The sequence below is a fragment of the Drosophila tropicalis genome, unplaced genomic scaffold, assembly GCF_018151085.1.
Source record: "Drosophila tropicalis isolate 14030-0801.00 unplaced genomic scaffold, ASM1815108v1 contig_878, whole genome shotgun sequence".
Classification (NCBI taxonomy): Eukaryota; Metazoa; Arthropoda; class Insecta; order Diptera; family Drosophilidae; genus Drosophila; species Drosophila tropicalis.
In genome coordinates this window covers 3,884,878-3,998,657 of record NW_027173374.1, presented here as the reverse complement: position 1 = coordinate 3,998,657, position 113,780 = coordinate 3,884,878, and the positions used below count along the sequence as shown (strand labels likewise).

General features: G+C 38.7%; 13 protein-coding genes across 26 annotated transcripts; 8 read left to right on the top strand and 5 right to left on the bottom strand.

The window, feature by feature from the left end:
* Positions 1 to 15,164: 15,164 nt before the first annotated feature.
* Positions 15,165 to 22,362, top strand: GATAe (endoderm-specific GATA factor). 2 transcript variants are annotated; one of them, XM_068299781.1, is made up of 6 exons: positions 15,165 to 15,612; positions 19,451 to 19,779; positions 19,843 to 20,728; positions 20,812 to 21,301; positions 21,373 to 21,766; positions 21,824 to 22,362. In XM_068299781.1, exons 1-6 carry the CDS (start codon positions 15,568 to 15,570, stop codon positions 21,918 to 21,920), a joined length of 2,241 nt encoding a protein of 746 aa, XP_068155882.1. In that variant the 5' UTR covers positions 15,165 to 15,567; the 3' UTR covers positions 21,921 to 22,362. The 2 variants fall into 2 exon arrangements, with proteins under 2 accessions (XP_068155882.1, XP_068155881.1); XM_068299780.1 differs by having other exon boundaries at positions 20,794 to 21,301.
* A 15,580-nt stretch (positions 22,363 to 37,942) lies between these two features.
* On the top strand, positions 37,943 to 42,982 carry pnr (pannier). The gene is made up of 4 exons (XM_068300187.1): positions 37,943 to 38,006; positions 41,082 to 41,690; positions 41,762 to 42,056; positions 42,129 to 42,982. Exons 1-4 carry the CDS (start codon positions 37,980 to 37,982, stop codon positions 42,860 to 42,862), a joined length of 1,665 nt encoding a protein of 554 aa, XP_068156288.1. The 5' UTR covers positions 37,943 to 37,979; the 3' UTR covers positions 42,863 to 42,982.
* A 3,091-nt stretch (positions 42,983 to 46,073) lies between these two features.
* Jhbp4 (Juvenile hormone binding protein 4) lies at positions 46,074 to 47,104 on the top strand. Its single transcript, XM_068301979.1, has 3 exons — positions 46,074 to 46,209; positions 46,350 to 46,590; positions 46,666 to 47,104. The coding sequence occupies exons 1-3, from the start codon at positions 46,074 to 46,076 to the stop codon at positions 47,102 to 47,104; spliced, it is 816 nt and encodes a 271-aa protein (XP_068158080.1).
* Positions 47,105 to 47,126: 22 nt separating this feature from the next.
* Jhbp5 (Juvenile hormone binding protein 5) lies at positions 47,127 to 48,262 on the bottom strand. Its single transcript, XM_068300034.1, has 4 exons — positions 48,111 to 48,262; positions 47,710 to 48,029; positions 47,601 to 47,655; positions 47,127 to 47,536 (listed from the first exon to the last, which is right to left on the bottom strand). The coding sequence occupies exons 1-4, from the start codon at positions 48,199 to 48,201 to the stop codon at positions 47,226 to 47,228; spliced, it is 777 nt and encodes a 258-aa protein (XP_068156135.1). The 5' UTR covers positions 48,202 to 48,262; the 3' UTR covers positions 47,127 to 47,225.
* A 314-nt stretch (positions 48,263 to 48,576) lies between these two features.
* On the bottom strand, positions 48,577 to 51,462 carry IKKbeta (I-kappaB kinase beta). The gene is made up of 5 exons (XM_068300033.1): positions 51,244 to 51,462; positions 49,619 to 51,045; positions 49,395 to 49,561; positions 48,939 to 49,316; positions 48,577 to 48,880 (listed from the first exon to the last, which is right to left on the bottom strand). The coding sequence occupies exons 1-5, from the start codon at positions 51,356 to 51,358 to the stop codon at positions 48,847 to 48,849; spliced, it is 2,121 nt and encodes a 706-aa protein (XP_068156134.1). The 5' UTR covers positions 51,359 to 51,462; the 3' UTR covers positions 48,577 to 48,846.
* Positions 51,463 to 51,690: 228 nt separating this feature from the next.
* LOC137584575 (histone-arginine methyltransferase METTL23) lies at positions 51,691 to 52,644 on the top strand. The gene is made up of 2 exons (XM_068300032.1): positions 51,691 to 51,936; positions 52,016 to 52,644. Exons 1-2 carry the CDS (start codon positions 51,817 to 51,819, stop codon positions 52,637 to 52,639), a joined length of 744 nt encoding a protein of 247 aa, XP_068156133.1. The 5' UTR covers positions 51,691 to 51,816; the 3' UTR covers positions 52,640 to 52,644.
* Positions 52,645 to 52,958: 314 nt separating this feature from the next.
* msps (msps cytoskeleton-associated protein 5) lies at positions 52,959 to 63,449 on the top strand. 6 transcript variants are annotated; one of them, XM_068301512.1, is made up of 15 exons: positions 52,960 to 53,242; positions 54,151 to 54,906; positions 54,967 to 55,037; positions 55,646 to 55,965; positions 56,029 to 58,571; positions 58,641 to 59,417; positions 59,925 to 60,020; positions 60,238 to 60,648; positions 60,714 to 60,903; positions 60,966 to 61,219; positions 61,278 to 61,608; positions 61,678 to 61,863; positions 61,947 to 62,085; positions 62,153 to 62,355; positions 62,447 to 63,449. In XM_068301512.1, the coding sequence occupies exons 2-15, from the start codon at positions 54,218 to 54,220 to the stop codon at positions 62,525 to 62,527; spliced, it is 6,291 nt and encodes a 2,096-aa protein (XP_068157613.1). In that variant the 5' UTR covers positions 52,960 to 53,242; positions 54,151 to 54,217; the 3' UTR covers positions 62,528 to 63,449. The 6 variants fall into 6 exon arrangements, with proteins under 6 accessions (XP_068157618.1, XP_068157613.1, XP_068157615.1 ...); XM_068301513.1 differs by having other exon boundaries at positions 52,961 to 53,242; positions 62,177 to 62,355; XM_068301514.1 differs by lacking the exon at positions 59,925 to 60,020.
* Positions 63,100 to 70,943, bottom strand: LOC137585663 (NACHT and WD repeat domain-containing protein 2). Its single transcript, XM_068301518.1, is given in 14 exon segments — positions 63,100 to 64,326; positions 64,412 to 65,524; positions 65,583 to 65,686; positions 65,740 to 66,053; positions 66,116 to 66,275; positions 66,348 to 66,580; positions 66,639 to 67,487; positions 68,947 to 69,147; positions 69,240 to 69,431; positions 69,433 to 69,682; positions 69,739 to 69,964; positions 70,048 to 70,192; positions 70,256 to 70,665; positions 70,767 to 70,943. Coding segments are annotated over 14 exon segments (5,181 nt in total). The 5' UTR covers positions 70,870 to 70,943; the 3' UTR covers positions 63,100 to 63,445.
* Positions 70,944 to 72,610: 1,667 nt separating this feature from the next.
* Positions 72,611 to 100,879, bottom strand: Mhcl (Myosin heavy chain-like). Of its 6 annotated transcripts, XM_068301990.1 has the most exons (17): positions 100,728 to 100,879; positions 100,146 to 100,636; positions 99,251 to 100,084; positions 99,046 to 99,189; positions 93,972 to 94,406; positions 93,719 to 93,905; positions 93,125 to 93,291; positions 91,529 to 93,046; positions 91,270 to 91,464; positions 80,650 to 80,784; positions 80,359 to 80,586; positions 76,476 to 76,841; positions 76,105 to 76,383; positions 74,083 to 75,041; positions 73,645 to 74,028; positions 73,429 to 73,584; positions 72,611 to 72,970 (listed from the first exon to the last, which is right to left on the bottom strand). In XM_068301990.1, the coding sequence occupies exons 2-17, from the start codon at positions 100,608 to 100,610 to the stop codon at positions 72,778 to 72,780; spliced, it is 6,645 nt and encodes a 2,214-aa protein (XP_068158091.1). In that variant the 5' UTR covers positions 100,611 to 100,636; positions 100,728 to 100,879; the 3' UTR covers positions 72,611 to 72,777. The 6 variants fall into 6 exon arrangements, with proteins under 6 accessions (XP_068158091.1, XP_068158092.1, XP_068158095.1 ...); XM_068301991.1 differs by lacking the exons at positions 99,046 to 99,189; positions 99,251 to 100,084; positions 100,146 to 100,636; positions 100,728 to 100,879 and adding an exon at positions 96,595 to 97,272; XM_068301992.1 differs by lacking the exons at positions 99,046 to 99,189; positions 99,251 to 100,084; positions 100,146 to 100,636; positions 100,728 to 100,879 and adding an exon at positions 96,595 to 97,272 and having other exon boundaries at positions 72,835 to 73,584.
* On the bottom strand, positions 81,949 to 83,846 carry LOC137585294 (uncharacterized). The gene is given in 2 exon segments (XM_068301011.1): positions 81,949 to 82,468; positions 82,471 to 83,846. Coding segments are annotated over 2 exon segments (1,740 nt in total). The 5' UTR covers positions 83,702 to 83,846; the 3' UTR covers positions 81,949 to 81,959.
* Positions 89,369 to 90,655, top strand: sxe2 (sex-specific enzyme 2). The gene is made up of 3 exons (XM_068301798.1): positions 89,369 to 89,435; positions 89,510 to 89,756; positions 89,833 to 90,655. Exons 1-3 carry the CDS (start codon positions 89,369 to 89,371, stop codon positions 90,653 to 90,655), a joined length of 1,137 nt encoding a protein of 378 aa, XP_068157899.1.
* A 2,881-nt stretch (positions 100,880 to 103,760) lies between the features above and the next one.
* LOC137584157 (RAC serine/threonine-protein kinase-like) lies at positions 103,761 to 106,865 on the top strand. The gene is made up of 6 exons (XM_068299407.1): positions 103,761 to 104,528; positions 104,595 to 104,792; positions 104,881 to 105,270; positions 105,333 to 105,566; positions 105,651 to 105,797; positions 105,863 to 106,865. Exons 1-6 carry the CDS (start codon positions 103,914 to 103,916, stop codon positions 105,944 to 105,946), a joined length of 1,668 nt encoding a protein of 555 aa, XP_068155508.1. The 5' UTR covers positions 103,761 to 103,913; the 3' UTR covers positions 105,947 to 106,865.
* Positions 106,866 to 109,008: 2,143 nt separating this feature from the next.
* Positions 109,009 to 112,365, top strand: LOC137584971 (RAC serine/threonine-protein kinase-like). 3 transcript variants are annotated; one of them, XM_068300585.1, is made up of 7 exons: positions 109,009 to 109,143; positions 109,837 to 110,497; positions 110,554 to 110,751; positions 110,840 to 111,229; positions 111,292 to 111,525; positions 111,614 to 111,760; positions 111,830 to 112,365. In XM_068300585.1, the coding sequence occupies exons 2-7, from the start codon at positions 109,955 to 109,957 to the stop codon at positions 111,911 to 111,913; spliced, it is 1,596 nt and encodes a 531-aa protein (XP_068156686.1). In that variant the 5' UTR covers positions 109,009 to 109,143; positions 109,837 to 109,954; the 3' UTR covers positions 111,914 to 112,365. The 3 variants fall into 3 exon arrangements, with proteins under 3 accessions (XP_068156686.1, XP_068156688.1, XP_068156687.1); XM_068300587.1 differs by having other exon boundaries at positions 109,026 to 109,041; XM_068300586.1 differs by lacking the exon at positions 109,009 to 109,143 and adding an exon at positions 109,230 to 109,730.
* Positions 112,366 to 113,780: the final 1,415 nt, after the last annotated feature.

Below are 113,780 nucleotides of genomic sequence, written 5' to 3'. Positions count from 1 at the left end.
TTCTTTATAAATACTAAACTTGCATTTATGTACAAGTTTTATTTAATTACTTGTATTTTATACATTATCTTTCATAGGAAAACCAATTAATGCGGAATAATGCAGTTCATTTTATATATAACATTATATTAAATATTTCTTTGTTGTTGAAATTTGATTTGTTTTCATTAATTGAACCACTGTGCTCCAGGCTAGTCGCGCTACTGTATCTGTGTGTGTGTGTTTATGTTAGTGTCAGTGTGGTGAATTCTCAACAAGTGTTTTTCCGTTTTTAGGGCGCTAAATTCAACTCGATTCGGGAGCTCTCTCAATCTGTAACATTGCCCTCTTTCTTCTGCTGGAGCATGCGGAATAGCAGACAAAACGCATTGCAATATTTAAATATTTGTGTGACCATCTAAGTGTAATAAAATTCCTTTTGTTTTGGTCACACTTTCGAAAAGGATTCAAGTCGCAGTAAAATAGTCAAATTGCTAAGTAAATTTTAAAAAAGAATTCTTTAACCTTTTCACCTTTAAATAGATTTGCAAATAAGTATCTTTTATTGTTGTAGATTATTAAGTTGCATAATTTAAGATGCTAAACAATTAATAAAATGTTTTCTAATTTTCTTTTTTTAGAAAATTTAAAGAATTATATAAAGGCTCTCTTTTCCGTGTAAGGTCTTGTCGTTTGTTCACTTAATCATGATAACAATATTTTGGTTTAACAATATTTTTGCAATAGCCTGTTATTAAGTTGTTTTATTTTGTTTGCTTAATTCGTAACATTCTTTCACTCTTTCCTCCGTTCTCTCTCTCTCTGTCTCACAATTATATTCACACACTTAGACACAAGATTTTAACTACTATCAAGCAAAGAGCCAAGAGAAAATGAAACCCCCCAAATCGAATTAAATTCGGATTTATCTGGTTTGATTGGCTGTGGCAAAACAAAAGTCGCTTCGTCCGTAACCAGCGTAATAAAAACAAAACAAAACGAAGGAAATAAATGCCAGTTGTTAAACCATACAAAAGTGGACAGGCTTTCGAGTCGTCGTCGTCGTCGTCAACGTCGTCGTCGTCGTCTTCGTCTAACTTGTTACGACGTTAATTTAAGAATGAAAGACGATTGACTTAACAATATTGTTCTTATGATACTCTGCTGCTGGAATTCTACTCTCTTTTCTCCCACAGTAGACATCATCTGAATCAGGTACTCTTTGAGTTTTCTAGATTAACCAACTGCTGCGGCTCTTGTCGGTTAAGAGAAAAAGTTTAATCTTTACCACGTTAGCCATTAATGGATTATCTAAACTAGTTAAGTCCCAAACATAGTCATGTAAACTACTTGTGGATAATGCAATGATGTTTCAGCTTCTATACAATATAACATTAGCATTGGTGCACCTTCTATTCAGTTCATGAAATTAAGCATACGCAATGTGGTCCATAGAAATTTTCCAAATCGTTAGCAGTACAAAGAAAACCAAATTGGATGATAGTTGTTTACTAAACTTGTACATCAGAGGCACTAGATATATATTCAGATTGTTCTAAATAAAAAGCAAACCTAATTAATTTAAAATGCCCTATTTGATAGGGAAATTTATTCCCCACTCATTTCTATTTCATATATTTTCAAATCACAAAAATTCACCACAAAATGCTTCTATAACTATGTGTAAATATATAATTAGGTATGTGTGTTTAATATACACACTTAACTCTAATGAAAAATTGCAAATGTATTGTTTAAAAAATTTTGTGTATATTTGTTAATTATCTACTATTGTATCAATTTGTGTTTCCCGAGTCACGTCGATGTCATATTTTCGTTACGTTGTTTTTTTAATGGTTATTATTTAGATTGCGGTGTATTAAGTACGATTAACAAGTACACTTTATTTAGCATATGTATTTGTTAGCACTTCAATCCAATTTATAATCATAAATGTGTTTTATTATTTTATAAGCTTGTTAAATATTGGAATTGATTTCGTTTTCTGTGTGTTTGGTAGTACGTTGTGTTTTATCCCACACGTTTTTTATTTGATTCTCTTTTGCTTTTCGATTAAGTGATTTTGTTTATAATTTTTCAAATGTGGAATTTGGTTTTCGTTTTATGCAGTTGATGAAGTGAGTACTCGGTAAAGCAAGCCATTAAAAATTTGTTGTTCTTATTCCCGAATGAAAGATATATGCAGTGCACAAGGCATTCGACTGGATCATGGTTTATTTTTATAGTAATTATTTCTATTATTTGTCCATCTCTCTCTCTCTCTCTCCCTCTATATTTCTCTCTCTCTCTATTTTAGCGGTTTCTATGAGAAAATGAGAGTCTATAGCAAATCTAAATATAGTTTTGTGGCTTATTAGGTTGATGGATGTAAACTTAATTTGTTTATGAGAAATGCTCATAAAGCTTCAATTGTCTAGTAATTAGATTACGAGTTTTATCTTAACATTCATTCTTATATACCTGGGCTTTTTAGGATATAAATAGGTATTATCCAACTGTTATATGAATTTTAACATCGAGTTTCCTTAAGATAACCTTACACAAGCATTTCCTAATCATTTTAAGAAAACAATCAATTTTCAATGAAAATAAATTCACAGCAAGTTGAAATATTGTCACATATTTAACCAATCTCAACCTGTTTTAAGCGGTTTCAATTTAATCTTGATATATATATCAACCTGAACCGATTAACACCTTCCTTTGGGGGCCATAGGCGTAAAAATTTATCTAATTGATAAAATCAACTGACGCTTGTCGCACATCATACTCGCCATATAGACAAATTGATTGTTTTACAACTGAAAATTATATATTTGAGGGTTGAATAATGGTCGATTGGCTAATTAACAAAATCGTAAGCACCCATTAAGACTGACTGACTAGCTATATACGTACACACGTATGTACATACATATATCTATGATGATATTGTATGGTTTTTATAGAATAACAGAAATGAAACAAGTTTAATCAGCGGCCCCGACAAAAACAACGATGAGACGATCTCAAGCATGTGGAGGACAAGTGAAATTATTTGACACTTGATTATTAATTAAATTAACTGCTTTATACCACTTTAAAAAGGTTTTCAATTTGGTCATCTGTCTGTCGTGCGGCATTTCCGCAGAATTCGACATGTATCTAGATACAATCGCTTCTATTTGGGTGACATCGACTTGGTGGCAAAATTCAATTCATTTTACCTTTTAACTACTTCTATCTGGCTATGGGTGTTAAGTGTTTGGACAAAGATCAGACAATGTTATTTAACACTTTTCATCACAAAGAAATGTGTGACCTGTCAAGGCCAAATCCCATGACATGCAATTCTCTTTAATTTGGATATAACATCTTATTCACTTAAAATTTTGTTTGAGAGAGTTAAAAAGTTATTTTTTTTTAAAAATCAGTTAAGTCCCTATGATATTGTATGTGTTCCTTACTGGCCAAACTGATGTAGATAATCTGTTTGAATCAATAATTTATTTGAATACAACTTTCAATCTGAATCTGGCAAACAGATTGGACAATTTCCATTTTTTTCTGGTTAAACTTTGTGCTGCTGTCGTGCTTTGAGGGGGAATCACGAGTTGTTTGTACAACTTGTTTGTGGCCCCTTGCCAAGCTGTCTAACCGGCAAGTATGACAAAAAATGCAAAATGATCTAAACAAATATAAAATTTAGAATCAAATGTTTAATTGCCATAATTGTTTTAATTTATTTCGTATGTAGACATTTATTTTTATTCCCAAGTTTCATTCACCTGTTTGTTTGTGAGCCAACAAGAGCTCTAGCACGAGCTTCAAGTGATAAATGGCAAGTCATTTAAATCCTTTTTTTCGCATATTGTACATTTATGTATATATGTTTTATTCACTAAGCATTATCCGCTTGAAATACGAAGAAAGCTGCAGATTTGTAACCTTTACAGGTCCGAATTAAGAAAATTAAAAGATCGAGATTTTAATGCAGTTTAGCTTTGGACCCCTCAAGGCGCAGGACCGGATATGGGTAATCCAGCACTGGCAGTATATTCTTTATTGAACTCAACGTATTTCAGTTAATGAGTGAAAGTCAAGCCAACCCAAAAAAAGACAATATGGTGGGGGAATCAGGTTAAATGGCTGTATTTTTTGTTTTGTTCTGATCTTCAAGTTGTAAATGTTGTACATTTCACCAAACAAACATATTAAGACTTACTTGCATTCATTTAAAACCTTGTTAAGTTGTCAGAGCACTTGGAAAATAATTTGCGATGTTTTCCTACCTTCAATTGAAGAAAATCAATCGTTGAAATCAATTTAATCAAGACATCAATCATCAATTATGGCAAAAATTCATTTCGCATGTCAATCACTTAGATTGTGAAGAAATCTTATGGCTATAAATAGAAAATATAACAAACGAAATTTTGCATTAATATAGGAATAAATATTTATTATTTAAGGTGTTATGATGGAAATCAGTTGGCCCCAAAGGTGTGAGTTATGGTTTAAATGAATGAATTCAAAGCGAAGTAATTCTCTTAAGCTCTTTATTTATGTGTATTTCGTTGAAGATCATTTTGTTTACTTATTTTATACGAATTATAAATAAAGCTGCCTAAATGAAAAGGTGTTTCTCTTCTTGCCCCCAAAACAACAGCTGTTGTAACAACTGGAGTATAATATAATATCGTATACTATTTTTTATATTCTTCGCTTATTAACATTTTAAGTTTTATATTACATTATTCTTATTTTATTTTATTTCTTTTGGGTATAGCATTATCTTTGTGTGTATTTATTTTAGTGAAAGTCGAAATACATTTGAAACGATAAGAACCGTTTATATCTAATAGCCCACGACAACAGATGGCGCTAGTAAGAGGGCGCCAGAGTGCGCTTTGTTTGATTCTCCCAGAGTGCGCTGTCGTCCACGAACTACGTAATGATTAAAAAAAAAAAAAACAATAACGTAATCGAGCGTGGTAAATTGGCGGTACGGTAATCAGGACAAGTTTTTAAAAGGTTATTGATTATTAAATCCCTTTGTTTGATTTAAATAAATATTTGAGTTTAATTAATTGGACATCTATTTGTTTCTGTATTTCGTCAATTATCTATATAATAGGAATTTGTTGTTAAAGCCAGTAAGAAACCCTCTGAGTGGCTGCTATGCATTTAGATGATTACAATCAAAAGCAAGTTGCGTCCCCGAAGATCCTTAGCAGCTGCATTCTTCCAACCCTTTCGTGATCGTGCTTACAACATTTTACAATTAAACACACTTTTGTCTTAAATATACAAATATTTTTATTAATTTATAGTCAGCCCAAATGTATACTCTTGATTTTATATTCAAGAAAGTAAATAGACTGTTAATTCAATACAATAGGGGTTGGGCTCCCTTTAGTAATTATTTCTATTAAATAAATATTTGAGTAAAAGGTATAATCTTTTTTTTTCAGTTGTCGTGTCATCAGATTTCATTTAAATAGCCCTCCAAACTATAAGTAAGCTGGCTAACTATTACCTTTAAATTAGTCTCTTATATTATGCCTGGAAATTTCATATTTTACTTTACCTATAAAATATATTGTGCTTTGATCCATGACTTTAAAGCCCAGTTATATTCCATCAATTATCCTAAAATGCGATCCTTTGCTATCGTCAAAATACATATCACCACAACTGTATTACATATTTATATATTTTTGGGTGGCTCGTAGCAAACCCAAACAGAGTAGTTGGGGTTACCTTCATTCTTGAGTTGGGTATCAAATATTTTGTGTTATTCTAGATATTAATAAAGCACACACACATGCCAACAATGACATACACATACATACATACGTAGAGAGACAAACAAGTATGCACATATAAGTACAAACATATGTATGTATATCAAAGAATGTGTATGAGTATTATATTTTTTATACGCCGCCATTTACGAAAGCGACATTTTCAGGCCATGATAAGATAAAGTCGAATGGCAGAGTCCGCATTTCGCTCTCTCACTCTCTGTCTCTCTCTCTCTCCTCCTGTCACCCCTAAGTCTATCTCACCCTTCTCTATTTATATTCTTTTTTTTGCTCTATTTTTTAATAAAGTTTTAGTTGTTTTTCTATTTTTTTTTATTATTGTCACGCGTTACAACAACATTGAAAGAAATAACAAAAATCGAAAAGTCATTTTATGTGGCAAAAAGCGTTTTTGTTTATTACTTGGCCTGAGTATTCTTTAGAGCAGAGCCCCACGAGAGGTGGAGCTAGTGAGAGGGAGAGAGAGAAAAAGAAGTACCTACAGGCTTGTTGGCTACGTGACTGTACAAAGTGTCGCATGAAAATGTCGCTGCCGCCGCCTCGTGCAACGTTCAAGTGGGGAGTGTGAGTTCTCTATAGAAATATACATATATACGAAGATGGGTACCTAGGCGGGCCTTATAGGTTTGTGATTCTGATTGATATCTGTTGGGTTGGTTCGAAAGGTGGTGGGAACGTCACGCGATGTCACCTGGCCAAGTCGACAAAGCCAAATACAATTCATCATAACCCATTTTCCATTGGAGTCAACAACGAAATGCCAGCTTTGATAAATGCTGCTAGACATAGTCCTATGCTAGATGAGGGGCCAATATAGTTAACATCTAATCAATTAGATATAATTGATATATGTATACGCACTGTATCTATATCTGACTGTGGGGCGCCTAATCGGTCATTTGCAGATTTCTGCTAGTCAAAACTTTCACTGAAATTAAACGATTGAAAACAATTTCGAGATTGTAAGTTTTTAGGGACTGGGTCATGGTTTTCACTATCAATGCTGCGTTTTTTGTTTTCCTTTTTGGTCAGATAATGGGATGATAATGCTATAGCTCCCACCGCAATGCCTTGTCTTACATGATATCATATCGAATGTACATACATACATATGTATATGATAAGATATAGCCTAGTGCCGATTGATTTCCAACTTCTCACTAAATCATTTTCTGCCAATTTGTAACAACAATTCATTTCTTCTTTAGTAGCGATCAGTCAGTTGGTCTAACCGGAGTAATCGGAAGCTGTAAATTATATGGAAAAATATTCACTCGCTCGTCATTTCATTTTCATATCAGACAGGATTACAAATCTAGTGCATATACTTACATACTTATATCAGAAAAAAAAAAACAAGTGACTAATGTAAAAAGAATTTTAAATGCTATTTTGTTCAACAATTAATCTTTTATTCTCTTTGTATTAGGGTTGATTATTCAACATATTATTCATCCGTTTACAAAATGTTCTTATCATTAGCCTTGGAGTAGTCATTCCTTAAGATAAAATTAGGCTAATGCTATAATTACTTCTATTAAAACTTACTTATCTTAAATAAATTCATAATAGTTATAGTTAAATTGTGTATATATTTTAGTATTTAAAAAATAAAGATGTTTTATTATACAAGTATTTGACTCGCTTCGATTAATATTAGGTTGTTAATATTAATTTTAAGTTGTTTACTTAGACTCATATTCTAATATTTTGTGAACTAAATTAAGAAGAATAAAAAACTTCAGTTGCCAATTGTAGTTAATGTAAAATAATTTGCATACATATTTACCTTTGAGTCGGACCTGAAATTACAAGGCGTTGCTTTTTCCAACTTTTAACCTGGATAAGTAAGTCAAGGAATCTAAATGTCGAAAGCCATGTTTCTTCAAAAAATATTTTTATTTAGATATCAATTTTGGCTAATAAAAAAATAAGAATGTGGTTGGCTAGACGTCTCCTTATTTTTTTTCATCAAAAAATAAGGCTGAAATGTACAATGGCTATAAGAGCCCAAAAATTATTTAAAATATTTCAACACTTCATTAATAGCTAAATAATAAGAATGTAATCATCTAGAAAAACAATAGTTTTTGGGGAAAAGGAAACAAATATAAATTTAAAAGGTGATCCAAATCTGATTTTATATCACCAAAATTTAAGAACTTTTATAAGAAAGCTAGACGGGCAATAAATATTTGAGACATCAAATTTGAGCGAGATATTTAACTTTAAACCTAAATTTTAGGTTGGACATCAGATATTATTTAATCTTATAGACGCTTTTTGAAAAAATAATATTTTAAGAAAAAAATCTAGTTATCTAGTCTGTTATAACAATAAAATCTCAAGCAACGTTAATGATTTCTTTTAATTATTAGAAAACAATAACAAAAGTGTTAACAAAGTAAGAATTCTAAATATAATTGCATCCCATTTCGCTTACTATAATGGTATTTGAATGGTCAATTAGAGATTTTTTCAACAGGCTAGAATTTGGTAAGAATTTTGTAGGCCAAAAGCCGCCTGTCATTTGGTAGATTTCGACTTTTGGATATCACAGTGGCTTTAATGGCCATTTTGCAATGATTAACCAATAAGGTCCCTTCTTTACCAGTTTCAGAGATATCTATTTGTAGTTTTTTTTCTCAGATGATGATATTATTGTATAATTGAAAAATGAGAATATTCTTGTATCCAATGTAAAATTATGTTATTTTGGTATCCAATGATGGAGTCTTTACAGAATTTCTGAAGAATTCAAGACTTGAGTAAATAATTGCAGCAATTCGTTGGAAATTTGTTTTTCATTATTATTGCGCTTTTTTTTCTGTTTTGTTGTCATTTGACTTAGTTAACACACAAACACACACAGTCACACACTCACACTTTCGCACACACTAACAAATCAAGCAACTAACACATACATATGTATGTGAGTAAGACAAGAGTCCATAATTTATGATGAGTTCATTTAGTCGTTTTTATGGCTTGCTTTTTGTTTAGTTTTTTTTTGTTCTTTACGATCGGGCGAGAGCTTCATAAATTGCCATGATTATTATTATTTTATAATAATTATAAATATTTTATGTTATTTTTTGTATTTTTTGTTGCTTTCGGGAACGAACAGTGCGTGTTTTAATGGAAAGTGCAAAACTTACTGTGCGAGCAACGAAATAACCGCACAGTAAGATACTTTTTTTTTATTTTTTACATGCCCATGCCATAGATAGGCAATCTGTATCTGTGGCAACGATAATGCTTATAAATAAGATAATATGATTTGATAATGGTATTTACCATATGCAGAAAGTAAAAGAATGAAATGAAAAACTACAGGCACACTCGAGTGCGAGTTTGAGGCAATTGGCCATTGGCGGTTGGTGGTTTACCTAGTTAAATGTTTGTCAAGAATCTATGGCAAGGAAGGTACAAATTCCTGGATATTTTGGTTAGATGGAAGGTAGCTTGGTTGGCCGCCGTCTTCTGGCTTGTGCAAATAGCCACAAAATAGTTTGCTTTTGGTTATTTCTTGCATTTAATGTTTTTTTTTTCGTTTCTTTGTTGACTTGCTACAATTTTTTCCTCTCTTCCTGTTATTCCGTTGCTGTTGTGATGTCTTCGTTAGGTTTCTGTGTGGCCTTATCGCCACGAAACTGACGTTTGTACTTCAAAATGTGTACTTAAGATAATGAAATTGAGGTAGAAAAAGCAACAGTCAGGGCAACAACAAACTCAAAATGAAAATATGTAGACATCGCCTGTCGGCAGCATGTCATATCTTCCCGAAACCATGTCTTTGCTCCTCATGTCTTTCTCTCTTGGGTTTTTCGTGTTCAACATGATGGGGCTTTTAGGGTGTTGCACAAGTCATACATACATTCATAGGTTACAGTTCAATAACTCGATTCAATCTTTTGCACAATTCTATTTTAGTTATAATTCCTTGAAATTCTGAAAGCCATATTTCGTAATCTAATCAACAAAATATTCTTAATTAACTTTCAAAAGGCAAATTTTTTGCTTTTTTGTTTTATATTCAAGTTTTTTTAGACGTGGAAAAGTTCTTTTTTTTTTGTTTTTTGATATGTATCTTATCTCTGAAGGTATTTTAGTAATTTTAGTTCAATTTTTTTTCCTTTCTTAATATACAACTTTTCAATCACAAATCACTCACGTAACACATTAAATTTTTTCCTTATTTTTGTTTTGCGTTCTGTTACCCGGACTTGGAAAATTTATGCGGTAATTTTTGTATCTGGTCTTTGGTTAAAAATCCACGGATAAGTGAGAGATTGCTTTCATGCGCCACTGATTGGAATGAACGAATGAACATTTCCGAATGTTTTCATGTTGAAAATCCCAGTTACACTCACCAACTGTGATTAGATTCCCCGTTGCTGTTGCGTTTGGGCCGTCCAAACTTAAGGAATTACTGAAAAATTCAAATTATTATCGCTTATTATCTTGGGACATTATCAGTTCAAACACTGATATACTGATACAGAGTCAGTGAGAGAGACCACAGAGACCCAGAGCCATTTCAGAATGCCTGGCTAGGCTTGGAGATACCCCAAAACTGATACCGATATCCTACCAGCTGGCAGCAAAAGCAAAACCGAATTGATAGCAAATCTTCATTATCTTATAAATATTTATATATTGCTAAAAAAAAACCAGGAAAAACAAAAACACAGACCAAGATTAGATACTTTTATCTAGCTGGGTCACCAAAGAAATCGTCTACGTCACAAAACCCCCAGAGAACAACAAAAACCAAGAACACAAACATTAACAAACAAAAGAAAGGCTTTATCGGTTAAGCAAATTCCTATTACGATTGTACTTCAAAATTTACCCTAAAGATATAGTCTGAAAGTAAGTTAAGTTAAGGAGTAAGCATTTGGTGGATTGGGGGCCCGTCTCTGACTTGGCCCTTCTTCCTTTCCGATTCCCCTGTCTCTAGGTTGTTGACTCGAAATCTCTGTTAAGATACGTTAACTTATCTAAGGCCACTATCTATTCTCAGATATTCGATATGTTGCTATAAGTAATACACACATATTTATATATATATTTATACACATGCGTGCATTATATGTGTGATAGGAACAATCAGTTTTGTGGCACAACGACAAATTGAAGTTTTCTCATGTATATAGTAACATTCCCTCAGGCAATGCGGAAAAGTCATTTGCTCGTGACGTTTTGTATTAGGACTTCGAAAGAAGAAATTAAAGTAAAGTGACTACAATTGGACAAAATTACTAAAAATGTCGAAACACAATTACTTTCTTTTTTTTGTGTATTTCGGTTTTAAGTAATAATTGATGTACATCTTATAAGTAAGTATCGCGGTCGTCGGTTAAGTGTGTGTATATATCTACCTTTTAGCTACTTCATTTCATCGATCGCAATCAACCCCAGTAGCCATCATGATTGTTAACGTTAATGGCGTCCATGTTGTTGTCAGACACAGACGTTTGTTGGCCATGCACAAGGCAAAAAATAAAAAAATCCCCCACACTTATGTATATATAGCAAATATATACAGCAACAACGGATTATTATGGATTGTCGCCAGTTATAATGATGAGTCATGGTCGTCTGGCCCCATTGGCAAACAAAGGTGCGTATAAACATGAATGGCATGTGGGGGGGAACCAACTAACAGCGAATATCCAGCTACCAATCATGTGTAATTATTTAGATATATATATGTATACGACTGTATATACTTTAATTTATTAATAGTTTACTATGAAAAATGAAGGTACAAAGAACATTTTCACATTGACACAGGTGTTGGAACAATTATAATTGCAGTTGAGTAACCCTTTACCCAACTTTAGTTAGATAGTTGTAGTCATTATTATCAATTTTTTCTATATATATGTATGTATGTAGATAGACAGTGATAGGTGAGAGATACAAGATTTCAAGCCGATTGCCTATGTACAATCAACTGGCAGTCAAGTTATTTATAATCGAAAACCAGTCAATATGAAATGGTGGGCCTGTCATTTGCACAGTTAAGAACGCAATGAAACTGGTCAAAATCGAATGGATGCTAATACTAAAGTGACTTCTGTTGAGACTAGAGGGGATTTTTCGACTTCCTTTTTCGGTTTTAACCTTTTTTCCTTCCTTTGAAACTCTTAATGCCCCTAAGAAAGCATATGGAAATGGAGCAATTTAATGTTTTCCTAACTCAAATCCATCTTGGCATTGGAGTAATTTATGCTCGGGTTAATAGAGTTTTGTTGAACTCTTTTTGAAGAACAAATTTCCATTTTTTCTCCCATTTTATTTGATTGAACCACGCCATAATTTTTGTGTTAGTTGGCCAACCCTCCATTCGGGTCCCTTTTTTTCCTCCATCAGCTAACACCCACCCCCTCCCGAATCGACGAATACGAATGAAGAATAATGAAATAGTAGGCTTGCTGTTCCCATTTGTTATAATTAAAAACCAAAGAATGCCAAGAAGAGAACTAAGGCGCGCCTTTGTTGGCACTTCACTCGGTTTAATTTCCAAAGAGTTTTTTTCCCCATTTTTTTTTTTATCAGCCCCCCACCAAAAAGAAACAAAAAACAAAATAACAAGACGACCGCCAAAAATAACAAAATGAAATGAAAACAAAATGGTAGCCAGACGACATTTGTTGTGGAAATACAATTTATAAATTAAATTTTGTAAAGTCATTTTCATTCAATTCGAGCTGATCGTCGATACTGTCAAATGGGCAGAGAAGGAGAAATCGAAGTAGAAGTGCTGATAACTGATTTCGTTTGTTTTTTCTTTTTGTTTTTCTTGTATATATATTATTTTTGGCGCTTCGAAAGCACTTGAAATTGCATGAACACGGGACAAGTTGAAGGGTATATACAACACCAAAGAATCGCAACAAACACACTTACATACAAACACAAGTACTTTTGTGATTCTAGGAATGATATGACAATACCTATGGAATGGTCAGCAATCCCCCACAGACCATAAATTCCCTTTTTCTCTGGGCTCTTTATGTGACACCGCCAGTAAGTCATAGACTTAGGGGTCGGCAAAGTCCATGAGAAATACTTTAAGCTAGTGCCATCAATTAGGGTATTAATTGCACGACTTACCATATAGATATATACGTACATACATAGGTAGGTAGTAGGTAGGGTGTTCAACACATGAGTCAGATATCCTTTCTCTCCCTTTGCATATGGTTAATCTCTGTATCTGTAATGTTAAATTCATGTAGCGCCATTTGTAAGAGACGTCACAGATGAAGACGGAAGATGAAGTTTATATACAACTTGGAGATGGGTTTGAAAGGAATACAAAAAATAAAGCGGCTGGGGGTTTTGCTGTCAGCTTTACGTAGTTATTAATCACCTCGATGATATTTTGTGACAAGCTTCAACCGCAGACGCCCATATCTTGGCATATGCCTTGGCAATGGCTACCTGAAACAGGCAAACTATTAGATACTTTTTGTTACTCACACACACAAACATTTCGTGTGAGACAGAAAAGATTTGATTTATGTTCGCCATGAGTTGAAACAATTAAAATTATCATTGTTTGCGATATATTGCCTTGTAAATATGTACATGTGATTATATATATATACACAGGGTACAAACATACATTTATAAATTTATGGATACTTGTAAGAAAAGTTGCAAATGCAAAATCTACGTCAGAAAAGTTGCAAGTAATTGCAGTCCCATAAAGCCACTTGGACTTGTATACGGATTTTGATTTTTGGTCACGTTAATTTTTCATTTTCAAAACCAAAAACAAAACCAAAAAAAAAGTCATTTGTGTTCATTTGATTTGTGTTCGCTAGCCATTATGGGGGAAGGTTAATAATCGCCATATATCTGCCTATTTTATGGCTTAAACTGTACACAATTCCAATGATTTATGATGCATTCCTCTATTTCTGTCCGTTGCCTTAGAAAGCATTGCAGGCACATTTCATATGATTAGCTTTGAAAAGATTGTTTTGTAGATTAATTTTGCATCATCTATTAAAATCTAATGGGTTTTTATTTTCCAAACATTTTCCCAAGTGGAAATACATCTACAAATTTTCAGTTAGGTCAAATAATGCTCCAAAAAGTTTGATAACATTGGGAAAATGTTTATTAGTAGAAATAAAAGTGAACTTTGTTTACTTGATTCTTGAGAATTGTTTGAATCGTGGGAACATAAGTTATGTGACAAATTGTTGTGGTTTATGTTGGTTTATATGGATTTTCATTTCGATTTCATTGACTGTTCTTTACCACATTGGAGAATATATGTAGTTCTTCAACTGGTTAGATGTTATCGTTGTTATTATCATCAAATGAGTGCTATGAGATCTTTTGGGGGCTTTGCAATTATTTACTGCACCTGATCCTCGACCACGTGTGTGTTGTTTTTGTACAATTGAGCTGCTCGAGCTACTCGGCTACGGGCCAACAATTGTTGTCAATTTTCATTAGTTACAACACTTGAGAGCTGATTGTGAAGTGGAGCACGAACAAGCCCCGTCAACGCGGCCCACATACATACATACATATGTATGTACGATGCGGTGAGGGTCATATAAAAAACAAAATACAACAACAACAACTAGACTAACAAAATTTGTTGTTTGCAAAAGACGACGGGTGGAACTCTGGGACCCGGCCCAGGCCCAGGCCCAGGTTCTAGGCCCAAAGTATTGTTGTTGCTAATGTTGACGTTGACTAACGCTGGCGGTCTTTATTAGTTTGCCAGAAAAAAAAGTGTTTTATGAGTGCAATTAGAAAATGCGCCAGGCTAAATTGCACAATTGACAAATAGCCGGTTGTAAGGGGGTTTCGAGGTGCTAGAATCGAAATGGAAAATGCTTAGAATGGGTTAAAACAGAGTTGGTGCCCGGACAGTTGGAAATACTTACCATGTCGGGGGTGTTATAGGGCGGCTTTTTATTCAGTTTGTTGGTTTCGTATGTATGTATGTATTATTGCTGTGTGTCACCGAACATACACATGCGCAATTTGTATCTCACAGATACTTATCGCAGTTGTTGTTGCTTCAATTGCTCGCCCGCTTCTACCGCGCACACACACACACACACACATAAAAAACACCTTATCTTATCTCTGAAAAGATAAGATAACCAATACCAAAAGAGAAGCCAGAGCACTGGCTCACAACTACAGCATAGAAATAAATCATAACTCACCCATACATACGTAAATGAACGTTAGTGTGTATCTGTGTGTTGGATTCTTAATTGGGCGCTGGAGGAAAGGTGCTAAACGACAAGAGCGCAGACACCGCACCGCAATGCGTTGCGTCGACGTCTGTATTGTCGGTGTAGTCCCTGGGCCCAGACCCCGAGTCGAGTTGGTCTTTGGAAAAAAATAGCACTTATTATTATTATTAAATGCCGCGCGGGAAACAACGAAAACGTTTTACGGATGCCAAAAGCGACGAAACTCAAAAAATTCAATAAATATATACATCAAGAAATTAGAATTTACATTCTAAACATTTGCCAATTTAAATCCCGTGCGCGTTCCATTCTCCATCGATAAACAAGTGTTCCAACAATAAAATGCACCAATAGAGCCGCACAAGCACCAGCCAACAATCTTTCCCTAGTCTATGTGATAATTTTCAAAAACAAAACACAAAGCAAATCAAGTGATAAAAACCAAACTCAGATAAAATTAACCAAAAAACAGCAACAACATTTAAGTGTGGCCAAGACCAGAACTTTTCTTTTGAATGGTTTGCGAAAGTGTTGCACTAGATATCAAAATGCAGTTGAAGGTAGGTAAAAATGGATTAATCTAGAGATTGGACACCTGAAAAAAAGTGGTGTCCTTCAAACATTTGGATGACTGTAGACAATTAATATTCCCTATTGGCCATATTAGAGTCTCGGCAGATACTTATTAAACATTTCCGTTATGCCTTTGACCAAAGATTAAATGTCTTTCTGTCTATGCGATATCTATGCAAATCTATGCTATTAATTTGGTTTATTCGATTGAATATATAATGACATTTGTTTTTTTTACTAAAAGAAAACATATCTTAACCAAATTCGAGATTAAATATGCTAAAATTTTTATCATATGTTGAATTATGTCGTCGAATGACAGGTTAAAAAGTGTAAATCCAACAGAAAGCGGGACTGCAAGGAGATAAAATGACAAGAAACTTAAATAAATAAATGAAACCAAAAATAAATGGCATCCAGCATTCAGCATTTTATAAAATGTCGGATGTTTTACGAATCATTTTCGAATACTGTTTCTGATTGAAATAGTCATAAATGATCTCATTTTCTGTTCCGACATAGAAGACGGATGAATAAAAACATCCCAGGCACGACTTCCTTTAGTGAGTTGATTATGTGTCCCTTTTTAAATCAATTTCGACTACTTTTAGAGACATTTTGCTATTGTATTTTATATATGCACATTAGATTTCTAACACATTTAAAAGACATTTTTGAGCCATCTTTTAAGCGATATGAATATAATCAATTTTAAAACAAAAAGAGGGCTTAAAAATGACTAGCGATGGTTATTTCTATTAAAAAAATCTTCTAGCAAATAATTGTTTTAAGAAAAGTAGAAAACAAGTAAACGTTATTAACAATACATATTTTCACTCTTCCCTTTTCTAATTGGTTAAGCAAATTAAAAACTCTGCAGTTTAGGCCCTTTACCTTTAGGGGAAAAAATTCGAAATTCAAGACAATTAAAGACGGAATAAAAAATTATGCCACATTTGAAAAAAATCATTGAAAGGTCATAAAAGAGCAATTTAAATATTTTCTTGAGCTGGTTCACTAAGAGAGAGAGAGAAAAGAAAGATACGATGCTCTATAAAAAAAGTTAATTGATATGCAATTAATTAGGAAAATTTTATACAAGTTTCTAGTTAACTAATAAAACATTTGTAAGTGGCTACAAACGGCAGCAAGTTTTTATTGACAGTTAACAGATTTTTGATTTTCATATGCATACAAAGTTGGTAGAGACTTCAATTATCCGACAAGTTGTCACTGAGATTAGACAAATTGATTTATATTGAAATGACTCATCAGTTGCAAGGCACAAAAGAATGTCCCAAAAAAGGTAAAAGCGAAAACCATATAGGACAAGAAACACGCACACACACACACACACACAAACTGACTGTAGTAGGTACCCAAAACGTTAAAAGATGTTTTTATCTCTCTGAGGGGCCCTAGCGAAATGGCCATGGTGGCGTCAAAATTCCTTAAAAAAAAAAAAAAAAAAAACAATAAAATAAAAAAAAGGTCCAATTTGCCGCTGCCCCTTTAAGGCAGGGGCACGCGTAGTTGTTTCATTCATGACAAAAAGGTAAATTTTTGGTTATATTTCTAGTGTTCTTACCTAATGTAATGTGAAATTTATGTCAATCTTATCATCTCACCTTAGGGGATGATAATTTTGGTCACAGATCGAAAAAGTGGAAGTGGAAATGCTTTTATGAATGAACGACAATGGCAATGCAACCCCTAGAGTGTGTGTTTTAGGGGTAGATTTGGAGCGGAAGTTGGACCAATCGCCAGCGAGACAGTTGATACCAATGGCGGCGGCCTTGTCGGCTGCAATTGTTAGTCTCTAATGCATATGAGGGTTAAGATAGTTGCAGATAGTTTTATTAGACACGCGTCGCCATGTGACAGTTGTCAGTTGCCCCTTTGATGATAGGACGAATAGGATATATAGAAAAAATGGGATTATATTGTAATAGAGCCATAAATTGCAGCTGCTAACTTCCATGTGAATCTTTGATCCCATCGCATTCATATCCTTTTTAGTTGTTCTTTAATTAAGAGCCATTTTTTAGTGATCACAAGCTGAAAATTAAATGTCAATACTGACTACTTCTCAACTACTTACACCCTCAACGAAAGGGAAAAGAAGTGCGATTATGCATACGTATAGCTAATATCTTTTGTTTATATAGATAATAAATAACAACAATAAGAAACTTAGTCCAAGTATTGCAGGTGTGACTGGATAGATTTCATTCATAAAAATGCAAGTACATGTAAGTTTCTTTGCCACACCCATTAAGGCATTCACAACCAAATGTGTGGCAAGAAATGTTACTCTTACTACAGCGGTTACTTCTCTATCTCTGGCATTCATTGATCATCACAATCGCAATCATGATGATGTTGATGACGTAGCCAAAAACCATGACCTCCCAGTTGCCCAGTTCCCCAGTTGTTGCCCAGTTGGGGCGACAGCAACAGAAGCAGCAGGAGCAGCTGATTATGTACATTGATAGCAGACGGATAAGATATTACCGTATCGCTTGTTAGTATCTTAACATTTTTTTTTTTTTTTTTTGTTTTTTGCTGTACATAAGCACGTGTATACTGGTATGTATGTATGTATGTATAGTATATATAGCATATCTTTTGTCATATTCACATAGACGATTATAAGACACAGCCTTGGTTTATCTACGATCGTAAGAGTGACGTTTCACTTTTTATCTCTGTGTATTCATTGAACTTTGTCCAATAAATACTTGAAAAGTCTTTTTAAAAAAAAGAAGAAGAAGAAACTCAACAAAGACAGTTAAAATATGGCCTAAAGATTAAGTTAATACCTGCATACACATATCAATTGTAATGTTTGAGAATACGATATACCAAAGAATAAATATTAAACGTTAATATTATTAATTATATTTCTTATTAATTTTAGTACAGTTTATTTGTTTTTTATTTTGCTAACTGCTTAAGACTTCCTCCACCATGAATCATTGTTGAACAAAGGTCTCAATTGTCTTGCCATAGATATATCGATCATTTTTCCTGTCAGGTGAAAGAATTGTGGAGAAACAAATTGATTACACAATTTGCAAAGGATATTACAAATTTCAGTCATTAATTTAGTTTTTTTTTTTTTTTTATATAGTTTCTCTAGAATGCGGGATATTCCCCCAATTTTTTATGAGTGTTTTACAATTTTACTCATATTTAAGCTATTTTAGGTATGACTTCGAAGGCAAGCCCCGTCATGAATCAGGTGACAAATGACGATGGATCCATATTGACTCAAGTTGATCGAAGGTTGGCATTGCCACCCCCAACAACCAAATGAGGTCATAAACTTCAGTTAAGACAACAAGAAATTTGTTTTTATGGTTTTTGTACTTTTGTGTTCTCAACTTTTATTTCCGCCAAAAGACCAAGACGAAAACGAAACTGAAACTAGGTTCAGGTTGATTGAGTAAATATGAGGAAAGGGAAAAATAAAAGTGAAAAATGTGTTGTCTCAGTGACAACAGCAACAAAAATCGGAAAGAAGACTGAGAAAAAGAGAAAACTAGGAGAGAGAGAGAGAGAGAGAGAAAAGAGAGAAAGAGAGCGAGAGAGAGCCAGAATGGCACCTTATAATTGTTGTAGGGGAACTGTGAGCTGTGAGATGAGCGGCTTCTTTTGAAGTTGGCCAAGTTTGTTGATTTTTGGTTCAGTTTTGTGGCGGAAATAGAGGCGACCGGCGGCCGGTCAAGTTCGCACTGTATGGCCGGAACTGAAGCCACACTTTTGACGACAAGCGGTGTTTATGGTTTCAGTTATTCATCATCTGTCTCTTGGCCATTGCAGATGGAAACGCAGACGCCAACGCAACAGCAACAGCAGCAGCACCAGCAGCAACAACAACAACAGCTACAGCAACAACAGCAGCAGCAGGTCCTGACCAAACATCAGTTGCATTTGCTGGATAATCTGAAGATTGAGACCAGCGGTGGTGCCGAGCAATTAACTCAGGCAATCGAGTCCAGCAATTTGGAGGAATCCTCGGAGCAACAGACACCCACAACAGTTGTAGTACAGACCAGTCAAGCCAGTGCCTCAGAATCGGATGTGGAGCATCAGCAATATGTTGCTGTGCCACGACCCCAGCGACGTATCCTAACCACAGCGGGTACTCTGTAAGTAAAAATCCTTATGGACAATTCTCCATCTAAGACTTAATTCAAATGGTGGAATTTCAGTGAGTTGAATGAGACTAGAGAGGGAGAACCAAATACGAATGTTAGCAGTGCCAGCTCGGCATCAGCTCCAGAGTCCACTATTGAGTATCAACGAAATTCGCATCATTCGCCAGCGCATTACGTCCAAATGGCTCCGCGGAATCCAGAGGTGGGCGAGCAAGTGGCTGTAAGTGGAGCTGCGGCCACATCCGGACTTTATGCCTATTCGACAGGACATATTATATGCAGCGGTGATGATGTGACTGCTATTAAGATAGAGAAGGCCGAATTGACTGGCAGTCAGGATTCCCAGCAGCAATTGCAACAACATCAACAACAGCAACAATGTCCCACACCTAATGGCGGAACAGCTTATGGTGAGACTATTGTCCTTAGCGAAGCTGAGACTCTCCATCAGCAACATCATCAACAACAACAACAGCATCAACAACAAGCTGCTGCCATAGCAGCAGCAACAGCAGCCGCCCACATTTCTGCTGCTCCCCATGGTAGCGGAATCCGCTTTGTTAGCGATGAGGGACGTTATGTAAATTCCGCTGGTGGCGAAGCGGGCGGAGCAAATCTCTACTATGAACACCCTGTGGTCGATGCCAGTGTCCATGCCAATGAGTCCAAGATCTATGCCGATTTGGGCAATACCTATCAGTCCTTGGTGCCCAGCTCCAGTTTTCCCAGTAGCAATAGCTTTGTGCCCTCTATTCATGGCAATGCCATCTATAGTGTAACCAGTACGCCTACATTTTTAACCAAATCGGATCCCAATTTGAATCCTATGCGTCAGACGGCTCCTGCAACATACCAACCCATTCCTTTTCTTGATGGCACTGCCACCAATGAACCGGCGATATGGTCTACAACCGGCCCGGAGTATACCAGTGTACCATACGTAAGTATTGAGCAATCCTCCGCAATCCGCTTCGGTTTATAGCTAAATTCGTGGCCAATCTGCAGTCCAACTATCATTCGCAGGTTATCGATGACTATAGCAGTCCAGGCAATATGCCATCCGCCCATTGGACATCGACAGCAACCATTGGTCAATATGATCCCACAATGGTGGCAGCCAACGCCGGCTCACCCTCCACCGTGCATAGCCTGGCCGAGCTGAAGTGCGAGGCATGTCAAACGTCTTTAGTGCGAAAAGGACATAACACCGCATACTGCCCCAGCTGCACATTTATGCCAATGGCACCTAGAGTAGCTCCTCGCCAGGCTAAGCCCAAGGTGCCCGCTGCTCCCAATAATCGACGAAATGGTGTTACTTGCGCCAACTGCTCGACCAATTCGACCACACTGTGGCGGCGCAATAATGAGGGAAATCCCGTATGCAATGCCTGTGGACTGTACTATAAGCTCCACAATATGAATCGTCCTCTTTCGATGAAGAAGGAGGGTATTCAGAAGCGTAAACGTAAGCCAAAGAATAATGGTGGAGCTCCCATGCATCGCGCGTTGCCAAGTGAGTCAACTGAATTTCAATATTTCTCAAACATTTGCAACATATATTCTTCACATTTTCACTTTGCTTAGGCATGCAACAGGGAGTCAGTTTGATGGTTAATAGTGGTCCACTTTATCCATCTCAGGTGAGTTTATTAAATGCCCAGCAGAATGCCAGTCCCGAACTTCAAGATATGTCAACAACGGGACCTTCTGGTAATGCTGGCACAACGGTGGGTACTCGTGTGGTTGCTATAACATTAAGTGGTCCGCCACCACCCACTTCAGAGGGCACTTTAAATATGACGCGCCATCATGTCACAAGCGAGAGTCATTCACCTTATAGTCAGCAGCAGCAGCAGCAACAGCAACAGCAACAACAACAGCAGCAGCAGCAGCATCAACAACAACAGCAGTCCCCAGCCCAGAGTCAATCGCCTCATCTGTCCACTGCAGCAACACTTAATAGACAGATTGTTCAACCGTGAGTTCTTAAAACAATTCATAAAGGATTGTCAATTCTAATCTCGTCTCTTTATAGGATTCCTGCCATAGAAAGTGGTCGTGGCTCCAATAGCGAACTTACACCCAGCGTCATAACTCGCACTGGATTGCCGGAACGTTCATCGAATAATTAGGTCGAAACTTCTACTGAAGTAACTAAATGTAACCAAATTTCCAAAATTGCCAAAACAATTAATATAGTTTTATATATACATATAAGTAGAGTGCCAACGAACGTCTCTTTAAGTGCCACTTAGTCATGCCAATATTGGGAGAAAAAAAATGATCGATTCCAATTATTTGCCTTTTCCTATTTTAACTTATTATTTTTTTCTATATTTCAATGTTCCTTTCACCGAGTTGCCCCTTAGTCTATTTAAAAACTACAAATTATTTGAAATGATTTGTCTATCCCATATATGCATAATCGACTTTAGAGTTTAGTTTAGCGAAAGATCCTACGATTTTGTATGTACTTTAAGTTTTTGATATATATACATACATTCATATACATATCTAGGTACAACACAGAAAAAAAAACAACCCCAAAATAAATAAGTTGTAAACGCAAAGACACTTAAGACTTTGATGACTCTACCAAGATCAACAACAAAGCTGGCCAGAGACTGAGCCTTACTGCCGATGGGTCCGTTGGCCTGTTGATATATTTCATTGTCAACAATTTGGCAGCAAACCAAATTGATCCAAATTAATTTTAATGACCCCCACAGACCACAGAGTGAGGCCATAAAATCTTAACAAGTAAAGAGCGAAGAGCAAAAGAAAAACCTCATCGAGAACACAGCCAGAGGAGTGGAGTAGGAGAGTGGAGTGGCGTAGAGTGGAGAACAGATCCCCGAGAGCCGTGTGCTGCAGTGCAGTGTCTAAATAGCCATTTGGTGTCATCGCTTAAAAGCCTGTCCGACCGAGTAACGCCACCGCCTCAAGCCGCTGCCTTTGATCTGGTTTCTGTCGATTCGATGGTATGGCAAAAATGCTACGAGTCCACAACGACGATGAAGACGAAGCAGAAGGTTGCGCCTTCTTGGTATAATATTAACGCCTTTGCTTTCCACACACATACAACGATTCAAGTCCAGCTTCAGAGTCTTCTTCAGTCTTCTCTTCCTTTGTTCGGTTTTGTTTCCCATCTCCTGTTTGGTCTCTCGCTCTCTCTCTGGCGTTTTTTGGCGTACGCTCGATCAATTAGGCAAACTTGTTTTACGACCGCTTTTATTAGCGTCCGCTTGGTTGGCCTTTTGGTTGGCGGCGGCGCTCCACGGTTACTTTGGAGCTCGGATCACTCACAAATATACACACATTACTACAAACAGATGGAACACACGAATGAGTAATGAGGCGATCGCTGCAGCACCCGACTGCAAATTTTCTGGAATGTGTTGGCAAAAATTATGTGCAGCGTGAAAATGGGCAAGTGGCTATAGAATGCAATGCAAAATAGTCGAGGGGAGTGCACGGAGTACACGGCTGTAAAAGAATTTCTCTCTCGGCTACTGAATGTGGTTTGATACAAATAAAAGGCCCAGATAGGAAATATTTTTGCTTGAGGTTAGCCATTCTCAAAATGGCTATATCTTTAAATTTGAAAGCGCTTTCTGTTTTCCTTACGCCAATAGGGTGATATGGTATTTTAAAGTCGTCAAAATCTTAATCTGGGAGACTATAAGACTTAAACCCACCAAATTATAAGGTAATTTTTAGAAGGTAACTCTCAATTAACTTTTAGCTGAAATGGGTAAAAAGATTCAATAAAAAAGTAAGTATTGAAGTCATTGATTTTCAAAATTTGTCTAAAAAAAGACTAAATTATAGTTTTTGAGATTTTATGCACAATATGTAGTTGCAAAATGGTTAAATGGGCACTTTTGGGCAATCAATTTAAAGCCATTATCATGATGTGGGACAGGCAATCAACGTGAACATAAACCATTGAATTTATCATTGTCTATGCAATTAATCTCAGTTGGAGTAATGATATCAAATGTGTTTTTGGGTGGGCACTACTCTAAACGCCAATTCATTTAGAACTTTAAGAAAATATATCTCCCACAATGTATCTTATATTGAAACCCATCCCAAGAAGCCCACAGGCCAACAAATGAAAACATTTGCCGGCAACCTGTTTTAATTTCATTTCTTGAACGAATTGCCATAGTAGAACCAAAACCATAAAATAATAATTCAATGTGACAGGCAACAAGATACGACAGGGGGCGCCATTTTTCAACTATGCCAACCACGTCCTCCCCCTCGCACTCGCTCCAAGCACTTGGCACACACTTGTTCCGATCTCTTGGCACACACTTGCCGCCAGAGTGACATTATCGCTGAAAATTATGACAGACATACAACAGCCAGAACCGCATAGACTCAGTCACCGATCGGCGGATACCACTGCACCCTAATCTTTGTGGCTGTACCGTGCATTTGAATTTCTATTAAGCTAATTGCAAATGCGTCCGAGAAGCGTTTGCTTATGTACACAAGCAATTTAATAACAGTTAAGAGCGCCACAGATATAGATAGATACTACGTGTACATTTGTTCATTATTATTCAGATACCCTTAGGATGGTACAAAAAATATATACATACTTCCAGATATATATATAAAAGCCAACATAAAGTTGAAAACTGTCAACGATGAGCACGCGGCCATTGTTGCATTTAATTAGCCAGTCCAGTCAGCAATGATGACCATCATCATCGTCATCATCATCGTCATCAGCCGGCTGACCACCAAGCGAGGCGGCCTTTTGAACCCGCCCCGATCGAAGGCGCCACTTAGGCAAACTTCAAAGGGCCAGTTAGCCGTCAGTTCGTTTGCAGTCAGAGCCTGGTTTCTGTGAGAGAGCGAGAGCTTCAGCAACCTGGTGCTGGTTGGTGTGATAGTGATGCTGGTTGCTGGTTGCTGATGGTGGTTGCATTTTGTGGCATTACAAATCGACAAACGACACGAAAATGCGCTTTAACAATGCGCAGTTAAAATAGATAAAAGCAGATAGGGAGACGCCGATGCCTAAGCCTAGGCCCAAGCCCATGTCGGCGATCGAGAATCCAGCAAAACGAGAGGCAAAGCACTAGAAAGAGAGACTAAAATAGTGGACAAAAAATATGAATTACAAAATTATTATGTATTATTTTGATTTAGCCACCAAATTCTAAATTAAGGCGATTTAAACGTCTTTTTTAGTAGTTAGATTCATGGTAGTTAAATAATTGAAGTAAAGTTGTCACCATTGGCACTTGTTCCAAACTTCAATCTAAATAATAACCAGATCTGTGACGTCATCGAGAGACCCAAACACCTTCCAGCACACTTAAGCCAACATCGATGGTCGACTTCTAGGAAAAAGTATCAAAATTCCAAGAATTCACACGAAAGACAAAATGAGATTGCCTCAAACCCGAACGGCAGACGGACAGAAATGAAGGTATTCCCTCTTGTCTCGCGACCTTATCACAACTTACGCGAGTCTCGTTCCATTTCGAACCCGAAATCACATTATCTGTGTCTGCTTTGGGTGTGTGTGTGTGTGTGTGTGTGTGTGTGTGTGTGAGATGCCCAATACGCATCGGCAATGGCGACGCAACTAATGGATACTCCACACATATCACACTGATGATGATGATGATGATGATGACGAAGATGGGACTGAAACGAAATGCAGACGCCGCCGTTGTCTTGCCCTTGTCTCTTGCAGGAAGATTGAAGATGCGGCGCTTATCGACAAACGAAACAGAGAGAGGAAAAATGAAAAGAGACAAAAGCCGAAATGAGTTCAGCTGGTGCCCCAGCATCCTGGGTTAGGAATGGAGAGCCAAGTCTGTGCATATTTCCCAGTGTCTTTCTGCTTATCGTTGGGCCTCAGACTTTTTGGTTTGCATCTCGAAATGCATATAGGCAAAAAGGGTTCTGGGTCCAGAAATGTGGCGCCAAAAGAAGCGTTGAAAATGGTACTTGATCTTGATCGCGATGTCTCCTCCACTCCACAGTCTATCTCTTTCACTCCCTCTTTCTCTCTGTCCGTCTTTTTCACCCGATGTAATTTAGACGGCGCCTCATGCCTTGTTTCACACTAATGCACTTGCAGCTTTTAAATGTCACCACCAGAGTCTGATTCTGGCTTCTACTTCAGTCCTGGTTTCAACTAGCTGGTGTATTTTGTTTTTACCTTTCGAACATGCAAGCCGATTGTGTATCCAATTGGAATAATTAGTGCTATCTTTTCGGATTTGTTTATGTTGCATGGAAATGATCATGTGATTTGCCAGCAATTGATCCTTTGCTTCAGCTTCTACAAACATTTGTATAAATTATTAAATATTTTAGCTTAATCTTTCTGTGTTCTTTTCATAAGGCTTTACATACAATACAATATGGAGATCGCAAAGGATCAATAAGCTTGTGAATTTCAAATTTCCATCTGTCTACCTTAAATATTAACACATTAGTTAATAATATTTTAAACCACAAACGTTTCATGTTTAATTAGCATGTGAGTCTAACTTTTAGCCAAGTTTTATTGATGTAATTTCCCATTAAAGATGTCTAACTTTTAGGCAGTAAACACTATCTCACATTCTTCTTTGCAATTTGTTAAGCACGCCAACAGCCTAATAATCTAGCATTATGGCCTGGCCATAAAGCCTACATGGCTGATAAGCTTAATGATCTGCAAATTTTACAACATTCTCTCATATTTATTGTGGACTTAGAATTAAAACTACAAAGTTGCGACGAAGCGCCAGCAGCTGACAATCCATTCCTATTTATTATGGTCCATTTGCTAAATCTATGAGTGCCAGGATCATCTTGGTCTTCTATTGAATTGGCTAGCAAGTATCTCGTTTAGCTTTTCATTAGTTTATCGACAGCATAGGTATTTGAAAATGCTGTCCCAACTGGCAGTAAAAGTCGTTAGACAAGTTGAACAAGTTTTGTATATAATTAAAAGGTCTTGCGGTTCAGGCGCCGTTCCAAAACCCTTGACGTGAGAAAATTCTTGTGCAAATCATATGGAAGAGTGTGTGTGTATGCATACATAGGCATAGGCAGGTATGTATGTATGTACAGACAATGTACATACACACTTTATGCAAAATACGTGTGTGTTATCAAGCGTCAGCATACCAAAAGAGAAACAGTATGTGCGTATGCTTGAGATAGCGCCAAACAAAAAGCGTAAATGTCAAAATGCCAAAATTAATTGCAATGGCAGTGCCATGGATAAAGTTCCACAACAACAACAGCAACAACAACAACCACACAAACAGAAACAGAACATGGCCAGAGATTTGCCCAAAAGAAGAAGGAATAAGCTAAGTGGCAGCCATAATGGTGAGGCGCTCAGAAAGGAGGGAGGATTGTAGCCACAGCCCACTTTTTTGTGGGCGCCTTAAAAGGCCAGCTTAACGAGCTCTTCCATGGCCGTGGGTTGTTTTCTTTTAAAAGGGGTCAACTCAACTAAGTTTTCCACTATCAAGGTTTACACTCATAAACTTTAGTACAAATGGGACCAAGCTAACTCTTAGTTAATAAAACTAAACTAATTACAAGCTCAAAGCTTAAAGTTGTTATAAGGGAAAGTGCATGATCTTCTTAACACAACTAAGAAGCAAAATTTGTCAAAGATTTCTTCTCAGGAAGATTAAAATATAATTTTTGAAACCTTTTTCAGCTGAAAACTCACGAAACAGTATAAATAATTTTACATAATATTGTAGGAAAGGATCTGGATGGCCCTTTTACATCACCACTGGTTAGTTGTTTTTGTTTGCTGCCTTACCACACATTGGCCACCATAACAAATTCTACCACTTTTTGGCCCTCGGTTTGCAGAGGCATGCAGCAGTCGCAACAGCAGCCATGCCATGCCACACCCCAATAGCAAGACAAACCAAGACCAAGACGGGGACCAAGAGTAAGCCTCAATTCCAGTTCGTTATGGCCAGAATGTGGCAAGTTTGCCAGCACTCACAACTCGAACAGCGACTTTTGTTTTTGCTATCGTTCATGACAATCAGCAGGACGTCGTGTTGCAGCCTGGACCTGAATCTGAACCTGGACATGGCACCTCCTCGCCAACTGGTGCTTGCAACTGGAAACTCGTTTTACCTTTTTTTCCTTTTTGACTGTCCCAAACAAATGTTGTTCCCCATTTTGAGGTGGAGTCATGCTACCCGACTCTTTGATTGGTCACATCTATACGATGGTGGCGGTATCTGGCTGTATTTATGTCTGCATGTATGTGTGTGTGTGTGTGTGTTTTTATGGGGTGTGTTGGTTGTAGCCCCCCTCATCGGTTAATTCGTCTGTTCTGTGTGTTTCATTACAGTTGCGCATAAATTTTGTTGCATGTTTGCAGCAATTTAATGTCCGGCTTCGCGTATCGCACACGCATTTTGAAGTCCATTTCATTTGGAGCTTGTTAGTGTTAGATTTTACATAGAGAGAGACAGAGAAAGAGAGAGAGAGAGAGAGGGCGAGCCTTTGTCGTGTGGCGTTTGTCTTTTTCATATGATTTTATTGCCTCGACGTCTTGTATTTTGGCAGTGCCTATAAATAATTTGGTTTTATCGCAGCTTAGCCAACGTTTGCGTTTAATAAATTTAATTTGTGGTAATTGAACTTGCTGGCCAACTACTCCTCAACGATTTTTTAAAACTTGCGTGTAATTAATAAAGGCCAAAGGAAAGAAATTATAATCAGACTGGCTTGATATTACGAAATGCATGGAATGTGTCATGATTTAAATACACATTTTTGCTACACCCGAAAGATATGCCATGTTTTTGTGCATTTTATTCCCATTACAGGACATCCATCGAAAATTTGCATAGGTATTTTATTAAATTCACTGACGATATATAAAGGTTATTTCCATTAGGAAAAAGAGTTCAAAATGTGATATCCAAAATAAAGAAAATTTACTTCATTCCAGGATTAGAAACAGTATATAATAGCAATTTATATTAGTTTGCAGAATAATTTTTAAAAAACTGATTCGGTTAAGTGAATATTGAATATGAGTTAAACAATTTGACAGTTGAGTTTGAAAATTAATTTTAGAAATGGAACTTTTGCTAAAATTAAGGTTTTTCTATTCCATTTCTTCTTATTTATTGATAATAAATTCTCAGATATATTTAAGCTAAATTTAACTTAATATCACAAACTTAGAAGCCTTTTAACAAAATATTTATCACAATAATTTTAAATTTGCAATTAGTTATAAAACAATCAATGACTGAAGTACAAACAGTGTTAAAAGATCATTAAAAACGAATCTCATATTTTCCCATAAAAGATCATAATATATTTCACAATAATTTCATCTGTCTTAATTGCCAAGTGAACTGATAAGATTAAGAATTATAATAAGGAAACATATTTTACAAAGTCATCTCAATTGGCGGCTAAAGAGAATTATGATGAATATTAAGTAATGTAATACCAATAAAAACCGCATATAAATTTACAAATAAACATTGGTTGAAATTAATACAACCAATGACAAAATTTATGTATAAAAAAATATATATAAATTGTCGATGGAAAATGATTATTATGATTATAAAAATTATGGTTGTGGTCGAATAAAAAAATGTTGCGCATACGCCACGAGAGCCGTTAAAAAAGTGGGCTGTTCCCCAGAGAGCAATACGCTTACTCACATACAAACAGACACATTCTCATTCTCTCGCATACACAAACATACTCTCGCACACACAGACACACACATTTATACTGTATATAAATATCTAAACAGCAAATCAAGCAAACTTTAATATGGCCACAAAATTTCGATTAGCCAGCAGCGAGAGCGAGCGGGTAAGCGATAACAAAAACCAACACCATCAAAGCCAAAGTCACTAAAGGCAACACCCACTTTCATAGCCCGATAGCGTGTATGCCATTGTGTGCATGTGAGTGTGTGTGTGTGTGTTTGCGTGAACAGTGGAGAGAAAAAACTCGTTTGTTTGCCCACAGTGACAGCCCCAGCGGCAGCAGCAACAATAGCCACAGTAAAGCCACTGCAAGCGGCAAACGGCAGTCGCTCATATAGCGTACGTCCAACCGGAAGCCCGAAAATAAGCCGCATCGCATTTGCTTTTACTCACTCGCTCTCCTTGTGTATCCAATCCAATCAGAAGGCAATAATAATAATAAACTGCATTGGGACAAGAACCCTCAAGTGCCCTTGCCATAAAGTGTTCCGGAATTCGCGAAATTCTCTGCGTTCACTCGTATTGTCAGTGTATTAAAAGTTGATTCTTATGAAAAGCCGTCGCCAAAAATGTGTGGTGAATTCGTGAGAAATGTATTAATCTTCATCAGAACTAGAATCAAATAACCTTAGCTTAATTGTTGTCGCATTTTGATTAATTAAACAACTGCCATCAAATAAAAATAAAAACGAGTCTCGGCAGTGGCATTTTGTATACATTTTTTTCCATGGCATATCACGATATTTAGTGTTGCGTGTGTGTTTGTATGTGTATTTTTGGACAACCATTATGCAAATATGTCCTGAGTATTAGTGAAAAGAGAATCTTTGTGTCTCTCTGTGTGTGTGTGTGATTTGTGTCGCATTTTTTACGCCCTTAAATCATAAATAGCCTTAAATCAAATTCAAATTAAACAAATTAAACAATAAATGCTTTTTAAAAGCAATTAAAAAGTTTTGTTAAACAACCAATTAAATAAAAAAAAAAAGATCATTCAGTATAATTACCAGTCGAGTTGGACATATTTAGCCACAAGGGAATCATCATTTGCATATACAAACTACAATTGGAACGATTGCCGTTTTTGGATTCCAAATAAAGTAAGTTGTTTTAAAACATATACAAAAGTTTTTATAGCCACATCATTAACATTTGATTATAGTTTTTATAGGAGAACTAACTATAATGTTGTGGTAAAGTCCTTTTTTCGCTAAAGTGGTAAATGATTAATGGTTTTCCTATCTGTTAGAAATATCTATCATGGAAAAATTCAGTTCTTTTTTTACGCATCTATAGAGATTTAAATAATATTGATCTATGAAAACCAATTGGCTAAAACGGATGGATCAGATCACACAAGTTTTAAAAATGAGATTAACAAAATAAATTGTATATACAGGTTTCCATGGCTAAATTGTACTCAGTATTTATTTACAGGCATTTATCTGTATGAAATATTTGTGAAAACACATTTAAGTGCTTAATTTTGATGTAGAAATGCTTTATTTATGACACATTGAAAACCGATTTTTATTTTGTTGGCCATTTTTAAAGTTGACCAAGTCAATAATATACATAATATCAAAGTTTCCATTTTCAAAAACCATTATCAGTTTACTTACACCTTAACTCAGAAAATTTATGTGCATTAATTATGAATTTTATCTGCCATGTCGAGACCTTACTAATGATTAATTCATAATTGACTTGGGCAGCAACTTCTTGTTAAAAATTTTCGCTTAAATCATTTAGTTGTTTGTGGTAGAATTTGCCCTTGATAATTTATGTATCTGTAAGGCAATTGTGCGAAAAAACAATGCCAATTATGGTTTAGATGAAAGAAACGAACTTGGACATTAATTATGCCCAAGTTAAATTACTTGTGAGAGCAATCGAATTAAAAACAAAACTGTTGAAACTGAAAACACAACAAAATAAAACGAAAGGAAGAAACACGTTAATGTCAGAATTTATGGGATATTTTTTATAATATTTTAAATCAGTTTATGCATTGTCAAAGGCAATAAATTTACAATTCAATTAAATAAATTTGTTGTACGATATGAAAAGGTAACAAAAAAGGCATAATTGAAATTGATTTAGTTAAAAATTATTATTTGCCAGCCATTTTTATTGTGCAAAATTTATGGCTGCTTTTCATTTCGTTTTTATCTGTCCGAAATGCCGTGTTTCGATTTGCTTTTGTCTTGGATGGAGCTTCTGAATAAATCTCTGTATACATCTTAGAGTTTAAGATGAGGCTCTCATTGTCAAGTGAACAATAGACCAGATCGAAAAGAAAAGATATAAAAATCATAGAAAAATCGTGTTGGCAATCGTTCCGAATCGATTTGTATCTTAATGTGAGATGTTGTAAGCATGTTGCATGTAAATGTTTAAATGTCCAATTAAAATCAAAATGGTTATGATAATAAAGTATTGAATAATAAAGTATTGAACTTGTTTAAAATGTAAGATTACAAACCAACAAAACATTTTGACTTCTTCATGTAAAGAAGTATTCAGAATGTGTCCTTTCAGTCAGAAACCTTGACATTAGCCGATAACCCTTGCCCCGTGCACTTTCACTCTTGGCCTGAAACTCGGCAATTAACTGCTGGCGCCACCAAATTGCCAAAACAGAGTTCAGACAACAATAACACAACATGACAGCATATTCTTGGCATTGCACAAAATGTCCAATAAAATCATTAGTCTTGAGTCATAAAATGAAACTATGGCCAGAAGAGCTCAGGTCAGGTCATGAGTCAAAAGCACTGCGTGTGACCAGTGGCACAGGTTCCACTTCGCTCTCTCTCGCTCTCTCTTTCTCGCATTCTCTCTCTCATACACTCCTGTGTATGCGTGCTTAAGCGCCTTTTAATTTATGACACTTTTATGAGACCAAAAATGCAATAAAACTAAAATTGGTTTTTACCAAAAAGAAAAGAAGAGGGCAAAAACACATTCCTAAATGGCCAAGAGTTGCTGTTTTTGGACAATTGCATCATAAATCTTAACCGAAATCATTTAGCAAGGTTAAGGCCAGGTTTGCACGGTTGTTGTTTTGTTAGTCCTAAGAAATCCTTTAGACACAAACTAACAGGGCCAATTCTCAAACATAAATGTTTAAATTTAAATTATTAGTTTAAAGTTACTATTATAATGTTATTTTTAAACGACTGGAGTCTAGATTTACAATTATATATTTATAAATCTAGCTGAGTATTTTCGTCGCTTAACTATTCAGTTTAAAAGCTCTTTTATTAATCATTTTGAAAAACAAATACTTGCACTTTAACTATTAAATAACTATGTTTAACTACTTTAATTATAAAATGTTGAATAATGAACAAATAGTTCCTGCTTGTCAATTTGAAAGCCTTGACAACTCTACCTCAATAGCTCAATAGAGATGAACACACACACACACACATACACATTTGTGTGTATGAATTTCTGTGCTCTGCAAAAGTAACAAACTGTAGAAATCTAATTATGCAACTTTTAACACTCGCTCAACGAGCTGGCCTACACACATCAGGCATACCCCATGGCCAATATATGTACCTATGTATGTACAGGTAGAGAAATAGGGGAAAATATGAAACACGCAAAAGTAGCAACAAACTGGGCAATGATATATTTCTACTGCATTCTTGAAGCAGGTCAACGGGCCAAAAACATGAAGCGAATAGGAAGTCCAGTCAAATGTGACCAAAATGAATGGGTCAGAGGGGTTTTAGAGACGCAGACGTAGACGCAACACCACGGGCGACGGCAAACTCATGCCGCGCGTTACGCCACATAGCATGTAATTGCATGTTCGTGTCCTGGCACAGGAGACCAATTCTGATCCTGCCATTTTCCTGGTAGCAAAGTGCACAGGCGTCATCAGTCTGAGTTGCTTGCTGTGTGATCGACAATTCTTGAAACATGTTACAAGTGTTATGCACATTGCTGTCATTGCATTATCAAATTAGCTCTCTGCATAAACAAAATCAGTACGATAAACTGTCATTATTCATAAAGTTTCTTTAACGCTACACATATGTATGTATGCAAATGAATATTGTTCATTCTTATCAAGGAAATTTCCCCGAGAAGTTGATGGAAGAATTCCATCTTAAATCTTAAAAGCTTATCGTTCGACTTAGAGGAAACTGAGCTGTTCGTATGTATTATAACTTTAACGATAAGGCGTACATTCATAAAATATAAAATTGGGTTTCTGATAAACTGATTCCGGTAGCATTTATCATCCGATTGGCGCCAAGAATCATAAAAAATCAAACAGTTACAGCTCTGCGTTAGTTGTAATTAATTAATTAAACGAAATACAAAAGGAAAATTTGAAAATTGGGCGAGATCTTTTCACAGCAATCAGAAACGAAAAACGAACGAATGTAAATTTTTTATACAGCTATTAATTGGTTCGCTCCCCTCTCACTATTCACTCGCCTCTCTCACTCCTTTTCTCTCTTTCTCTCTCTCAGTCTTATGTTGATCACAAAAATGTAAATGACAGACAAGAGGTGAAGGCAGCGGAGAGGGGACAATATAAGCCGCCTTGACGCCAAGACACTTAAAAGCTTTGGGCATGGACATGGTGGACAGACGAACCGTCAACCGAGAAGCAAGGAGAGAGGGAGAGAGAGCACCCATGTCGAGCATATTTGAATTCCTTGGACACATTTGGTGTATGGCATTTGTCTGCCCGCGTGCCGAAAACTTGTCACTGGAGCCCACTATTAGTCGGTGTGGTCGCAAATGTGAGAGAGAGAGAGAGAGAGCGAGAGAGAGACAGATTAAGAGATGGAAAATGTTGGCGGTGAAGATCAAACAAAGAATGCTGCTTAATTTAGACGCCACTCATCAGAATCAAAATCAGTATCGGCATCACATCAGCATCAGCATCATTTCATCTAGGCTTAAAGGACATTGAGAACAAAACAAGTTTGTCGCTTAAGTCTTTCGTTTTTTACTTGCATTTCTCCCGCTTAGTGGTTTTCGCACGCTCTACGTTTTGCTTTGACAGACTGTGTCTGTTTTTCTACCAGCATAAAATTGCTTTATTGCCGACTTTACGTTAATTAATTATAGAAAACAAAATGCATACAAAATAAAACATTATCAGCAAATTGCCTGTGGCAACAATAACAATAAGGCACCATTTCCGCCATCATTCACCCAAGTGAAATGATAAGGCACAAGTGGGCCTCCATATGTCCATATGCATGTGAAGTTGAGCCTATATTTTATAGACTGACACTACGTTTGTTGTTGTTTTTGTTTTACACAAAATCACCGATTGGAACAATCAGTTAAATGCTCAAACATGCTTATTTCGTTCTCTTCAGCTCTGGCTTATCTTCTGCTATTCAAATTGAGTTCTTTCTTTTGGAATTCGTAAGTAGCCGCATTTCAATTGCATTTTAGTGGGTTGTCAAGTGTTTTCAATGAGTTGCCTACAATTTGTTGCACACACATATGTATGTGTGAGTATGTATGTGAGTTCTATGACAATTCCAAGTGCGGGCTAAGTCTGCGGTTACACAAGTAGAGTGGGCGGGAATGGGTCGCAGTGCGATGATTAATTGCTGAGTGAGTCGTTTGTTAAATAAAGTTCTCTCTAATGTTTTGGAGATAACACAGAGTGCAGAAAGGGAAATATGGAGTAAAGAGTTCAATATACGATCGAAGCGTAACGCTGATATTTTCGATTATAATTTTATTTGTATAAGTAGTCATAGTTTTTTGATCACATATCCCAGAATCCCGTTTTCATTTAGATACGTCTTCAATACCCGTTTAAAACATTTTTAAAAAAGGTCCCGGCAGCTACCACAATGAGGAACTATAAATGCGTGTCCTATATAAAACCCTCCATAATTACAAGCCCCTCTTAAAATGCCTAAAACACTTTTTGTCGCTGTCAGGCGACAGCTGAAATATTCTCATAATTACTTAAAAAAAAGAAATAAACAGACAAATTTGAATAAAAACGATATTACGAGCAGACATGGGGCCAGAAAAAAGAACCAGAAAGATCCAAATCAAGAAAAGAGGTGAACCAAGAGGGCTGAAGATGAAACTGGCGCACTTCACCATTAAGAATCGAACCACAAATCCACTTAAAATCACTACAAAAACCAATAAAGAATTCTTTCATCTTTGCCGAATGTGCCAAAGACAGCGAAGCAGACAGAGAGAGGGAGAGAGAGGGAGATGTATAGAAAGTAAAAGAAAGAGAGATCACCACCGATGATCATCAATAGAAAATTGTGATTATATAAGGCTCTTAGGGCGGCGGTGATTTTCTTTTGGTGACATTTCATCGTCGGCTCAGCAAATGCAAAGAGTTTCTATTCGTTCTCAAAGGATTAGCATTGGAGCCAAGGCAATTATCATTTGTCTGGTTGTTATCAGTAATTCAGTAATTTTTCCACCATCTCTCTTTCCTTTTTTCTGGTTCTGTTTTCTTTTCTTTTTCCTCTTTCTTTGCTTTCATTTTTCCATTTCCAGGAAAGCGCGTGCCGTGGCAATTGTTTTAGCCATAGGCCTTTCTTTCTTTCCAGCAGCTCGATAAGCTGCATAAAACTTAATCACCCTTGCCAGTGGCCGTGGCCAGTACGAGATCGTGTGGATGATCACATTAACGGAGTCTGGCGCATGATATATAAAGCTGTTCACAAATTAAGGTCCATTAGCGCAGCAGGATGTGTCAGCGTAGATTGAAATATGCGCATGTCTGCCTTGCGGTTTTTGTTTTGACATCTTTCGTACCTTTTTTTTTCACTCTTGTTCTTTTTTTTGTTTTGTTCGTTTTTGCATTTTAATGGAATGAATTTGTTATTGTTGTTGTTGTCGTTGTTTTTTCATTCTGTCAAAGAACCTTTTTTGTATTGCACTTTGAAGGTGCTATATCTATTTTTTTTTTTTGACCTGAAAACTATAGCAAATTGTTTGATTAATGAGTTGTGCTAATATTTAAGTACATCAGTTAATCCTTGTAGGTTTGACAACTATTGCATCAATAGGAATGTGTCGAAGGGTGCCTCTTGGCACATTTTTCCAATTGATTTAGAGTAATCATAAGGAGTAAATCACAAAAGTTCTAACTAATAATGCGAAATGCTAGAATCATTTTCAGAGATGGTAATCTTCCAATTAAATTAATGGGAGACTCAGCACTATGTGAAAATGTCCACCATTTAATCTATTTACCTGTGGATTATTCTCGATTTGGAAATCGTTTAGTCCTCGAATATTACCTTAAATAGTCTTTAGTTTGTAATTAATTGCCCATCATCAATAAGCAAAACAAACATAATCAATGAGAGAATCTGGATGATATTTTACCTAAAGTCCAGAGTTACAGATTTAATGAGCTGCTGACAATGGGCTGTACCCGGACAAGCCCCTAAAGTAAACACATCGATGATGGTCACAGAGTCTCAGTTTCAGATGCAGAAAGATTGAGTATTAGATGGGTTCATGATCTTTAAGAGGGATTATATGTAAGTATTCACTCCAAGTGTGCCTACCGTTTGTCTGATTCTTCAAGTGCTGTGGCGACTGCTCGGTTCGGAAACCGGCTTCAATTTCTCAAGTACGAGACTTACATGAAATTGACTAATTTTTGTGTGTGCATAAAAATTGAGCGGCGTCTCTACCTCGGCCTCTGCCTCGTTCTTTGCCTCTTTGCGACGGCTAAATGCACCTACAAATTTTTACCTGTCAGAGCCTCTTACTGTCCCGCTTGCACACACTCACACACACGCACACACACACACTGAGTCGAGAGGGAGAGGAAAAGTGTGTGTGAAGGCGACGCCTGCAAGTGACACTCCAAAGACGGAGTCAGAGTCAGAGTCCCCGGGTCTTAGAGTGCCTGAGTCCATTGATGAAATTGACTTTTTATGTTGTTGCCGTTGACTTCTTTCCGATTTTGCGTGTGGTGGCGTCTCAGTTGACGTCAACGTCGATTGTCGTACATCGAACATCGTGGCAGCGACTGGAACTGGATTTTTGGGATAAAGTTTTTGTTTACTTTGCGGGCGTTTTTTAGTTTGTTTGTACATCTCAAGGAAGTCGGTCGAATTGTCTCGTTGTGCTCCCAAAAGCAACGAAATAAACGGTCAATGAAATATTACGATAATTTATTGCTATAATTGTGGCCATAAAATACCTTTCAGGTGCCACATAAAATAATAAACATTCCCATAATAAACATTCCCATAAATGTGTAATAAAACATTATTCACAAATTTAATGCAATTAATTGTTTATTCGTATTTGTGTTTTGTGTTACATATTTCAATTTAACAATTTTAAACTGTGCGTGTTCACATAAATCAAACGAAACTGAACAGTAAATTATACTATACGAAAAACACACAAAAAAAAAACGACAAATTTCAAATAAATTCGACATAAATCATGGGCATTTTGCTAAGTGATGGTGATGTAAGTTTCATTCGTTTCGTTCTTAAATATGAATCAAATAAAATTAAAGATTAATAAACATTGATTTAATCTAATATATAAGAACTAGAACGAAACATTTTTATTTGATTAAGAGAGATCTTTAGGTAGTTATTCAAAATAGATACTTTTGATATACTTTAATTAGAAAACGATAATGAGATATAAGACAATACAAACGACGTTTTTCTCTCAGTGAAATACAAATTTCGAAACAATGAACTCTTCTGTTTTCGAAACTGTTAGTTGGCTATATTTAACAAATAAAAAAAGTAAGACAATTATAGTATGTAAATTATGAGATTCATATCCGTTAGAATAATACGATCAATGAATGAGTCAAGTGTATTAGGTTGTTAGGACATCAAGTGAAGCGAAGTAAAGTGGATTAAAGTGAGGTTGAGTGGCATAAAAACAGGATCGCTTCCTTGACATAGAGCGCCAGCCAGATGTACTACCCGGTTCTTGTTGTCATATACTTGCCATGGCTCCTAGCCACATATAAAAAACCACTTAAAGATCCACATTAAACCTAAGTATTTTTCATTCACTCCATTTCCCCATTCGCCAAGCCTCTCTCAAACTGGGCTCAAGTGGTTTTCTCTGTTTGTTTTTATTCCTTCATTTGCGGTGACAAATTATTAACGTGGTACTCATCGTCCTCTCATCAGCAACAGCATCGGATCATCTTGGTTCATCTTGGCTTTCGGCTCTCGTCTCTCTGAGGTTCATTTTTATTAAATTGATTTTTTATTGCTGTTTATTTTAATTCCTCGCCTTCGCCGATGGCGTTGATATTTCTTCCACTCCTTTGTTGTTGTTGTTGGTATTTTTTTTGTGTTTGCTTCTTGTACCTTTTCTTAATTTTCAGGCCGCATTTTAATAAGCGCCGATTCTCAATACCAATCCTTTGCATGCCGTTGATCTCTTTCATCTGATTCTCCTTTGATTCTTCTTCAAGCAACTGCAGCTTGTTGTTGACAATTTTTCGTGTGGTCGCCGACTTCTTTGATCTTCCACCGTCCAAGGGCTTTGTCCACATATGGCGCTCCCTTTGATCGAGTGATCTTCTAAAGGGAGCGACATTATTATGAACGCGTGGTCAACTCTTTGATAGCCGTTGTTGGACTTGCCAAGCTTTTACCGATTTTTACTACTTAGCAAATGTTCAACTAACTTAATGAAATATTACAAAACTATACAGAATAATTTTCATCTACGACATAGATTAGATTTTTCATTTGTCATCAGTTTTACCTATTCAGATACTTGAGAGAAGCCAAATCATTTCTTAGCTCAAAAGTTCATTGTTTTGCCATTTACTCTAGCCGTCGGCAAGTTTTCCATATTATATTGAGAACTAAGGCCATCTGTTTGAAGAACAAGAGCGCCAAAAAGTCAAAAAGAAAGACAGGAAAATGAATTCAAAATTAAAAATTTCATACATCATCGCATTAAATATCTGGGATAAGATAAAGACGTCAAATGTTTTCTGGTTTGTTTGCTTTTTTTATTCTGTAGGATCCACATACATACATACATATATTTCATATATGCAAATAAGAATATGCAATTGGCGCCTTAATTGATTTTGATGTGAGGCACAGATTTCATTGTTTGTGCTGTTGTTGCTTTCGACTCATTTTGGTTATTGAACTTTTGTAAGCAAATCGAACAGCAATAGCATTTTGAAACTCAAAAACTCATATTTCGAAAACGAAATAAACAGACAGCGGCACTTGAGCGCCTTTTTGATGTAGTGCAAAAATATTGAATGAACAATGAAAAATTATTATCGTTTCGATATGATTGTTGTGTGTTGAAAGTATCAAAATGTCTAAATATTAAAAAAAAATAATGAAAATATTATAAAATTGAACCGAATACATTTGATTATCTTTCAAATAATATTAAAGTTATTCTCTCATGATAATTAAGTATTTTAATTCTGTTTTAAAAATAAAAAAGTTCTTAAACACAGTTTTTGGTGATTAGTTTTAATGGTTTATAGTTTAGTAACTAAACTGACGTTAAACGTCAATAAGGAATTAATTTTAAAATTCTATACAGCTTTAGCCCTTTTGTATTCAATATTTCACTTGACCGAGAATCATCAATACTTTCATATGCATTAACAATAAGATAGATCGTCAATATAAACTAGAGTTTGTATATAGACTTTCAAAGTCAAAAATTTTAAAGAAAAAATGATATTTCAAATTCATTTGGCTTCTGTTTTCAGCAGTTTTGACTTAAAAGGAATGAGCAGAAGTTAGGACTATTTTTGATATTTAGCTTATAGGCTCTCATTTATATATTCATTACTATTCAAGATGGAAAAACCTGAGATTGGGATTGGCACACTCAAACTAGTAAACAGTAGAAAAATTTATATTGTGTTGTACTGTGTAATTTATAAAAACAAACACAAATCTTAAGCTTACTTAAATGAGGAACAGTTCCATAGATTTCAGTCTTATTTGCTCATATCACTTTTAGTATTCTGATCAAACCTCTCCACTCTATTAAATGGATTCCATATTAAAGATCAATACAAAAACAAATAAACTTATTAATTAACTTTTGAAATCTTAAATTCATAAATCTTCATTAATTTTTAAAGAACGAAATCAAATTTATTTCGTTCTAACTATCTTAAAGGTAAAGTGTAAGAGTATTTAATCTTCCATTCGGCCTAGGTTATATTGATCCTTAGGCAAACAACTGCAGTGTGCCACGAGATAAACGCCTGACGATGCCCTTATATACAGAAAGAGATACAGATTCAGATATAGACACATACTTATGCAGAGCGCCATTATTTGTACGAGATGGAACTGCTAAAGGGCAGAAAACGAGTTCCACTCTCTTTTGCTCTCGTCGCCTTGGTGCACTCCCTCCCTTTTTTCTTGTACATGGTTGCAAGATTTCGAAATCAAAATGGCTGCCAGCCAATCAGTGATGAGTTGCCCAATGAGAGCAAAGCTGTTGAGGGAGATGTTTGAGTTGAATATATGACAAGATACTTACAAATTATCTATGCTTAATTTCTTATAGTCTACCTCGGATCAGCAATCCAGCGTCGAAAGTTATCAGAACAGGCAGGTGGCCCCAATTGCGGCCGCTGCCAGCTCCAAGATGTACCATTCGAGTGCTGTAGCAGCAGCTGCCTACACAGATCTTGCCGCAGCGGGTAGTGCAGCAGCAGCAGCCAGCGCAGGAGTGGGTGTTGGCATTGGCGCCTCGGGATACCATCATCAGCAGGCGGTCAACGCACCGGTCTACGTGCCTTCAAACCGTCAGTACAACCATGTGGCAGCTCATTTTGGTAGCGCCGCTGCACAAAACGCTTGGACCACGGACAGCTTTGGCTCGGCCCATGCCCAGTTGCCGGCGCAGTTTTATACACAGAATGCGGCCGTTATGATGGGATCGTGGCGCAGTGCCTACGATCCAACAGGCTTCCAGCGTTCATCACCGTACGAGAGTGCCATGGACTTTCAGTTTGGAGAGGGGCGCGAATGTGTCAATTGTGGGGCCATTTCGACGCCACTCTGGCGGCGAGATGGGACTGGCCACTATCTTTGCAATGCTTGCGGGTTGTATCACAAAATGAATGGCATGAACAGGCCGTTGATTAAGCCCAGCAAGCGCCTGGTGAGTGCAGTGAGTAATCCAAAATCAAAGATTTGTAGTAAGCATTATAATGCTAATCAATGACTATATCTCCCACACAGACTGCTACTCGGCGGCTTGGACTATGCTGCACCAATTGTGGCACTCGCACCACCACTCTCTGGCGGCGCAATAACGATGGTGAACCAGTATGCAACGCCTGTGGACTGTACTACAAACTACATGGCGTCAACAGGCCATTGGCCATGCGCAAGGATGGAATTCAGACACGAAAACGGAAACCCAAAAAAACGGGCAGTGGCAATGGAGTGGGCGTTGCAGTTGGCGCGGGTACTGGAACAGGAGCAGTTGGCGGTACAAGTCTCGATGCCATTAAGGAGTGCAAGGAGGAGCATGGTAAGTGTAAAAAGACAATTTTCTGAATTAAAATGATTGATTTAATGTGTATATTTATGTTTCTCACTTCAGATCTGAAGCCATCTCTTAGTCTAGAGCGGCATGGAATCAACAAGTTGCACACGGACTTAAAAATGACTCAGCATCAGCATCATACCCAGCAACAACAGCAAACGCATCAGCAACAGCAATCGCATCAGCAATGTTTTCCGCATTACTCCCAGAACACGGGTCAGAGCCAGGGGACACAGCAACAGCAGCAGCAGCAAACACAGAGCCATCAGACACTTTCTGGTGGTAGTCATCAACCGCAACTAAATACAAGGCAACTGCATTCTACGGGCTCTCAGCTGTACACGCCCAGTAGCAGTAGTTCTGCCTCCGCATACACGACACACAGCAGCAATGCAACTGCACCCGACACGCCCACTTTGAGCAATGGAACACCCTCGCCGCATTATCAACATCATCATCATCATCATCACTCCCATCATCAGCCTGGCCATCCTGGCATGAGTGTCAGCGGAATGGGTGGAATGGGTGTAGGTGTTGGCGTGGGTGTGGGTGGAATGGCCCATCATTTGCATGCAGCAGCAGCTGCTGCTGCCTATGGCGTTAAAACGGAAACGAATGCCACCAACTACGACTATGTGAACAATTGCTACTTTGGCGCATCATTTGGGGCACTTAGTGGTGCGGCAGCTGCGTCAACGGCTGCCATGGCAGGCGGAGGAGCCAGCGATTTGGCCGGCTATCATCATCAGCATAATGTCATCCAGGCAGCCAAACTAATGGCGTCTTCTTGAAACAAGGGCTCTGCTCTGTGATCTCCTACCACCAACCCTCCTCCCTATTGAAAAGACTTTAGCGCATAGATTAATATCAAGTATAAGATTGTAAATTTGTTGTACAAATTACATGTGGTCCCCCGCACATTACAACTACACGTGTTTCGTTAATTCTTACAAATCTAGTTTAGACTCTGATCACATTTTGTCTTGGTAAGTATGTACGATGTCCTAAAAAATCATTTAGCCATTTAATATGTATTGTCCTAGAAAGTAAATTAAATCTAAATATGTATTTGCTTTTAATAAATATTTAATCTAATCAAATCACTAAGTAGTTAATTTTTGTTTTAATCCCATGGCAAAAGTAAACTCTATTGTACACTGTAACATTTGTAGAATCCAAACTCAATAGTGAAATCCAATAGTTCTTAATATTTATTCATACAAAATCTTAAAAAATATCATATTTTAACAAAGATATCGGATTTGACTATTTAATTATTGACGACAAATCAAATTAATACATAATATATACACACACAAAGAAATACATACATCTAAAATAGAAAGTACAATATTACATGATATCCAAAATTTAGTGCCTTCAACTAGAATTTGGACAGTTCATTGCAACTGCCTTAGCCACAGTTTTCTTTTCCACAGCATTTATAAGTTCTTTGCCAGTCAATTTAGACACCTCTTTGCCACTTTGCATTAATCCTGGGGCAGCAAGTTTCTGTCCATAAACCGAAACATAGGATTTACCAGTAAGAAAAATGTTCAACCGTTGTGCCGATTTCGGTATGAAGGCTTTTAATATCTTGAATTTCAAACAAAACAAGCTTCGTTCCGTTCTTGAGAACCTTTTGTTGCACTAGGTTTTGAAAGAAATGCTCTCGACTAGGCAAAATAATCGACTTTTTCAACAACTCCCTGAAAGAATCTTCACTCTCAAATTGTGTGTTTCGCTTTTCGAAAAGGAAGTCATTGAGTTCGTTGGCACCGTGTTCGATAGCGATTTTTTTTACCCTCTCTGGTTCCAAAGATCCGATTTTGGGCTTTATTAAAACTCCCTCATTAATTAAAGTATTGAAGATCTCAAAGGCCATGTCAATTAGCATCACTAATCGATTTTACAGTGATAAGATATCCGAAACTGATATTGACTCCCGTCACGTACACAGCGGCAAAGCTTTTTTGTGCACTTAGCAAACTTATGGGAAACCGTTTCATAAAATTGTGATTTCCCGTGAAAAAAACAAAGAAAGCTCCACCGAAACTTTTGCCATTCTCATTGGGAGAAAAATTTAAAGTTATAAATGAATAAAATATGTTAACGCATTTCGTGAATTGCAAATTCATTTTCAGCCTGAAAGCAAACTACATAAAACAAAACTGGAAATTAAAGTTTTCCAATATGAATTTATAAATTAAATACGACTAGCGTATATACATATATCGATCTTGTTTCTAGTAACCCCTTTTTGCAATTACTAAAAGGTAATTAGAGATAAATAAATGCCAATAATTTTAGTTCCAACCAAAACACTTGTTCAATTTAATCGGTCATTGCCACTGTTGATAATTAAAATTGATAGTACGTTGACAATTTTGCATATCTGACGTGCATATAAATAGACTTAATAAGCATTAACATATATCTGACCGAAAATTTAAACGATTTTACACTAATGCTCTCGCAATTGGTTTTAAATGCCTATCGACATTTGTAAAATACCACATTAAAGTTACTCTTGTCAAATTCACACAAAAGAAAATGCAAAAATCGATCAAATCACATTCAAAAATGTCAAAATTCACTTTATTCCCGTTTGGGACACTCTGTGAGGTGGGCGACAATTAAAGTTAACGCAATCGGACATATTAAAGCATTAGCCAAATGGTACGGTTGCAACAACCCAAGCTCAGTGTCAGCAAATTTGGTAATTTCCGCACGCGACGATACACACATACACAGAAGTACGTATAGACATATAATGGACGTAAGCCTGGATCTAAGGCTGAAGCTGTAACTAAAGCTGATAATGATGATTATTCACATAATTCCCCAATGGCAATGTGGGAGACTTTGCATGTTTGTGACTTCAACTGCTTGAGGCCAGAAATGATCGGTCACAATGTTGATTACGGCGACTGCGTAACAAACAAATGAGCCAAAGAGGTAAAAAACTTGCCCCTAAAATGCAGGCAATGGAACAGAAAATATGTTACAAACTTTGTGTCATTGGCTCGACTGAAAGAAACCCTAGATTCGACTAGCTAAATCGGGCTTTCCCGACCAGCTATAATCAAAGCAAAGTTTTCATACCTGTAAATATTTTTAAGAGCCAATTAATTGAAACAAGCTGGAAAAATAATGAAGCTGGGTCATTGAAAAACTATTAACGGGATCTGCTTGTGTTAACATGTGAATTTTGGTCGATTTACATATACCCCATCATACAATTTATACAGGGTATAAAACCAGACAACACCCATGACAGTGAAGTGGACGGCGGCAAGGCAAAATGTTGTCTGCGTAATACCAGAAGTAGTCAACAGGTGAACAGCTTCTTTTTTTCCTTGATCTTGCTCTCTGTGTTTCTTTCTCCTCTATTGCAACAGTGATGAAGGGGAAATCGGGGGCGTGGCGAAATTGGTGGCGCAACAACCACAAGTTGAAAATTGGTTTGGTCAAAGCGTCAAGGCGTTAAACGAAAGTAAAGAGTTGAAAACAAAATGAAAATCCGAATTCCAATATCAATCCATGGGTAAAACTTAACATTTACGGGTTTAAGCTCTTAAAATACCCTACATATCATCATTGTGGACATTTCAACATGAGATTTTAAATAAAACAAACCAATATACCATCCCATATTTAAAAGCCAAAAAAACTGAGAGGGTATAGAGACAACAACGCAACCTTTGCATGTTAGCCAGGCCGAAAGTGTTCATATAAGCCAACGATGTCAGGTTATGGTCAATCTCATCGGTACTCAGACAACCGACTCAACATCAAATTGCGGAATTCACAGCAAGAGAGTCCGAGAAAAAAACTGGCTGTTGGCCATATAACCAACACAGCAACTATAAAGCAATGTAATCTCTTTGCTTTCGTACAACTCTTTTCGGATCAGGTCCCATCATTTGGGGTTCAAGCGTCGTTGTTAACGGTCACTTGTAACGGATAACAATTTGAGAGTCTCAGTGCGTATTCAGGATAATGTATATCATGTTGAAAGTAAATAACTGGAAATTGGTATTTAGTGTATACGTATTCACTCTTGTTTGCATAATACAAGACACAGCGGCCTATACGCGCGAGATTGTTAACAATAAGCCACCATTGCAAAAGAGACGTAAGTAAGACCGAGTCAGTCTGAAAAATTTCCAATTTCGAAAGAATATTAGGAAATGTGTGAAATATAAAAGGGGCTATAACTTCTAAAAACTCATATATATCAATCACTACATATTTTCTGGTCTTTATCATAAATAGCATCATGGTTGCAAACCTGCAAGCGCTCCAATCCTAATGAGAACAAATGCTTTCGCAGTTTTTTTGAAGGATGTTTTCCTGCTTTGGCCGCTGGCATACCGGAGATTGGAGTGAAAAGTTTTGAGCCACTTAATATCGACCAGGTGTCCGTAAGCAAAGGTAGCGGAAATTTAGTTTTATCCGGTGGATTTCAAAATCTAGTCATACGAGGTCCCTCAAATGCCACAGTGCGAAGAGCAAGGTAAGATAGGACTATTCTTGAATTAGATAAAAATGAATGAGTTAACAAATCTACATATGTTTTTATTTTCACTAGTCTGGATCTGGATAGACGACACTTGAATTTTGAATTGGAATTGCCACGTTTGCGCATACGAGCCAAATATAATCTTAAAGGTAATATTTTGCTCTTACCCTTAATTGGTAATGGAGACGTAGCCATGGCTTTAAAGAATGTCCACACGAATGTCTTCACAAAAATATCGCTAATAAATGAGACTCAAACCGGTGATGAGATTATTCACATCGACGATATGAAAGTTAGTTTCGAAGTGGGCGCCATGCGTATTCACCTTAAAAATCTTTTCAATGGCAATGATATACTGGCTGCATCGATCAATACGTTTCTAAATCAGAATGGCAATGAAGTTATAGCTGAACTAAGGCCTGATCTCGAGCTCGGCTTGGCTGACATATTCCATGGCCTGTGGAACAATGTCTTCTCAAAAATACCCACTAAACTGTGGCTAGTCTAAGTTGAAGCCATTGCATCATACATTCAGTACATTAATTTAATTTATTCTGCACTTACAAAAATATGATTAAATCAACATATAAACGTACATATATGTACATATATAAATAGGAAAAAAGCCTTTACTCTTTCATCTTGGGCAGCAACTCATCATAGCTAAACACTTCGAACAGTTTGTCAATGGAGGCTCGAAGAATATCTACCAAAGCTTTTGTTAACAGAGGACGTACTTCCTCGGCCAGAGATTTCCAGTTTTCGTTAAGGAAATCATTCATACGCTCGCCCAAAGCCTTGTCTCCATTAAATAGATTATCCAGATGCATATGAACATTCGACAATTCGTACTTAACTTTAACGTCAATGATCCTTAAGAATGTAGATCCATGTTTACTGTACTCCTGACCAACTAGCTCAGTATCCATTGTAATATTGGCTAAATAGAACACAGACAATTGCGAATTGTTATTTAAAAACGACTACCTGTTACACCGACTTACTCAAATCCACCTTGCAGCGTCCATCGCCCAGCAGCGGCATCATCATAATTTTACCCTGTAGTGTAATGTTTTGTCAATCTTCACCATGAAATGTTATACTTTACCTTACCTTAATACTGTAATCCGATTCCATATGCAATTGAGGAAACGTCATTGAGACCACAAATATGTGCTTACTTGGCTCAATTCTCAAATCGTTTAACGTATGCTTGGATATGCCCGTAATCTTCACATTTTTATACACTGAATGTAGATAGATAGCTCCAGAGTCTTGATCCATTTTCACTTCGGGCACAACTAGTGGTTCCATTGGTGGAATATATAGTTCCGGTATACCATCCATTAGTCGAGGTTTCAACACCAAGAAGGATTCTTTGGCACACTCATTCAATTCAGGAGAATCACGATAGCAGACCTTTAGAAATGAAGCTGGATAGATACAAAAATGTTAAAATATGGGCATTATCTTAATAATCTTAATCTTCTTAGATTTTTTCAATATTTACTCACGCAGTCGTCTAGATTTGCTCTTCGGTTTGGCTAGCACTTGGCAACCAAGGCCTGTAATTAGCAGCAGCAATAGTGTTCTCGAGCAGTTCATTGTTCCGACTGTGATTTCTTTGGGCTATAGCATTGGCTTTTATAGCCGGCTCTAATGTACATCTGTTATTCTGCTGCGTTTGCAATTTCTACTTCTCGTGACATTGCAATCCTCAGCAGTTTCAGTTAACCAAGTCTGTCTCTGGCTTTTTGTTATATGTATATTACTATATGCATATGTATATCGCAGATGTACATAAAAATATCGTATAGTTGGGCATTTTAAACAACCAGCTGTAGCTTTAATAGGAATAAGTCAATGTTTCTGACTAAAATTGTTAAAGACATTAATTTGTGGAAACTTGGATAGTATGCCGCCAAGTTAATTAGATTTCATAACTAAGAAAATAAAACGATAATTCTGATTCTTTATAAATTCTAATAAAAAACATATATCTACATATGTATATATTTATGTATGACATAACATTGAACAAAAAAATTTACTGAAATAACAAAAAGTAAAGCATGATCTCCATGAAAGCTACAATAAATGCATACAATTAATAAAAAAAATGTTTTAGAAACACACGGTTCTTTTTCTCAAGTTAAAAAAGGAAATTTGACAAAGGGTTAGACGATCATATCATCATGTAAGACACCAAGAATTCCACTAATATGTAGATAAACATACAAAGGACAAAAACTACACCTGATCAGTCTCCATGTTTCCCCGCATACTGAAACGAAAATACATAAAATATAATTATAGTTACAGAGGGATATAGGTTCACTCACAGTCGCTCTAATCGCAGCGAATCCTTAATCAATTCGTCTGTATCGGAATCCTCAAAAGAATTGACTGAAATATCGACGCTCAAATGGTTCATTAAACTGCTTAATTCGAACACCGCCGGTGACTCAGGTTGCACTTGCGGCATCAGAGTCCCCAACATTTTGTGCAGTATATCTTGACTTTCTTTTAGATTTTTGTGGCAGCTGTCCAATGTGCTAACCAATTTAATATAATGTACGTTCAGCTTTAGAAGACTGGTATACAGATTATTTATCTCGGCGTGTTTCAAGAACTTATCACGCTTAATAGCTGTATTAATGACATGGTTCTTCAGTTCTTCCAGCTCATTTGCTCTGCCTTGAATTTGTTGCAACGATGTGCTAAAAAATAAAACACAAATTCATTTTTGATGAGTCCAATCTTGTATACGATGAAAATTCTTTAAATGCAATACTCACACATTATATGCATCTTTCTTAACCCAAGTTTTACATAGTTGCAGAGTTTTGTCCTCCTTTTCCTTTGAGTTGCTTACATTGGAGAGATAGTGGCTTTTGGCTCGATCGACCGTATCCAAAATAACCCTACACTTTTCCTCCAATTTCAACCATTCTAAGCTTGGGGGCTAACAAGAAAAAGGAAACCATTAATACATTTCAGAAAAGTATTTGTATTTACTTACAGTGCCCACAATTTGCAGATGTCTCTTTACAAATTCGTAGGCTCCAGCAGCCTTCAGTCTCTGCTCAATCAAATTATCAATCGATGGACGATATTGCATAAGAACATCCTGCAGAAACATAGCGTATTCTCGTAGGCCCAGAAGTAGTAATTCCAAGTTCTCCTGCTCAGTACTGGCAAAATGATGCACTACCAACCAAAAGTGCTGCATTACCCAAGATTGATTACTTCGAAAATCGGGAGTATTGTAATATTTCATTGAATTTGAGATTTTCGGTTCCGCGGCTTGAAGAGTGCCTTCGTCAATAGCATGGACTACGTACAACATAACCGGAGGATGCTTGGTCTCATGACTGTTGTGCAACCAATCCTCTACATACAGATCCGAGGGACGGGTGGTTAAAGTTAGCGTTTTATGCGGATGACCAGTGGGAAGAATAAAATAAACTAAATGCTGTGGTATACCCGTATCTGAACTAATGAGTAGAGACAAGTCAACCATGTTCATGTTGTGGGAGATTATGTAAGCCAAACGCTTGTAGTTGCTAATAACAAAAATCGTTAAGACTTTTATCTGCAAAATCTCATCCAGTTTTTTGAAAACTATTGGCAATTGTACTTCATCAGTTGCGGCTCGTTTCCTATAGTCAGTTTCAAGGGCGAGTGGCAGCCACTGCTCCAGTTGTTCGGCCCAACACGGAGTTAATTTATGCTCCAAAGGCAACTTTGTGTGAAATTTAAATTGATTTGAAACAGGATCCTCGGTAATGGCTATGTATTTTTGATCTTTTTTTAAGAGCAATTGTTGTAATATAACTCTTGGAGTTTGATGGGGAATAAATGGCAAAGTGCCAGTGCTCAACTCATAGGCAATGATGCCCAATGACCAGTAATCCACCGACTTGTTGTACTTGCCTGTTTCTAAAACCTCGGGTGCGAAATAGTGTCGAGTGCCAACCACACTCTGAAGCATAGTTTGGTCGGGCGATTGGCGGGCTAGACCAAAATCCGTGAGTTTATAGACCTTTTCACCATTGCGACCTCGTTGGATGACGATGTTGTCCGGCTTTAAATCCCGATGACAAACTTTGCATTTGAAATGTAGGAAATCCAAGGCATTACGCATTGACCCCAAAATCCGCCTAACCTCCAGCTCACACAAGCCATTGGCGTTCTCAGGAAGCTGCAGACGCTTTCGCACATCGCCACCATCGCAGTACTCTAATATAATCACTGGTAATTTGCATGCATGTGTCCGATTTAAATATTGGACAAATTCCAGATGTTTCTCTTCCAGCCTAAGTCCTGACACTATGCTGTCCAAATCAGGGAATTCGCGTGTCCAATTGTACTCCTTCTGCCAGCGCTCATGCAGTTTAATCTGCTGATCTGCACCCAACGATATCGGTTCTCTAATATGTTTTGTAGCTGCCAATGAAATTAACAGAAATAATCGCAGAATAACTTATCAATAAAATTATTGACCATATTGGTTTGTAAAGTCATTTCCAACAACAAAAATTTTGCTTGCATCAGCCAAAATTCTAGGAATTGCATACACGCACAAACACATGCACACACAACTGTGTAAAACTTGTCTAGGGTCTAAAAGAGTATTAAACTTACCGACGCTTTGGCCCGTAGATGCATTTCTCCACAGAAGAACCTCTCCAAATCCACCTGATCCAAGCTTCTTTTGGAAATGCCATTCATTAAAACTGCGCCACTTTGACAGTGCCATTGTGATTAAATTTTCTTCAACTTGGGATGAAAAACCCCTCCATACTGTCGAGGTCAAGAAAAACTTGTATATAAATAGGAAATATTACGATCAGCTGAATCGGCGCAATTTACTTATAGATGTCGTTAATCGAATTCCATAAGGGATGGACAATAGTGGCTGTGACTGTAAACACTAAGGTAAAATAAATCTTTGGACAGAAGGACTGAATTTTAGTTATGTTTCTAATTCTTGAAACATATATTTTAATACTTATCGCTAATTTTTAGTACGTTGTTGAATAAAAACAATACAAAAACAATTGTAAATCGCTAATCGGAAAACAGTGACTTTCTTCGCTGACCTGTATCATCTCTGAATTTCACAATCGATAGATCTGCACATCTCTAGGGAAGCTAGCAGGTTGTAAACAAATTTGTAAACAAAAGATATATTTTCCGCTGTTTTTGTGTGTTAAAATGCGTTTTCACATGAACAGCGGCAGTGATGATAATGAAATTGCGGCCAGCAGCACGGAACATATACGAAAGTTTATCTTCAGCAGCAACGCTGGCAAATTGGAAATCAAAATCCCAGAGGTAAAACGCAGCTCTTATTATTGTCGAGAAAAATAATAACATTCATCAATGAATCTCCATCTCCTTTTATTACTGACAGTTGCTACAGGGCGCCTACTCCTTTTACACATGGCCTTGTGCTCCAGTCCTGGCTTATTTTTTGTGGGAACGTCGTGAAACCCTGTCCGGAATGCGTATATTAGAGTTGGGAAGTGGCACCGCCCTGCCGGGGATTCTGGCTGCAAAGTGCAACGCTCAAGTCGTTCTCACAGATAACTGCATCCTGCCAAAATCTCTGGCTCATATACGCAAATCCTGCCTCGCAAATCATCTGCAGCCTGGAGTGGATATCGATGTTGTCGGTCTAAGCTGGGGCCTCTTACTGAACAGTGTCTTTCGTCTGCCTGCTTTGGATTTGATTATAGCCGCCGATTGTTTTTACGATCCCAGCGTTTTCGAGGACATTATTGTGACAGTAGCCTTTCTGTTGGAACGCAACTCCGATGCAAAATTCATATTCACGTATCAGGAACGAAGTGCAGACTGGTCAATTGAGGCGCTGCTAAAGAAGTGGAAACTACAGGCGTTGCCCATTAACGTTAACATGGACGATTTAGGAAAAGATTCGGGTGTAGATTTAATGGAATCTATGGGAGGGCATACAATACATTTGCTTGAGATTACACGATGCGAAAAGTCGATTCCGTTAATAAACGATTTGTGAGTTCATGCGTGAATCTTTAAAATATTTTAGAAATGCCCACACGCTAAAGTTTCAAACTTTTCTAACCAGGCACTCCGGGTTGATTGCGTTGTGGATCTACATATTATATTATATATAGTATGCAAGGCATGCATTGCTATTCAAGTAAAACCACTACTCATAGAAGGGTATTCAATCGCCGGTGTTCGGAATTAAGTGGTTAAGGCGAATTTAGTCAGCTGAAAAAGCGCATTATTTTGAGGCGAATTCACTTAGTCCTCAAATACCGGGAGCAGCGATATAATAGTGCCTCAAATACAGGTAGTAAGCTTCTTGCAAGTGCGACAGAGATAGCCAATGTAAAAACAACGACGCGTTTTCTTTTTATTATTTATTTAACAAAACAACTGTGAAGAACAACATTAATGTTTGTCGAGAAGAACCATCAAAAGTGTGTTATATTGATTGAGTTATTATTGTTTGCCACTGTTGTTTAATAATCCAGGAATTTTTGTGCGTCCGTGTGTGCCAGTGTGTGTTTGTGTGAGGTGCACTTTGTGAAAAATCGAAGATATTTCATAGCGTTACTCCAGCTGCTCCTTCGTTTGGTTTTTAATGTTAATGGTGAGTGCAGCTGGGCGTTGGGACAAAGGCGGCTTATTGCATTTGGCAATTAATATGCGCCAAATGAATATTGCGATATTTCTAAACTGTAAATGACGGCATTTTGTCAACTACAAAGAGAGGCAGAAACATTTGTTGGTGTTGTTGATGCTATTTTGCCGTTAATTCGAATGCGAGTGCGCGCCAGCAGAAAAGAGAGGGGTCGGGAAAGGGCGGCAAAAAACAAAGACGAAAGAAGGACTAAGGAATGCTCGACTTTCTCATCCCCTAGACAATGAATAAGATACAAATTTTCGTGTTACTCACGGCGGTTGGATTTGCCACTGACTGCGACTGATTAATGGCAACAGCGGCAACAAAAACAATAAGAATCGGAAGCGCCTACCGATGAGTTCATCAAATTATGCGTTAACCAATCCAAGTATTGTCAAGCCTAAAAATTATAACAATTCTCACGCCCAATTTTCTATTTCTGCACATTTAATGGCAAAGAAATGAAAGCCAAAATCTAAATATGGCGACCCATTTAATTTTGTCTCTGACTCCCATTCCTCTGCCTTTTGCTGTTACGGCTGCAGTTACTCGAGCATGACACCGACAACAACAAAGCCAAAGATATATCATCCGCAATTAAGCTCAATTTTGAGACATTTGCTTTGATTGGGCCCCATTTCCACTTCGGTGTTCGTATTTCAAACAAAATAAGGAAACAAAATATTTTGTATAACACAATTTTTGTGTTTTGCTGTCACTGCCGCTTGCATTGCCTGTTCATTAGGATTTTTCCAGTTGATCTTGACACATCGTAGTTTTTTTTTTTCATCATATACATATTTACATACTTACATCCTATACTTAACCGCCGGTTTCCTCGCAAAATTTTTATATTTTATCCATTGTATCCATAGAGCCTTTCCACATTAGTTGATCCAATACCATTGATACAGAAACAGACGTCGAATCACACTTCTGAACATGTCCGAGGACACTGAATATAAGAAGTTACCAGTGGAGGAGCGATGTGTCCACAAACTGTGGAAAGCGCGTGTCGATGGCTACGAAGAGGCCGCCAAAATATTTCGAGATTTGGATGATGAGAAATCTCCAGAATGGTCAAAATTCGCTGGATTAATAAAAAAAATGATCGTTGATTCAAACGCCTTGGCCCAGGAGAAGGGGCTAGAGGCGGCGCTTATCTTTGTGGAAAACAGTGGCCTGGCTGGCCGGACTGTTGGCGATGTCATGACGGGAATTGTACAGAAATGCATTGCAGCTCCAAAGACAAAAACTAAAGAACTAGCAGTTCAAGTCACCCTCATGTATGTGGAAATTGAGAAGCATGAGGCTGTGGTGGAAGAGCTGGTCAAGGGTATGGAGCACAAGAACCCTAAGATTGTTGCAGCTTGTGTAGCTGCCGCCACATTGGCTCTCCACGAATTCGGACACAAAGTGATTGGAGTAAAACCGGTTATCAAGAAGCTCGCCACACTTATGTCAGACCGCGACAAGTCAGTTCGTGATGAGGGCAAATTGTTGGCCGTGGAAATATTTCGTTGGATTGGTGCAGCCATGAAGCCGCAGATTGCCACTTTGCCGCAAGTCACCCTTAAAGAGCTTGAAGATGAATTTGACAAGCTAAAGGGCGAACGAGTGGAGCCCTCTAGGTGAGCTAAGAATATTAAGATCTAAAATTCCATGACTATATTAATATTATTTTCTCTCAGATACCTCAAATCGCAGCAAGAGAAGCAGGCGATGATTGCCGAAACTGCCGCTGTCGAGGATGCATTCAATGGTAATGGCTATCTCATATTATCGTATGGCCAAAAGATAGCTCCGTATCCTTATCCAATCCGTATCCTTGACAACGTCTCAGAAATGACCAAATAGTTTAATGCCGAAACTAAATATTGAGAATTTTTGTTTATATTAATTTTTGAATCACACAGAATCTGTCCTGGGTATCTTAGATAACCTAACCACTATATCAAATATATAATACTTCGAAACTAAAGGCTATTTAAAATATTACTTAAGAAAGAACATGCCCTCGACATTATTATTACCTTTGGTGTCTCAAAGGAATAGCATTAATCCTTTTGTTTGATACCTAGCCACACAAAAATCTTTTCGATTTCTGTCAATTAATTTTCTAAGTTTTTTTTTCTCAAAATTAATTTAATATTCTTATCGAACTGTTCTTAGCCCAATCACAAAAAAATTTAGTCCTGTGAACGTAAACTTAAATTAATTCCGCTTCATTCAACAAATTAAAGTTTTCTCTTCATTTCATTAATTTCTTTGAAATTTTACTCATGGCTGTAATTAAAGCCATTAATTTGAAATCTCCAGGTATGTTACAAATTTCTTTCTAATACGATATCATTTGGTTTCTGTACATAGATGAAGACGATGGCGCTGGCATGGAGGAAATCGATCCGATGGATCTTTTGGATCCTGTTGACATACTTTCCAAAATGCCAAAAGATTTCTATGACAAACTCGAGGAGAAAAAGTGGACACTGCGTAAAGAGTCCCTGGAGGTGCTTGAGAAACTGCTCACAGACAATCCGAAACTGGAGGCTGGCGAATATGGAACATTGGTTAGTTCCTTAAAGAAAGTAATTACAAAGGATTCAAATGTGGTCTTGGTGGCTATGGCAGTTAAATGCATGGCCCTGCTGGCCAAAGGATTGGCCAAACGTTTCTCCAACTACTCAACGGTAATAAAAACGTAAATGAAGACTTAGGTTTACCCACTTAATGTGTCTCTATTGCTTTTTTAGGCTTGTGTGCCCGCTCTGTTGGAAAAATTCAAGGAAAAGAAGCCGAATGTGGTGACAGCTCTTCGCGAAGCCATGGACGCCATTTATCCATCAACTACACTCGAGGCCCAGCAAGAATGCATAGTCGAAGCTCTGGCCAATAAGAATCCCAGTGTTAAATCGGAGACGGCTTTATTTCTGGCTCGGGCTTTCTGCCGCACTCAGCCGACTTTGCTAAACAAAAAACTAATCAAACTGCTGATCACGAGCCTCATTAAAACGCTCAACGAATCTGATCCAACAGTCCGTGATAGTAGTGCCGAAGCATTGGGTACACTAATGAAATTAATGAGCGAAAAGACGGTCGCTCCACTTCTAACCGAAGTTGATCCTCTAAAATTGGCAAAAATTAAAGAGTGTCATGACAAGGCCGAGATCAAGATTAAATTAGCAGCGCCTAAAAAGGAAGCGGCACGTCCAGCTTCGGCTCCCAACGCTAAACCTACAACAGTTGTATCCAAATCTAAAGCTGGAAGCGTGGAACCCAAACCAGTTGCGCGTCCGGCAACAACTGGAGCACGCAAGGTTATCAAGAAGCCAGCGGGAGCTGCTGGTAGTAGCGGAGGTGGTGCTACAGTAACGGCCACGAAAAGTACCGGGAAAGCCATGCCAACAGAACGTGAAATGAGCCCAGAGGAAGTGCTGGCTAAGGCGGATGAACTTCTACCTGGCGATATACTCAGCGGTCTAGTAGACTCCAACTGGAAGAATCGCCTATTTGCTGTTGAACAGCTACTTGGCCAGATTGCAACTTTTGAGGCAAAGCAACCGGGTATATCACAGATCCTTGTACGCACCATTAGCGGACGCAAACCTGGCCTCAAAGAGATGAACTTTCAGGTGCTCAAGGTTAAGCTGGACATTATACGCAGCGTAGCAGAGGCTTATCCACTAACTTCAATCACTGTTGACCAGGTAGTAAACGAGATTACAGAAAAACTAGCCGACGCCAAAAATGGAGCAGTCGCTGCAGATGTACTAACCGCCATGGCGGAGGCTACCAAACTAGATCATGTAGTTGGAAGAGTTCTAAGTTTTGCCTTTGAACAGAAGTCACCAAAAGTGCAATCGGAGGCATTTAACTGGGTAAACAAAGCAATTACAGAATTCGGCTTTCAAATACAGCCAAAAATTCTGATCGAGGATGTTCGTAAGGGTGTCCAGAGCACGAATCCCACAGTGCGTGGTGCAGCTATATCACTAGTTGGGACTATGGCCATGTATATGGGCAATGCGTTGATGATGTTCTTTGATGGCGAGAAACCGGCACTTAAGTCTCAGATCCAATCCGAGTTCGACAAGAAGATAGGCGAGAAGCCACCTCGGCCTGTGAGGGGAGTACAACGCAGCCTGGGCGGAGGTGATGGACAGGGCGATCCAGACAATGAATGCGATGATGCAGCTGATGATGAACCCATTAATTTGACTGATTTGTTGCCACGAATTGACATTGCACCGCAGATCACCGAGAACCTATTAAAGGAGATGTCCGACAAGGATTGGAAAGTACGCAACGAAGGTTTGACCAAACTGCAAATTATAATTGCGGATGCGAAATTGATCAAACCCAGTATCGGTGAGCTGCCCCCAGCTTTAGCCCAGCGCCTTGTCGATTCAAACGCAAAAATTGCACAGACAGCTTTATCCATTTGCGAGCAACTGGCCACGGCCATGGGATCCAGTTGTCGCGGTTTAGTACGCATCCTCTTCCCAGGCTTTTTGCATGCTTTAGGGGATAATAAGAGTTTCGTACGAGCCGCTGCCCTCAACTGCATTAATAGCTTTGGTGAGAAAGGTGGTTACAAGGAGTTCTTCGAGAATGAAATGATTCCGGATGCCCTAAAGAGCGGCTCACCGGCCCTCAAGTCAGAACTGTGGGCGTGGGTGGCAGAAAAACTTCCCGGGCTACCACCGAAATCAATTTCCAAGGAGGAGTTGTCCTCAATGGTGCCCCATTTGTATGCCCATATCTGTGACCGCAATGCGGATGTGCGCAGAAATGCTAATGAGGCGATTTTGGGCATTATGATACACTTAAGCTTCGAGACAATGGTACGGGCTCTGGACAAACAAAAGCCAGCATCCAAGAAAGACATAATGGCTGCTTTAGAGAAGGCTCGACCCAATTTGCCAGTCAAGCCTCTGCCTAAGGGCAAGTTGCAGGCACCCATACCTGATGAGGCGAAGAAAACTGTGCGTGGAGGGGGAGCAGCTGGAGGAGGTGCGGTTGCCCAAAAGGCTGGCGCGGGAAAAGCAGCGGTTGGAGATAGCAATAAACCAGCGCCTGCATCTAGCCGAAAAAAGGATGAGGATTTGGACTTGTCGCCTTTGTTGGCAGTTAATTCGCTTAAAAATCAGCGTCTCATCGATGAACAAAAAATGCGAGTCCTCAAATGGCAATTTACTACACCACGGGAGGAGTTCACAGAATTGTTGCGCGAACAGATGACGGCAGCAAATGTGAACAAGGCGCTAATGGCGAACATGTTGCACGATGACTTCCGGTAGGATTTTGTAATTTTTTTACAAGCAACCAAATTCGAATAATTGAATTGGTATATTTTTATTTGCAGCTATCACTTAAAAGTTATTGAGCAGTTGACCGAGGATTTACCTCAAAACAGCAAGGCTCTGATTTGCAATTTGGATTTGATACTCAAGTGGCTGACTTTGCGTTTCTATGATACCAACCCTTCTGTACTGATTAAGAGTTTGGATTATCTGGCGCAGGCATTCCAGATGCTAATCGATCTGGAGTACATCCTGGCCGAGAATGAAGGCAGCAGCTTTGTGCCACATCTTCTCCTAAAGATTGGCGATCCCAAGGATGCTGTTCGCAATGGAGTGCGTCGTGTTCTCCGCCAAGTACTACTTGTGTATCCCTTTACCAAGGTCTTCTCCTATGTGATGGAAGGATTAAAGTCAAAAAATGCCCGCCAGCGTACCGAGTGTTTGGACGAATTGACCTACCTCATCGAAGAATATGGTCTGAGCATTTGTCAACCTTCACAACAGGTGGCTTTCAAGGAGATCGCTCGACAAATCTCAGATCGCGATAATTCCGTGCGAAATGCGGCCCTTAATTGCATTGCGCAAGCCTATTTCTTGGCAGGTGATAAAATCTACAAACTAATTGGCCAGCTGAACGAAAAGGATTTGTCCATGCTGGATGAGCGGATTAAGAGAGCCAAAAAGACAAAGAAACCAGCTGCAGCGCCAGCTGAAATGGCTAGTAAGACGACTTCTGGAGCCCCACAAGTTGCTGCGCGACAGGATAGCATAGAGATTGAGGATGGCGAGGTCGGAGGCAACAATGGCTGTGATGAATTGCCGCCACCCAACGAAGAAGGGTATGTGTGTGTGTATGTTTTTATGTGATGGGATGAGAATCATTGTGACCTAGTACCTTCGTCACAGTTTTAAAAAAGTGGCCAAGCGGAGCAAGTGCCGGAAGCAAAGAAATTTGTAATTACAAGTGTCCTTGATTTGTCTATGGCAGTATATAAATTTTCTTTTCTGTGAACTCTGAATATTTTGGAAAAATTTTCATTCTTTGATTTTGTAATTATAAGAAATAAACAATACAATACACGGGCAACATAGACAGGAAATCAATATATCTCCTTAAATTGGCTAAGTCCGTCTGTCTGATTTAATCTAAACAGTTTGAATTTAATATTGGGGGCAAATAAACTTATATATAATAACAAACCGATCAAATAAGTACAAATTCGCAATGGTATTGAAGATAATGCATGACCATCTATAGTATGTAAGAACTTTCTGAATTCTTTTATGTTTTCTCCTTAATTTATTATTCTTTTTTTGCTGATATTCCTTTTTCTCTATCGCCTTAGTTTTCAGACAGAGTTAAACGCGCGTGGCCTGAGCAACTTGACGGAACGAAGTGCCACAAATGTTGCGGCCTACTTACACTCCCTAACTCGACAGGCGTAAAGTGGCTTTTTCTTTTTTTCTTTCTGTTTATGTATATTCTTTATGTTGTTTTTATTGTGCTTGAATGTCTTGGCTTTGCTTTGCTTTGTTTTGTACCCATGTGTCTTGTCTATTTGTGTGTGGCCGCGTGTGCGTCCGCTTTTTGAGTGCTGCGTATTCAAATGTTATTTAGATTTGCTCGTTAATTTATTACTTTACTTTAAACGATTGTAGAACATTCGACCAGGCTCCATCAGCGCAGTTGCTTCAATTGCAACAACAATTGCAACAGCTACAACAACAGGCTCAACAGATGAAACCCAGCGGTCCTTTTGGCTTGGACCCACAGGTCATTGCCGATATCGAAAAGGATTGGGTTCGTGTTGACCAGATGGCCTTTAAGGAGTTGCCTAAAGTGGACATATCGCTGCTTTATGAACCCATTAAGGTATTACCTTCTCGTGGTGGTATCTTTTATCCCCAGGATAAATTCGATCGCCTCATAGCACGCTCTCGGCACATTCAACAGAATCTTACTCCTCCGGCCCCTGGTAATACCAGCATGGCCGGTGGAATTTCACCATATCGAAGTCCAATGCGTCAGACGCAAAGCCAACAGCAGCAAGTAGATAACAATATGCCCAAGTAAGCGTCGCTTGTAAATTCATTCCCAAATTCATTTAATTATTGTGTATACATAATTTTTACAGTCTCTCCGATATGTTGCCTAAGCATGATCCACAGTTGGTCAAGCTAATCAAAGCAGTTGGCGGTCAGGATACTTTAAAAGCCCGCGCAGCTATTAACGAGTTGGGTGCTATTATTGAAGCTCCTGAAAAACAAGCTGTGCTTCGTGACTATGAGGAAATATTTATTCAAAATGTACTGGCGCAGCTTAAGGTGAGAAAAATTGAATGAAGACAAATGGAGGAATTAGAATATTAAAGTGGTCTTTATTTCAGAATCTCTCGCAATTGCCCACTTCACAGTCTTTAGTTGTGTACCAGCCTCTGCTGTCGATTATGTACACATTTTTCTATGCCAACATTCTTGGCACAACACTTAGCGTGGCCTGTATTAAGAATCTCATGTCCTCATTGCTGCATCTAATGGCAGATCCAAAACTGATTAGTGGTGATGATGGCCAATATAACAAGGTGATAAATGGCATATGCGTTAAAGTACTTGATAAAGTCAATTTTACAAACTTGAATTGGTAAGTAATATTTATAATGTTCCGAATGGATTCTGAATTACTGTTGCTTCGTATGTAGCGCTCTAATTCGCCTGTTACGCGAGACTTGTCCAGTTGCTGGCCTTCCAAAGTTTACAGAGCTCTTAATGAAATGCATTTGGAGGAATGTTAAAATGCTACCTGAGCGATCCAATGAGCTAAATTACGATGCAGTCATTCTGGAAGTGCATGAATTTATGTTGGCGCTTCCCAGCACATGGTGGCAGAACCGTCCCTGCGACACTCCGTTGCGCACAGTAAAGACAATTATCCATAACATGGCCAAATTAAAGGGCAATGCCATACTGCAGCATCTGAATCAGATACCTACGCACTCGGAATTACATACGTATTTGATTCGCATCCTAAAGGTTTGTGTCACTTGTTCTTAACATATATGTATATGTACAACCATTTAATCGGTAAATGTTCCATTGCAGAACTTCCAAAAGGATGGCGCTGTCGTTGGCACCAACGCCTCGCCGCAGCGCCAGCAAGTTGGTGCCAAAGAAGTTGCTTCAAAACGTATATCGCATCAGACCCATGATACTGTATCGCAGATTTTCAAGCTAATTTCAGACAGAGACACAAAACAGCAAGGACTCCAGAAGCTATATGACTTTAAGGTACATACATATAGAACTTATTAAATAATTGAAATATTTATATGGTTTAATAAACCAAAATTTGCCAATTCCATTCTTTACAGCAACAAAACCCAGATATTGATTTGAGCACGTTTCTGCAAGGTTCCAGTGCCACTTTCCACAAGTATATCGAAGAAGGCCTAGCCGAAATCGAGCGCAATCAGAATGTCGACCCCATACAGGCGCCCGATAATCGCACAGGTAAGCGGCGTGACGTTCACTCTGACCACTAATCGGTCGTGACAAAATAGTTACTTATGCTTGGCAGCCTATACACATTCTAATTTCACAGATTCCTATCAGAAAACTGAGCGAGATGCAGACTATTGGATGTACCGCCTGCACTGTATGACTGGCAAATATTCACACAACTCGGAGGATGGATCTGGTGTACTAGATAATAAAGTGGTTGATGAAAATCTATGTATGAATTCAATGAACTCTCAGAAGGTGTCTCTTATCAAGCGCGACGTAAGTTTATAGAATAAAATTGTGAAGATTAATAGATTCTGAAAAACAAAAAGGAGTGATTAACATACCGCGTTCAATTTTCAATTTGCAGAAACCCGAGTTATCTCCCAATCGCCTGCAGCACATACAAGCAAAACTGGCCCAGATTAAGAAGGAAAATCATGCCCAATAAACGCACGCTGGCGTGGATGTTTACTATTTGTAGTTAAATATCGTATAAATGATTATTATATACATATATAAATCAAGAGTAGCAAACCAACCGGCCCTCTCCCCCCTACACAGCACACGCAACAAATTACACTAACACTGATGAGTAGGAACAGGAGAACGGCGGCTTGTGTCGTCAACTACATAAATCATTATTATTTAACATAGTTATTAATAACGCTTATAAACAACTCTCGGTATATATTATTATATTATGATATTTATTCAATTCAATAAGATTTAGTAACAAGCGAAAATCGAAGACAGGTTAACAACAATAACAATAATTAACAGCATAAAACACTACACTTCAGTAACTACTACAATACAATAACTATTACTATATATTATGATCACTAAGTACTAATTACTACAAAATTATTTAAGTGCTTCTTGCACTGAGAAATAATTCAAGTTGAATTGGCTTAGTTGAGATTAGGTTTCCGGTATTCTTCTTTATTCTTTAATGTGAGCTTAAAATGTTCCAATTTTGCCCTCTTGTTAGTTTATGCAATTCGATTGTTATAATACAGATTTTCTTGTTTTGGTTAAATATGAAGTTAAAACATCTTTAAAGAGAAAACACTATGTTAAATATTTAAAGATTTGTGTAAACATATTAAGCATCGAATTTTGTTATCCTGTCTATGTTTTCCCCCCGTTTTCCAACCTGAATAATCGGCCCATTTTATTTTAAATTCGAGTATTTTACCATATATGTATTGCAGCTAAATTTTTAACGTGTGTTTAATTTAAGCCACATATACACCACACAACACCACACACAGTTAAACTCACCACAGTCCCCATATACGCGAGCATATTTTTGTAACATCCTCATATTATTTATGCAAAAATAAATGTTATATTTATAATTCAACTAATCGGCCACTGGTACCACATCCTCAGTGATTTCCGTGAGTAATTCTTCTTCATCGCCATCGCCTTTAGCGGGCTTTGAATAGCGTGACGAGATGGTAGCCACACGTATGGCCGCTTTAAAGCCCACCCGCGCTTTCATTTTAGCCAGCTTGGCCTTCCAGTTTTCATCGCGAGAGGGCAACTCATTTAGATAGTCGATCATTTCCTCTTTTTTGGGATCGGCAATGGCGAGCACTGACATGCACCCATCAACCGTACCCAGGACAATGGCTCGTCCATCCTTGCTGCTTTTGATCGCTGTTAGCTCGGCCTGTAGCTTATAGTTGGCGATCATTTCAGTGTCCACAGTGCGAAAGACGCGTATAGTTTTCCTGCCGCTATGATAATAAGCCACATACTCGTCGTTTTCCGTAAAGATGCAGATTACAGAGAACACACCCTCCGCTACCTTTGGTATGAAGGTCTTCACGGTAGTTCCCTTACGCAATTCCAGCATCTCCAGACCTCCACGTGTTGGGGCATATAGCCCGCATTTGCCATCGCGGGTAATACTACCGCCCCATTTAGCAATGGAACGCACATGCTTTTTGGTCTTGATGTCCATGACGCTTCCTTTTTCGCTGCTTATTACCGCCACCTGATTGGCCTTGTGGGGCATTGGTACCAGCGAGAAAACCTCTTTAATGGCACAGCCTTTAAGAAGGATTTTAGAGACAAAAGCCCCATTGGTGGCGCTGTAAACGGCCAAGCAATCCTTATTCGACTTGTCAACAGTTACCACAATAATATAAGCATTGTCCGCTGATATGACCGATTGTCGGAATGGCATTCCTGTTAGCATGCGTATCGGAAAATCAAAGCGAAATAGTATCGTTCCCTCTGAAGAAAATACAATTTTAAATATTATTTAATAAGATTCTATATACATACATATGTATGTAGCTGACTGTTCTTTTCGTTTTACCTGGCACTGATCGCACAGTTGTTACAGCCGTCAGTCGGTTAGTTTCGTCTGCTCCTGCTGCCGCTGCAATGATGTCTCTTTGATTGATATTTGGTACGGATACGGTGAGCACCTTGTAACCATAGTCCATTAGTGTGATCTGTTGTATGCCTGGCTGATCGTCACGGTAGACAACCTGTTCAGACACACGATTCCAAATGAGGAACTTTCCTGTTTCCGATGATATAATGTAACGTCCATCTGGCGTTATTTCGGCATGTGTAACAATAGCGCCCAGGGGACTGTCTGCAAGTTTGGCCAGTAGACGACCAGATCGAGTTTCCCAGACTCCCACACAGCTGCGGGTAACTGTCACTGCAATATCGATTTCTGATAAACTAATGTCGTCTATCTGCAGCTCATGACGATCAATGACGTGAACTTTTTCGAAAATGTTATTTATATTCCACACTTTTACGGACCGGTCGATGGACGAAGTGACCAAGTTGTTCCAGTTGCCAATAGTAAGGGGCTCTAACTGAATGATGCGTCCGAAATGTGCATCCAGGACTTTGGCCAATTGTCCAGAGACTAGACACCACACATACAGATTCTTGCGGACACCAGCTACAGCATAGTCTAGCTTGGAGCTAACCATTATCGAATTGGACTGCATAATTCGTGTGGTAATGTTGCGTACACCATGTGGCAAGGGTAAGTACAAGGCGCCTTCCGTTAGCTTTGTGCTGGGGTTTTCATTGCTACCTGTCAAATCCCAAATGACAAAGCCCTTGCCCGCGGTGCCCAGTAGCAATCGATCATGTTGATCCAGGCGCAGTTGAAGCAACATTTCCTTATCGTCATTTTCGAAACGTGGCAAACTCTCAGCCAATGTCCAAAGTATTTCACCGCTATCTTCATTCTCAGTGAAATCGTAAACGGAAACTCCAAAGTTCTCCTCATTGGCACAGCCATAGGCTTTAGACCGGTCCTTGTTCATGACCAGAGCACTAAAAAATTGCTGAGAATTGGAGTACTTGTCAGTACGACAGGAATCCAGACGCAAACGCATCTCATTAATCGATCCCGACCAGAAGATCGCATTGTAGTCCGTGGGACTAAAAAACTCCATGGCTGTTAAACAGAGACAATAGGTAAATGCTTCGGTTTCTCCTGTTGATCAATCACTCACTCAATATCTCCCAGTTGTCATTCTCTCCAGGTACCTGAAAGGTGTTCACTAAGTTTCCTCGCATATCGAATTGAGCCCAACGCAACTTGCAAGTGATGAAGAGGCTATAAATATATGTGGATACTATATAAAATGATATGCTTTTATTGGCTCTTACCTTTGGTTAAGTAAATGTAGTCCGCTTACTGGTCCATCAACATCTTCAAAAGGACTGTTGATCACCACGAATTCACTGGAGAGCATGTTGAGCAAAACAGTTTGATTGTTGTTGGAATAGGCTGCCGCCCATTTGTTGTCGGGACTGAGTACCAATTGCTGCATAATGCCCTCAATGCCAGGATTAACATCACGTGTCAGATCGGAAGTGGACAGATCAAATGTTATAAAGTGCGTGGATATGGAGACCATGTAACGCATATCGCTTGTTAGGCAAAAAGCAAACACCGCAAACTGATGACCCTCCAAAGAGTACTAGCCAGAATATAGAAGGGAATTGGATCGTAACAAAATACATAGAAAATATAAGGACCAACCTTGAGTGGACCGCCTGGAGTGTGCAGACAATGATTGACCGGTATTAGAGCACAATCCTTGGGACCACAATGGTCACAGGCGCGAAGCAGCATTTTAATATTTGGATTACCTCCAATCTCAGGCAGAAGACGTCCAATAAGCTGCGGAGCCAACATGTCACTGTAATAATAATACGGAAAATCTTATTTGTGTTTCCAGAGTTCATATTTATTATTAATTGGGTGGACTTGCCTCTCCATAGCCAAAATTGCACCGCCCAATCGCAAGGCATCAGCCACCAGCATCAGTTCTCGCTTGGACTCTTTATCTTCTGTATTGGTAGAGGCATCTTCGAAATCAGCCAGCACAGCTTGAAGCGGACAACTTGAGAGCTTTGCATGCAGCCAGTCATAATTAAAGAGGACATGCTCAAACAGATCCTTAAAGCGTCGCGACCGCACAAAGTGAAATGGCAGCTCGCCAAACTGAGGAGAAGAGATTTAAATGTAAATTTGTTTGATTAATTGGATGAGTGATTCGTACTTTGCGTAAATTAAAACGCTTGGAGAGGCCATCCTTGCTGGTAAAAACCAATGGTTGTATGGGCACTTTACGATCCGCCGAGCCCTCTTTATCGGCCAGACCGAAACGATGACGCTGAATTTCTGTAAACTTAAACGGCTTGGGGACACCTCCGCCCCATATACCAAGGTAATAGTCTGCAATCATGGAGTGAAAATATATTGCCATATTCATGTTCTTGAAGTAACGCTCTTTGGCCGTGTCCCGGAATTGCCTGTGATACCAGTTCATCACATTAACCCCATCCGCTTCGCGTTCACTGAGATAGTTTGGCAAATCGTTGCGGATGCGGGTCCATAGTAATGGCGGAATACGTCGCACCGGCGGCATATGATACTGATAGACATCGTCCAACACCTTGTCATCAAGGGAGATTAGATCCTCAAGTTCACTCTCCGACAATCCCGACTTGGAGGCCGTTATGTATGCCAAGGCATGAAAGACCAATATGCGACCATGTTGTTTCTCCACTCGCTCGAACAGTAGCATTATGGAATCCATCACCGTGTTCGCCAAATGTGTTTCCTGTGGACGCGTATAGCTGCGCCATCGACATATCTCGGCAAATACCAGTTTCACGAATATGGGCAACGAGCACTTGCTTATGGCATTGGCTACCAAACGCCACTGGTAATTGTTAAGATCGCGACACGCCGTCTTCATCCACATTTTAATGACATTGATGGCTAATTCCTCTCCAAGGGCTGTCACTTCAATAAAGTTTTCCTCCACGTCAATCATTTTGCAAAGGACGTGATACTCATGTGAAACAGTTGGATTCGCCGGCTCATTAGCGCACGAAATTATGATCTGGAAACGGTTTATTCAAATGGATGGTTGTAAATGGCACAAGTTCTTCCCACAAGCATAACTGCCTCATATGTATGTACAAAACCACTAGAACCCTTTCATAACACAGGCCGACATTTTTGAGGTCATGAAAAAGTGTTTGAAGTTCAATAGGTCTCCTATAGTAATTGGGGGCTGCTAATCACGGCCCTGTACTTAGTTTTTCTCCATCACGTCAGGACTTCGAAAAAAATGTGTTCAAATTATTTGAAATTACCTCATTTGCAATATATTATTCCATGATATAAGCATAATATTGTACTAAAAACATTATTATTTTATCCTATTTATATACAAGGCTTGATTTAAAAGAAATTTACAAAATATCAAAGACTTATTTCTTTGTTATAATGGATAATATCTCACACTCTGGATATGGTTCTAAAATAAGTAAAATTTGAACCAAAAAGTATGCTATAGAGATTTCAAGAATTGTCTGCTTTTAAATTTTAAAGAATTGTGGGAATTTGCTGCGTCTTACAAATTGTATATTAGTTATATGTGCAAACAAGAACTAATTTCCTTACACAAAATATTCTAAAATCCGTAAAAAAAGTTGGAAATTTTTGTTTAAACTTTCTATGGTATACTTTTGGGTGCATATTTTCCAACCCCAGATCTCCAAATTTCACAAAATCTAGACGTGATGGACAAAAACCAAGTATGCAGTTAGAATCAGCGTACCCGAATTAGTTAAGAACACATCTCAACTTAACGTCAGCAAAAATCATGTCGGCCTGTGTAATGGGAAGAGTGCCAAAAGCTATGATATGGGATTTATGTATGTACATATGAATAATGCGAGTGATTTAGCTTAGCATGCACAAGTCAAGCAATTCGAAAAACTTACATAAATTCGGTTACGGAATTAAAGAGTAAATATGGGGTTTTAATTGATTGAAATGTAAGGGCTAGCAAGCACAAAAAGTTTGCTTGGAGATCAACAACAATATTTTACCTAGAAAATCAAATCAATCTGAAAACAATTTACAACCAGGCACAATGAAATTAAATTCGAGGTCCTTAACTTGGGTAGAAATATCATATTTCATGCATCTTATTGGAATTTATTGTACTCTCGTTTAGTTCCTTGGCTATTAAATGTTTGTGTATGTATAAATTTAAGGAAATCCTTCATAAGATATAGGTTTTGTGGTGTGCAAAAGTTGTCTTATTGAGAATAAAAGATAATGTAAAAATTTTATCATGCACCATCGGATTGTGAGAGTTTCATGCAAAAATTTGTACAGTGTTTCATTTAAGGGATATATGTATATGGAATATTCAATATCTAAATTAGCATGCATTGGATATATATTGAAAAAATAGTTTAAAGGTTCATAATGAATAAGTAATATAAAGTTATATAGATATATATGTACATGCTTTTGCCCTAAACGATTTCCCTTGCGGTCCTTACCTTACAATGTGGAGGCAAACGCGTTGGTATCCAGGATACCTTATTCGAATCTTGTGTACCGGTCAATTGGTCAACCGAATCTAAGTACAAGGTCAGCGGTTGAGCTGCACTGGCATAAGTTAGTAATTGCTTAAAGTGTGCTGTTAAGGGTACAAGATCATCGGGTATGTTCTCAAATGGTAGCATATAGTTGTAGGAAATCTGCGCCAGTGAAAGAGTTTAGAATGTAACGATATATATGTTACGTTTGGGATTCTACAATGGATATGGAGTGGTATTTAGTTGGATATCACCTGCTGGCAAATGGAAATCAATGTCGCCGTCAAGGCACTCGAATCTGGTGTTGTACCGAGAAAGCGGATTACATTTATGGGTCTGGCATGAGCGAACCATTCACTGGCCACTAGCGAAGCGCTCTTCGCTAGCAGCGATGTCTTGCCGCAGCCTCCGTCGCCAAAAAGGACCAATGGCTTATCTGAATCCCCCCAGCATATAGCGCTTGATACGTTCGCAACTGTCTTCGCGTCCGTAAAAGATTTTAACCGAATTATTGCAAGCGTGCAAATGCTGAAGGATCTCAGTTACTATCTGACCCTGGGCGGAGGAATCTTCTTTGCGCATGGCGCGATCGACGAGCTTAACAACATTTTTATAGAAATGGGAAATGAAATGATTTAAATACTCCTCATGGGTCTCAATGTCCAGACCCTCGCGTCCAATCCATTCGACTGTATATCTGTAAATTACTCATTACAAGTTTGATATACTTTCCACATTTAAAAACGTTCTTACTTCTGCATATTGGCGGCCTCGATTTTACCCGGAAGACGTGTGTCTCTCAAATCGCCAAGCAATTTGGCCGACTCTGTGTCCAGACTGCGATTGATTATGTCGACAAAAAGGGAGGCCTTCTTAAGATTTTGTAGATTTATGTTATTGATATACCGCACATAGGCCAAACAATGGTTTTTGGTATTCTTCACATTCAGGACACCGTTGATTACCTCACGTTCGGTTACTAAAAGCCAGTGGGTAAAAAAGATTGTGGGTGCTGCTGCTCTACATCTACCACTACTTGCCAGATGGCTACTACTAGCTTACCAGACATAAAATAGTTGTGAACATCGTCTTTGGACATTTTATTGCTGGCCCCTAAAGATGCAGCAGCTTTTCGTAGCAGCTTTTGCATTTTGTTTAAAGTATCCCACCAGACTGCCTGATCTTCAGCTTGCAGCTTGGGCACACGCTGCAGGACATAACATTTTTAGTTTTGGACTCGACAGTCCAGTCTATCAATGAACATATGTACCTTGTTGTTGAAATTTATCAAAATAGATGAAATTGGTTGTAAAACCGAAATAGGTGGAACAGCATTACTGTCCTTTTTGTACCACAAGTCGAGAAGTGCTCTGTCTACACCCATTGATGTCAACTCTTCGCTTATTAATTGCAATTCCGACGAAACAATGTATGTAGGTATGGGACGATATCCGTACTTTTGCCCCAGAAACACTATAAAGTTGGGACCCATCGAAAGGCGTTGGCAATTCTTAATTTCTCTCATACACAGCTCTGTGGTCATATGATCATCTGTGGCCTCATCACGCACACCCCAACGCATATCGACCACCTGGAATTCCAGACCGTGTTTCTCTCTGCAATAATCTTTGATTCGGGGATAGCATTTGGCCATCAGAGTGTTTCTCTCCATTGTTGTATCTGAGTAAAAAGAAAATGCCGCATTACATAACACACTCATCACACATGGTCCTTGTTCACCGTTTGCGCCCCTTTTTTTATACTCTGACACTGAAACTAACCTGTGAATGTTGAGCTGGTAAATATACGAACGATTTTCGAGCTCACGGGGGGCAGGGAATTCAAGGAGCCCATGAAAATCGAATCTATCGTCCGGTCATCCATGATGCCGATTTATAAATTTCTTATTTCTTGTACTTCTGCTGATGTGGTCCGTAAGCACGTTGTGTGGCCGTTGAAATTCAATATATGTCTGCGCTAAAAAACCGAAAATAAGAAAACAACTGAAGACCCAGAAACTGGCGTAAAGTTCGCCAATGTTTGATCAATAACTCCGGATACATGGTGCATTTGACAGTCGCCTAGTTGACGCAGTTGTTTTTGAGTTCAGGCCATGTTTATGTCTGACTGACTGAATGACATGACACGCGCTGCTTTCGAATAGGTTAGGTTGGGTTCGGTGATTTCAATTGGGCTTGAGCCGGGGAAAACTGGAAACCTAGCAACCTCCAAACACTTGTTGCTGTCGCAGTTGCGTTCTCATTTTTGTATATCGAAAAGCCATCGCATTGTTTTAATACTTCAAATGGTAGTTGCCTTGAATGATTTCACCTTAGGATTGATTTGACATACAACAAGTGTTTTCAAGTGCTTAAGTTCTTTAACTCCTTTGCGTGCTTGCCTTACATTTATTTCTTCATTTCCCACTCTGCCCAGGCTATAGTCATCGTAATGAAAGCGTTTGGGTCGTCGAAACTTTTCAAAGTCGTTTCGAAAATAGAGACTGAAGGCGTCTGCTGCCGAATGTGCCACTTTTATAGCTCTGTTTGGTGGAGTGGGTGCGAGATTTGTAGCCCACGAATTTGACCTCGACCTAGGAATAGGCTGTGCGTGTTTACACAAAATCTGTAAAATCAATTTTAATACACCAGAAGTTCAATTAGTCCGTTGTAGTTCATTTCCGTTCGTGGGCCATTTGTATTACTCTGACATTTAAAATTCAATCAACGATTGTTTTCCCGTTGATATTAAGTTCCTTAAGCGAGACGGAGAGTCAATTCGTAATCTAACATCATTAAAGAACTGGCCCAAAAAGTATTCTTGTGTTTTATTTTATAGATTATTATTTTTAAGAATGAGATTGAAAAATTTAAATTGGAAGACTGAATTTTTGTCCCAGTCATTTTGCAGATTTTAGAACTAAAAGATGAAAAAAGGATCTGCGGAAGACTATCAATCACAGCACTCAAGGATTTGTAATATTTCTTTAACCCAAAAAGATGCGCTACATAATACTTGAAGTTAAATATATTTCTTCCTAAAAGTATGCCACATTAATCTGTTAGCAGAAGAATTTGAATAATTACAAGTCTATAAAATAGAATTGAAATCCTCACTTAAAACCACAAACTTCTCAATGCCAATCAGTGACGAGCATCAAAAACTGGGTCAATTCGACCAGCAGCAGAATATGAGGTTTTTTTTTATTGGGTTGTATAACAATATATTTGAATTTGTTGACTTCTGGTATGGGGCTACATATTTTCTGTTACGTGTGTATTCCAATGGGTTGTGTGAATATTTTGAAATAATTGATTGATTGAAGAATGTAGCTAAATATGCATGTAGATGTAATGATAGTTGATGTTACATTAAATTGTTATTATTATTGGTATTTATGTTTATATAAAGAGTCGTATGTAAAATATTTTATTTAGTATTTTTGTCTATGATCGTGTATCGTGATTTATCTAAATAATTTTTATTCCTTTTAATAATGTTGGCTATAGGGACTATATGCTATAGGTGTTAGTTCAATTTTTGAGAAGGATAAAAAACATGTTAATCACTTTCTTTTCGTATATAGGGACTCTTGCGCAAAAATTAAATTAACTACATTTCCATATATTAAGTTAAATATAATATATACTATTTAGGTATATATTGTGTTGCTATATTTCGATAATAAATAGTTAAACATATTGAACTAAACAGTAATCAAATCATAAAAAACTAATAAATATATATTCATTACAAAAAAAAAAAAAAAGAATACAAATAAAAACCGAATTCTTACGACGACGATGATGTCGTCCTGGTTGAAAATGATGCTGACGATAATGTTGAAGTTTCTGCCGATGTTGTCGTTGCAGTTATTTTAGTTGTTGCCAGTGCAGATTTCGTGTCCGGTTTGGGAGCCGGTATGGCTTTGGCCGCCAGTGCCAATTTATGTATATGTGGCGACGATGGCGACGTCACTGTTATTCTACAATAAGAAAAAAGCTAATGGTTTACACGCACACACATAGACGCACGACGAGGTAAAGGGATTGGAGGCAGGAGCATAGACGAGGCGAGGCGGGGGCAAGGATATGTTTTAACATATGCATAAACATATTTACATGCATCGTTGGTTTTATGATTTTGTTTTTATGCAGGATATATGGAGTCGGAAACAGTTTGTGTTTTTTCGTTTTTGGGTCAGTTTTGGATGTGGATTTTGTGGTTGTAGGTTTATGCGCATGTATGATTTAATTATGTAAATTAGATAAAGCCAGCCAAATAGCAAAAGAACTTACAAACTAGCTAACTAGGAATTATAGGAGATATAAACTGATTGTTTGATATATATTGAGAGTAAGTCAGTGGGTGAGTGAGTGAATAAGCGTTTTCTTTGACTACTTGTGCTGCCTGCTGTTGGAGTTGATTTCGCTATCAGCGTACCTAGGGCTGTTGTCATCCTTTTCACAGACCAAAGTGCGTGTGGTCTGGCTGACCGGCCCGCCGTTTAACGACTGCTGTGAGCTGCGCTTCACATGCACGGGTCGAAGACGCTCCTCTAGGTCACTAATGGAGCCAACCGAGCTAAGGCTCTCATCACTGCAACGAGATTGAATAAATTAAATCATGTTGTTATCAATTTAAAGTAGATGGGCTTACCTCTCACTCAGCTCCTCTTCACCTTCTTCCTCCATGGCTTGTTGCAAATCGGCTATCCGTTGCAGAGCCAGACGTAAATCATTTTTAAGGGCCGTACCCTCTGACTCCATCTGCTCCATTTTCTTTTCCAAATCTTTTCGTCGAGACAATGATTCTTGTTCCCGACTGGAGACCGTATGATATTCCTCACGCATATCACGCAGAGCCTTTTGTGATTTCTTTACCGTATCCTGCGCCTGCATCTCTCGCAATTTGGATTGCGTGACCTCGTTTTGCAGCTTCTCTAGAGCCTCTTTGTGACGATTCACTTGAACCTCGAGCCGGGCACGCGTGGCCTGCTCCAGTTCTAGACGCGATTCTAATTCTTTAGTACGCAACTCCAAGCTGTAAATGAGATTTAAATTAATCTAATAATAATTCAGTAATAGCATCGCTTACCGTTTGGACATCATAGCCATTGATGGGTCACCCAAATTCTCAACGTTATCCAATCTGTGCTGCAATTCGGTAACCTGCTCTTTAAGATTATTCCGTTCGGCCTCCATTTCGTTTAGCTTGAACTCGGATTCAGAAACATTGATTTGCTCAGCATTTAATTGCTTCACGGTGGCGCTATATTTCTTCATGAGTTCGCCTAACTCCTCCTCATTCTCCTCGATCTGGGCCTGCAGTTCCGCTCGGTCACGATGCGCGGCATTGGCACGTTCCTCTGCGTCATTGCGTGCTCTATGGGATTCTTCGAACATGGCTTGGACCTCAGTCAGTTCTGCCTCAGCGGTTTGGCGTGCCTTCATGGCTAAGCTACGTGCTGATTCGGCATCTTCCAGCTGATTGCGTAACTGGCGTATCAGGGTCTTGCCTGGCGTATCGGCTTTAAGGCGTTCCAACTGTGTTTGCGCATCCTTGAGCAATGCCTTGTATTTACGCAAATCTCTTCTGAGTTTTTGATTAAGGGCCTCTTCGGCATCGCGATCGACACGATCGCGATCCTCCATGGAAGACAGACGACGCTCCAGTTCATGCTTCTCCCTTAAAAGAAGGGTTCGTTCTTCGTGCTCTGTTTCCAACTGGCATTCCAGCGCCTTTATCTTCTTGTAGCCGTTGCCACGCACTTCTTCAAGTTCCTCGTCACGTTGCTGCGATTCTCGTCTTGCCTCTTTACGCATTGTCTCTAAGGTCATCTCCAGTCGCAGCTTAGCTTGCTCTAGCAATTGTATCTGGCCAGCCATTTCGTCAAGTTCTTCCTCTTGCTCTTTAGCGCGTCGCTCTGTTTCATTTTTGGAGCGCCGCAAATGGGCGATTTCCTCTTCAGTGCCACCGCCAAAGGTCATCTCTTCCAACTCCCGCTGCAGTGAGGCCAATTTCTCCTCCTTGAGGTCGAGATCAAGACGCGTATCCTGGGGATGGAAAAAAGAGAATTATATAAACAATCCGCTTCACATGTCTTTCCTCTTGCCCAACCTACTTGAATCATTCGCGTCGTATAGTGGTAACTCATGGTTGTCTGTTCTTGTTGTTTGCCTTTTGCTATTAAATTCTTAATATTTTTTGGACATACGATATCTAAATCACCCTGGACTTAACTGCCGCCTGCCCATTCCCATTCCCATTCAGATATCGCTCTTCATAAGAGTCATTGTAGTTCCTCCCTGTTCACCACACGTCTCGATGTCTACTTCTAATTATAATTTTCTGAAGCCGTAAAAAGAGATCGTTGCCGAGTTTTTCTGTTTTTAATTTCTTTTTCGGCAAAAAAAAAAAAAAAAAATTATGTGTGCCGCCACTGCCTAGAACAATCACTGCTGTTGTTGTGTTTGTTGTCTTCGTCTTGTTGTGTACTCCAGATAACGCGCGTCGACGACAACGACATCTATTCCAGCTACTGTCGACCGGAACAATGAAGAAGAAAGCAACAAAGTAAAAAGCCAGAAATGTGTGACGAAGAGAGCAAAATACTGAAACTCTCAAGTACAGGCCGATAAAAACATGAGAACTCAAAGAAGCAGTCAAGAACTCTTGAGAGAGAGAGAGAGAGAGAAAGAGCGATAGTGGGAGAAGAGCCAGTCAATCGCATGCCGCATGCGTACATATGTTATAGGCAGGCAGATAGGCACCCGGCAGGTAGAGATAGCCGAGAAATCATGCCGTGGCGTGGGCAAACAAGCCGAACGAGTTTCTTTTTTTGTTTGTCTCAAGATACTGCATATCTCTACTGGTATCTCATTGTATATTCGTTGCAACATTTGAGCACTGTGCAGCAGTGCAACATTATCGATGTATCGGCAAGGAAATCGCTCACAAGTATCCAATAAAGTTGTTCGAATGCTATTTTTATGTCGCGCAGTGTACCTCCCTGCATAAAATGTTGCTAGCAACATGTTCCTAACAATATATACCTATACATGTGTCTGTTGCTTATGTTTAGATACATTTCAATATGTATTTTTGTTTTTTACTCACAGCTAGAGTCTGTTCGAGGGTAAACTTCTCAGCCTGAAGGACATCCTTCTCTCGACCATAACGCTCCTTGGCCTGACGCTCTTGACGTGCGGCATCCTGTAGGGATTGGCATTCAGCATCAAATTTGCGCTGCTTCTTCTCCAGCAAATTGTTACGGGCATTTTGCTCTTCGAGCAGCATACGCAAATCATTCATCTCGTTGGTCATCTTTTGTGCCTTGCGTTTCCATTGGCCCACAACCTGACGTTGTTCCTCAACTTCCTCGTAGGCATCGGAAAGCTGCAAGAAAAACCATAAAATATATCAAAAACAGATAAAACCCGAGTAAACTTTGACAGCGCCCAAAATATGAAGTTTTAAGGCTAAGTTACCTTTTTCTCCAATTGCTTCTTAAGCCCGACCAGCTGTTCCAGATCGTGCTCATGCTGTGTCTGCAAACGCCTTTTTGTGAACTCCAATTCACGGGCAACACGTTCGTATTTCAGTTTATATACTCCACCGCCGCCATCCTCATTCTCGCCATCCTCATCTTCGGATATGCCATTTAAATCAGATTTAGCACATATCAGTTCCATTTCCAATTTTTCGCTTGTCTCTTGAAGATTCTTCACTTTGGTTGCTTGATCGCCCAGCTCCTTTTCCAGTTTTAAGCGCTCAGCGGTTTCGGCTTCCAAACGCTCGGTGGCTATGTGGGCGGTGGAACGTTCTTCTGCCAGATCCACCGTTAGTTCGGATAACTGTAATAGATTGCACAACGAATGTATATATAGATTTGAATAGTTGTTGATTTGTTTATCCTGATTATGATTCTCATTTCTAGGCATACGAAAACGATATTATTTAGATAATGAAATCCGTGTGCCAATTTCCGTTGTAAAGTAAATATAATACCCTTTCTTTAAAATGTATACCCTCTTGACTATGAGATAATTTTGGAAACATTTGTTATTAGCGGATATTTGTTGAATTGTTTTACAAGTAATTCTTTTAGTTCTGATACACTTTCATTTGTTATTATCTTTGTTTTTCATAAACAATACACGCAGAGAATATAAATATGGAATATTCCCCAGACTCAAAGAATTTGCTGGTATATGATTCACACAGCATTTGGTTTGGTCTATAAATAAAACATCCTCAATTCCCCCCCAACCCACTGTGTTTTCCCTCAAAGATGTGAAGTGAACCGCTAACTTTTGCTGTCAATGTCAGGCTGAACAGCCTACCCTGCCGTGTTTTGGTTGAGGAATTTAATATTTATGAGCCCCCTGGACACATCATCACCTGAGGTGTGGGCGGGTTAGCGATTGAAAATTATGTCAACCATTGACTGTGTCACGGACAGTTCTCAGCTCAAGGTTACCTCGTCATCCTCCTCGCGTATGGTGCGATCGTCATCTGTTGTGGTGGCCACCGATGACTCTCGCTCCCTGGCCAATGAGTTTCCTCGAGATGTCGGTGTATGCGGCAATTGCTTGGCCAATTGAAATGCCTTTGTCAATATATTTTGCGAGGAGCGAGTGCGTCCAATTGAACCACAACGTTCCATGCTGTTTCTTTCTCTTTGACGTTCAATTAAAGATATGGTATCATAGTCATCATAGATGGAGGAGTTGCTGGGCGTCGTACAACGGCTGTGACTCGCATCTCGGACCGAGTTGTTGCTGCTGTTGGTAGTGCGACGCGTTCTCCTGCCCATGGCTGTCCATTCCTCTTGCACATGATCGGTGCGTTTGAGAAAGTTTTGGATTTTCTCACTCAGATACGCCGAAGAAGTGCGCGGATCCTTATTTGAGGGAGAGGCACGTATCGACTGGTGCACTGGCTGTCGCTGGCAGCCCAAGACAAACGATAGATTCCCATCAAGGACAACAGGCGAGCTCTCGAGCTGCCGCATCTCATATGCATCTAGGCCACCGGTGCCCCTTGTGTAGGTCTGTGGAAATATGCGCCTGGGCGGCGTTTGCAGGCGAGAGGAAGAGGAGGAGGACACCGAATATGCTGGACTTGGGGAACGCTGAACTAGACGTAAACGATCCGCTACGGCGGCATCTCCGTTTTGTCCTGTGGATGAATTGTGTATGGGCAATTTCAGCGAAATCTCGTAATGGCTGTCAGACTTATTCTCCTCCTCCTTCGCTTTCATTGTTATGTGGTTATTACCATGGCCATTTTGAGTGTGGTAGGACGAGATTCCGCTGCTACTGCGTGTGCTATTGCCTGTGGCAGAGGTGTGATTGTGTGTTTGTCTTGTTGTTGTTGTTGTGTGAAGTCCATTGCTAAGAATGGGACTCTGCTCTCGCTGCTTGGGCAGTAAACGTATCTGCTTTCGCGCCTGACTAGTGGGTGGTTTGGGCGGACGAGCCAGTGAGCCACTTAGCATGGAATTCAACGACGAACCGCTGCTATTATTTGGGGATCGTTGTCCTCCATTCATGGCGGCCAGCACACGGGCCAAGAATTTTTCTTTTTCTAAATTATCCGTGTCTACTGATTCAATTTCATTGCTGGAATTTAAGTTCGCCGCTGCTGCTGATGCTGCTGAAGCTGCAATATCGGCAATGGCCTCATTAGCAGGCGACAAGGGAGGCATGGATATGGATTATGGGGATGGGGATGTTTTATTTAGAGTTAGTTGGATGGCTATTGGGATCGGATATTAGTATAGTATCCGTATATATGTATATCGGTTCTATTTCGTTTTTGCCAATTTTGGTTGGTATTTTTTCGTTTCGTTAATTCGTTTTTTTTTTGGGTTGAGATTCGTTATGATATGGTTGGTTGGTTGGTTGTCAGAAGATATTGTCAAAAAACTTGAGACAACTTTGAGATCACTGTACATGCGTCTCCTCTTTTTATCGTGTGTATGTGTCTGGTTGTGTGTGCGTGTGTGTATGTGTGTGTGTATGTTGCAATTTTAAATTTATCTCAAAGAAATGCGATTTATTTTAGCTTTAGCACGCGCGCGTATAAAATTGCCAAAGCAAAAATTTAATTTTCTTTAACTTTTTGCTGTTTTTCCGTTCGTTTTTACGGCACGGCGCGGGGCAGCGCTTTTCTTTTTGTTTTTTTTGGCCGAGTCAAACGAAAACGAATACAGATCGGATTCAGATTGTAGATCCCAATGATCGCATCTTATCGAACACGACCACGAAAGCGCCAGACCCTCCGGTATACGCGACGTTTGCTCAACAACTACTAGCCAAGTGATTTTTGCGTGCCTCTTGGCCAGAAACAGAAAAAAGAAGGAACAAAAAAAGCTCCCCGGCACAGTCTTTTTGGCCAAACGCAGTGAGAGCACAAAAGCGCCCACAAAGAGCAAAATTAAAAGAGAAATCCGGCAATATAAAGAACCGAATTGCAAAATCACATAATCTATGCAATATTCTAATATGCGTATGTAAATCTATATATACTATATACAATTTAGCCAACTGTTGATCTTATTTAAAACAAACCCGGACACGGACATAGAGGGTGGCGGAGAGAAAGAGTCGTGGGAGATGTAAGGGGAATAATACATATCCAAACATGTGGCCCAGCTGCAGACTCAATTGTGGCACGACAAACGTATTATTAATGATCTTTTTAAATTTCATTTTTTAAAAATACAACATGCTGCTTCGCCTGCCTGCCATCCTTCTCAGTCATTCGGTGTTCAATAGACGCATTCTATGCCCAATAAGTTATTTTTAATTTCCATCCCAAGCAACATAAAAAAAGATGCCACAAAGCAGCGGATATTTAACCCAAAACAATTGCATTTTCAAGTTGGCTGAAACTCCACAGAAATTTATGACTCTTTAGAAAGCATTTAGTTGAGAAATCACAGACTAAAGAGTTTGTAAACATTTTTAACCAATTTTAAAACGACATCTTGATGTTAGCCAAAAATATTCCTCCTATTACATTTGATATAGCTTTATTAAATTTCGAAATTCTATTTTTGAGGCCTTTTTAATTTACTTTTCATTCGATCTAAATGTTCTAAAACAAACAAATTGAGAAAAGAGATCTTAAATAATCTCACACTAGGCTATTATGTATCTATATATGTATATAGTATGTATGTATGTATAGTATTGTTGCCCCAAAAATGCTTGGCCAACGCGAATGGCCGAGATGATATGCCAAGCCAAATGTCATGTCATCTGCCTCTGACAGCAGTCAGTTAGGAAATATTTATAAAAGCAACTGACGCAATAGATACCCACTTAATTCTTTCTTAGATCTAAACAATTTGATTAGACTTACCTTGGCTTCTAGTTTCTGATTCTCAGCCTTAACCTCACTGCGATCGCATTCGATTTTCTCCAATTTGGCGCGCAGCATAAGTAACTCCTCGTTGGCGGTCTTCAATTGTTCTTCGGTGCGATGGACATTGAGGAGCGGAGTGACCCTAACCAAGAGACGCCACCAAGGCCAATCACGTACGGCCAGAAAGGCTTTGACATTTCGCTGAATACATCGTACAGCCAATTCCTGTAAAATTAATACTCAAATGAGTCGATTGGATCTATCAAGAGGTAGTGGGTCAATATTAACCTGAACACGTCGTTGTGACATCTTTTTGCGTGCCAAATAACCACGACAAAATGCCTGTAATTGTATAATACGGTCCGAAAGAAGGACATCGCGTTTGGCTTCCAATTCTGTCAATACACCAGATCGGAAAAGTATCTGCAAAGTGGAAGAAAGAGAATTATTAATACATAAAATAAAGCAGAAAAAAATGTTTATTATATTAAAGAAGAAAATAGTTTAAAGAAGAAACTCAAATGTTTCTGCTTTTAATTATTCTTAGAGCAACTTAATAGGAAATCCTATTATGTTTAGGGAAATTGTTGAATTTTACTCTCTGCTAAGGTGCAAAAAGACAAGTGTTTCATTTTCGCATTCGTATATGATTTAAAGAAATATATTTATTTACATGGAGCAACATATTCTTTTAAATTTGCTAACTTTGTCAGCAGGATTTTCATTATTCTGATTAACATATTTTCATTTGCAGCTTCATTTCTATGTGCAGCTGCAGCATAACATTACATGAGGAAACCAAATCAAATCAACTCGAATTCAAGGAAATGAAGGTCAAGGTGTCGGAGGTGCAGCAACACCTGCGGCCCCGTCTCATATGTGATTCGTGTGAAAGTGATGAGCAATGAAAATGAAATTTCAAACAAGACATTGCCCATAAACTGCAAACGAAGAAGAGGAGAGACTATTTCGAGTGTTAAATGCTACTTTTATGTGGACAACAGACCGTCCGTTCATGTGCGTTATGTGGGTTCCTGGCAGTACATACAAATTAGTTAGTCAATGCTTGCTTTCTCACTCTTCCGCTCTTGGAGTGCCATCCTAACCCATCTCAGAGGTGGGACGGACGCACCTTTCAAGGTGTGCCTGTCTACTAATATGTCGCCGAATTCGCGAGAAACTATTTTCAAATTGTTTAATTATGCATCGCACGTAGACAACAACAACAATAACAGAAACCAACAAAAAAAAAAAAAAAAAAAACAAAGAGAGAAAAAGGAAAGTAAACCAATGTGAAATTGCAGTATGTGGGGGATATATAACTTATAGACGAGGGTGTGGCAACAACAATAACAACAACTACAAGCACACAAAATAATACGTCCGTAAACCAAAAGCAGGAAAATAGAGTAGATAGATTAGAAAAGATAAACCCAAAAAGCAAAATTTGTTCTTTAATACAATAAATAAATAAGTTTTATTCCAGTTAACAGTTAGAATATATAGTAGATACAAGGCATAAAAGTTAAGTTATGTGTATATATGAATTTGGGGGAAGGGGAATCGGCTGTTGATCTTATCGTCCCTCATCTTGGGCCTTAGCTCAGCCGTATAGTTACCTCTTTCGTGTAAGTGGGATAGATCTCCACCTGAGTGTGTATACAGCGTACTGCCTGAACCTGAGCAACTTTGGTGGTTGTCGTAGCCATCCCACTGAGATTGGGAGTGGGATTTCCATTTAAATGAGCCTTCGCCTCAAATTTCTCCAAAAGTTCTTTAATTTTATTCGATTTAGGCATTTTATTTGATATATCCTCGCCCTCGGATTCGCATAGGCTGCCCGTTGAATTGGTAGTTGATGTCGAAATGGACAAAACCGTATTACTGATATGTCCCGAATCATCGGAGTCATTATGCTCTTCCTGATCATCATCATCCTGCTTCTGTTTAACAGGTCGCACACACTCTGCCACTTTAACCTGAACCAATAGCTCCTGATTTTTATCCGATGTCTCACCCAATTTGGGTGGGATTATCTTGCAGGATTCTAATTTGGGTTTCCTTACTTTCTCCTCGTTGGCATATTGCAATTTCTGCAATTTTTTTTGTTCTTTACCACATGCGAATGCTCTTTGTGTATGCCACGAGTGGCTCGGCGCGGAGCCGGTTTACTGGCATTCAAATTTTCCACTTTACGTAAAATTTCATGACCTTTGGCCAGACATTTGACCAGCAGCTCATCACTATTGGCATTGGCATTGGCATTACCATTGGCATTGGGCGTGTTGGCTGGTGTCTGGCAATTTCTGGAGTTGACTCTACTTATGCTGCTATTGCTTCGTCTCGGAGGCTTTTCCAATGTAGAGTTTGCACGTTTCGGATTGGGTTTAATGGCTGAAGCCACGACATAACTTGTGTTTAAGGTCAGCAAGGATCTGGTACGCTTTTTGCTAGTATCCTTTGGCTGCTCCATACAGAAGCTTTCGCTACTTTTACGCAAACTGCTAGAATGCTTTGATATGGCAATCGGTATACGACTGCCATTCAGTGAAGAGGGAGAGTTTAGTTCACATAAAGAACTGTATCTGCTTGTAGAATTGGAGCGACGAATCAATAACATGGAGTTGGCCAGCTCTGGAGTTTGATAAATTTGTCTTTTACCCCTGCCAGTTATGCTCAGGGAAGTGAAAGATTTGGACAAGAGCTGCTGTTGCTGTTTGTCGTCACTGAATTCGACTGGCGGTGGTGGAGGTGGGACAGAAGTAGCCATAGCCATTGGCATTTCCTCTATTGTGCTGGTCACTGGCGGTGGATATTCACTTAGAATTTGATCAAAACTTTGCAGTACCTCGTTCAATTTGCTCTCATCATGGGCAACCTTTTCGAGTTCGGCAAATATTTCATCTTCCAGCGATTGCTGTGCAAGATTAAGGCTCAAGCTCAATTGGCTATCCACGTCGTCGTCGCTGTCCACATAGCTGCATATGCTGTTCGAGGTCATCTGCATTGATGATGAAATTTGTGGCGCTGTTGTTGCCGTTGTTGGTGTTAGAGGCATTGGCACCTTGGGAGTATATTTGCCATCCACACAGCCATTGGTGTCCACTAGACTGAGAGCACTCATGGAACGTGTGTGCTTACTACCTTTGTAATATAGTTTTCCACTCAATCTGGGCGTTAGATTATCCTCTATTTTGTGTCGTATGTGTGAGAAGAACTTCTTGCCAGCTCCAAGGCCATGCATTTGTCTTTGATTTCCATTTGGCATGGGAGTGCCTGTGGCCTGGGGCGGATTACTGCGAACCTGCGACAATTTGGACTTGACCGTATGCTTGTACATGATGTACGACAACAATGATTATGTAAAGTAAAAGTTTAATGAAAATTTTGCAATAAATTGCAAATTTCCTTTCGCTGACCAGACGACGATGCCGACACTTTCACACAGAGCTGGAGCTGGTGCAGCTTGGTGGAGTTTATGGCTGGAGCTGTGGCTGTAGCTGTAGCTAAACCTGGGGATATCTTTGGGGCGCGTAATTCGTGTGTTGTTTTCTCTTTGAGCTCGGCGACGCAACTGAATTTCTTGGCCAGTCTTGAAACGGCCAACAGTCAAACCAAACATTGCCTCTGCATTCGAAAGTGGCTTATCAACGCAAAACGAAAAATAAAATAAAAAATAACAACAACATCAGCAACAACAACTGTGGACATGGTCGCAGTCACCATCGTCGCGGCTTACCGTAATTGAGGTAGGGTAAGCTAAGGCGGGGTGGAGACTAGCGGGGTACCACACCAACAGTCTGCAACGTGTTGCAGTAACCTCTCAGGTTCGATTCGATGCTAATTGCAGACATCAACAATCAGCGTTTTCAAATGCTCGATTTATAGTTGGCCAGTCTAATTATCAACATTATGGTAGACATCATCCTCATCATCATGATCAACATCATCATTATGAGAGTCATCATGGACTTGGATAAAGAAAAGTGAAACAAGTGCATTGGCCACTGGCTGCATACAGTCGCATCGCACTCCGCCAAGGGTCTTGTTTTGCTTTTGTCATTGTCAGCAATTGGTCTCAGAGACCCCACAAGAGATTGGAAATGAAAGAAAATAAAATAGACTCAGGGCACAAGCAAAGCAAATATTTGTATAGGAATTGAGGTGGATGTAAGGTTGAAAGTTCATTAGCCCGGCTAGCGAAGATTACAGAGACACGACCAAGTCAAGGAAAATTGGAAAAACAAATTTTCAATTCACGGAAAATAACAGAATAAAAGAATTTATGAATATTACATAAGAGGGTTTTTTTATCCAGAAGAAAGGAAGAGAGCAGTATAGGAAATAACTTTTTAAAATGCAAGTAAACATAAACTAACCGCAGTCTGAAGGATCCTTTCAGAGTCTTCGATATCTTTCTACTTAACCCAAGAGATCAAGAATTGGAGACCTGCACAGTGATTTATACAAGAGGAAAATGGCTTTGGACAAAACTTAATTTCATATTCAATCGTCTTCTTTTCATTTATGCAAAAAGTAATTATTTAGATGGTTTTTTTCGTTTTTACTGCCCTTCTTTTTGATCTCATCATACAGAAGATAAACCTTTACTCAATATAATCGTAATAAATCAACTTTTATGCTCGATTAGCAATTATCAGCTAGTTAACATCGAGTCCTTGGTCAATATGTCACTAAAATATTGAGACTCTTTTGAAATATATGCCTAAAATATATGTATGAATATGCAACTTCCTGCTTATGTTTCATAAGTAAGAAACAAGTTTAAATGCAATATCAAAATATATGCCCACTCATTATATAGGGTTTTTAGTAAGATTAATGCGCCAGTTGATTAAGTGACACGCCCCCCGTTTTCCAGTGTGTGTGTGTGTGTGTGTGAGTTGTCCAGGGCGTTAATGAGATTTTCATGTTTTAATTTTAAGCTGCAGCATTGACGACAGACAGAATTCCGCCTAAAAATATTATGTAATGCCCGAAAAAAAAAAACCAACCCATGCCCCACCTTCGACAGGCAGATCGACAGACTGACGATTGGCTGGCTTTGTGTCATTTCTAATGAAAGCGAACGTTAAAAATTTCACTTTGATGAAGAAAATGTTAATGTGCAGGCAGGCAGGCAGTTGGTCAAATGTGGTTTTTGTTTTTATGCTCGAATGCAGCAGCAACGGCAGCGGCAGCGGCAGCTTGTCTGCAGGTTGCACCAGGTCGTCGCTGGTAAACGCAACGTCATTTTTTGGTGAAAGTCAAACGACAAACACAAAAACAACAACAGCAGCAAAAACATTCGTTCGATTGGCTTGTGCCTGGCCTGGCCCGACTGCCTGTATGGTTTTGCTGTAATCGTAGTCGGAATTAAAATTGGTTTCGGATTTTTCGACACTTTCCCGACACACACACACATACACTCACACACAGAAACAAAAATAATTCAAAAACAAAACCAAAATATGTACATACACAGCGACTGATGAGACAGACACTGGCCAGTCCATAGATTAGTAGAAATAAACGCCAAATCTCATTCACCGCATTCCTCTGACCGCACAACTGAAGGAGCATGTTTACAAGGTATTCGCTGTCTCTGTACCAGCTGTTTAATCTGGCGCTGGCATTGACACTGTGATTCCCATTTGATAAGCCACACACAGGCAACATGAGGCGAACTCCGAGTAGAAAAACCAACTAAGTGCCAGGCACTGGCAAAACCAAGAGGCTGGTCCAGCGATCCCTAATTCACAGTTGGGGGGAATTCTATACCACAGACGACAACCAACAGAGACGGCAAGGAACAATGCAATGCAATTGCCTCACCAATGAACTTGACCGTGAAAGTCGTCAGGCGTCAGAGCCACACAACACAAAACAAAACAAAACAATAACAATAACGACGATAAAAGTGGACTTGCAACAAGTGACGTCAAAGTTTTGTGTATTACGATCGCTTTTCGGAGCACTATCTACCCACCTTTTGGGTTCGATTCACAGTTGTCGGACGACAAGAACAGGAAATAAAAAAAATCCCAGGCAACCAACGAAGTGGCCGAATCAAGTCACCATCATTCCACCATTCCAGCCACATGCCTGAGATGTTGTTGAGAGCATGTAACTTATACCGTTTAACAAGTAATTACAGTCCTGTCCAGTTTTATAGAAGCATCTGGATAAAGTGACTTTCATATTGAAGTGAAATTTATTTTTCGTTTTATTATGCCTGCTGCCCTTGAAAATTTGCCTGTCCAATGGGTTCATTTTATTCCAAGCAAACTGTTATTACCATAAACAGGTATATCAAATCAATGAAGTTGATGAACTGACTATCATAAAAGAAGAAAAGAACAGGTGACTTCTTTTTTATGCTTAGTCAGGCTTATGTAAGCTTAAAATCCCAACAAAAAAAAACTAGTTTAAACATTCTATCATCATCAACTTTTTAGGCCAGTTGCACGTTTCATTGAAAGTGTGGTCAGGTCTGTAGTGCCGCGTTCAGGCAGAGGGCCTGACTTGCGACGATGAAGATAGGCTTCAATAATTACGGGTCTCATTTAATACAATAATTGCAGGGTAAAACAATCACAATAAGAAAGGATTCCGAATCGAACATGTCGAAATCAATAAAACGAATTTTTCTTGAGATATTTCGATGATTGGCCAGAAATCTCAAGGCGAATTAACAATTAGATTTGAAAGTAATAAATTAACAAACAAGCAAAGAAACAAACAAAGAAACAGACAAATTTGTTAATAAGCTAAAATTATTTACTTTAAGACGTAAATCCTGTCAATAAACTTTTGCACGATTTGCACGCACGAGTTTAACGATCTTTACCAAATAACTTTTGGTATGAATGGACAGAGCAAAACAAATCGTAAGCAAGTAATGTCAAGACGAGTCATAAAGTCACACTTTTATGCTTCGACACGTAAGACCTGCTAAATGATTCAAAAAACACCGCAAAGTTCATGCAAAAACGAAATCTTTTTAATGTTGATGATGTTGATGTTTGCTGAGCATATGTTTAGATGTTCCCGGTCAGAGAGGCTAAACAGTAATCAAGAGTAACTACAACTATTTCTGGCAAAAAAGATCAATGACTGAATTGAAGAGAGCGAATCTGTTGGCAAAACTAATTAGTAAGGTTTAGTAACTGGACTATGAAGCTTGATAATAATGTCTATGCTGAATGCTGAATGCGCTACGAGAAAAATAATTAATAATTGAAATATAAAAATGGAAAACCTTTGTAAACAATCATTCAAATAAATTGGCTAACAATTGCTTAATATCGAATCTAATCTATGCCAGATTTATTCCATTTATCATGCAATTATTCCATTAAAATAAATTAATATAAATAATACGTCCGATTTGATTGGCATTGCTAAACATTGAAAATAATAATTTTCCAATTAAGATTTTCGATGTTCACTTTTATATAAGACAAAAGCTCTTGGCAATCTCTTTTGGACCTGTCTGTTTCCACAACAACTGTAAATCACGATAACCGAAACCAAACCGAAAAACTCTCAAAAAGTTCACAAAAGAAAAGAGTTTAAAAAAACTATAAATTACCATAATACAGATATATAAATATATATCTATAGGCATGTATTTAAAAACGCATAAATGAATACGTAAGCACACAAAATCGTCTGCCGGCTGCCGCCTTGGGCTGCCCCCAACGGTGAAAGCCTATTGTGACCCATTGGATGATCATCTTAGATTAAATGACTTGCTAAATTTTTAATTTTGGGTGGTTAAACTAATAAATATAACAAATTCTATTCAATTGGACGAAACTTAGATACACTTTAAGGTAGGTCTCATTACTTTTACATAACACCAATTGCAATTACTTAATTATTGAATTATTCTCACATTTAAATAGAAAGTAGGAAAGTACTATAGGTATGTGGGATCAGTAAATGTCACAATAAAAGAACTGGATTTCGGTTTTAAGGAAACTGTAAACTCTCTAATTTTTCTATTAACTAATTAGGAATAGTTTACTAATTTAAATACGTAAAGTTTTTTGCTTCACAAGAAATTATACAAACTATGACAAAACTAAATAATTAAATACATTTTTTCGATTAGACAAGACTTGCATACACTTACAGCTACGCTGTTATTTTAAGAATATCCCTTAGCTTCCGCAAATTCAAGTCAGACTATAAAGTACTCCAATTTTTCTGTTACTTTTAAGTTTGTCTGATTCTAATATATTTACAAATTAAGAAATGGAGCCTAATTTTAGATGCCTTTTTAGACTTTGCCGAATAGCAACAAATTAAACAACGTTCATTGTAAAATCAAGAAACCTTTACTCGGTGAGGGTAAAACGCTTAGCAGCATCTAGATAACTCGAAAATAAGATGACAAACGTTGATATTCGACATTTCGTGGTGAAGGGAAGTTCTTTGGCGGTTTTAGCAAATTGATCGCCGATCATTGATCATGAAAAGCAAGCACTCCAAGCAGCCCAAGTGTTTTCCTTGCACTTATACTTGCAATTGTTGGCATTGTTTTGCTGCAAAAAGGGACAGTAGCTGCTGATGGCAGAGGCATCAGAAACAGAGCCAGAACTCAACAAGTTTGCCACCTTAATGAGCGTTCATCATGACAGTGACCGAGCCAGCCGGCCGGCCAACTGGGTAACTGGACGTTAACGGCGCCCTTGCAAGCTTGCTTACTGCTAGCTGCTTGCTGGGGCTGGCTCTTTATTTAACCAAGCCTCCATTTAGAATTTTTTGCAATATAGCTCAGAGCTTGGAACGCGTCGGAGGTATACCAATATATGTATTTATATAAATATATACATATAAAAGTATCATTTTAACGCTTCAGTGTCGCTGAACCGAGCTCTGAGAATTTTGTGTGAAAAAAAAGATAAATAAAATATTTTGTGTGAGCGTTGCCAACAGACGCATTTTTGTGATTTTAAATTTCAAGTAAAAGTGCTTATTGAGAAAGGATTTGAATAAGATGCTATTTATTCAAAAAACTATTTCAATTATCCTTTTGTGTGCCATACACTGCCAAGCCCTGGGAAGTGAGTGTCTTAATTCAAGAATCGTTCTGAATTGGAAAGTTAAGAAAAATAAACTCCTATTGTATTATTTTCAGCTACTGCCAATGGACGATTGTTTGCTTTTGAGAGCGGCAAATGTGAAATTACAATGTCGAATTTAGTAGAGGGCATGTTTCAAAACGAATTAAAAATACTGCTGGGTACACGCGCAAAGATACCACAATCGAAACTCTTACAATTTGATCTTTACACACGTCTGAATCCTCAGAAGCGACAATTGTTGCGTCCAGGTGACGTGGAAGTGCTTAAAAAGTCTAATTTCAATCCCAAGTGGCCAGTTCGGTTAGTGATTGGAAACGATTCCTTTGCATGCTTTTGCCAGATATAATTTTGTGTTTTTTTTGTTTTGTTCCATCAGGATACAAATTCATGGCTGGGCAGGAAGCAGCTCTAGTTGCTCCAATGCAGCCATCAAAGATGCTTATTTATCGCGAGGTGATTTTAATGTTATTATATTGGATTGGAGTCGCCAGTCGTTGGATATAAGCTATCCACGAGTCTCCAGACAATTGCAATCAATAGCCCAGACTTTGGCCAAATTCATTAAATTCTTAAATGCGACGACTGGAGTGCCATTCGAACAATTTTATCTAGTTGGCCACAGTGCTGGCTGCCATATCTCAGGCTTAACAGGAAAATTAATAAAACCACAACGTTTGGGAGCAATTATCGCTTTGGATCCTGCTGGACTTGTGCAGCGGTATTTGGGGCCCAAGGAGCGATTGGCCCCCGATGATGCCAACTATGTGGAGTCCATTCACACGGATGTCACATTGCTGGGTAATCCCAGTGATCGCTTGAGTCATGCATCTTTCTTTGTCAATTGGGGTCTCGGCCAGCCTCATTGTCCGAATGGAACGGCCACAGAATTTGATTTCGTATGCGATCACTTCGCTGCCTTGTACTACTATGTCGAGTCAGTGCGTCGCCCCCAAATGTTTGGAGCTGTGCGTTGTAATTCAGTGGATGACATTCGAACGGCAACTTGTGGATGTGCAGCGCCTTCGTCATCCCTCTGCACTCCCAATGCGTTTATGGGCGGTGAGCCAGCAGTGCCCAAGAAAGGTGTCTATTATTTTAGTACGCGGCAACATTTGCCATTTGCCTATAACGATGGCTTAGTCCATATACAAAAGCCCCAACCATCGACCGTGGCAGCAGCGCGACCATTAGGCAGATGATATTAAAACGATCAGTCAAATAGTTCGTTGGTTGGTGTTATTGGGGAGGGGAAAAAGCGCTACTACCAAATCTTTAATTCTAGGTGCATAAAAACTTAAGTTAATATATGTTTTAAGAAGACTTAATAAAGAATTTATAAAATATACATAACTAATATAAATTTGAAATTGTATTCATTATTTCAATTTATATATTTCATAGTCCATTACTGCTTTACTTGACACTTTAATCACAACAGCTAATTGGTGATTAGCCGAATTGAATTAAAAATAAAACTGGTTCAATGCTAAATAATAAAATGGTTAAGTCAATTTAGTTCCTGTCGACTAGAATTAAATTAATTTTAAGACAACTAATAAATAATAAACAATTAAAGAAATAGCAAGTAATACAGTAGGCAAATGCAAACGCAAAATGTTTTTAAATTACGTGTTGTTAACAAAGAGAGGTCCTAATTAAATAACTAATTAAATTTTCTTGTGCTTTTCCTATTCGTAATCCATTATTGTTAATAAACTTTAACAACAAATGTGAAAAGAAAAACTTTAAAACGAATCTTTTCTTAAACTTTCTTCCCATACTTAAATTAAATTTAACAAAGAATTTCGCTCACCTGACTAGGTCCAATACGGTAACTGGCCACATCTAGCTCATTGACAGCTAATATCTGCTCAACGCTAACATCCTTATTATTGCCCAACTCGCCGGCCAAAAGGCCAAAACGACGCACAAATTCCACTAATGGCACAGATTCAGGAAATCCCAGACGATGCAGTCGCGCTGCCTCTAACACTTGAGATCCACGCAACTGGAGAAAGAGTAATCATATTAAATGAAGCTACTTCTATAAACATGTATGTATTTCATCTCACCTGACTCCGTAGAAGTGGAATATTAACCATTTCCTCTTCACTGCCAGCCTGAGCCATGGCGTGCGAGTTAGGGGATCCGTTGGCCGTGTATTTGGCCTGTTTGCCTGCATTATGTTGCAGTAAATAACAATGGACAAAATGTGTTCCAGTACGGCGTAGTGTATCAATAATGCCATCCACAGTGAATTTCACTTGCAGCATTATGGAATTTCGTTTCACTCCGGCTGTGGTAAAGGATCGTCGAATGCTGGACACACGGCGCAAGGATTGGGTGCCCTCCAGACCGGCAAAAGAACCGCAAAAGACCATGGCTCCAGAGCCGCGGGTCAAAGAGCCGATATACAAACGATTAATTTCCTCGCGACTGCTGTCCTGCAATAGCGAGACAGCATTTCGGATTCCTGGATGCTCTCGACTATGTCGCACCCATCCATCGACTGCATAGAGCACAGGATTGGTGCCTTGCAAATGATGCAGGACCATCTGACGAGGACCTGCGCACTTGCGCAACAGTGAATGATGTTCTCGATCACCGTAGTGGGAAAATAAACGCTCTAGGAATGTGTCGTCATTTGAATTCGGATAGATGGCTTCCTCGTCGAGTAACCATAGAAGTCCACGACGATCGTGTTCCCGTAAGTCTCGCTGAGATGAGCGCACTACATGATTCTGTGGAGCTTTGTCAATGAGGGATATCAATGGACCCGGATGACTTTCCGTTGACTGGTCCATTTCAATTTCGACCAACTCTTGGGCATATCGATCACGTGGAGCAACCAATGTGGTATGATGAAATAGCATTTGCAATCGCTCCTGCAAATAATTGTGACGCAAATCACTTAAAGTGGCCCCCAATTGTTGGCCACAACTGGCTGGATTCTGAAAACCAGGCGTATCGATCAGCATGATAGATGCTATAGTGTGGGCCGATGTGCAGATCTGGCGATTTATCAAGGCTACAACTGCTGCCAAAGCCTCAGAATATAGGCCAATAACCAAAGCTTCCAAGCATTCCCAGGCCAACTCCTGTCCTCCGTCCGAGGTTGGTGACTTTGAGGGACTCAACTGGTTTCCGTTGGAATTGGGCTGTGTCAGTCCAAAAGCAGCCGCCGATAGATCTTCTAGATTTACACCCAACAGTCCGGCCGCTTTGCGTGCTGCAGTGGGATTGGCGAACTGAGTCCGAGCTGTTGAACCTGTGCCCAGCTTGGTCACACCGGCAATTCCCAAATGATAAATGGCGGCCAAAATACTCCAAATGCCTCGCACTGCCTTGGCATCAATGTTCAGCGTTTCGAAAGCCTGAACGGTGCGCATGAAATCATTTGCGGCTCGATGCCGATCCTCAAGTTTCTGGGAAAGCGATATAAACGGATGACTATCCTCGGATGTGATATTTTCCAAATGCAATTCTTTTTGCAGCAGCCCAGCTGCTCCGGCCAATAGACGCGTCATTATATGAAAGCTGTGCTCATGGGCTAGCCGACGCCCTGCCCGTTGACGTTCTGGCAGCAATACCTAGTGATGGAATAGGAAGATATGTGAGGGTAAATAAATGTACTTAGAATTATGAAATAATTTTATTTTTCAACTTACCTGCAGAGAAGCGGATGCTATTTGACCAGTCTGATCAAAATCCAAGCTAAGCAGCTGCGTCATTCGTGTTGCATTTGAATTGAGACATGTTTTTGTATTGCCAAAAGCCTCCAAAATGGTGCACAGAGCGCTAACCTTTTCCGCATTTATAAAATTATTGTATGCGCCTGAATAAAATATTCAGAAAATAAGATTTTTAGAGCATATTCCAGTTGCAAAAAAAACAATACATATGTATATATATTCCTATACATGATCTTCTGTCTTCTATACTTGTATATACCCTTTCCCTTAATTTGACCTATTTTTTAGTTTTTTATACTACGAGTAAACAACATGGTGGGTCTTACAGAACAACTATACACAGCCGATATCCGTCCCCTGATCTTCCTGCGCTTTTCCTACATCTAACAATGCTCTCAGTGAGTCTTGGAGACTTGACTAATTGCAGCTGCATTTCTAACCAAAATGCAAATGAACCAATCGAACGCAGAATGCAATTTTTTGTTGTATTTTTTGTTTTTCTCTTGGTGTGGCACCCAAACTGGGCCAGCCCACAGCGTACAACGCCAAAGAAACCACGTCTAGACATACCAGCAGCCAACGCCAAGTAGTTGAGAGCATGCTTAAAGCTTGTGGATTTGCCAGAACCAGATCGGCCCATGAATATGAGACTTTGATCGCGTCGCGATTCAACCAAACTCCTGTAGGCGGTCTGCGCCAGCGAATAGACATGGGGCGGCATATCCTCCGTCTTGCAGCCCCGGAACATGGAGACAACCTACGACGACGACAACAACAAAATTTGATAAATAACCTGACCAGGCCTGGGCAGAGCAACACATACCTTCTCGGAGTAGAGGGACAATGGAGCCATGGGATTGACCACTAGCAGCGTGGGCCCAGCTTTTGTGTGAATGAGATTGCTGGCATAACGCTGTCGCAGGCAATGCAACACAGACGCTTCATTTAGATATTTCAATTCGCAAATATCCTCGGCCAGATCCAGGGCAGGGCTGTTCTGTTTCTCGATATCATCCTCGTCGACAATCAACTCTTCGCCATTATGCAGCAGACGCACACTCAACTTATGTTCCTCGTGAGGCGTACCAGAAGCGGTGGGCGGCAATCGCAGGGCTGCCGTGAAGCCGCCACGATGTACCAGCCAAAGACGCTCCGGTTGGGTGGCATCAGCCACATCCGTATCCAAATCATTAACGTCGGTCTTACTTATACATCCTTCTTCTATGCCTCCTCCTCCAGTTCCATTCTCGTGGCGGCTCTGCAAAAAACAAAAACCAAAAGGAGATGACGATGAAAAATTGGGGTCAACATTTCGTTGGCGGCGCAACTTCTTAATGTGAAATGTGCATCTGTATTTGTTGTGTATGGATGTGTGTGTTTATGTGTTTGGTTTATTTTTGGGATCAGGGCACATTTTCACGCATTTATTCCATTTATTATCTCGCTTCACCTCGTCTACAGTTGAAACTGAATTTGGGTTTATTTCGGTGCATTTCTAAATTTGATCATGTTTTTTTCTAAATCCTAATTAGTGTTTGCCTCTAGACGCAGCCAAATGTTAGACGACGACTACGTCGACAACGTTCAAGACGGCGACGACATGGATGTGGATAGAGTGGAGTATGGCGGATGCGGTATTATGCAACTCAGTTCAATTTGAGAGCTATAAATGGCATTTATTTGTATCTCTTCGAGTCTTCTGCAGCATTAACATCAGCATCTGCCACAAGGCCTCATCTAAACACACCAACTTAGATCTCATCCCCATCCACAACCCATTCCACACTCCAGTCAGCACTTAAGTTCGATCATTATTTTGTAGTTTGTTTGCCGTTTCTGTGTGAGGTAATTATGAATATATTGTGCAAGGTTCATTTAACACTTTAAATTAAATTGTGTAATTAAAAAGTGATTGCAGGAGACTTTAGCATATCATTCAGTTTCCATTTAATTTTAAAAGTGTAATTAAAGCTCTTTAACTAAAGAGCCAGTTGTCAGTTGTTCTTAGCTAATTTGGTATCTGTGGGAATTGTTTTGGTTTTGGGTTTCCAATCCTCTTACGTCTGTTTTCTATTACTTTCTATAACAACTATTTTATAAAACTATTTCAAACTTTAAGACGCTCAAGTATTAAATTTACTTTAATGAGACGTATTTCTTGATAATGTTAATAAACGATGTTTAGAAAACCATAGTCTAGAATTGTTTAAATTTATTTAGTCTAGAAATTTGTTAAAATGGTTGATGATTTATCTTTTCACAGTTTTGTATATAGACACACACACACTAGATCTTACAACATTGTAAGAGAGGGACAAGGATAGACTGGGAAATGGGAAAATATTTGTAAACAAAAATTTAGAGTTTCATCATGCGGCGGGAGCTGCACGTATGTCCACTGTCAATCAATGCTGCTGCACTCACAAGAAAGTCAACGAACTCACCGCCGACGCCGATACGGACTAGAGAGACCGCCGAAGTTGATGAAACGCACAAATTAGAAACAAAGAAGGAGAGGAACAACAACAAAAGGCAACGCACATACAGAACAAACTAACTAACTAATTAACATGGAATAGGCAAAAGACAACAGAAGAAACAGAGGCAAAGGCAGAAGCAGACAGACAAGTAACAAAATGGGCTACTGTCAAGATTATGCTATGTGGTTGGTATTATGCAACTTTGACAAGAAAGAAAGAATGGACAATAGGAGGAATAAAGACTGCCATTTGACAATATGGAAAACAACAAAGCAATGCGACAACTAGTTGGAGTCTCGCCCTATCTCTTTTACCTCCTAAATGAATACTTCCGCTCGTTTGGGTCGCCGCATCGGGCACAGCTCGCCGATTGAGCCATAAAACCATAAATGCAGCGCGACAAGACGACGACCATATCGTAAATTATGGACGGTACATATCGGCCCACGCACAGTCCGAGGAGGAATCATCATAATAATAATAAATAAAAAATAACAAAAAACAAAAACAAAAAATAAAGGTATAGCAACTAAATCGGTTACTTTGGGTCATGGTTCGACGATCTATCGATCGTGTCTTTCGCTCCAACGATCGGTCCGGTGAGGGTTAGAAAGTTTTGACAACAGGCATAACACTGGTTAGCATGGAAATAGTTTTGTTGCAATTTGGAAATATGTATTGTTAACTTAAAAATCAAAAGTTAAGTGCGTATTTAGAACAATTAGAAGTTTCATATTTAATTATTATGTAACAAAGGTTGCCTAACACACGTATGTGAATGTCCTTCTTAGTACAATCTTAAAAAAATGTTTAAAAAAGATATATCACAGATGAAGGTGCATATTGCACATTCAAAAGTCATGTGGAATAGGCCATTAAACATATTGTAAGGGCTTTCTATTTAATATGTTAGTTAAGTTTCCTTGAGCTTGAGTTTGTTGGTAAGTGTAATTTGTTTATGCACACCTTTTTCTTGACGCTTGCATCATAATTTTTATAGTTGCAGGCCAGGGAACTAGCCCAGATGTTTGGCCATTGGAGCCCAGCATTTTGGGAGTCACGGCGTCGTCGAAACGAATTTCGTATGTTGGGAATAGGCGATTGGGGAGAGCTGGCGGCTATTGCGGCCACTGCTGCTGCATATTTTGAAGCAGCCACTGCTGAGCTGTTCCAGGGTGGACGTATTCCCGATGCTCCAATAGCTCCAACTTTGCCATTGTGCCGAAAACTCTGGGAACGGCTGGATGATCGCTCAAAAATTGGTGTCACCGGTTTGGCTGGTGGTGGCGCTTCTTTGGATTTATTAATCGATGTATGCAATATTTTTGGCGGGGCAAGAGATGAAGATGGCCAACTTGTGGAATTCTCTGAGCCACTCTCACTGATTGTTTCTGAACTAATGCTATTCTTACGCTGCGCTTTGGGTGTGGCCTTGACGCTGGGATGCGACTTAACTCCAGATGTTGCAGTTGTTGGTGATCTCTGTGATTTATGTGTGCCACAGGCATGCGCCTTGCCAGTGCAACCCTTGTGGAAGGAGGGATTCAGTCCGGAACCAGGCGCTGCGGGCACAGCGGGAACAATGCCACCCCGCAGCGTTTGCTCAAAGCTCTTGGGCTTCAAAAACATAGTCAGAGAGCCAATCGCGCTGCGGCAACTGCTAATTTGTTATATGATCACTGTGTACACACAATTGTCATGGCCAACAGCAGCAGCAGAGGCAGCACTTGGAGCATGACCAGACCACACCAGATCACCACAGATCACAAACGGAGCGGGAAGTAACTAAATAAAGTCGCTGTTATATGTATGTATGTAAGTAACGACGCGTGCTGAGAAATTGGAGCGCAAAACCTTGGAAATGCCTGTTTTTTGTTTGCTTTCGGCTTTTAACGCTTTGACATTAGAGACAAAAAGACACTCAAAAATGGCCAATCATCGAGCAATCGAGAGATTGATCTTTGCAATTGATTGATTGAGGATTTTGGCTGCACAAGAGTCTCGGCGCCGAGTCACGATGGCGGGGAGAATAAAGTTTTCACAATGCTGTGGGCGTTACGACTTCCAACTGAACTGAACTAAACAGACGGGGCGCGCGCGTTGTCTGTGTTGTCTTCTCGATTTCCGTACCGAACCTGGGCAATGTTTTCAACGTACTGACAGCCATGCTCCAACCTCAACGACGGCGAAGCGAGTAACAACAACAAAAAACGCGACAAAAACAGAGAGACAGAGAGACGTCGACGTCGACTCCAACAGAGATGTTGTTTGTGTAGGCCCAAAGTGGGTGTAGAAATGCACACACACACACACATATATATACACACAGCAGAGAACTGCAGTTGAAGTCGTCGTCTACGCTAACGTTGGCTAGCTGCTGGCTGCTTCGATGGATCTTTGAAGTGGGCTGCATGTTTTTAACTGCATACCAAAATGCAGTTCGAGTTTTTCCATTTGCAGTGTTGCCAAATTGTTTTTATACACTGTACAAAAATCTTCAAGTTTATTTTGTGAAGAACTTTGTCCCTCATATGCATATGTTGGATCAGCTTAATTGCCGGTCAAGTTAAAGATACCCTTCTAATCCATTGCTTTCTGAAAAATTCAATTGGTTACGCGATGCCAAAAGTTTGTAAGTGTATTAAAAAGTCGGCACTAGGAACATTTAGCCTTTCTTTTCATTTTGTTTTTCCCCCTTTTTCCTTGGCTTATTTTTATCTAAGTTGTATGAATGAAGTGAGTAATATGGTCGACCCACCCAAATGGCAAGCATTAAAAAAACACATCAATAGCGAAAAAAGGGCCAGGCCAGACCGCAGTACTTAACCAAGCTGAGCTAGCTAAATAAACAGCAAAAAAAATGTCAAACACGTTTCTAGCATAGTCAACAAGTCAATAAATATTAGCCCAAAGAATGCAATAGGCTGGGATTAGAACGCAATAGGCGAATATCAAACACTCTTCAATAAGGATCGGTTTATATACTATACACACATATATATATACATAAATGTATCTAACATAGTTAGGAATTTATATTCTTTATACTTCAATAAAACGCTCATTAAGAATTCTATCAAATAATTGAACAAAATCAACTGTGACTATTAACTTTTTAAAGAAAGTGTTAAAGTATAAAATAATAGTAACTTTAATAGGTATTAATTAAAGTTTATGTTTATGAATTGGCTTTCATGTGTAATAACAGAACTGCAGTTAAAAAAAAACAAAAACTTCTGTATCGAATTAACTAACATAGACAAAGGTTAGTCCTCTTAGCTTAATGACTGGCAGATTTTCTTATTCACTTTGAGGTAGATGTTTTTCCATTAATTATGATATTGGAAAGATAAATGTACATACATATGACATATGCGCTGACTAATCGCTAATCGATTGTCGCGGGCACTAACTTACCTGACGTTTAAAGCGTTTGCTGGCACTGCGTCGTAACGTATTGCAATTGCCATTAGTAATGGAATGATCGATCTCCTCAACGGTGGCTGTGCTGGGCGCCATGCAACGTTTGCTTAGCTCTACTAGCTCTGCAACTGGTTGTACCTAAAGATGGAAAAGATTTTTAGAAAACAGTTTAAGGAACTTTTTGATGGGATTATCTTACCTCAACGGTGACAGCATCACCGCTATTCCTGATCATTTCGATGATTATTTCCCGGGACAGTTCACCAACTGGAGTGCCATTCACTTTGATCAGACGATCGCCGGGCAAGAGACCTGTGGCGCCGCCTCCAGCACCTGGCTCGGCAAAGATAACCGGCCTAAAAATGGGCGACGTGAGCGATTCGCTGCGATCCAGGCAAATGGCCTTGCGAAGACTGAAACCAAAGTCCTGGCGTGGTGACTTCTGCCGTCTGATGACCAATTGTCTAGGTGGAGGCAACTGAACCAGCTGAACCGGAGGCAAAGGCAAATCCACATCAGAAAACTCATGAACTCTTGCCCAGCGATAAATTCCTTGAGATTCACCGATAGGACTTAAAGAGAACGGTGGCGTGGCAAACGATGAGTTTGTTGTATCTGTGAGACTGTCTGCACTTGGTGATGGCGATGTCAGGACATGTAAATGAGAGGTGTGACCGCCAGTAGATGCTGGCGTGGGGCCATAACGGGCATTTGCTGGTAATGTCATGGCACGCTGTTGTCCCGGTTGATCGCCATCTCCGCTGCGCAAACTTTCCACCGAAGTGAAGGAGGTGCCATGTTGACTGGAATTCGAACCAATTGAACCAGCAGCCCCGCGAGACGACGCCTCGTAGAGGAGCTCGTTTTGTATGGTATTACGCATAAGCATTTCGGGGGTACCAGCTCCTCCTCCTCCTCCACCGCCGCTGCCCGTAAAGGTAATCTCTTCGTGGACATTACTCATATTGCTGCGGGAACCCTTTAAAATGCCCCGCTTGGGCGGCTTTGGAGGAACTGGTGGCAGAAAACGGTTCTGTAAAAAAAATTTCCTTTAGTCGGCCTTTCAGGGAAGCCCGTTTTTTTATTTTGCTCACCTTTAAGCCTCCTGCCATTAGGGAATGTGTGAGCTCGCTGTAGTTCACATTAATACCGGAGCCATTTGTTGATGTCCGACTCTCAATGTGAGTCATCACAGATGCTACAATCTCTTCATTGCCACGGTCCAGTTCGGGGCCGTTGCCGTTTCCAGCATTGGCTGCTCCGCCTCCGCCCGCTGCAGGGCTATCAGCATTCAGAGCCGCGAAGAAATCGGCACTATAATCAGCTGTAATACCGCTGGGCAGCTTTTCCTTCTCCTTTCGTCGGCCGCGAATCTTTAGAGAGCGGCGAACTTCATCCAGACGAAGGAGTTCATCTGTACTCATGCTGCCAGTGACTCCACCAATGCCTCCACCTCCGACTCCACTGATACCACCTTTAGCCTCTTTGCGCATTTTCTTTTCACGTTTCCGTCGCTCCTTGTCTTCATCGCCGGCGCTTTTTTTCATAAAGTTAAACATTTTGAGTGTGTCTCCTTATATGCTAACTGCAAGAGGGAAGAAATGGGATGAGACACAGGGTTAGTTAAATTTAATGACCTGCAAAGTTCAAGGGCGTGCCCCAAACAGATTCTGCACCTTTTCGTTAGTCTGCACTAATTCGATTTGCGTTTTCTTTTACTTTTCTTCCTCTTCTGTTTTTGCTATGTACCCGGCCTTACCACCCCCACTCTACCCATCCAATCAGCGTCTTTGTTTTGCGCACTGTGTCGCAACACTAAGTTTTTGAAAATTAAATCGAATCGCTTTGCATTGCATTGCAAATTGTGTACTCATATTTAACTTTACTAATGTTAAACCTATTTTCTTGGATTCACAATATTTTGATTTTATTATAATCACGATTTTATTGTCACTTGTCCCACTGTTCAACCACACTCGTTCTGCAGAGAAACCCTGCGAGCAATGCACTCGTACCCGCCCGCACAACAACAGTTATCTTTCCACATTTGTATGTGTTCATGTGCAAGCAAATGTGTGTGTGTGTGTGTGGCATATTTGCAAAATCACATAAACAATACGTCTGGTATGCATAATTCGTCACATTTCTTTTGCCTTTCTTGCCGATTCTGCTTTTGATGTCAAGCTTTGCTTTTGTCATTGTGGCCTCGTATTTGTTATTATTTATTCAATTATGCGCTTTCTTTTTCATGTCGCTGACTTTGTTTTGTTTTCACACACGCACGCACTTATGTACATACATACATATGTATATGCACTCTCACACACCCACACGAAGACACAGATGGGTTTTACATTGGTATTGAATGTACTACATGCAAAGTTTTAATGTTTTATTTATGCACTTAATTGATTTTCCTTTATTATGCACTTTTTGAAACACTTGCCTCATAATCACATTAATCAATTCAAGATCCGATCAGCAAACAATTTCAACGAATTTTTCGAATTATAAGACAACAAACAAAAAAAGAAAGCGAACGGCAAGAGCTGGAGAATAGTGATGAGAAAGCCCATCGATACACAAATACATCATTTAAACTCACATCACTACTAAAAAAAACATTGCGTTTATCGGTTATCGGCGATTAAGTGTTGCCAGAATGCATTCGGCGTTGCCAGACTTGGAGAAAAATAAAAAACGCGTTAGTGAAACGCGCGCAATACAAAAACGCGTGAGAAAAACGCGCGCGTTTCAAAAACGCGTGAGTAAACCGCTCGAACATGTTCGAATGAGTAAAACGCTCGAACATTTACTATCAAACTCGAACATGTTCGAGCGTTTTACTCACGCGATTTAAAACGCGTGAGTAAACCGCTCGAACATTTGAGTAAACGCGCGAACATGTTCGAGTTCGCGAGTAATTTTCGAACATGTTCGATGTGGTTGCGGCGAGAGGGCAAAAATTTACGGCGAGAGCGAAAGAATTTACGGCGAGAGTTCAAAAATTTACGGCGAGTTCGCGAGTAAAAAAAGTGAAAAAAAGTGTTGATAAAAACAGAGAGAGACAGACAGAGTTACAGAGCAGGAAAATTTTATATGTGTGTGTCTATGAAAATATAAACTGCAACAAATGTGTGTTGCAAGCACGGAGCATCATATACTTTTATCAACAACAACGTGTTTCAAACAAATAAAAAGTCGGGTGATATAGTTAAAACTAAAATTTTCATTGCTGCCCCTGCCCGCACTGTCGTTTCCGTCGCTGGTGTCTGGACGTCACCGTCAGTCGCAGTCTTACGCTGTCTCACTCACTCTCACGGAACGCAGGAAAAGAAAAAACAAATAAAAAAGAAAAGCAAAAAAGTGAAAAACAAAAGTCTGTTCTTTTGACCAAATAGGTGGGTAAATTTAAAATACAGATACATATATGAATGTACATACATATGTATTCCGATGAGAAGAGGGTGTGTGGTAGGAGCAAGAGAAGCAATTTTATGCCAAATTCCAATAAACAGTCATGGCCTTTGATAACTGTAAATGTATATGTAAGTGTCTGTGTCTAGACATGTTGCGCTGCTTGATCATTGCGCTGCCCGCCCCCTGTCTTAACCATCCTTCCTCTGTCTGGCCTCGTATTTTGCAATGCAATGTAGTGAATGCGTGTATGTGTGTGTATTTTGTCGATTTTATTTTATGTATGTACATTTGTTTACAGTTTTAGATAGCAAAATTTGTACAGCCGGCAGAGGCAGAAGCGGCAGCAGCAGCAGGCCATCCATTCGTTTTGTCTCCCAAGTTGATTTGACATTTTTTTGTGTGTGTGTTTTTTTTTTTTTTGCAAATTGTAAACGAATATGCTTTATCTATATCCATCACTTTCGCACTTTATGCCAACATATGTACATACATACATACACTTGCACACGTATAAGTTCATGAACGACTTGTTTTGATTTAATTTCGCGGTAAATGCAATCGCAAATTTTACAACCATACATACATATGTATGTAGCTGTACATATGTATATGTGCATATACATCTATGTATGTATGTACTCGTATCGCCTTCGCTTCGGCTGCGTAACATGGCGGGGAATTCGTTTCAAGCCAAATACAACAACAACAGCTACAGCAAATTGCTGGCGCCTACGACAGACTCACACATACAAACATCTGCATGTGGGCCAATGACTAACTGAGAGGGAGTGACACAGAACGGCAGAGAGAGAGATACAATGGTCGAAAGGAGGGGGAAAACTAGAGCTGGGTGGTGGGCCCTTTTGGGGAAAAACGGAAATGCCGTAGATAATTTTACGATCCATTTTTTTTGTGCAGCAGCTAGCTCTGCTGACGCAAGCGCCAAAAACAACAACAACAACAATTGAGAACTTGTCATAAACATGCAAAATATCTATAATCAACTAAAATGCAACAAAATCCGCCTAAACTACGCACTTGACTTAGTGATGATAAATTGATGCGAAAGGATTAGCAGGCAGGAAGAAAGTCCTAAATCTGACCATTTATAAATTGATAAATTATTAATTTTGCTTCCTCATTTATTCACAGAATTTACCCAAACATTCTTACTTGGCCAAGGCGTTAAAAACAGCCTCATCACGAATTACTTACCCTTTGCCCTACAGAGGCGATCAACCGTGGTTGCCGCCAGCGCAAGCGCTGCTGCAACAGGATCTGCCTCATCGACATCAGCAGCACCATTAACCACAAGTGGACAGCAGCCGTTAGTCTTGAATCTTTCCAACAACAATCATAGTGGTAGTCCCGCATTGAGAGCTGGGCTAGGACTAAACGACAACAATATTGTTTCTAAAACACACATCGACAACCACAAGAACATGTCTATGAATGCACCATTCGGTAACCCAAGCAGCAGCAGCGCGGGCAGCAGCAGCAGCAACTATAATACCAGCACCAGCACAACAGGTTGCAGCACTGCCAGTGCGTCATTGAGTATTGATCGTACGTTTGGAGCCTTCCCACAGATCGTAAAGGAGGGTTGGCTCCAGAAACGTGGCGAACACATTAAGACATGGCGCCAACGTTACTTTATCCTGCGCGCCGATGGTACTCTAATGGGTTACCGTAGCAGGCCCCCAGATAGGGCCACTCCCACACAATCGGAGCAGCTGCTAAACAATTTCACAGTACGTGGATGCCAGATCATGACAGTGGATCGGCCCAAGCCGTTCACATTTATCATACGTGGCCTGCAATGGACCACAGTGATTGAGCGAACGTTCGCAGTAGACACCGAGCTGGAGCGCCAGCAATGGACCGAGGCCATACGCAATGTGGCCAGTCGTTTAAGCGAAATGGGAGAGACGGCCATGACGCCATCCGTACAAACTGATATGGCTGATGTGGATATGGCTGGCATAGCCGAGGATGAGCTCTCCGAACAATTCTCTGTTCAGGGCACAAAACGCAACAGCAGCGGCGTGAAGAAAGTGGTAAGTACATGCTTTCACACAAAATCTTATGATATTTTGAATAACTGATCTGTATATTTAACACAGACTCTGGAAAACTTTGAGTTCCTCAAGGTGCTGGGTAAAGGCACGTTTGGCAAGGTTATTCTGTGTCGTGAGAAATCCACAGCCAAATTATACGCAATTAAAATTCTCAAAAAGGAGGTTATCATACAGAAGGATGAAGTGGCGCATACTTTAACAGAAAGTCGTGTGCTTAAATCAACAAATCATCCGTTCCTTATCGTAAGTGTATACCTCTAGTATATATGTATACCCCTGTTCACATCTCTAATTAACGGTTTTCGAACTCTCTTTATATGTGGTCCTGCAGTCTCTTAAATATTCATTTCAAACAAACGATCGCCTTTGTTTTGTCATGCAATACGTGAACGGAGGCGAATTGTTTTGGCATTTGAGCCATGAACGCATCTTTACCGAGGAGCGTACCCGTTTCTATGGTGCGGAGATAATATCCGCTCTTGGCTATTTACACTCTCAGGGCATTATATATCGTGACTTAAAACTTGAAAATCTTTTGCTGGACAAAGATGGTCACATTAAAGTTGCTGATTTTGGTTTATGTAAAGAGGATATAACATATGGACGTACAACGAGAACGTTTTGCGGTACACCGGAATATTTAGCGCCGGAAGTATTAGATGATAATGATTATGGACAGGCGGTAGATTGGTGGGGCACAGGTGTTGTTATGTACGAAATGGTAAGTGCATTGTCTACTTTATAATTAGCAACTATAAATATCAATCTTGTTGTATTCCATAGATTTGCGGCCGTTTGCCCTTCTATAATAGAGACCATGATGTTCTCTTCACATTGATATTGATCGAAGATGTTAGATATCCACGCAATATTTCCGATGAGGCTAAAAGTCTGCTGGCGGGTCTGCTGGCCAAGGATCCCAACGCCCGTTTGGGAGGCGGACAGGATGATGTCAGGGAAATACAAGCGCATCCATTCTTTGCGAGTATTAATTGGACAGATTTAGTACAGAAAAAAGTAAGAACTTCTATATTTTTAGTGTAATTTTATCAAATCCCTAGAATTGTTAATGTGTATCTAATAATGCGGTTATATTTTCAGATACCGCCGCCATTTAAGCCTCAGGTTACATCGGATACGGATACGCGTTATTTTGATAATGAGTTCACGGGCGAAAGTGTTGAACTGACTCCACCGGATCCTACTGGACCGCTAGGATCTATAGCCGAAGAACCGCTATTTCCGCAGGTATGCTTTTTCAATCAAACATTGTGAATCCCTGACTAAATCAATGTTACCTTTCGCACCCACAGTTCAGCTATCAGGGAGATATGGCCTCCACGTTGGGCACCTCGTCGCACATTAGTACTTCCACAAGTCTCACATCGATGCAATAGAACAAGAAGTCTAACAAAAGAACAACAACTAACGAGTTTTTGTTTTGTTTAATTTACTTTTCCCCCGTTTTAGTTTAACATGCACATACGCATCATGTCCAGTTTCATCACCACCAGCCCAAGCCCCTCCCTTACATACTATATAACTATAAACCTATAACTATGAACTATATATTGAAATGGAAACAATTAATATAAATAATAATACTTTTTTATACTTGCTAAGTTTATACCACAATAATAACGAAGAAAACTTCAAATAATAGTAACTTATTTTTCATACATAAAAACAATATATTTAAAAAAGAAAGAAACAACAACAACGGGCAGTTGAAAAACAAAATAAAACGATAAAATGAAACAGCTAACAAAATACTACATATGATAATACATATACATTTAAACATAAATCTAAATATATACAATTTTTAAGTATAAACAAGATTTAGTTAATTTTTAAATCAAGTAAAATATTGATTAAGCAAACACACACCCACACAAACTCCGACACTCACACCCACACGTAGCATATAGGGCACATCAAGTTGAATTAACTGAGCAGCAACAAATCGAAATATAGAAAATACACACACTCAGACATTATCTATGCTCCAAAGAAAGTAGAGAGAAACGACAAGAAAAGAAAACAGTTGAGAAACATTGCCTCTAATATGCTGTGCTTTATGAAAGAAAACGATAAACGACAACACATAAACAGCAGAGAAACTATTAATTGATAGAAATGAAACCACAACAACAAACATAAATAAGTTAAACAAGTGGCGCAAAACAAAAAGAAATTAGCATACAATTTTTAAAATTTGCTGCCTATTTTCTTTAATTGAAATTTATTTTATACACAAAATATTTGTACATATTTTATATATGAAAAATAAAAATTTGTGTCATGTAAACGGAATTTCTTCATATTGAATTTACATAAACAAAAAGAAAAAAAATTAAAAGGTTTAACCTTTCATACACAAAAAAAAAAAAAAAAAAAAAAAAAAACAAAAACAGACAAAAAAAAAAAACCAATTTTAGAATCATTAAGATTAAACTCTTTGTCATTTAGTCTTTGGCATTGCAATTGCATTAACAAGTTTCTGTATACTTAGCAAATCAGGAAAGTAAACCGACTTACAACAGATAGTTCCAAAGGGAATACATATTATATTATATATACAAAAACAAAAAAAACAAAAAACCAAGGACAACATTTTGATATTTTTATATGCGCAAAACATTACTACAAATTCGACAAAAAAAAAACCCTTAATTGTATATAAAATTTATAAAATAAAGTAAAAAACATGTTCGGGCATTTCAAATTAAATGACTTGCTAAATAAATAGTAAAATCTCTCTAAAAGATAATGTGAAAGAAACTAACAAAAAAAAAACTACCTACTTCCTTACCCCAAATCCTCATTTCAAAATGCATCTAAATATGTGCTTGGCAAAATAAGAAATATTATTTTATTGGGCTTGAATGCAACAACAAAACACAGATAAGGATGTACATGTTTTTGAGATACTAAGAGTTTAATCAACTAGATCAGATTAATTCAGTTCGGATTTACACGCGGCACATAACACATACAACATAAGACTTGGAAAACGATATTGAATCTATAACTGAATATTTACGATAAACTCTAATATATTAGAGAGCTTGATGTGGATCTTGTAGTCTTTGGTTGTGTGTGTGTGTGTTTGTGTGTGTAGACATATAGATAGCCAATATCAAACTCAGACCGATCAAGCAATACATAGTGAAAATTTTATAAGCGTGGCTTATGAAAACAACCTTATTTGGCTTGGTTTTCCATTGATTTTTGTAAACAAATGCCTTTCAGTTACAGACGAGACGACAGATATTTATATATGCATATAAAGTATATATATATATATATATCTAGCTGACCAAAAACAATCAAACCGAAATCTGCCAATGTCCGTAATAACGGCAAGCTTTTGTATATATATAAACATATATACATATGTCTATTATACACATATGTATACATACATTCATATATATATGAAGATTACAATGACAAACACATAATACATACATACATACATATGTGAAAAGTTAGCGAAAGGGAGAGCGATATCGAAAGAAGAGAATTAGCTGCATAATTACATTTTGCCCCTGTCCTTGCACCTGCTCCCTCCCTGACTCCCTTTCCCATCCTTGTAACCAACTCAAATTTATTTTTGTATACTGTGAAAAAATAATGATATATGATATATGTGTGTTTTTTTTTTCACCCACATCTTGTACTGCAAACTACAATGTGTTCTAAGGAGATGACTCTAAACTTGTCTATATATATATTCATATATATACATTAAATGTCAAAGTTTAAAGTGTTGTTTTTTGTATAGGGAAAGAGCAGAAAGAGAGAGAGAGAATGAACAGAAAATAAATCCGAAATAAAGAAATACTGTAGATGTAATTTTGGATAGGAAAAACTATGAATAATTATAATGATAATACCAATAATAAATAAGCTGATTTGTAAATTAATTGAAAACGACAATTGAGCAGCAACACATGTAGATAATATACGATCTGCATAAGTAACAGTAACTGCAAATATATACGAATATATATATATATCTTATATATATATATATATACATTGATTATGATTAATTTATACGCGCTTACGCCTACCAACCAACATGCATAGAAATTATATAAATGCATAGAAAAACCAAGTTTATTATATACAGTGACAAAAAATGATTATAATAAAAATACACAAACAAAATGCTGAATTACACGAAAATCCAATTGGGCAACGGGTATAAATATTATTCAGTAAAACTATCTAGATCCCATTATCGTTAATCATGGTGATTGAATCATCAGAATCTAATTGACAACCCTTTAATATGGTTACTTTCTAAAAACTCACCGAAAATTTCGAAAACTAAAAAACATTATGGCTAAAAAGCAAAGCGTTTCCGACTGCCAGACGACTTAACTCTACACAAAACTAATACTGACCACATATACAGACATTTGCTTAACAAGAATCAGTCAACAACTCCACGTCAAACAGCGCTGACGTGTAAAAAATTGTATGTTCAGTATAATTGTAATATTTCAAAAACATACAGTGTTGTAGTTCATTAAATGTTTAAGATTTTTTTCTTTTTGTTGTTTCGTGAACTATTTCGAAAGTAAGAAATTAAAAACTTTGGCTTACCTTAAGCCTTGAGGTATTATGAACATTATTAAGTCATTGAAAAACATTTCAATCATTTACATATATGTTTGAATACATATTAAATGATTCTGAACCAAATCGGAGAACCCAACAGTTTGGCAACGCATTAAAGAACTTGCAACTAGTTAAAGTTTCTAAAAGTCTTGTTTTCATATACATAATTTCGCGGTAAATGCAATAGCAATACTACAATTATATGGCGCCGACATTAACAAACACACACAGAGAGACCTGGGTGTAGGCCAATGACTAACTGAGAGGGGGTCTGACCCAGTGGGAAACCGAGACACAATGGTGAAAAGAGAAGGGTTGTTGGTGGGCCCTTTGGGGGAAAAAAACGGAAATGCCGTGGATATTTTTACGATCCAATTTTTTGCGATGCAGCTAGCCGACGCTGACGCAAGCGCCAAAAACAACAACGACAATAGCAATAACAACAATTGAGAACTTGTCATCAACAACAACAAACTACATAACTAAACTGCAACAAAAAGAAAATGTGTTTAAACTGCGCACTTGCATTGGAGATGAGCATTTGATGTAAGCGGACTGTGCGGAAGAAGGCCAGAGCTAGATATTCCGTCTTAATTCTACAGGATTAATTGGTGTAATTAACTGTGTATCTGTTTTGCTTCTTATTTTTCAGAACTTTTTCATATTTCCGTTGAAAAAAATCTTATCAAGAATAACCTACCGCTTACCCTATAGAGCCTACGACTAACTGATAATAACATCATTTCTAAAACGTCGACATTTACACCAACATGTCGAGGAGTCAATCATTCCGGAACCCAACCAGCAACCGGGAAAGCAGCTGTAATACCAGCGATTTCTTCCAGATTGTGAAGGAGGGTTGGCTTCATAAACGTGGCGAACACATTAAGACATGGCGCCAACGTTACTTTATCCTGCGCGCCGATGGTACTCTAATGGGTTACCGTAGCAGGCCCCCAGATAGGGCCAGTCCCATACAATCGGAGCAGCTGCTAAACAATTTCACAGTACGTGGATGCCAGATCATGACAGTGGATCGGCCTAAGCCGTTCACATTTATCATACGTGGCCTGCAATGGACCACAGTGATTGAGCGAACGTTCGCAGTGGACACCGAGCTGGAGCGCCAACAATGGACCGAGGCCATACGCAATGTGGCCAGTCGTCTAAGTGAAATGGGAGAGACGGCCATGACGCCATCTCTACAAACAGATATGACCAATGTCGATATGGCTGGCATAGCCGAGGATGAACTGTCCGAACAATTCTCTGTCCAGGGCACAAGACGGCACAGTAGCGGCGTCAAAAAAGTGGTAAGTGCATCCTTACATCAGTTGATTCAAATTTATAAAGTATATATTTTATACAGACCCTGGAAAACTTCGAGTTCCTCAAGGTGCTGGGTAAAGGCGCGTTTGGCAAGGTTATCCTGTGTCGTGAGAAATCCACAGCCAAATTATACGCAATTAAAATTCTCAAAAAGGAGGTTATCATACAGAAGGATGAAGTGGCGCATACTTTAACAGAAAGTCGTGTGCTTAAATCAACAAATCATCCGTTCCTTATCGTAAGTGTATACCTCTAGTATATATGTATACCCCTGTTCACATCTCTAATTAACGGTTTTCGAACTCTCTTTATATGTGGTCCTGCAGTCTCTTAAATATTCATTTCAAACAAACGATCGCCTTTGTTTTGTCATGCAATACGTGAACGGAGGCGAATTGTTTTGGCATTTGAGCCATGAACGCATCTTTACCGAGGAGCGTACCCGTTTCTATGGTGCGGAGATAATATCCGCTCTTGGCTATTTACACTCTCAGGGCATTATATATCGTGACTTAAAACTTGAAAATCTTTTGCTGGACAAAGATGGTCACATTAAAGTTGCTGATTTTGGTTTATGTAAAGAGGATATAACATATGGACGTACAACGAGAACGTTTTGCGGTACACCGGAATATTTAGCGCCGGAAGTATTAGATGATAATGATTATGGACAGGCGGTAGATTGGTGGGGCACAGGTGTTGTTATGTACGAAATGGTAAGTGCATTGTCTACTTTATAATTAGCAACTTTATCTATGAATTTTGTTGTATTCCACAGATTTGCGGTCGTTTGCCCTTTTGTAATCAAGATCATGATGTTCTCTTCACATTGATATTGATCGAAGATGTTAGATATCCACGTAATATTTCCGATGAGGCTAAGAGCCTTCTTTCTGGACTTCTGGTCAAAGATCCCAACGCCCGTTTGGGAGGCGGAAAGGATGATGTCAAGGAAATACAAGCACATCCATTCTTTGCGAGTATTAATTGGACAGATTTAGTACAGAAAAAAGTAAGAACTTTTATGTTTATAGTTCTCCTTAGGGACTTACTGGCTCTAGTTGGTTAATGTGTATCTAATAATGCGGTTATATTTTCAGATACCGCCGCCATTTAAGCCTCAGGTTACTTCGGATACGGATACGCGATATTTTGATAATGAGTTTACGGGCGAAAGTGTTGAACTGACTCCCCCAGATCCAAGTGGACCGTTGGGCTCTATAGTCGAGGAGCCTTTATTTAAGCAGGTAAGCTAACTGGATTCCTTTAACGGTTTCAACCTTTTTATTGAACAATGTTATTTTCCCTGTACACAGTTCAGTTATCACGGAGATATATCATCCACGTTGGGCAGCTCGTCGCACATTAGTACTTCCACAAGTCTCACAGCGATGCAATAGAACAAGAAGTCTAACAGAAGAACAACAACTAACAAGGTTTTGTTTTGTTTAATTTACTTTTCCACGTTTATCCTTTAGTTTAACATGCACCAATGCCCACTGGCTCAATCCCATTCTTTATACCTGTTACTCTGGACTGTTTTTAGCGTAGATATAATTTTGGAAAAACCGATGAACTATTATATCGATAATATCAGCGTTAAATGAACGAATTTGTAAATGAATGGAAATAGACAAATGTCCAGCAAAATATAAGATAGAATCTGCATAAGTAATATCTAGTTATTAAAATTAGTACATTGGTTATCAATAAATTTTGGGCTAAAGTTTACTAATAAAAATGCATAGAAATTCTATAAACTAGGAACTAGAATATCAGTAATTTTATAAAGACTATCAATAAATCCATTATATGAGAATATCAACCAATAAATTGACCATTCCTGAAAGAACTTTGGACAATCCACTGTAAAGCCGATTCATTTTAAAAGCTGAACCAGCTATCCGCATTTTATTCATTTTTTCCATCTTACAATTAGTCTAACCCGTTGAAAATTATTTTTCTGTTGCTCTAGGTGCGTTTGACCACCTCCTTTTTTTTTTTTATTTTTTATTTTCGCAAATTGGGTCAAGAAAACTATGTGCGATGCCAGGTTACAGCTAAAAAAGGCAATGAAAAACTGACTGGACAAGCGCCAATGACCGACTTTATTATTCGGGAGCGGGAGCATGAAAAGCAGGCAACCAAGCTCCAGGCCAGCTTCAGTCCCGGCCCCAAAGGTGCGTGACAGGCCCCAACCATGGAACACACACAAACACAGAGAAACACACATGTATTGAGGAGGAGAGCAGCAAGGCGAACAATGCGTTTTGTCTGATGATTAATTGCAACGCAATCTTGGAGGCCACAGCGCTTTCCCCCAACCAGCGAGCACCTACAGCTGCCATTGAGCACTCTTACACATACATACATATGAATGTAGGAGGGGGGAGGAGGGAGAAACTCTTGGACTTTTTCTACATGCATAAGTGTCTAGAAATATATATACTTACATATAGAGTTATATATAGGTAGAGAGGTATATACATACATAGGATGGAAGAATGTGTGTCGCAATGCCAGACGTTTGAAATGGTTATACATACATACATACACATTTAGTATAGTCTGTGTGTATCCGTATATCCATTATCTGTGACAAAAAGCTATTAATTTTTAGCAACAAAAACTTAATTTCATTTTGAAAATGAGCGAAAGTAAACTAGAAATTTAGTAAAACAAATTGAATTTATATTGTTAACTTGTAAGGGGTTGGGCATAATCATAATTATCCTGAAACTAACATTGCACATACATAAGTGGGTTGGGCCCTAATACTCCAGTACCTATCACACTTTCAGAGAGAGACAGAGGGAGAAAGAGATAGAGATTGAGCGGCACAGAATGAGATGGGTCTTAGCTAGGAAAAGTGCGAGATTGTGTACTTTCCCTTTTTTCAATGCAGCCGCTGCCAAAGACGTCAACGACGAGTACGACAAATGATGGCTATAAATGAAATGGCAAACAGGAATTAGGTAGAAAAGAAAGCTAATATTGGTAATAAGAAATGCATAAAACCTTTGGGAATAAGTAGAAGCTACTAACCAAATCATTGCGGTAGTCAGCTTTTCAAAAAAAAAGGGGAGTTTTTGTTTTTAGAAGCTCCATCAGTTAGCCAAACTAGAGAACCATTTGCATCGATTGATCGTCATCATTGATGGTTTCATTTTTTCATACAGGTCTTTAAGTTTAAAAGGCATCCGTGACAGAAGCCACCCAGTCTTTAAATCTCCGATTGACTTGAGACCTTAAAAAATTTGATACTTT

What these genes read in the sequence shown, in the direction of transcription:
- GATAe (XM_068299780.1), top strand. Translation starts at nt 15,568, where the DNA reads ATGGTTTGCGAAAGTGTTGCACTAGATATCAAAATGCAGTTGAAG. An exon ending in ATATCAAAATGCAGTTGAAG is followed by an intron (nt 15,613 to 19,450) that starts GTAGGTAAAAAT and finishes TGGCCATTGCAG; the next exon opens with ATGGAAACGCAGACGCCAAC. An exon ending in AATAGACAGATTGTTCAACC is followed by an intron (nt 21,767 to 21,823) that starts GTGAGTTCTTAA and finishes GTCTCTTTATAG; the next exon opens with GATTCCTGCCATAGAAAGTG.
- pnr (XM_068300187.1), top strand. Translation starts at nt 37,980, where the DNA reads ATGGGCATTTTGCTAAGTGATGGTGAT. An exon ending in GCAAGCGCCTGGTGAGTGCA is followed by an intron (nt 41,691 to 41,761) that starts GTGAGTAATCCA and finishes TCTCCCACACAG; the next exon opens with ACTGCTACTCGGCGGCTTGG. An exon ending in GGAGTGCAAGGAGGAGCATG is followed by an intron (nt 42,057 to 42,128) that starts GTAAGTGTAAAA and finishes TTCTCACTTCAG; the next exon opens with ATCTGAAGCCATCTCTTAGT.
- Jhbp4 (XM_068301979.1), top strand. Translation starts at nt 46,074, where the DNA reads ATGTATATCATGTTGAAAGTAAATAACTGGAAATTGGTATTTAGTGTA. An exon ending in GCCACCATTGCAAAAGAGAC is followed by an intron (nt 46,210 to 46,349) that starts GTAAGTAAGACC and finishes TATCATAAATAG; the next exon opens with CATCATGGTTGCAAACCTGC. An exon ending in GCCACAGTGCGAAGAGCAAG is followed by an intron (nt 46,591 to 46,665) that starts GTAAGATAGGAC and finishes TATTTTCACTAG; the next exon opens with TCTGGATCTGGATAGACGAC.
- Jhbp5 (XM_068300034.1), bottom strand. Translation starts at nt 48,201, where the DNA reads ATGAACTGCTCGAGAACACTATTGCTGCTGCTAATTACAGGCCTTGGT. An exon ending in GAGCAAATCTAGACGACTGC is followed by an intron (nt 48,030 to 48,110) that starts GTGAGTAAATAT and finishes GTATCTATCCAG; the next exon opens with CTTCATTTCTAAAGGTCTGC. An exon ending in ACGCTGCAAGGTGGATTTGA is followed by an intron (nt 47,537 to 47,600) that starts GTAAGTCGGTGT and finishes TGTTCTATTTAG; the next exon opens with CCAATATTACAATGGATACT.
- IKKbeta (XM_068300033.1), bottom strand. Translation starts at nt 51,358, where the DNA reads ATGGCACTGTCAAAGTGGCGCAGTTTTAATGAATGGCATTTCCAAAAG. An exon ending in ATCTACGGGCCAAAGCGTCG is followed by an intron (nt 51,046 to 51,243) that starts GTAAGTTTAATA and finishes TTTCATTGGCAG; the next exon opens with CTACAAAACATATTAGAGAA. An exon ending in AAGAAAGATGCATATAATGT is followed by an intron (nt 49,317 to 49,394) that starts GTGAGTATTGCA and finishes TTTATTTTTTAG; the next exon opens with CACATCGTTGCAACAAATTC.
- LOC137584575 (XM_068300032.1), top strand. Translation starts at nt 51,817, where the DNA reads ATGCGTTTTCACATGAACAGCGGCAGTGATGATAATGAAATTGCGGCC. An exon ending in TGGAAATCAAAATCCCAGAG is followed by an intron (nt 51,937 to 52,015) that starts GTAAAACGCAGC and finishes TATTACTGACAG; the next exon opens with TTGCTACAGGGCGCCTACTC.
- msps (XM_068301512.1), top strand. Translation starts at nt 54,218, where the DNA reads ATGTCCGAGGACACTGAATATAAGAAGTTACCAGTGGAGGAGCGATGT. An exon ending in AGAAGCTATATGACTTTAAG is followed by an intron (nt 61,864 to 61,946) that starts GTACATACATAT and finishes CATTCTTTACAG; the next exon opens with CAACAAAACCCAGATATTGA. An exon ending in TGTCTCTTATCAAGCGCGAC is followed by an intron (nt 62,356 to 62,446) that starts GTAAGTTTATAG and finishes TTCAATTTGCAG; the next exon opens with AAACCCGAGTTATCTCCCAA.
- sxe2 (XM_068301798.1), top strand. Translation starts at nt 89,369, where the DNA reads ATGCTATTTATTCAAAAAACTATTTCAATTATCCTTTTGTGTGCCATA. An exon ending in ACACTGCCAAGCCCTGGGAA is followed by an intron (nt 89,436 to 89,509) that starts GTGAGTGTCTTA and finishes TATTATTTTCAG; the next exon opens with CTACTGCCAATGGACGATTG. An exon ending in AATCCCAAGTGGCCAGTTCG is followed by an intron (nt 89,757 to 89,832) that starts GTTAGTGATTGG and finishes TTGTTCCATCAG; the next exon opens with GATACAAATTCATGGCTGGG.
- Mhcl (XM_068301990.1), bottom strand. Translation starts at nt 100,610, where the DNA reads ATGTTTAACTTTATGAAAAAAAGCGCCGGCGATGAAGACAAGGAGCGA. An exon ending in GTGATGCTGTCACCGTTGAG is followed by an intron (nt 99,190 to 99,250) that starts GTAAGATAATCC and finishes TTCCATCTTTAG; the next exon opens with GTACAACCAGTTGCAGAGCT. An exon ending in AGAAGCAATTGGAGAAAAAG is followed by an intron (nt 76,384 to 76,475) that starts GTAACTTAGCCT and finishes TTTTTCTTGCAG; the next exon opens with CTTTCCGATGCCTACGAGGA.
- LOC137584157 (XM_068299407.1), top strand. Translation starts at nt 103,914, where the DNA reads ATGTCTATGAATGCACCATTCGGTAACCCAAGCAGCAGCAGCGCGGGC. An exon ending in GTGTTGTTATGTACGAAATG is followed by an intron (nt 105,271 to 105,332) that starts GTAAGTGCATTG and finishes TGTATTCCATAG; the next exon opens with ATTTGCGGCCGTTTGCCCTT. An exon ending in AAGAACCGCTATTTCCGCAG is followed by an intron (nt 105,798 to 105,862) that starts GTATGCTTTTTC and finishes TCGCACCCACAG; the next exon opens with TTCAGCTATCAGGGAGATAT.
- LOC137584971 (XM_068300585.1), top strand. Translation starts at nt 109,955, where the DNA reads ATGTCGAGGAGTCAATCATTCCGGAACCCAACCAGCAACCGGGAAAGC. An exon ending in GTAGCGGCGTCAAAAAAGTG is followed by an intron (nt 110,498 to 110,553) that starts GTAAGTGCATCC and finishes TATTTTATACAG; the next exon opens with ACCCTGGAAAACTTCGAGTT. An exon ending in AGGAGCCTTTATTTAAGCAG is followed by an intron (nt 111,761 to 111,829) that starts GTAAGCTAACTG and finishes CCCTGTACACAG; the next exon opens with TTCAGTTATCACGGAGATAT.